At 39.3% G+C, this 144,179-nt stretch overlaps 2 protein-coding genes, 2 non-coding genes and 1 pseudogene across 6 annotated transcripts; 2 read left to right on the top strand and 3 right to left on the bottom strand.

Moving 5' to 3' along the window:
* The first annotated feature begins 2,335 nt into the window (after positions 1-2,335).
* Positions 2,336-33,294, top strand: MIS18BP1 (MIS18 binding protein 1). The gene is made up of 15 exons (XM_049768947.1): positions 2,336-2,813; positions 4,947-5,407; positions 5,892-5,965; positions 8,078-8,208; positions 10,887-10,974; positions 12,670-12,827; positions 19,111-19,250; positions 19,482-19,584; positions 23,304-24,162; positions 25,725-25,897; positions 26,405-26,565; positions 27,020-27,168; positions 30,545-30,623; positions 32,989-33,040; positions 33,194-33,294. The coding sequence occupies exons 1-15, from the start codon at positions 2,336-2,338 to the stop codon at positions 33,292-33,294; spliced, it is 3,207 nt and encodes a 1,068-aa protein (XP_049624904.1).
* A 3,700-nt stretch (positions 33,295-36,994) lies between these two features.
* On the bottom strand, positions 36,995-101,496 carry FANCM (FA complementation group M). 3 transcript variants are annotated; one of them, XM_049768336.1, is made up of 23 exons: positions 100,938-101,496; positions 99,502-99,674; positions 94,112-94,189; positions 92,010-92,168; positions 90,015-90,146; positions 87,318-87,450; positions 85,584-85,706; positions 83,221-83,304; positions 81,421-81,602; positions 80,267-80,473; positions 75,799-76,003; positions 73,147-73,298; positions 70,378-70,533; positions 65,510-67,400; positions 59,397-59,491; positions 59,243-59,311; positions 53,125-53,253; positions 50,144-50,300; positions 46,462-46,568; positions 44,535-45,083; positions 43,597-43,963; positions 38,694-38,985; positions 36,995-37,175 (listed from the first exon to the last, which is right to left on the bottom strand). In XM_049768336.1, exons 1-23 carry the CDS (start codon positions 101,494-101,496, stop codon positions 37,064-37,066), a joined length of 6,111 nt encoding a protein of 2,036 aa, XP_049624293.1. In that variant the 3' UTR covers positions 36,995-37,063. The 3 variants fall into 3 exon arrangements, with proteins under 3 accessions (XP_049624293.1, XP_049624292.1, XP_049624294.1); XM_049768335.1 differs by having other exon boundaries at positions 53,125-53,247; positions 59,228-59,311; XM_049768337.1 differs by lacking the exon at positions 94,112-94,189 and having other exon boundaries at positions 53,125-53,247; positions 59,228-59,311.
* LOC126003085 (5S ribosomal RNA) lies at positions 51,662-51,780 on the bottom strand. Its single transcript, XR_007493628.1, has one exon. It is a non-coding gene; the product is annotated as a 5S ribosomal RNA (ribosomal RNA).
* Positions 100,276-100,382, bottom strand: LOC126003233 (U6 spliceosomal RNA). The gene has a single exon (XR_007493766.1). It is a non-coding gene; the product is annotated as a U6 spliceosomal RNA (small nuclear RNA).
* On the top strand, positions 101,495-116,606 carry LOC126001684 (stathmin-like; annotated as a pseudogene).
* Positions 116,607-144,179: the final 27,573 nt, after the last annotated feature.

Below are 144,179 nucleotides of genomic sequence, written 5' to 3' on the forward strand. Positions count from 1 at the left end.
CATTCCGAAGGAACGCGCTTCCTCCGGCGAGGAGGCCACGCCCACTTCCCGTGGGTCCCGGCGGGCGCTGATGACGTCACGTCCCGCGTGCCAATCGCCGTGGGATCCGCGGCGGCGCTGCAGGTTTGAATTTTTTGCAATCGCCCGGGAGTCGACTGGCTGCCGGAGACGTTCAGGGAGGGTGTCTGTTGCTCGGCGGCGACGGACGACCTGGGGCCGCGAGTCCCAGGTTTCCCCGCCCCTCCTCTCGCGAGCGGGGTCCTGCAGCCCGAGTCCCCCCAGTCCGGCAGGTACGAGCTCCCCCAAACCCTCTCCCGGCCCTCCCGCGCCCTCCACCAGCCTAGCGGTTCGCTCCCTTCGGACCACGTCGGGCTGTCTTTGGGGAGACGTTCTCCTTGGAGCTTGAGATCATTATTATTATTTGGGTTTTGGGGGCACACCCAGCAGCGCTCAGGGGTTCCTCCTGGCTCTGCACTCCTGGCAGGCTCGAAGGGAACCCTCTGGGATGCCTGGATTCGAACCACCGTCCTTGTGCATGCAAGGCAAGCGCCCTGCCTTCATGCTGTCTCTCCAGCCCCTCGAGATCATTACCTTAAATTCTAGCTAGAATCTCTTAAATCTTCCCCTAGTAGAACTCTTAAAAGAACTACTGGTAGTACCACCAGGTGTCCACCTGACTCTATAAAACCCCATGAGGAACCCCGCAGCCAGTTGCTTGCTTCTGGGCCTATTGCAAACATTTGCAGATATGAATAAATTGGTTTTGCAGACCCTTTCATTCATTCGCATCTGCAAAAAGAAAAGTGCCTGTTACGGTTTGGTATGCTGCCACATTTTTTTTTTTTGGACCCTTATATGAGTGGTTTTTGTTTTTAGAACCCCTGTTGCCTGTGCTGGACAGTATCTTAGAACTATCCTCGGTTCTGCCCCTACTCTACACTTTGTGTGCATAAATGGTTATTAATATAGAGATAGGGAGAGGGTGCCTCTATGGAGCAGAATTCCCCCTCTTGCTGAGCATCTAAATTGACGCTTCTCCCCACTCCTGTCCCCCCAACCCGCCTGTCCCTTGTAATGTCTGTTTAAGAACTTGGGCTTTGAAGGTAGATACCTCCTAATTGTAGCAGATTTTATAACATTTTGCCTGTCTTTGTATACGTACAGAGAAAACAAGTTGAGTGCGACCGTTATATGAAACTTTATCAATGAAAAAAGATTGGGCCACATAATGAATGGGTTTAGGGATTATGCCCTAAAATTTAAAATAAAATTTTAAATTTTAAAGTAAATGAAAAATTTTAAAAACTAGTATGAACAACCTTATAACCATATTGTTTAAATTAAAAAAAAATAACTTATCTGTTGGGGCCACAGTAATAATCTAGTAAGCAGGGCACTTTCTTTGCACATGACTGACCCAGGTTCAATCCCTGGCATCCCCTGATACCATCGGGAGTAATTTCTGAGTGGGGAACCAGGAGTAAGGCTATAGCACAGCCAACTGTGATCTGAAAGTCAAAACCTAACCAAAGCAAACAAAGAGGAAAAAGAAAAAATATCCAAACACAACTTTTTTTCTGGGATTAGAAATATACAGGGATTAAAGCGCATGTCTGCATGCAGTGGACACTGGTTCTATTGCTGGCAATAAAATAAAAAGATTTAAGTGATTGAAGAGAAAAATCATGATTATAAAATGGTCTTTTAAACTCAATTAAGTGACAAATACAAATGTTAGTGGAAACTTCCAGAAAATGAGGTTAATTAAATTTCAAAAGGAGATATTCAAATTTAAATTTTTAGAGCTATTTAGCTAATAATCATTAGATGAATTCTTTTTTGTAGAGAAATATGAAAACCAGATTATTCAGCTATTGAATTATGAAATGGAACTTAAAATCTTAATTTTGTAAGTAGTTTCTCTTGTGTTATTAATTAAATATTCCAATTAATATAATTCTGATATAGAAGCAGATAAACTTATTTTTTTTCTATTTTCAAAAGATGATAATGTTTGATTTCACATTAAACCATAGGTTCTTCTGGGCTCCTTCCAGCTGAAGATCTGTCTGGAAAATTGAATTCATCTTTATTTTTTTCCTTAAAGGAATTTCTTTTTTATTTTTTGTTTTGTTTTGTTTTTTTGGGCCACACCTGTTTGATGCTCAGGGGTTACTCCTGGCTAAGCACTCAGAAGTTGCCCCTGGCTTGGGGGGACCATATGGGACTCCGGGATCAAACTGCGGTCCTTCCTTGGCTATCACTTGCAAGGGAGACACCTTACCTCTAGCGCCACCTCACCGGCCCCAGGAATTTCTTACCAAAGTTTATCACGATGTTTGTTACACCTTTGAAACATCCAGAAATTCATTTGTCTTCAGAGATACCTTCTCAAAAGAAAAATATGCCTATGCATGCAATCCTTTTTGATAGCATTCCCTCAGGCACACTTACTCCTGTAAAAGATTTGGTGAAACGTCGGAACACTTTAAAATTGGATAACCATGAAAAGAATAAGTTCCCAGAAAAGACAGTTTTTGGTAATAGAAGAGTACTTCAATCTACCATGCTAGCAGAGGTCACTGCCTCCAACAGTTCTCTTGATATCAGTGCTATAAAACCTATCAAGGATGGATTTAAAAGTAAAGGAAACTATGAAACACCAGAAAAAACATTTCAAAGAATGAAAGAAAAAGTTCTGCGTGACAAGCAAAACCAAATATTAAGAAATAGTTTATTGGAAACTCCAAGAAATGCTAAAGATACTACCTATCTCTGTAAAGAAAAGGAGAACAGCAAACCATTACAATCAGGTAATAATAACAAAAATGTTACTTTTCCTAGATGTTGGTTATAATACAATTATTGTTGGGTACTGTGTAGTAGTGAGCAAAATGGACAAAAGACGTTGCCCCCATATAGCTATCTCACATTTAAGAATGTTGGCGATATCACTAAATGAAAAATTTGTTATGGTGCAATAAGTGAGAAATGTTGTAAAAAAAAAAGTAAGGATGAAGGGAAGAGGAAATAGTAATTTTCAATGAAGTGGTCAGGATATGTTCAGCATGAAAGAGCAATAAAAAAATTTTTTTCTTTGGCACAAAGTTTAAGTCAATTACCATTTCCATTTTCAAGAAACAGGATTTTTATTGTCTAGAATATAAAGCAGAATAAAATGCCAGGAATATTTCCATGGTCACTATCACATTTCACTATTTTTCACAGATTTTGTTCCTTTATTTATTTATTTTTTTTTTGGTCCAAAACATTACATATGGGGCCAGAGCGATAGTGCAACAGTGGGGCATTTGCCTTACAGCTGCTGACCCAGGCTGACCCAGGATGGACCTCGGTTCATATGGTCCCCAAGCCAGGAGCAATTTCTGAGCGCATAGCCAGGAGTGGCCCCTGAGCGTCACTTGGTGTGGCCAAAAAAAAAAATTATGTTTGGAGGAGCGGCAGGGAGAAAAAATATTGTGTATGACCATTATGGGAAACTTTTTAGTGTGTGCATGTGCACACACACATGTGCCAGTATTACTCAAAAATGGTGTGATTAGGGGCCAGAGTGTTGATGCAGTGGTAGGGTGTTTGCCTTGCATGTGGCTGACCTAGGACGGACCTTGAACCCTAGGTGCAATTCCCCAGCATCCCATAGGGTCCCCCAAGCCAGGAGCAATTTCTGCGTGCATAGCCAGAAGTAACCCCTGACCATCACCGGATGTGACTCCAAAAAATAAATAAATAAAAGAGGTATGATTATTATGGAGTGGTGATGGTTATATAGACAAATACAGACTGTAGATTTGTGCCTTGGAAGACTTTCTTAATGAGATACCAAGGAGGAATCTGGGAGGCGGCTCAAAAGCTATGTGAGCCTTGGGTTCAGTCACCAGCACCAGATGGTTCCCGCCACACTCTTGGAGCTAATCCTAGCATTGTACCAGGAGTGACATCCAAGCATTGCTGTGTGTGGACCTGCCCCAAAACAAAAGCAAAGATGGCAAAGGGATATAAATCATTATGTAATTAGTCTAGGCATTTTTTAAAGTGTAAGTTAAAATGTTTCAACTACTTTTACATACTCTAGAAATGTCTGTAAGCAGGGGCAGCAGACAAAGGACAACAGCCTTGCATTTGGCTGTCTTGGTTCCATACCTGGCATACCATATGGTATCCTGAGGGCAGAGCCAGGAGTAATCCTAAGCAATACTGGGTGTGAATCAAAAAAAAAAAAAAATGAGCTGCAAGCAGAAGCAGAAATTTCAAGACTAGATGACATTACCAATATACTTTATATGTAATCTAATCATAAAATAAACATATGTATGTAACTTAGAGCAGCACCAGAATTTTATTTTAGATCTATAAGCTTCTCAAACTGCTCTTTGACCAAGTTGAGACATGCAGTTTTTTAAATGTAGGTATTTAGAATGTAATAAAAGCATGAGAACATAACAAAGAGAACTATTTATGTAATTGTCCTATAATAAATATAAAAGTGCTATAGTGGTAATGAAACCCTGTTTAAGGCATTTTTCCCCTACTCAGTGGCTAATACAAGTTAATTTTCTCTTCGTTTAAAAAAAACCCAACTTTAATCCAAAAATTTTCTCTAGAACCATCAATTAGTTAATTTTCTGCCGCCGAGCAGTAGATGTCAACAGCAAAATAAAAAAATCAACCTCCACACAATGTAACTTAACTGTAAGCTGGGTTTGTTTGTTTATTTGTTTTTGTTCTTTTTGTATGGTCAAATAGTTTGATTTTTTTTCTATGTAGTACTGTAATAAGCAACGATTATGAATAAATGTTTAAGTTTTAAAAACTAGAGACACTCTGAAAATGGGTTCAAGGATGGTGAAAATATTTAATAAAGTGTTTTGTTTTCTTTTTAATTTTTGTTCTTTCTCTAAATTTTGTTTGGCTTTATATTTTTACAGAGCTTTCAACTGTGAACCAAGAACATGGAAAAGTTTCAGCTGTCGGAGTCAACAAGGCTTTAAGTAGGGATCAGTGTGCTAAACAGAGTCTTCACTCAAAGAATACAGTTGGAGCCACTGAGCTCAAAACCAATACATTTGTTTTAGAAAGTGTTGATTCTGTCTGTGACAAATCCCCAAATACTACTGGTCAAACTCTGAACACTGATTCTGTTTCTGTAGAAAATGGAGTTGAATTAATAATTTCTGATAGTGTGACAAAAGAAGGGGTTTCACAACAGGAAACGAAGGGAAAAAATGAGAAAAGAAAACTTGAAAATACTGATCTTTCTAGTACCAAGCATGATACATGTAATATTGTGCTTGCAACTTCAAGATTACAAATTCCTCCAAGGTCAAAAAGAAAGATTGCACAGCTTTCTTCTCCAAGTATAATTACAAATGGAGTTGAAAATAATAAGGTAGGAAAAAATTTAAAGTAGATGCATATTTTTATTTGTATTCTCACTTGTCAAGAATTTGTGATCTTATACTTCTGTTGTTATTAGCAATGGCTTTATTTTCATCTTTCATTATCATTTGACATAGAGGCAGAACAGCTTAATGAAAAGAACAATAGGTTAAAGTAAGAAGGCCTATGTGCTTAGTCTTATTGTTACTATTTGCATAGCTCTCAACAATGGGCTGAACTCTGAAGATGAACGGAATTCGTTCACATTTTTAATATCCGCTCCCCCTTTTGGTCTTTAGGGTAACAATAGTTAAAAGAGAAAGGAATTCAAAACCAAAAAAATGTTTTAAAGGTTGGAAAATACAGCTAATACGGTGTCTTGAATGCAGCTGACTTTTACAAAAGAATATTAGGGAATTCTATGAATTTTTTAATTTAAATTGATTGCTATGCTTCAGTAATAACAGGAAATTATTCTTTTTGTGCTTCATTAGGTAGTCCAGCTAAAAGAATGGATAATTAAAGCCATCAATAATAACACTGCCATATGTGTAGAAGGAAAGCTAATGTAAGTATAGCATTTCATTATTAATTTGATTAAAATTTATAATAAAATAACATTTAAAAACTTAAATGAACATCAACGGAGCTTAGAGATAATACATTGCCTTATACATGGCTGACCCGAGATTGGTCCCCAGCATTCCATATCGTTCTCCAACCCTGCCAGGAGTGATTCCTGAATACAGACAGGAGTAATTCTGAGCATAGGTAGGTATGACCTCAAGACAACAAAAATCACCTTGCAGATTTTAGGTGTGTTGATTGTAAATAACTTTCTTGGTTTTATCTATCAACTCAAGTTATTTAAAAGAAATAGTATTTCAAGGGAATTTGAGAAATGAAGCAGTGGGAGCCGGAGAGATGGCATTGCTGTCAGGCATTTGCCTTGCACACAGCCAATTCAGGATGGACGGTGGTTTGAATCCTGGCAACCCATATGGTTCCCCTGCCTGCCAGGACCGATTTCTGAGCACAGAGCCAGGAGTAACCCCTGAGTGCCTCCAGGTGTGGACCACTGCCCCCCCCCCCAAAAAAAAAGAAGTGGGTAGGGTGCTTGCCTTGCCTGATGCCAGTCCCCACAACTCATATGTCCTGAGCACAGAGCCAGAGTATGCCCAGAGCACAGCCAGGTATGAGCCAAAAACAAAAAATAAGAAATAGTATACATAGTGGTTTATTTTTTTCAAAGACTCTAATAATTAGGCTGGTTTATTTATGATAGTTATATTTATTGTATGTGTTTTAGTTCATATTACACATTTAAATTGTGACACCAGATATGTTACTGGTCCAGAAAAGAATGTAATTTTTCTTTTAATTTTCTTTTTCTTTTTGTTTTTTGTTTTTTTGGGGGGTTTTTTTTGGGGGTCACACCCGGCAGTGCTCAGGGGTTTTTCCTGGCTCCGTGCTCAGAAATTGCTCCTGGCATGCACGGGGGACCATATGGGACACCGGGATTTGAACTGATGACCTTCTGCATGAAAGGTAAATGCCTTACCTCCATGCTATCTCTCCAGCCCCTTCTTTTAATTTTCTATGCCAGCTACATATTTAAAAATTAGTGGTAATCTCTCTAAAATATGAGGTGCCAGGCAAAAACAGTTGAGTGTAGAATGAGGGTGGAAAATGCAAAGTTGAAACCAAACTATATACTTAAAATTAAAAATATAAATTTGATAAGTTGGGCAGGAAAATTATGAGGTGCTAGGGAGGAAAACAGGAAAGTAGGATCAGTTATAAACAACCATGTGGACTGCATATGAGGGAAACAGTACTGTACCATCTCTTTGTTACCAGCAGTTCTTTGAGAGTGCTTTTTAGTGTTAAATAAAATAAATTTTAAAGGCAAGAAGCAATATTTTCTTTTCTTTGGTTTTGGGGCATACCCAGTGACGCTCAGGAGTTACTCCTGGCTTTGTGCTCAGAAACTGATCCTGGCATGCTCGGGGGACAATATGGGATGTCTGGGATCTAACCTAGGTCCTTCCCGGGTCAGCCCCATGCAAGGCAAACACCCGATCATTGTGCTATCACTCCAGCGCCCAAGAAGCAATATTTTCATGGTTTATATATATATATATATATATATATATGCATGTAAGGAAATATGAAGATGTAGATTTTTGGGTCATTGGTTGATAAGTGCTGTTTATTCTTCCCAACTGGAACCTCTTTAGGTTCTTTCCAAAGAGGAAGGCAAAAACAGTTGAGTGTAGAATGAGGGTGGAAAATGCAAAGTTGAAACCAAACTATATACTTAAAATTAAAAATATAAATTTGATAAGTTGGGCAGGAAAATTATTCTTTGGAAGCCTCACCTTAGTTAAGTTGGAGTTGCAAGCATTGTAAACACGAGCTCTTTCTAGAAGACTGCTTCTTGCTAATGATAGTTTATAGTAGGATGTGTGGTTTGGCCAGTGAGTTTTTGGAATATACTCTGAAGGTCAGTTAGCTAAGTCATTAGATCTCACTAGGTCTGCTGCAGTCTTCATGGATAACTTCTTGTTATAGATGCACATACTTATATATGTTCATTGTAGTGACACTACAAATATATATAAATATTATATACATAGAGAGTAGCTGTGAGATTAACTGAACTATTTTTTCCTTCTAGAGACATTGCTAACATATATTGGCACAGTAATGTTATTATAGAACGAATTGAGTACAACAAACTTAGGACTCTTTCGGGCAACATTTACATTTTAAAAGGGATCATAGACAAGAATTCCATGAAAGAAGAAGGTAATTTTATTGTTAAAATTGGGGGAAGGGGTCATATCTGTTAATGGAGTGTGCTTTATTTTAATTGGGGCCATTTCTGTAATGCTGGGGTCGACCTGAGCTAAACCATACCCATTGTGCTTGGGACCCTACAGTTCCAGGGGTGACTTTACATATGCTAGGTATGTGCTCTACCCACTTGAACTCTCTTCTTATTCCCAATGAATTATAACAGTAAAGCACAATTTTTACTTTTATCTTATTTACCACCAGTGTCTCCCAAGTTCCCTTCTACACCCTAGCCTGCCTTCTTTTTTTAAAACTTAATAAAACTTTATTCCGTCAGTCACAAGCCCCCTATTGACTGATCAGGGCCTTCTCCCTGAGAAGACAACTACGCCTAAGGTCACAAATCAGATTATATAGCAAGGGGTATAGGGAGTACCTAGCTTCTGATGATCTTTAAAATGATTGGCTGATGGGGCCAGAGCAGTGGCATATGCCATAAGGCATCTGCCTTTTGCATGCTAGCCTAGGTCGGACCAAGGTTCAATCCCCAGCGTCCCATATGGTCCCCCAAGCCAAGAGTGATTTCTAAGCGCATAGCCAGTAATAACCCCTGAGAGTCACCGGGTGTGGCCCAAAACCCAAATATATATATATAATAAAATAATTGGCTGTTCTAGGGTACCTTCCTATTGTCCCCTCATGTCCTTTAGATAAGCTAATGCAGGGTTGGCGAAAACTTGGCTCTCGAGCTGCATGTGGCTCCGGCCAAAATGAATGCGGCTCTTTGCCTCTTATCATTATTTTGTATACTGTATCTCTTTGCCAAGTTTGGATTTTGTTCTGCTGCTTCTGAGGAAAGATCTCTGAGCTGTGTCATCCCTTCTCCCATCCCTCGGAAACAACTGCACGGCCAGCGAGCTGGGGGGACCCATGTGTTACATGTTGGGTCACATCTTGCCGTTAGTTCTTAGTGTGGAGGACACAGCACACCCTCACCATCACTGCAGGCAGGATTTTTGCCCTCACTCAAAATGGCAAAATGCAATATGTGCTTAATATTTTATTGTTAAAATTAGATTGTTTTGTGTATTTGTTTTGGCAGGTCACTGCGTGGTGTGGCTCTCTGACTCTCACAGTTTAAAATTTTGGCTCTTTGTGTCGAACTTTGTCGCCACCCCTGAGCTAATGGAACAGACTTGAGAAAACCTAATGTGGCTTACAGCATGTTGTCCTTACAAAATGATGTCCCTCCTTGTTCAGAATCTAGGACCTCACATTCCCTCCTTATGAATCTGAGTCAAATCCTTGACTCTCCTTGAGGTTCCTGGTCCCCATCCCTGCTTTTATAGGCATTTACTGGGATCTTAGCACAAGCATCTTAACTGCACTTCTGCATGCCTGAATAAAGTGGGTGAGGAAATTAATTATTCAAGGGCTTATTAGAGCATCACAAAAAGAGTAACTAGTAGCTTAGCCAGTGCAGATATCCGGGGTGATTGAGTGAATCACTTTCATACTGGAAGGTGGAATATTTCCTGCAAACTGGCCTTCACCTGCTGCAGCATCCCTCAATGATGCCTGATTTGTTCCCCTTAGGTCACCTTGTTTTAAGAACCTCAAGTCCAAATTCTTCCTGTTCTTCAAGGCCACTTTTTTTCTTTAAAAAAAAAAAAAAAAAACCTTTAATCGATTGGTTTTTGGACCACACTGCTGGCTCTCAGGAATTACACTTGGCTCTGCACTCAGAAATCGCCCCTGACAGGCTGGAGGACCATATGGGATGCTGGGAATTGAACCGGGTTCCTCCTGGGTCGAGGGCCACTTTTTTTTTTTTTTTTTTGATTTTTCAGGCCACACCTGTTTGATGCCGGGGGATCGAAGAGTGGTCCTTTCCTTGACTAACGCTTGTAAGGCATACACCTTACCTTTAGCGTCACCTCGCCGGCCCCTAGGGCCACTTCTTTTAAAGAGTCCAGAGAATGTTCCAGATGTGTACTGGCAATTTCTGGGGAAGTCTAATCCTAGGCTTTCTTCTCCTCCATGCTTGATGGTGAGGCTTACACTGGCACCTTAAGGCCCTGTTGAGCTGCTGGCCCCTGTTACTTATTTGCCTTAACTGGTGTTTTCCTACTAGTAAGTTAGTCTGGGCATGTTCTCTTAGCCCCATAAGGCTTTGTTGTACTATCTAGGATAGTAATTTATATAACAAGCACCAAATATACAGTTGACTGATTTAATAAGTGAATGAAATCTTTTTTTTTTTTTTTGGTTTTTGGGCCACACCCGGTAACGCTCAGGGGTTACTCCTGGCTATGTGCTCAGAAGTTGCTCCTGGCTTGGGGGACCATATGGGACACGGGGGGATCGAACCGCGGTCCGTCCAAGGCTAGCGCAGGCAAGTCAGGCACCTTACCTTTAGCGCCACCGCCCGGCCCCATGAATGAAATCTTAAGATTTTATTCTCTTGTGTCTGGAGTTATAGCACAGTGGGTAATGTGCTTACCGTCCACATTAGTATTTGTGTTTGCAAACCAGCCAACCTGGATTTGATCCTTGACATCCCAAATGGATCCTCAAGCCAGCCAGGAGTAATTTCTGAGCACAAAGCCAGGAATAATGCCTGAGCATGGCCAGGTGTGACCCCCTCAGAAAAATCAGTTTCTAAAAAATGATTGTTTTATCATTTACAGGATATCCATATTATCTCATAAGAAAATTTATGTTTGGGTTTCCAGAAAAATGGAAAGAGTACATTGATGATTTTCTAGAAAAATTAAGGTAAGGTACTTTCTAACTTAAGGGGAAAAAGCACTTTAGGAGTTAGAGTTAGTACAGGGACTAATGCATTTACTTGCCTTGAAGATAGCCAACCCAAGCTCAATCCCTGGCTCCACATATGATGCCCTAAGTGCAGTCAGGTGTGGCAAGACAACTACATAGAACACCTAGAAAACCACTTTAAGTATAATCTAAATTTTTTCAGATGTATCAATTTCAATTGTGAAATTTTGATATTTTACAAATGTATGTCCTCATGTAACTCATAAAAGTTATTTTGAAAGTGTCAATAAGTCATAGCAGATAAGCCATCTACAATTATTTTCTTTTTACTTGTTCTCTTAGTATTTACTGAATACCTATTTCTTAGTACACATTGGGAAACAAAAGCATTTGATTCTTGTTTTTATGGAATTCAGGGGATGCAGTGATATAAGTTGATCATATTTCAACATACTCAAGTCTTATTGGAGGGGGTCACACCGGGCTGTGCTTGGGCTTAGTTCTGGTGGTGCTATGGAGATCATATGCTGTGCTGTGCTAGAGATCCAACCCAATCTTTTGCTCATAAGATAAGCGCCTTACAGTACTTTCTAACCTACAGGTTGATGTTTCCCCCCTGTAAAAACCAGATAGTTTAATTTTATGAACATACTGAATATTAAAATTACTCAACTTTGCTTTTATAGTGGAATGCAAGCATATACAGCGCTTAAATTTTAAAAAATGTACTGTGTTTCAGTACACTTTACAAAAAAAAGGCAACTGGCAGAATTTGCCCTCTAATTTTCTAGTGAGTTACGAAATAAAATAATAGAAAGCATTTAAGAAGTGTTATTTTTGGGGCCAGAGAGATGGCATGGAGGTAGGTTGTTTGCCTTCCATGCAGAAGGACGGTGGTTTGAATCCCGGTATCCCATATGGTCCTCCAAGCATGCCAGGAGTGATTTCTAAGCATAGAGCCAGGAATAACCCCTGAGCGCTGCCGGTTGTGACCCAAAAAAAAAAACAAAAAATAAGAAGTATTATTTTAATCATTAATAACATCTTTTTGTTCTTTCTGGGAAGAGAGATACCACAAAGATGTAAATAACATAAAATTAGGGGTCAGAGGGATAGTACCGAGTGTAGGGCACTTATCTTGCATGTGGCTAACCCAAGTTTTGAACCCCTGCAATGTATCTCATACATACATACTCTTAAGTCAGGGGTCTCAAACTCGCGGCTTGGGGGCCATTTCTGACCCTCCATACAACATTTTGTGGCCCTACCCTAGAGGAATCTTTTTTTGTTTTGTTTTGTTTTGTTTTTTAGTTGTTTGGGTCACACACCCCCAATGTTCAAGGCTTACTACTGACTTTGCACTCAAGGATCACCCCGACTTTGCCTCCTGCAGCGCCCAGGTAAATTGAGTTTGAGACCCCTGTTTAAGTTTTATTTTTGTGGGGTGTTTGTTTTGGTTTTGGGGCCACATCTGGTGGCACTCGGGTCACTCCTGGCTCTGTGCTCAGAAATCACTCCTGGCAGGCTTAGGTGACCATATGGGATGCCAGAAATCGAACCCAGGTCTAGCCTAGCTAAGCCGTGTGCAAGACAAATGCCCTACCACTGTGCTATCACTCTGGCCACTGTGGATTTCTTTTATTTTTTGAGAACTAGTGTCAGAAGAAAACTAAATATTCTATTTCTTTTTAGGAAATGTGAAAAGAAAGGAGGAAACACCAAACAAAAAAAGAAAACTGGAAGATTGGTTTCTTATACACAGAAATCAGTGAAAGATGGTACAGAAAAAAACCTATCAGATGTGCTTAAACTACCCCACATAACTTATGATCTTGATTGTGATCATTTAGGTATATTTTCTCTATTATTTTCTGTTGGTGCAATGCTAATTTTTGGTTTTATTTTAGGCACTATGGTTTAGAGTATTGCTAATAATAGGGTTTCATGCAGGTGTACTGTGTTTCAACACCACACCTCTCAGAGTGCTTTTCCCCTCTCTCCCCACACGGACACCTACACACACACACCACCACCACCACCACCACCGCTGACACCAGTCATCTATACTTGGGTTGTTTCCAGATTTTAGCTATAGTGTACTATGGTAAACATATTCATGCAAGTGAATAGTTTTGAAACTTTTATGATAGATGCCAAGAAGTGGAACTACTAGATCATATAAAAGCCCACTTTCTAGTGTGTTTTGATGTGTTCATATTGTTTTACAAAAGGGTTGAATGAGTTGGCATCCCACGCTCAGTGGATGGTAGTTTCTTTTTCCTCACATTCATGCCAACATTGGTTTTGTTCTTTTTGATATATGTTAGAAAACTCACTGGTTTGTGGTCAGATCTAAATACCCAAGCCAAAGTCAATGACAATAGAATCAAGAGACCTAAACTATAACAAGCTAAACACAAAATGGACCTGTTACACTAGTAGTCCAGGGGACTAAGTGGAGGTATGGGATGCATGCTGGGAACTCTGGTGGTAGGAATGGCCCTAATGTACTGTCACTATATGCCTGAGATACAACTGTGAAAGACATATTATTCACAATGATCACAAAATTATTTTTAAAAAAATGAAAAAAAGGGGCTGGCGAGGTGGCGCTAGAGGTAAGGTGTCTGCCTTGCAAGTGCTAGCCAAGGAAAGGACCACGGTTCGATCCCCCGGCATTCCATATGGTCCCCCCAAGCCAGGGGCAATTTCTGAGCCTGTAGCCAGGAGTAATCCCTGAGCATCTAACGGGTGTGGCCTGAAAAAAAAACAAAAACAAAAAAATGAAAAATAATGGGGCTGGAGCAGTGGTGCAATCAGTAGGGCGTTTGCCTTGCATGCGCTAAGTTAGAACGGACTGCAGTTTGATCCCCTGGCGTCCCATATGGCCCCCCCAAGCAAAGGGAGATTTCTGAGCGCATAGCCAGGAGTGACCCCTGAGCATCATAGGGTGTGGCCCAAAAAATTTTAAAATAATAAGCTGGAGTGGTGGCATAGGTGGTAGGGCATTTGCCTTGGACACACTCTAACCTAGGATGGACCTCAGTTCAATTCTCCCATCATCCCATATGGTTCCCCAAGCTAGGAGCGATTTCTGGGCGCATAACCAGGAGTACCGTATTTGCCGGCATATAAGACGGCCCCCTAATTTTACAGTTAAAACATAGGTTTAGGCCTATATTCGCTGTATAAGACAGAACGTTCCTGTGCTGCAACTGTATGTACCACAGTGAGCCAATCACAACAAGCAAAGGTTCAAAGGTTATACTGTAATAGACTTTCTCTCTGACTCTGGTCAATCTCAGCAGGCTTTTGACAGTGTAGATTCAGGTCCAGAACATTGTCTAATTTGCATACATCAAAAGCCTGCTTGGATTGGCTGAGTTAAAGAGGCAGTCCGAGCAGCCTTGCAGTGATTGGTGCAGAATCGAGTTGGAAAATTTGTTTCATGGCAATATCCAGATGATTTTCGTTTAGCAGCATATTGAGACGTTTTTCGGGATATACTCAGTGTATAAGACGACTCCTGATTTTCGGTTGACTTTTTTTCATTTCAAAAATCGTCTTAAATGCTGGCAAATACGGTAATTCCTGAGCATCATCAAGTGTGGCCCAAAAACCAAAAAGAAAAAAGAAAAAGAAATCTCACCAGTTTGAAGTGATATTTTATTTAATGGTAAATTTTTGCATGAACTTCACATTTATTGAGAATAATGTGAATTAATTCAGAAGGTTCTCATAGATACGAAGGAATAATATTTCTTTTTGTTTGTTTTTTTGTTTTTGTTTTTTGTTTTTCGTTTTTGGGTCACACCCGGCAGCGCTCAGGAGTTACTCCTGGCTCTATGCTCAGAAGTCGCTCCTGGCAGGCTCGGAGGGCCATATGGGATGCGAGTATTGGCACCACCAACCTTCTGCATGCAAAGCAAATGCCTTATCTCCATGCTATCTCTCTGGCCGTTAATATTGTTAAGGAAAATATGCCAATGCAAGGCTTTATATGAGTGCCTTTCATGTTATATAAAGTCACAGTTTCTGAGAAACTAAAAATTCTTACTAAGATCTTACTTTATGTTGTATTGACTTACTTAAATTCTATTCTAAAGTTCCTACTTTTTCATGATCTACATTATAGTTTGCTTATCATCAGCATTTAGTTTCCTTTGTTAAATATTACTTGTTAATTTATACGGATACCAAACACAAACATCAATGATACTAAATACTATGGATTTAGAAAACTAAAAGAACAAGCCTTTATCATTTATGTTTGTATTTGATATCCTTATAAATTAACAAATAATAAGTAAAGGTAGCTTATTTTGAGAATACTAAAATTTATACCTGTTAAGAGACAAAGCTTGTGGCCCAAAAATAAAGAGAGAGAAAGAGAGAGAGAGAGAGAGAGAGAGAGAGAGAGAGAGAGAGAGAGAGAGAGAGAGAGAGAGAGAGAGAACTTGTTTAATGTTCGCGTGTGAACATTTATTTTAAATGACTTACTAAGGTAGCTGTCAGGACCATTTTGGTCAGCTTTTTCCCAAAGCTTCAATCTGTCTTACATTCTGCTCTACCAATTTCACATTAAGAAACTAGTATGAGGGGCCAGAGTGGTGGCACAAGCAGTAGGGCATTTGCCTTGCACACACTAACCTAGGACGGACCTTGGTTCAATCCTCCAGCGTCTCTTATGATTCCTCAAGCCAGGAGTGATTTCTGAACACATAGCCAGAAGTAACCCCTGAGAGTCACCTGGTGTGGCCCAAAAAGCAAAAGAGAAAAGAAAAAAAAGAAACTAGTATGTGGGGTCAGAGCAATAGTAAAGAGTAGGGCATTTACCTTGCATGTAGCTGAGCAGGATTCAATCCCTCGTATCATATATAGTCCCCTGAGCCCTGTCAGGAGTGATCTTTGAATGTAGAACCAGGAGTAGGCCCTCAATACCACTGGGAATGGCCTCCCCCGCCCCCCAAAAAAAACCCCAATATAAAGAAACTAGTATGAATTTGCATATTAATATAAAATGTAATTATTCTTAATTAAGATTTGTTTATTTGGGGGCCACACTCAGTGGCACTCAGGGATTACTCCAGGCAGACTTGGGGGTTACCATATGGAGGATGCCGGGAATCGAACCTGAGTCAGCTGCATGCCCTACCCTCTGTTCTATCACATTGGTCCCATTAATTAAGATTCCTTAATATGTACAAATTTCTACCAATTCTACCTTGACCTTGTTACAAGGAGCTTTATAGAACTTCAACAGTTATATACTTCAATACCTTCTCCTAAAATGATGGCATTACACTGGAGATAAATAGATGGACTGTAGTTACTTCTCTTCTACTGAACCCTACTTTACTGTCCCTTTTTTTCCCCTGTCCTTTTTCTATAGAGAGACAGGAATAAGTTAAATTTGCAAATAACTGCTTGCCAAGAGTTCACAAGTTTACTTCTTAACTGTTGCTGTTTTACTATTATTTTAAGATGATTTTGAGTATTATTGAATTTTGGAGCTTTAGGTCTTGGCACTTTTTTATTTAAATTTTTCAATTATTTATTAATCATTTTGTCCTCTTTAGTCTTATTTTAAAAACTTTGTGTAAAGCAAAATAGTTTTATTAGGGATCTGAGAGATAGCACAGAGGTAGGGTATTTGCCTTGCATGTGACTGACCAAGGACGGACCTGGGTTCAATTCCCAGCATCCCATATGGTCCCCCGAACCTGCCAGGAGTGACTTCTGAGTGCAGAGCCAGGAGTAAGCCCTGAGTGTTGCTGGGTGTGGCTCCCCACAAAGAAAGACAAAATAGTTTTATTGAAAGAAATTTACTTAGAAAAAAGTGAAGAGAATGAGAGAGAGTAATATGTTTTCACAAAAGAGTATGGGCTTCTCCAGAGTAGAAAAAGTAGAGTTTGGCATTTGAAAGAAAGTTATAGATAATTTCTCCAAATTGATCTTAGATTTTATCATATCCTTATATTCACCCCTTTTACTTTAGGAATTTGAGATAAACTATGAGTATACAACTGGTAGTTTTTGAAAATGCAAATGTATTGACTCATTCTATTCTACATATTTACTGTGACCATAGAAACTCATTCAAACTATACTTTAAAATCACATTTTATGAACTTTAATTTTTGATAGCTATTATGTAGACAGAAGAATAAAATGATTAGGGGCCATAGCAATAACACAGCGAGGAGGGCACTTGCTTTGCATACAGCCAACCTAGTTTCTATCACCAGCATCCCACAAGGTTCCCCAAGCTCTCCAGGGGCAATCACTGAGCACCATTGGATGTGGCACCTCAACAAACAAAAATCGATAGCAGTAGTAAAAAATACTTAATAAAGGGGCCAAAGAGATGACACAGTGGTAGGGCATTTGCCTTGCATACATACGCTCTAAGATGGACGGTGGTTCAAATCCCAGCATCTCTTATGATCCCCCATGCCTGTAGGAGTGATTACTGAGCACAGAGCCAGAAGTAACCTCTGAGCACCTGTGGATGTGACTCAAACACCAAAAAGATAAAATAAAATGTGTTACTTCCTTTGGGAAATTCAATAGGTGTATATCATACTGTACTCTAATGTGATTCATTAGCCCTTTGTTTTATGGAGCTGTTAAGAACAGTTAAAAGTTATTTTGAGGGGCCGGAGAGATAGCATGGAGGTAAGGCGTTTGCCTTTCATGCAGAAGGTCATCGGTTCAAATCCCGGCGTCCCATATGGTCCCCCGTGCCTGCCAGGAGCAATTTCTGAGCATGGAGCCAGGAGTAACCCCTGAGCACTGCCGGGTGTGACCCAAAAACCACACCAAAAAAAAAAAAAAAAAGTTATTTTGAGGAGCCAGAGCATAGCACAGTGGGAGGGCTTTTGCCTTACACTCAGCCGAACCAGAATGGACACAGGTTCAATCCCCTGCATTCCATATGGTCCCCAAGCCTGCCAGGAATAACTCCTGAGCGCCTCCGGGCATGGCCCCAAAACAAAGAAAAACTGCTTTGAATGGTGGTAGTTGTTACTGTTGCATCTTCATTATACTCTAAAGAAGCCACTAAAATAAAACAAAGCCACATCTAAATTTAAATAATTAGGGTCATGTAAAGGTGTCAGCAATGATAATTATGATTGTACAACTTTTAATCATTTACATAGGTTATTATCCTTCATAATTATAGAATAAGTATCACTATTAGTGCATTATTATGTTTATAAATAGTAAGATGATCTATTACTATACTTTACTATACTGTACAAATGTTAAGAGTAAGACTATTGTTCGTCAAATACTACTTAACATATAACAGAAAGTATTTTGATAGTTTTACTAGTCTTTTGAACTTAACTAGAAGTTAACTGACTTAACTAGACTATACAATCTCAGATTGTATAGTTTATTAGACACTCAGTTAGATTATATATTAGATTATATAATCTAAGATTGTATATAATTTATTAGACACTGAGTGGCCATATACAGGTACTGGATACTATGTAATACACTACTCCGTTTTTAGAGGTATGTTACTACGTAACACAAGAATTCCTTGTATACAAAGAAATACAAGACAAATTAAATAAATAGCTGTTTTGTTGCCATGAAGTTAGGATGTACACGAATTTATACATATAGAATGGGTTAACTTTACTATTGATTTAGAGGTGACAGGAGATCCAGAATGAGTGATATGACTATCTGGCCCTTTTGTTATTATTATTAAGAGATGAAGGTGATTTTAATAAAACCATGGTTCTTTATAGAGTGGTTCTTTGCATATAAAATTGCTTTATATCATAATCAAAAAAAAAAAATTTTTTTTTTGTTTTTGGGTAACACCCAGCGGCGCTCAGTGGCTACTCCTGGCTATCTGCTCAGAAATAGCTCCTGGCAGGCACGGGGGACCATATGGGACACCGGGATTCCAACCAACCACCTTAGGTCCTGGATCGGTTGCTTGCAAGGCAAACACCCATATGCTATCTCCCCGGCCTGATATATCATAATCAAATTGTAAACACTATTTGTGGCCTCACTTTTATCCCCAGGACTAAATTTTTAATGTGGAAAATGCAGCTTGACTTTTATATGATATAATTATTATCGTCTCTATTTTTGTGCTTATAGAACTGAAGCAAAGTAGATTGCCAGGAAGTACAGAATTAAATGTTTGCCGTAATAATCATACAACTAAACCATTAATGCCCTCAGATGATCAAATCAATAATACTGTTCAAAACAGAGGAGAATATGACTTGTCTAATCAGGTAAGCTATTTCATATGTAAATGATCACTGTGATACTACTGAGAAAGTTTGCAAGTATTAATAAAGGAAATATGTAGAATAGTAAATGGCTACATTAATGGAATTTGTGGAATTTTAAGTACCTCGAAATTTGATTGCTTTAAAAAAGATTCAAGCTATGAGAGAAAATGCATTAAAACATGTTTATAGTTTTAAATTTAAAATTAAAATTTTAAATTTTTGTTTTTGAAGGAATCACTTAGAAAAAAGAAATATCAAAATTTGTCTTCTGATAAATTCAAAACTTGTGAAAGAGAAACAGATGGAAGGGTAATTTTTCAAAATCAAAGGCAAGGTAATAGATTTTTATTGATTCTATTGTAAAGTAATATTATATGCTACTTTAGGGTGGGGGAGTTTGACATGCCAAGACATTACAGATTTATGACATGTGTCCATCCAGTGAGCATTAGACCCTGAATGAAGAGTTTTGGTTCTCAAAGTTATAAGTATCAAATTTAAGCCTAAGTATGCTCTTTGTTCAAGAGTCTAAGAATTCTTATACACATTTCTTTTGGGTTTGTTATCCTGAATTGTCCTTTCTAGTAGACATAAATATTATAGTTAATATTAGTAAATAGATTTTTTTATAACAATAATACCAGCTTATTCATATTGTGTGACTGTTTAATGTTAACCATCCTAAAAGGAATCTACTATAACTTTTCTAATGATGTTGCTGGATTTATTTTGATTTATTTTAATATCCTCTCCTCTTAAAAAAAAATTTGTTTTTATTTTACATTCCAAAAGTTATTTTAGCTTTGCTCTTCAGACTCATATTTTCCTTTGAACACATACATACATAGCTCTCCTGCTTGTCTGTTTCTTTGCTTGCTTTTTCTCTCTTGCACACATCTTCCAACTTTCTTCTTAGGTCTTTCTAGGCACGTTTCATTCAGAATAAACTATTTTCTTTAATTAAAGGAAAATTTTAATTTAAAATTTTATTTTCTATGGAAAAATTTATAATTTTAGTACATTACCTATCAAAATCTGAATTTATGAAAGTTAACAAAAGTCTAAATTTTGTAACCACCACATATTGACTCCTGTTTGCACCCCATACCCTTTTCTCTCTAATGGTTGTCATTTTGTTCTCATATTGTGTTTTTGCTTAGTTATCTTCCACATGCTGATGTAATCATAAGCTATTTCTATCAGACTTACTTTACTTAACATATTTTCTTGGTTTATTATGCATATTTTTGAAAACTGCATTTTTTTTTTTTTTTTTTTTTTTTGCTTTTTCGGGCCACGCCCATTTGATGCTCAGGGGTTACTCCTGGCTAAGCGCTTCAGAAATTGCCCCTGGCTTGGGAGGACCATATGGGACGCGCTTTCAGTGGTCCTTCTTTTTTTTTTTTTTTTTTTGGTTTTTGGGCCACACCCGGCGGTGCTCAGGGGTTACTCCTGGCTGTCTGCTCAAAAATAGCTCCTGGCAGGCATGGGGGACCATATGGAACAACGGGATTCGAACCAACCACCTTTGGTCCTGGATCGGCTGCTTGCAAGGCAAACACCGCTGTGCTATCTCTCCGGGCCCTAAACAGTTCATTCTTAATGAACAATTGATTGCTTTTAAATTTTGACTATGAAAAATAATAATACAATGGAATGGTCACCTATCTCTTCAAAATAGCATTTTATATTTTTCTGAAGTATCTTTAATAAAGTGATTTTGTAGATTTCTAAATGTGATTGGTATACTATTTTAATGATTTTTACAGTTTAAAATGCTTTGCACATTAAAATGATCCATTATTTTAAATAATCAGATTTATTTAGAGGTTTGCCTCCTTTTATTTAGGCACTAACTTTTATTTAAATCACAAGATTATTCATTTAAAATCTGTTTATAGGAATGTTTAAACATGACTATCTTTTCATGAAATAAATGACATACTTTAGTTTTGAGTTGGATTTTTTTAGAGCAAGTTCAGTAGACTAGAGTGAATGAATGCCTTATACTATCTATATTTTATACTATCTATCAGAATTTAAAGTCTCTACACATTAGCAAGTTTTAAATAATTTTGTTTGTTTGGAGCCACACCTAACTCTGCTTAGGGTTTTACTCCTGGCTCTGCATTTAGGAATCACCCCTGGCCAGCTTAGAACACCATATAGGGTGCTGGGGATCAAACCTGGGTTGGCTGTGTGCAAGGCAAATATCCTACCTGCTCTACTATCTCTCTAATCATACAAGTTTAAATTTTTATTTGATAATCTATCAGTTTAATGGCTTTTTATTATTTTTTATATAAGTTGAAAAGAAATGAAAATAGCTCATTGGCAACAGCTCAAAGGACTGCTGTTCATACTCTGCCTCAGAGGATAGGTTCAAAACCTGGTTTTTCATGGTCCTCTGAGCATGGCCCGGTATGGCATAAGAGAAAATAAAAAATCATTAAAATGAGCATTCTTATAAGCATTTATAGAGGGGCTAGAAAGATAGGAGAGCAGGTGACATGCTTGCCTTTTACATGTCTGGTGCAAATTTAGTCCTCCACACTCCTATGGCCTCCCAAGGATTAATCCCTGTGCCAGGATTTATCCCTGAGCACAGAGAACCATGTGTAAGCCCTGAACACAGCCTCCCCAAAAAGCAGCCAAATACTACTTAAACCCTAGCTTTTTCCACTGTGGGTCACAATCATATAAGTTGTCCCATACATTTAAAATATTTTGTTTTAAAACAAATTTAAGATTTATCATCAATAAAGGTTTGATTTGTATACCTATTTTATATATCTCTGTATGCTGGATGGGGAAAATATATCTTGGGTGAAAAGGGGTTGCAACTGGAAAGAGAGTTTAAGAAGCCCCGACTTAGACTACCGTATTTTTATGACTTAATCACAATAGGCTGAATTGTGCTCAAATTACTTAATAAAATGAACTAAAATACTTAGAATAAAATATTTAACTAAAGTTCACAATTTTTCAGTTTTCACTGGACTGACTTCCTTGAAGAACTTAAAGGATTAAAATATTCACTGGGCCAAGAGCATTAAATAGTATAGTTCTAGTGCAGCTACAATGATCATACAGCATTAGAATAAGGGTGCTTTGCCTTGCATGTGACTTACCTGGGTTTTATCCCAGTACTCTGATTCCCTGATCCCTGCCAGTAGAGATCACTGATTTCAGAAATCCTGAGCACCATATTAAATACCTGTATTTGGTATTTAATCCACTGTTTATGTAGCATTTAATCTATTTTGATTTTGTATTAACTTCAGTCCTCTCCCTGAAGAAAAATAATCCCAACTATTAAGGATTGTTTTTCTAGTTGATTTAGTCAGTTTTGAAGGGAACTTTCTAGAGTGATTTTTTTTTTTTTTTTTTTGGTTTTTCGGGCCACACCCGTTTGATGCTCAGGAGTTACTCCTGGCTAAGCTCTCGGAAATTGCCCCTGGCTTGGGGGACCATATGGGACACCGGGGGATCGAACCGTGGTCCTTCCTTGGCTAGCGCTTGCAAGGCAGACACCTTACCTCTAGCGCCATCTCACCGGCCCCTAGAGTGAAGTATATTAACGAACTTGAGTATTAAGAAATTTGAGGGGCCAGAGAGATAGCATGGAGGTAGGGTGTTTGTCTTGCATGCAGACGGACAGTGGTTCGAATCCCAGCATCCCATATGGTTCCCCCGAGCTTGCCAGGAGCGATTTCTGAGCATAGAGTCAAGAGTAGCCCCCGAGCGCTCTCCCAAAAAAGAAAGAGATTTGAGTACCAGTGGGCTTAATGGATACAGAATATAGTTCAGATTTTAATACAATATTAGATTAAAACTACATAAAATACTAGACAGTAAAGATTTTGTGCATTCAAAATAAGTGTGTGAGAAGTCATGGGCATTATGTATTGAAAAACTAATAGATGGTCACAGTTCTGGGAATAGTGATTGTGAACTTATGGAGGGTAAACATTTGTGAAAGTATCTTTTTTGTAATTTATTTTGCTTGTACTTAATTTCTGATTTTGATCTTTGGTTTTGTTTTGTCAAAAGAATACACTGAAGAATCGAATATATCTCTTGACATTCTAATTTCAAAGGAAGAGCATTTCTCAGATAAAGAAAAGAAAGACTTGACTGTTGATCACAAGAAAGCTTGTATTATGTTAACTCCACTTAAATCTAAAAAGGTGATAGAGAAAAAATGCATGAAGTTTAATCTGTCCTCTGACACCATGAAAGCAGTTGTAGATTTTATACGATCAAAGCCTCCAAAAGAAAATGAATCAGACTTACATGAAACTGCAAGCTCAATCTGTAAGTCCAAGACTCAGAACACATTTATATATAATGTAGGACATAAACATAAAGACAAGAAAGATGACATTCAATGTGATATTCTCACTGCTGATCCTAAAATTCAAACATTTAATCCTAAAAAGGAATACATGATATCCTCTGATCTAGGAAAAACTACAATGTTCTTATCAAAGTCAAAGAAAATTGAAAATCAAGTAGCTCTGTCATTTAACAGTCATCAGTCCTCATTAGATTTGTCTACTAAAGAGAATGAAACTGCAAAGGAAATTAGAAGGAAAACTGGGAATATTAAGACAACCAGAACAAGAAGCAGCAAACAATCACAGGGTCACCTGAGGAAAAGCACAACAAATACAAGGGAAATCTCAGTGGTCTCTGAATCTGAAACTGAAGAAAGTGAAAATGAATATTATATCAAACAAAAGAAAACTAGACATTCTACTAAAGAAATTTTTGAGAAACCTTGTATTAGGAATGAATTTCCAATCACTGAACACAAAGGGTCTGATAAGACTAATAAGCATTTCGTAGAACATTTACCTGATATTCATGATGAGGAATGGAATGAGAAGGAATTAGAGAAACTTCATTGGTAAGTAAATGCAACTCTGAATTGTCTAGAAGACAAAAACTACTAAGTGGCTGATTTAATTACTTTTAATCATTAGTATGGAAGATATCATTCAGCAATACATGAAAGTTACAGTTTACATAAAGACTGAGGAAGAGTATACATAATTTTTGTTGGGTTTTGAAGGGGGTGGTGGTTTTGAGGCTACACCTAGCAGCTCCCAGGGATTACTCCTGGTTCTGTGCTCAGAAATCACTCTTGGCAGGCTCAGGATCATATGGGATGCCGTGAATCGAATGCAGTTGGCCACATGCAAAGCAAATATCCTGCCCACTGTTCTATCATTTTGGCCCAATATGCCTTTGGCTTGTTTATGAGGGAAGAAATATAATCATTCATACTTAATATTTAAGGACAGCCCATATTTTTCAAGGTCATTGACTAGATTTAGCTTCCTCCATTCTGCCACTTCTTTAGATCCTTCATTTCTGTTTTGAGTTCTTTCATTTTTCCCCCATCTTTTTACAAGATTATTGAATCTCTTTTCCAAGAAATTCTTCAGTTCAATGCACAATGAGAGGATTAATACTCTAAAGTCATCCATTGGGCAGAGCAGAAAGTTCCAGTATTGGGGGCCAAAGAGATGATACAGCAAAGGGCTGTATCTTGCAAAGGGCTCTTGTCTTGCATGCAGCCAACCTGAGTTTAGTTCCCTAGATGGTCCACCTAGCACTGCCCGGAGAAAATTCTGAGCCTATATAGAGCCACGAGTAAGTCCTGAATATTGCTGTGTGTGACCCAGATACAAACAAAAATTCTGATATAGTTGATCTGTCTCTCAAAGAATACTTTTCTTTAAAAATTTCTGACCTGGAATATATAGGAATCAAGAGTTCCTCTTTCATTTAGAAGTGAGATAGATACTGGTTAAGATTTGAGCAATGTCATAGAAAAGTTACTCATGCTAGAGTCTCCCCCAAAATTAAATCACTGATTAGTTAGACTTATTAAAAGAAGTTGGAAGACTGAAAATGATTTCCATGTTTACTAAAGTACCATTAAGTAGAAGACATATACTAGACATATAAAATTGCATCTTCATATTTTAAGCATTAGTAAATTATTTCAGGAAGTTATCTAAAATAATTATCTAGAGGCTTCCTCTTCAAGTTGGTGTTCTCCCCTGAACACTTGTTTTGCTTGCTTGGATGCTCATTTTCTCTCTTTAATTTGTATTCCTCTCTTAAGTTTCCTTCAATAAAAACTATCTTGCTTTACTGAAAAATAAGTTACCCAGAACAGTCTTAATTCCATCAACTCAGTAAATCTTACTCATTTAGAATCATCCATTCAGAAGGCTAATTTTATTGATTTTTCTTTTTTTTATTTTGGGGCACATCTGACATTACTTCGTGTTTATTCCTGGCTCTACACCTAGTGATCAGTCCTGGTAGGCTTGAAGAAAAACTGAACTTTCAGGGATTGAACCCCAGTCAACTATGTGTGAGGCAAGCACCTTACCTGCTGTACTTCTCAGGCGCCAAGAATTTCTTGTTTCTTAATTCTGGTTTTGTTCTTTGTAGTGCTTTTACATCTCTTCCAAAGCACATACCTGGTTTTTGGTCTCATGTAGCAATGGCTGTAGGTTCTCGGTCTGCTGAAGATTGCCAGAGGAAATACATGGGAGATCCCCAAAGTAAGGGATCAATGAAACAAGTCACTAAAAAAAGGCCAGTCAACTCCAAAGGCCAAAAAGGTAAGCATGTAGTAAATGTTCTTTTCTTAGTTTTCAGTATCAATTTTTAATCATTCACTACATGTATTTTGTGTTTTCCTTATTTATAGTTTTTAAAGTAGGACATTCACAGATCAGTAGTAGTAGTAGTAGTAGTAGTAGTAGTAGTAGTAGTAGTAGTAGTAGCTGTAGCAACCTTGTGCTTTGAATATATTGTAGGAAATATGTAGTTATATTCAGTTATTTCAATGTGTAAGTTATTCTGAGGACCTCACACTGCCTATTTTTGTAGCTTCATGAATGATAAGTTTATGAATAATCATGTCTAAAATCATGATAATCGTGTCTGATTATCATACTCTATCAATTCCATTACTGAATCACTTGTTACTTAAGAGACTCTACTATAATCAACAGTGTAAACTTGCTCAATATGAATAAGCCATTTAGATTTTGCTGCAAAAACTTTTATAGGCAAGTAGTTATCAATAACCAGATCCTTACTAAAATGTTTTGCTAACACCAAAGGCAAGATAGCTGATACTGATAAGAAGCACGCTATTATGATAACTGCTAAAGTGGGAACTCTTAAAAGAAAGCAGCAGATGAGAGATTTTCTGGAACATTTGCCAAAAGATGACCACGATGACTTTTTCAGTAAATCATCTATGCAAAACCAAAGAGTATTGGTAAGAGACATACTGAATGAAATTCTGTTTCTTAAAATTAACTTTTATTACAGGGAAGAGTACGGTTTTGCCCATATTTGGCAGTACTTATATACTATACCTGGCTCTATGTTCAGGAGTGATTCTTGGGGTATTGTTTGTTTATGATGTGTATGGGACATGATGGTGATGGCATTTTCTTTTTAACTTTTTTTAGTGGAGGCTCTTAAGATTTACAGTACTGACATCTTCCTTGTTTACACATTGTCTTTAATTGCTTTTGAGTTACAGAAGCATAATAGCCTTCACTTTGTATAAGGGAAGTGTTTTCTAGAGGCCAGGTTTCTTTTCTATACCTGCTAATATATATCTTCACTTGAAATTATGAGAAAATTACCAGCCCATTTAGAAATATTTTGTGATAAGAATTACATTTTTAGGAATACCTACCAGTAATAAATATTTTCTTTCTTAGTTGCCAAGTTTCCAGGAGAGTCAAGAAGAGGATGATATTCTGCCAAATATGGACAGAAATCAAGCATCTCCATCATCAGCTATCTTTCCATTGGTAAAAACTCCTCAGTGTCAATATATCAGTCCTCGTATGCTAACCTCTAATGATAGGTAAATATTGATGTATATGATTCTCTTCATCAGGGAATCTTACTGATGTTGGGACAGACAGCTCACACTTTATATCAAAATAAATCCCATATGAATCAAAATTTTACATATAAAAATTTGCAGCCAGAGCAGTAGCATAGCAGTTAATGTGTTTGCCTTGTACACAGCCAGACGTGGTTCAATACTCAGTACCCAATATTGTCCTCTGAGTACCACTAGGAGTGATTCCTGAGTGCAGAGAGCCAGAAGTAATCTTTGAGCATCACTAGATGTACCCCTCCCCCCCAAAAAAAACTTTTTCATATTAAAAAAAATCCTGTAAATGATACCTAAAGAAACCATGGAGAATTATTTTGTATTGATGTCTTTCTGACATAAGACCTCCTAATGTCACGAATGATCAAGTTAGGAGCTGATGATAGTTTAGACCACTTGCCTTGAACTTGAACCACCAGGCTTCAATCCCAGTCTCCGCAAGTCTCTGAACACCACCAGGAGAGCCCTGAACGTCAATGGGTATGACATCCCCAAATCCCCCCACAAAAATCAAGTTAGCCATATTTTAAAAATAGAAATTTTACCTGGTACTTATAACCATAAATAACTGAAGCACAAAACAACAATTTAAAAAAAATACAGAGATTCAAAGATAAAAGGCTAATTTTCTTAATAGAATACCTAACAAATTAACGGAAGGAAAGCTGTTCCTTGCAGTACTGCTGAGAAAATAAATTAGTGCAATTTAGCAACATTTGTCAAAAGAAAATGCACCAGAGCAATAGCACAGCAATAGGGTGTTTGCCTTGCACGAGGCTGACCCATTTTGTACTGCAATTTGATCCCCTGGTATCCCATATGGTCCCCCAGCCAGGAGTGATTTGTGTGTGTGTGTGTGTGTGAGCACATAGCCAGGAATAACCCCTGAGCATCACCAGGTATGGATGGCCCAAGAACAAAACAAAACAAAACAAAAAGATAAATACACATGCCCATTCATCTAGCATTCCCTACTACTAGGATTTTGAACTAGTTTCTTCATATGCAGTATATTATAATGGCAAAAGACTGAAAAGTGCTAAACTTTAGAACACTCATTCTGGAGCTAGGACATAGTTCACACAGCAATGTGGCCAAAAAAACATCAGCATCATCGATTTTAAAGGTGGGCTAGAGAGATAGTACAGTTGGTAAAGTGCTTGCCTGCACACACCTGACCAAGTTCAATCCTTGGTATCCCATATAGTGCCCCTAAGCCCCAGCAGGAGTGTAACTGTATGTAGAGCCAGGAGTAAGCCCTGAGCATTGCCTGATGTGGCCCCAAACAAAAATAACAAAATTAAAAATGGTTGAGGTGTTTGTTTACCATACAGCTACAGCCAATGATCCTGGTTTGAATTCCAAAATCACACATCATTCCCTGAGAACTGACAGGCCTTCCTCTCCCCAACCCCATTACTGTCCACTTTGGTTCATGAGTTTTTGCTAATGCAGTTTAAGGTAATGTGTGATATGGGCATGTATGTATATGCATGTGTGTATAGTGATTTTTATTACACAATCCTTAAAGTTTGGAGATGTCCTCAATTTGTATTAATATGGGAAGTTAGAAAATTAGGACTTTTCTCACAGAATTGTAACAGAATGTTACAATTAAAAATCATGTACAAATGGCCAAAAGACACATGAAAAAATGTTCCATATCACTAATCATCAGGGAGATGCAAATCAAAACAACTATGAGGTACCACCTCACACCCTAGAGATTGGCACACATCACAAAGAATGAGAACAAACAGTGTTGGTGGGGATGTGGAGAGAAAGGAACTCTTATCTACTGCTGGTTGGAATGCCGACTAGTTCAACCTTTATGGAAAGCAATATGGAGATTCCTCCAGAAACTGGAAATCGAGCTCCCATATGACCCAGCTATACCACTCCTAGGAATATACCCTAGGAACATAAGAATACAATACAAAAATCCCTTCCTTACACCTATATTCATTTCAGCACTATTTACCATAGCAAGACTCTGGAAACAGCCAAGATACCCTTCAACAGATGAATGGCTAAAGAAACTGTGGTACATATACACAATGGAATATTATGCAGCTGTCAGGAGAGATGAAGTCATGAAATTTTCCTATACCTGGATGTACATGGAATCTATTATGCTGAGTGAAATAAGTCAGAGGGAGAAAGACACAGAATGGTCTCACTCATCTATGGGTTTTAAGAAAAATTAAAGACATTCTTGCAGTAATAACTTTCAGACACAAAAGAGAAAAGAGCTGGAAGTTACAGCTCACCTCATGAAGCTCATCACAAACAGGGATGAGTTTAGTTAGAGAAATAACTACGTTTTGAACTATCCTAATAATAAGAATGTACTAGGTAAATAGAAAGCCTGTCTAGAGTACAGGCGGGGGTTGGATGGGGAGGAGGGAGATTTGGGACATTGGTGATGGGAATATTGCACTGGTGATGGGTGGTGTTCTTTACATGACTGAAACCCAAACACAATCATGTATATAATAAAGTTGTTTAAATAAAGTTAAAAAAAAAAAGTCCATGGGATCAGAGGTGGTGGCACAAGCAGTAGGGCTATTGCCTTGCACACATTAACTTAAGACAGACTGCGATTCAATCCTCCGGTATCCCATATGGTCCTCCAAACCAGTAGCGATTTCTGAGCACATAGCCAGGAATAACCCGTGAGCATCATCAGGTGTGGCCCAAAAAGCAAAAAAAAAAAATAAAAATTATGTTCATGGAACCAAAGTATATGGGTTGGGCATTTACCTTGTATGCAGCTGACCTGGATTCGATCCCTGGTATCCCATATGGTCCCCTGACCCTGCAAGGAGTAACCTCTGAACTCTGCCAGGGATGGCCCAAAAAACAAAAATAAATTATGTCCATCTCCATAGGTACACACAAATTATTTTTAAATTAATCTTTTGACATTGTTATGATAGTTCTCAGTGTAGTTGTTTCTCTAACTGCACTCACCATTCTTTGTGAGTAGAAAGCCTATCTCAAATCCAGGTGGGGTGATGGAAATGTTGCACTGGTGAAGGAGGGTGTCCTTTTTATAACTGAAACCCAATTACAATCATGTTCGTTATCAAAGTGTTTAAAGATATTTTTTAATTAAATTCTTTTGTTAAGAAGGCTATAAAATGTAAGCAATAAAATCAACAATGGCCATAATTAATAACAATGACAAAGAGGTGTTCCATCTCACTAATTGGTTATAAGTTGTGGAGGAAAAATTAATCTTTTGAGTAATGAAACCATGTAATTTTGCCAGTTTTTCAATCTGTGGATAAAGGTATAGACATTAATGTTAACTTTAAGCTATTTTGTATTCTCACAGGGGCGATTGTGATAAATATGTTTTTCACATGCAAAAAAACCAGAGATGTAGTGTTTGGGGCAATGTCAAGAAAAATGTAGTAAGTATTTCTACCTTCATGCCATTTTTTTTTCCTTTGTTAGTGACCTCACTCTGAGGTGGATTGTCGGGTTAGGATTATGTCGCCATATGTGTAACATTAAGTATTAAGTGTTTGGCCTTATGCTTGTCCTGAGCACTTCCTCAACCCCTGAATCGCCTTCCAGATCCCTCAGAACGTACTTACCAGGACTACCTCACCCATTTAGACTATACCAGAGTTTGAATGCACAACCTTATGCTTGCCAGCCATTTCTGATTATATTTGGGTAGCTTATATACAAATAAAAGTGTTCTAGAAAGCTAAGTCACATAATTCATTATTTGATTTCCTCAAATAAATGTGTCTTAGAGAATGATAGGGCAGAATGAAGACTATTTTAGCTACAGGAGGACAGCCTTTCTTATGTCAGATTCTGGTGGTTTCTCCCTTTATCCATGCTGAAGTACTTATATTGCATACTTGCTAAAGTCTAATTCCTCTCAGAAGCTGTAAAATGAATATTGGAAACATAAAATCACAACCAATCTTTATCAACTTCATTTGTCCACATGGAATAACAGAGATTTCTTTGTTGAAAATCAATCTGGATTAAATTCTTGAAATTTTTCAGTCTACTATTGACTAAAGAGATTCTTGTTCAGTATTTTCTAGATTTTTTGAGTTCTACATTCTTATGAGAATTTTGGTTGCCTAAAGTAACAATACCCATTTTCTAGTCTTTTTGCCAGTAAAGAGTTAACAAGTATTGCTTAAACTTCAGCATGAATAGAAGTAATGTAGGAAGCTTATTATACTCCCGATTCTAACCCTAACTGATTGAGTCTGCATTGAGATTCTCCAGTACATTCCAACACTGCTTGTTTCAGGGCTAGTATGATAGTAAAAGGTGGGACATTTGCCTTTCACACAGCCAACCTGGGTTTGATCCCTAGCATCCCTAGTGGTGCCAGGAGCACTGCCAGGGTAATTCCTGAGTGCAGAGTCAGAAGTAATCCCAGAACATCACCAGTGATGTTATTTAAAAATAAAATACTGCTTGTCAGTATTTGATGTTAGTAAGTAGTATAAAAATTCTAGGGGCGAGCGAGGTGGCGTTAGAGGTAAGGTGTCTGCCTTGCAAGCGCTAGCCAAGGACCACGGTTCGATCCCCCAGTGTCCCATATGGTCCCCCCAAGCCAGGGGCAATTTCTAATCTCATTTAATTAATGAAGACATTGATTTATTTCACTGGACTATTTTGAAGGCTACATGTTCTAATAGTGTTTTGATTCATTTCAAAGAAAAAAAATTACATATACCTCACAATCTGAACATGAATGAGTTTAGACATAGGGGCCAGAGTGATAGCACAGCGAGTAGGGCATCTGCCTTGTAAATGGCCAATTTAGGTTCAATCCCCTGCATCCTTTATGGTCCCCTAAGCCTGTCAGGAGTAATTTCAGAGCAAAAAGCCAGGAGTAACTCCTGAGAGCCACCGGGTAATTCCTTAGAGCCACTGGGTGTTGCTGAAAAAACCAAAAAACTAAGATTGCCGAACATAGTAGTTTTAAAACTGTCTTGTTAGAGCCAGAGGTGTGCTGCTCTACAGGCTTGAACTATGCTTTTTTCATGCTGGACACTTGAGGTACCACATTGGGGGGGATGACCACTAAGTACTAAGCAGGGATTCCCCCCAACCCCCAGCACTGCTGGGTTTGGTACAGAACCAAAATTGGTTAATAAAATTACACACAGCTATGTGTCAACATCCTTTATACACTTAAAGCTTAGCATATTAATGGCCAATTTAAGCACAAATTCAATGTCCAGGGAACTAAAGTTTTGCTAGTGTAATAATGGATTTTCACAACTTTGAGAGGCCTTTAAGCACTGTTGTTTGGAACTAATCTTAAATCACTGTTGTGTTTGTCAAGTTAGCCAGAATTGAAAAACAAGGTTGATTTAAAAATGCATTCCTAGCAAAATACCAGGTTCATCCCTCTCATTACTAATTTTTATTTTAATAGTGCAATACTAATGTCATTATGGCTGACTTTAATGATTTTACAGTTTCAAGCTTTATGATGTGGAGAGTTTAGGGTTTTGGTTTGTAGAGGGAGGGAGAGCCACAACCAGGAGTGCTCGGGGACTGTCCCTTACTGCTCAGGCATATAGATGCGTAAAAGAATGCACATTTGTCATTGGATCTATTTTTTTAAAAATGGCAAATTGCAAAAAAAAAAAAAAAAAAAAATGGCAAATTGCCAGGAGGACTTCAAGTAATTAAATGTTATAGCAATATATTCAAAGTGCCGGGGGACAAGTTATGCTAATTTTGTCTGTTGGAGGCAATATCTAACCACTAAAATGAATTCTCTTGTAGGTTGAAACTGATATTTTAACTCTAACACCCAGAAGAAAAACATTTCAAAAAGGTAGTACATCTCAATTCTTTTATAAAATGTCTTTATTACCATAATAGTAAAATCAGTTGTTCTCAGGGGATAGACCTACCACTTTTTATAGTCATTTTCAATTTCATTGATATTACTTTTAGAAATTTATTTTTTAATTAAATATCTTTACAGAATTGGAAAACTCCGGTATTGGAAAACTTTTCACTAATGCTATGGAATCTTTAGATGAAGAAGAGAAAGATTATTATTTTGAAGACTTTGATTCTACATAGTAAAACTGATAATACTGTCAGGATTTTCATCAAGAAACAGTATTTGTCTTTATTTGAAGTACGTACATGTTTTGTTTGTGATCATTACTTTTATGTCACTTTAATTGGCAAGTGTTTATGTTCATAATGTAATTTTATCTGAAATTGATTCCTTTCCATTTGTATTAGAGTAAGATTTTCTTTGCTTCAGCTTATTAAAAATGTAAGAAAAACTTATGTAGATAATTGTACATTTATTTTTATAGCAATTAAATGTCTTTGTATGAGCATCTAAGTCTGTTTACTTTTTTTTTTTTTTGATGGAGGGGCTTTAAAAGACTTACCATTTTGTGTTCAGGAATAATCCCTGGCTGGTAGGCCGCATGCAAGGCAAGCACCTTACTTCCTAAACATGTGGCCTCTATGTCAGTTTACTTTAAGAAAATGCTGTTAGGGGCCCGGAGAGATAGCATAGCAGCGTTTGCCTTGCAAGCAGCCGATCCAGGACCAAAGGTGGTTGGTTCGAATCCCGGTATCCCATATGGTCCCCCGTGCTGCCAGGAGCTATTTCTGAGCAGACAGCCAGGAGTAACCCCTGAGCGCCGCCAGGTGTGGCCCAAAAACCAAAAAAAAAAAAAAAAAGAAAGAAAAGAAAATGCTGTTAGAAACAAAGTTTTGTCTGGGGGGGTGGGAGTGGTGGTGTGTGTGTGTGTGTGTGTTTTGTGGCAGCACTCAAGAGGGGGGGTGGGGGTGGTTGTGAGGGGGGGGGTGGGGGGGTGGGTGTGTTTTGTGGCAGCACTCAAGAGGTTACTCCTGGCTCTGAGATGAGAAATGCCTGGCAGGCTCAGGGGATCATATGGGATGCCAGGGATAGAACCTGGGTCGGCCATGTGCAAGGCAAATGCCATACCACTGTGCTATCATTCCGGCCCAGATTATGAAGTCATCATTAAAGGTCAAGGATATTACTCAAAGACCAAAGTGATAACACAGCAGTAGGGCATTTGCCTTGCAGACAATGAGGAACGGACCCAGGTTCAGTGTTGATGTTAATGTTAATGTTTTTCAGACTCTTTGTTTTTTATGCCACACCTAGCTGTGCTCTTGGCTCTGCTCTCAAGGATCACCACCGTTCAGGGTTTGATTTTTTTTTCTTGGTATATTTTAAAGTTTGTAAATTACATAATTATGAAACAAGTATATTAAAAAACAAGTGTTTTGTTTTTTGTCAGAATCTATTCAATTGCTCTCTTAAGCCTTATTTTCATATGTGAACATTCTGGAAGACTAACCAACGTTGACATGATCTGCCATTTTAAGAAAGAAGTCTTATTAATATAGCATACTACAGTAAATACTGCTTTCCTTTCAGATAGTTCCTTTAAAAATAAACTTTTAGGGGCCGGAGAGATAGCATGGAGGTAAGGCGCTTGCCTTTCACACAAAAGGTCATTGGTTCCCCCGGCATCCCATATGGTCCCCCGAGCCTGCCAGGAGTAACCCCCTGAGTGCTGCTGTGTGTGACCCAAAAACAAAAAAAAAATAAAATAAAAAAATAAAAACTTAGCTCATTCTACTAGTACTACATTTGGACATTGGATATATTCATAGGGTTAATTTTCTATTCCAAATTTTTTGTTTGTTTTTGGTTTTTGGGCCACACCCGGCAATGCTCAGGGGTTACTCCTGGTTGTCTGCTCAGAAATAGCTCCGGGCAGGCACGGGGGACCATATGGGACACCGGGATTTGAACCAACCACCTTTGGTCCTGGATCGGCTGCTTGCAAGGCAAACACCGCTGTACTATCTCCCCGGGCCCGCTATTCCAAATTCTAAATTGCTAGTTAGATTGTCTAAATAGTTAGCTTTACATCTTTAAGAACTTAATATATGGGGCCGGGCGGTGGCGCTAAAGGTAAGGTGCCTGCCTTGCCTGCCTTGCCTGCGCTAGCCTTGGACGGACCGCGGTTCAATTCCCCCGGTGTCCCATATGGTCCCCCAAGCCAGGAGCAACTTCTGAGCACATAGCCAGGAGTAACCCCTGAGCGTTACCGGGTGTGGCCCAAAAACCAAAAAAAAAAAAAAAAAAAAAAAAACAAAGAACTTAATACATATCAGTAATTTTATATTAACTATAGGACTGATAGAAATATGTCTTTTCTTTTTGGTTATTGGCCTGCTCCAGGCATTGCTCAGGGCTTGCTCCTGACTCTGACCAGGGCATCAAACCCAGGTTCCTCAGATCAAATGCCATCCTAAGTAAGCTATTAATAAAATCATATAATCACAAAGGATGAGAGTCCAAATTCAACAATTTATTTATACTAAAAGTCAATTTTTTTGTATGTGATATTTGAAAAACAATAAAAATAAGGCATGAGGTCATCCTAATAGAATATGATTGCACTGGATAGGTGAAAACTAAAAGCACATTCAGCTGCCAGAGCATTAGCACAGTGGGTAGAGCATTTTTGTTTGCCTTACCCGCAGCCTACCTAAGTTTGATCCCAGGCACCCCATATGGTCCCCCGAGCATTACCAGGAATGACCCCTGAGCACCACCAGGTATGACCCAAAAAAAACATGGTCGTTTAAATTTGCTTAAGGAGGCGGAGGGGTTTAGCTCAAGTAATAAAACATGTAAATAACTTTCTATGCAAGGCCCTGGGTTCCATTTCCAATACTATCTCACTCCCACAACAATCAAGGAAACAATTTTCTTTTTCTACTTCAGTAATCCCTGGGGCTCTTTTCTTTTTTTTCTTCTTTAATACTGAAAATTTATTCATACTTTTCCAGCAGGCTCAATATTGCCAATGCAAACTGTGCAACATTCAGCTATAGACCACCAATAATTGCCTCTCCACAAAAATTCAGATCACAGGATGATATATACCAAGAACTTTTTTGACAAAAGTTTGCTGGTTTGAGATCAGCTTTTGGATATATATTGGTTTTGGGATAACACCCGGCAGCACTCTGGGGCTACTCCTGACTCTACGCTCAGAAATCACTCCTGTCAGGCTCGGAGGACTATATGGGATGCCGGAATTCGAACCACCATCTTTGCATGCAAGGCAAATGCCCTGCCTCCAAGTTTCTCTTTGGCCCCAGCTTTTGAATATTTTGATCATGAAGCTTATCAAGAGTGATGGTGGGTACTCATGCACCATGAGACTATAAATCATTTTGTGAATGTCTGGAAGGGACTCAACCAACAGTCCTCAGGAGACTGCAGTTACAAGGTCTTAGCTATGCAGAGCAGGAGACCCAGCCCTTTGAGCTATGTCCAGCACCTATTTTTGTAATTAAAAAAAGATAAAAGCATGGGGTCAGAGCAATAGCACAGTCATAGGGCACTTGCCTTGCACACAGCTGACCCAGGAAATCCTGGGTTCGATTGGGGCTCTTTTCTTACAACACCTTATCCAACATGTTTGTAGTTTTGAATATATAAATTTTCTGGAAAATTCAATTTATATGTATGTATTATATGTGCACGTAGACATACATAATTGTTTATGGTCAATATGCTGGCAGCAGTCAGATTATTTTGACAACTGTAACTTAATCTCTGGGAAAAATCAAATATTTATACCTTATAATCAAAATGACTCTTGGACTTGTAGTTTTAAATACATAATTCATTTAAAATACCCACTATACAAAACAGATGTGGAAATACATTATTTACATATATAAATAAACAATTGTGGCAAATGCCAAAGTGCATTGTGACAGCTGTTGAGATCTGTGCCTTGAGCAGTCTTCTTGTGCCTCAGACTTCAGTCTAGTCAGGACCATGGTTAAGTTGCATGTCAAACACAGAGTGAACATATCTATAGATATCCTCAGCCTTTTGATGAGTTACTTGTACATACTTGGAGATTTCTTGGGGTGAGCTGAAAATAAGATAGAAAGTCATTACTCTTGAGCATTTCACTTAGAAAACACAATGTTCTTGCTGAAAGAACATGACTAGAGCCTGAGAATGTAGCTCAGTAGTAGTTTGTTGAATCATGTTAGTCTTGATCCTCCCCATTTCTCTAACCCCTAGAAAACAAAACTACTTTTAAAAAAATCAATTCTCTAAAACCATTCGACATCCTTTTGCCTTTAATAGTGTAAATGAAATGAAAGTACATTCCTTATATTTAAAATCGCAATTTCACCATATGTGTTGGGAGGCGGAGTGAAGGCCACACTCAATAGTATTCAGGGCTTACTCCTGGTTCTAGGCTCAAGGGACTATATGTAGTGTGGAGTATAGGACTCAAGGACGATCATACTTTCAAGACAAGCACCTGAACTCCCATTGTATCTTTTCTTGCTCTAAGCTCAACAATATATATGTTAGTTCAATTAAAATTAGTCTATTTTCTAAAATATCCCTTTTCAAGTAATGTGATAATCATAAAGCAGTAAAATTTCAGCTTGAAAGTTTTCAGGCTACAGAACTAAGTACTCCTCAAATGTAAGAATTTAAGATTAGATGAGTGTTGTTAGTCTATTTCTTATAGGTCTCTTACCATATTTTCCAGCGTATAAGATGACTTTTGAAACAAACAAACAAAAAAGTTAACCAAAAATCGGGGGTCATCTTATATACCAAGTCTGTCCCAAAAAAACAACATGCTGCTAAACGAAAATCGTCTGGATATTGCCACAAAATGAATTTTCCAACTCAATCCTGCACCAATCACTGCAAGGCTGCTCGGACCGCCTCTCTAACTCAGCCAATCCAAGCAGGCTTTTTATGCATGCAAATTAGACAATGTTCTGGACCCAAATCTACACGTAAAAAGCTGCTCAGATTGGCCAGAGTCAGAGAGGAAGTCTATTACAGTATAACCTTTGAGGCTATGTTTTAACTGTAAAATTAGGGGGTCGTCTTATATGCCCCGTTGTCTTATACGCAGGAAAATACAGTAAGTTCTTCAAAGGCAATGCCTAATTTTTCTCCTATTTAATGTCCTCAGATTCACACAATAATTATTAAATGTTGGAAAGCAAAGACTTGATGAAATAGTAAAATACTAGCTTAGTTATTGGGATGGGAAGGGGAAAATATGATGTTCAATACAAGGACTGAGGGGGTGCTTTCAGGTCCTGTAGCATGGAAGATTAGCCTGGCCAACCCTCAAAATGCTTGGTAGCCTCCACCTGGAGATATTTTTAAAATATTTTTAAAATATACTAAAAACTAGGGCCTGAGCAACAGCATTTGCTTTGTATGTGGCTGACCTGGGTTCAATCCCCAGCATCCCATAATATGCCTTCTAGGAGTGATTTCTGAGCACAGGGCCTGGCACAAGGGTACTGCCAGGTATGGCCAAAAAACAAACCCCCCCCCCAAAAAAAAGACTGAAATAATGTTTTTAGAATTTAAATGTAACCATCCAAAATATTAACAGACATACCTGTTAATCATTTTTTTCACAGATGAAAACTGGTGACACATATTTATTGCAGTTATATAACTTATGTTGGGAATACTTAAATAAAACTGAAGTGCATCAGACTTAATACTATTCATCACTGTTGGAACATGAATACCAACTTTCTTCCTTTGCTCCACTAAAGACAGTTCTTTTAATAAATCTGCTGTTTCTTCTTGGCAGGAACTAAAAAGAATTCGGATTCCTGCACCAATTAAGGTAGTGAGTAGACTATCGTAGCTCTTTGTTCTCCTAATCATCTTGGATGTGTCGCCTTAAAGTTAGGAAAACACAAATGTTAGTAACATAGAATCATTAGCACTATATATTTTAAAACCTAAAGATCTATATCTCATTGAGCAAATAAGTTAGAGAAATCCTACAAATAATGATTTTAAGTACTTCTCAAATATCAGAGATAAATTAAAAGAAATCTTCAATATCTAGGAGTATCTGGAAATGTACTCAACACAACAGCTATCAAAAGAATTCACTTATTAAGTCTAAGATATTCTTCATTTCCAAAATGCTAGTATTCATTAAGTACCTGTTAACTGTTAGAAAATTGTCTTATTGGGCCCGGAGAGATAGCACAGTGGTGTTTGCCTTGCAAGCAGCCGATCCAGGACCAAAGGTGGTTGGTTCGAATCCCGGTGTCCCATATGGTCCCCCGTGCCTGCCAGGAGCTATTTCTGAGCAGACAGCCAGGAGTAACCCCTGAGCACCGCCGGGTGTGGCCCAAAAACCAAAAAAAAAAAAAAAAGAAAAGAAAAGAAAAAAAATAAAAAAGAAAATTGTCTTATTTATTATTATTATTATTATTATTATTATTATTATATTTATTCCAAGAGCAATCCAATCTTGCATACCTGTAAATTTTTTTCCTTGTCATTTTCCTTTCAACCATTTAGCTATTTTTTAAATATATTTAAAAAATTAAAGTATGGGGAGCCAGTATAGTGCAAGTGGTAAGGTGTCTGTCTGCCTTGCCTGTGCTAGCCTAGGACTGACTGTGGTTTGATCCCCTAGTGTCCCATGTGGTCCCCTAAGCCAGGAGTGATTTCAGAGCGCATGGCCAGGAGTAGCCCCTGAGCATCACCAGGTGTGTCCCAAAAACAAAAGAAAAATCAAGAAAGTATGATTTCCAAAGCTATTCATAATAGAATTTCAGGTATACAGTGGTCCAACACCAATCCCACCACCAGTGTTCCAGTTTCATTCCCAACTGCAACCTGCCTCACTGACAGGAACAATTTTAAATTTATCTATTTTCTTTCAATATTCTACCAATTTTGCTCTTTTTTCTTTTTTTTTCTTTTTTTTTGTGGGGGGGGGGGGGAGTCAGCCACACCTGGCAGCACTCAAATCACACCTGAAAAGCTCATGGGATCACGTGGGATGCTGGGAATCAAACCTGGTTCCATCCTGGGTTGGTCACATACAAATACCCCAACAGTGCTAGCCCCTCTTTTGTCACTTTTCATTAGCAAAACACAAGAAAACAAAAGTCCACAAGACATATCTATAACTTTTATTATGTTGTCTTTCTCTTTATAGATTTACCCAAATCTATTTCTTTTATAAAGGATTTGCTGTTAAAGAAATGATAGGAAGAGCACTTAAGTGTCTTGAATTCAATCCCCAGCATTGGCATGGAGTGCCTGATGGCCCTTAAGATCTAAGCACTGAAAATGTCAGGCCTATGCCAAGTCAAGTATCTCTAAAAGTGACCTCTGTCCCTACTATACCTTACCCCCAGCAGCAATGCAGGTGGCCTTTGTGCTTTAAAAAAAAAAAAAATGGGGCCAGAGAGATAGCATGCAGAAGGTCATTAGTTCAAATCCTGGCATCCCATATGGTCCCCCAAGCCTGCCAGGAAAGATTTCTGAGCACAGAGCCAGGTGTGACCCAAAAAAACAAACAAAAAAGTCAGAGGGATAGCACATGCCTTGCATGTAGCCAGCCCACGATGGACCCAGGTTCAATTGCTGGCATCCCATATGGTCCCCCAGCCTACCAGGAGCAATTTCTGAGCACAAAGCCAGGAGTAATCTCTGAATACCACTGGGTGTGGCCCAAAAAAAAACAATAAATAAACAAAACATTGGGCCAGAGCAATAGTACAATGGGTAGGGCATCTGCCTTGCATGTGGCTGAGGAAGGTTCAATTGACAAAGGCCCACTATCTTTGGCCCCTGATAATTACTGGGTGTGGCCATATGAAAAAAATGTTCTCTATATCACTAGTCATCAGGGAAATGCAAATCAAAACAATGAGATATCACATCAGAGAGACTGGCACTCATTAAAAAGAACCACCTGTATTAGTGAAAATGTGAAGATAAAGGGGGTTCATTCACTGTTGGTAATGTCGACTCACTCAATCTTTTTGGGTATCAATATGGTCATTACTCAAAATCTAGCATTTGAGCAATCCCACCTCTCAGATTATATCCCAAGGGTCCCAAAAAGACATCTACAGTCATGTTCATTGCAGCATTATTCACAAAACCCAAATATGGAAAAATAAATGCCCAAGAACAGATGGCTAGATAAAAAGAAACTTGTGCATCTACACAATGAAATACTACTTGGCAGTGACATTGTATGTTTGAAACTAATAAATAATCTTTAATTATTTAATTATTATATTATTTAATGTTAATAAATTATCTAATTGTTTAATTTTTAATAATTATAATGGCTAATTCATGGTGATTAAACATAAAAAATAAATAGAAATAGGGGCCAGAGAGATAGCACAGCGATAGGGCATTTGCTTGTATGTGGCCGGCCTGGGAGGGACCCTGTTCAGGGACCCTGTTCGATTCCCAGAATTCCATATGGTCCCCTAGCCTGCCAGGGGCGAATCCTGAGAGCAAAGCCAGGAGTAATCCCTGAGCGCCACTGGATGTGGCCCAAAAACCAATCAATGAATCAATAAATAAATAAACTTTAAAAAATAAAAATAAAATAGTTAACATTGTTCCTTTTTTCATTTTTAAAGTCCTTTAACACTAAGGACTGAAGAGATGGATCTAAAACATCAAGTCAGATAAAAATTTCACCTAATCTTCCTAATTCATAATCATCAGTCAGAGGCAGTGAGTTATCAATGCATTAATCACATAACTATTGAGAAGCTAGAACTTAATGTTTCTTCAACTTTTCTGTATAACTATTGAGAAGCTAGAACTTAATGTTTCTTCAACTTTTCTGTATAATCTTTTTATCTAGTCTCAAGTGCTCGCATATAATTAGGCACAGAGAGCCCCTAGCCTAATTGACATTCTAATTCTGTCTTTCCAAATTAACATAGGAATTTAGTGACAGTGGGAATTCAAGTCTAACACAAAACTGAATGCAGAGGGCCAGGGATGTGGCTCCATGGTAAAAATACTGAATTTGCATCACAAGGTCTAGGTTGTGAGGTTTAGTTCCAAGCAAACACACACACACACACACACACACACATGGTAAAAATACTGAATTTGCATCACAAGGTCTAGGTTGTGAGGTTTAGTTCCAAGCAAACACACACACACACACACACACACACACACACACACACACACACAGAATACTGAACTAGTATCACAAGGTCTAGGTTCTGAGGTTTAGTTCCAAACACACACACTCACACATCACACCCTCATCCTTCAAACATATTGCTTTTTAAAGTCATACTTTCAATAACAGTACCACTATCTACCTACCCCTAGTATCCAACAAAATTGGTCATTTAATTAGTCCCTTCTCCTACTGTTATGGGATTCTGATGAGACAGGATTAGAAAAAACCAAATGCTAACTCAAAGAGTCTTAAAACAGGATTTATTTCATGCAAGAAACCAGACAGAGTTCATGCTCTTTAATTCTGGGTCCAGAACAAAACCAAAGAAAGCAAAGACCTGGAAGTCAGTGGGAAATAGAAAGGAAAGATTATGCAATGAGGTGATGAAAACCGCAGATGGCACTCAGTCCCACCTTATAAAAGGACCCAGAAGTATATCTTAGAATATTTGAGCCCCATCACACTACTAGTCCTACCACCTAAACATCCTCATTCAACTTCTTTTTTCACTACTGACTTGTTGAAGACAGGATTCTTTTTGAAGAATCTCACCAGTGGCCCACTTGCCATCAGTTTCTCACCACTTAATCTGACAGGACACATTTAAACAGTGTAATAACACATGTAAATAAGAAATGATATTTGAGTCCAGTACTCACTCACTCACTCTCTCTCTAAACAGTGTAATAACACATGTAAATAAATGATATTTGAGTCCAGTTCTCTCTCTCTCTCTCTCTCTCTCTCTCTCTCTCTCTCTCTCTCTCTCTCTCTCTCTCTCTCTCTCTCTCTCTCTCTCTCTCTCTCTCTCTCTCTCTCTCTCTCTCTCTCTCTCTCTCTCTCTCTCTCTCTCTCTCTCTCTCTCTCTCTCTCTCTCTCTCTCTCTCTCTCTCTCTCTCTCTCTCTCTCTCTCTCTCTCTCCCCTCCTCCCTCCCTCCCACCCCTCACATTCTAACAGAAGTATAAATAACATCAAGTTATTTGCAGCCTTAAAAACATTCTGGTGATTTCTGGGTGCAAGGTAAGACCTTGTCTGCTGTAAGCAGCTCTCTAATCCCCTTAAAACATTTAATTTAGGGGCCCGAATCGATAGCACAGGGGTAGTGTGTTTGCCTTGCACTCGGATAGACCCCGGTTTGATTCCCTGGCATCCCATATGATCCACCAAGCCTGTCAGGAGCAACTTCTGAGCGCAGAGCAGGAGTAGCCCCTAAGCGCTGCCAAGTGACCCAAACACCAAAAAAAGAACACACACACACACACACACACACACACACACACACACACACACACACACTTAATTTATACAAACCTGTTTTGTCTCTGTCCTTTTCCACAATCACACATATTCTTTCAAACATGCTCTGAAGATGCTGGATCTGATCGATGAATTTGTTGTTATTGATATTACTTATTTCAGAATGAGATTTTCTTTCCACTGCCATTCGGTTACTTACAATGTAATCACAACCATTGAGAGGACAAACCTCTACATGTAAGCCATGAATTGCTCTTAAGGAAGAAATTACTGCTGAGCCGGAAGTGATTTCACGACTGTCTACAAAAATACATGCTCTTTGACATTCCTGTGGAAGAGGGGCATGCATATCAAACAAATGAAATTTTGAGTTGGAGCAAAATGCCAATGAGGTACCAGAATCCTGAAAAAGTGCAAACCACTGATCATTATCATGTTAAAAAGGTATATTAAGTGCCATAAACTTCTAATATCTGTTGATTTTCTCTACTTAAACTTTTTTTTCAACTTTTTCTTCCTTCAACATGATGTAAGTTGATTGTAGATGAGGGGCCAAACTACTACTTCACAACAAGAAGGATGGCTATAATTTAAAACAGGAAGTTGAGTAGAACAATAGCATAGAAGGGTGCTTGCCTCACATTCACTATCTCTATACCATAGCCTACTTTTCTACATCCTTTTTATTTTCCTTTTTATTTTTGGGCCATACCCAGTGGTGCACAAGTATTCATTCTGGAGGTGCTTGGGGGATAGGAGACCAGATGGGACACTAGGAACAGTACTTGGTCAGGCAAGTGCAAGTCAAATACTCTACCCACATGTGGTCCAATCCCACTCAACCCCCAATTAAAACCTAAGTAACCTATAAATATCCAAGTACTGAAACATGCTCTTTTCCTTTTTAAAGACTCTCGCCTGTTTTCTTTTACCTAGTTATTTGAAGCAACTCTCAACAACAAAAGTTATATTCTGAAGGTTTTGAGCCATACCTTAAAGTGAACTGGAAATTTTCTAGTGTCTTTCTCCAAGGCAACAGCAGTGAATGATGATGACGTAGAGTCCATTTTATTATAGTTCTGTGGTTTAAAATCCAAAGCATCAGAAACTGTATCCTTTAAATCAAATGGTATCCGTTGTCTCTGCTTTGGTGATTTGTAAATAGTTGACTCAGAATGGTTATTAGACTGCTGAGAAGATGTAAAAGGAGCTAAATTTAAACAATGACTCTGTGCACTCTTGTGAACAGTACTTGGTTTAATGACACTGTGTGATTTATCATTTACATTGTTTTCCTCTTCACTTGAGTCATCTGGTAAAATAATTCTGGATTTCTTTTTAGTGCATGTGTCATTCTGTCTCCTCTTCATTTGTTTTAGCTTTACTGCACCCCGGGTTTTATATTTTTTACTCCCATTTGTAAAGGAATCTTCAGTTATATTAAAATCAACACACACTTCTTCTTCACTTGATTGGCTTTTGCAAGACTCTTCACCAACACAAAAACTGTCTTCTAAATAAGTTTCATCTTGCTCAGGAATCTGTAACATAATTATAAAAATAAAACACTATGTAAGTAAAAAATAAAATTATAAAAATATGAATAAAAAATATTTTCCATAAAATCGGCATGTCAATAACATTCTTTAAGGCATGAGTTTCTTTACCAATATTTATTTTATTAAGTCACTTCATTCAATTAATGCATACTCAGTAAAACATTCTATAAAAGAAAATGACAACTGGGGCTGGAGTGGTGGTGCAAGTGGTAAGGCATCTGCCTTACACATGCTAGCCTCGGATGGACTGCAGTTTGATCCCTGGCATCCCATATGGTTCCCCCAAGCCAGGAGAGATTTCTGAGTGCATAGCCAGGAGTAACCTTTGAGAGTCACCAGGTGTGACCCAAAAACCAAAATAAATAACTTTGAGGGGGAAAAAATGATTGATGTACCCTCTAGGAATTTTCTGGGATTTTTTTCTAGGAATTTTTCTTATACAAATGTGCTAAATAGGGGCTGAAGAGATAGCACAGTGGTAAGGTGTTTGCCTTGCATGCAGAAGGTCGCTGGTTCGAAGCCCAGCATCTCATATGGTCCCCCGAGCCTGCCAGGGGCGATTTCTGAGCGTAGAGCCAGGAATAACCCCTGAGCATTGAGGTGTGACCCAAAAACCAAAAAGAAAAAAAGTGCTAAATAACAAAAATAATGGAAAAAATATAAATAAAATATTATAAAACTGATTTTATATTATAAAACTGAAAGTTTATAAGCAATGACTAATAAGAAATTATATCCATCTAGTTAAATTTTTCTATAATTGCTAAATTTTACATTGCTAAAATTGCTATAATTGCTAAACTGTAATTATAAAAATGTTGTAGAAATATAGGACATGTAAGACCAAATTTAATCTGAAAGGGATTTTGGGAATTTTTCTAGTCAACATTCACTTTAGAAAATATTGTCCCGGGCCGGGCGGTGGCGCTGGAGGTAAGGTGCCTGCCTTGCCTGCGCTAGCCTAGGACGGACCGCGGTTCGATCCCCCGGCGTCCCATATGGTCCCCCAAGAAGCCAGGAGCAACTTCTGAGCGCATAGCCAGGAGTAACCCCTGAGCGTCACAGGGTGTGGCCCAAAAACCAAAAAAAAAAAAAAAAAAAGAAAAGAAAATATTGTCCCAATAGCTTTAAAAAATCAACAGCTTTAAAAACAGAATGGAAATTTCATTTAAAAAATATACATTTTTGGGGTCAGAGTGATAGCGAAGTTGTAGGGCATTTGCCTTGCACACAGCTAACTCAGGAAAGACCTCGGTTCGATCCCTTGATCGCACACACACATATACACACAACACACACACACACACACCCTATTTTAACAACACCATTTGAAAATTCACCATATTTGTATTGTTCATACCTGTGAGAAAATGTTTATGCTGTCGTATTTTTTATGGACCATTTTGTATTGATTGTTCCTAAGTGGACTGTGCAAAGATTTCATATAAATAGCTCTCATATCAGAATCTGTATAAAGATAAAAAAAAAAAAGTTTCAAGTAGCAAAATTACTTAAGGGAAAAGAAGCTAGGCACCTTAATTTTACTCAAAGTCAAATCTATGTGACTTAAAAACCACGTGGAGTGGTTACCAAAAGAATTTATTATATCTATGAAACATCTCAATCTATTTGAGATTAGACCATTTGGTTGCTTTATCTACCTCTCTCCTTTGAAAAGGTAAATGCAAAAAAGATCTCAGGACTGTACCTGAATCTTCAAAAGTATTTAATAAAATAAAAGCACTGACAATAAAGGAAATTATGTTTAACTTATCAAAAGTTGCAGCTATAGATTTCCAAATTTTCACTCAAGCAAAATATGGGATACATAAGTTTTTATTCATGTCTATCATTTAAAAAATTGTAGGGGCTAGAGAGACTACTGTCTTACATGGCACTTGCCTAGCACACAGCCAACCACAGTTAGATCAAAGGCACTGCATATACAACCCTCATTTCTCACCGGAATTCATTCCTGAGTGTAAAGTCAGAAGAATTAGGTCCTGAACATAGTTGGAGATAACCCAGAAACAAAGCAGCAGCAACAATAACAAAAAGTAGTCAGTGAGCTTAAAGCAACAGGATATAGCTGCTACTGTAAACACGGAAATGCTGTAAGAGAAATAGTTGGGGTGATAAGAGGAAGATCCGAAATCAAAAGATCTGAGATCAAGGATCACTCCTGATTGTGTTTAGGGAACTTGTGATGTCAAGGATCAAAACAGGGTTGAATTCAGTCAAGTGCATTCAAGTTTAGTGCATTAACCCATCTGTAATCGCTGACCCATACTTCAAGATTTTTATATTGTGTGTCATAGTTGCATTGTACAACTAGAGTGTACATTCAAACAGGTAAAGCCACTTCTGATATAGGCATCAGAGCAAAATACTAAAAAATTTTATTTTCAAATTATCAGCTTCAAACACAGCACTTAGACTTCCCATCATACCCGATATATCAAACCTGGGGGCTATGACACTAGCCCAAAACTTTGTCTTTAAAACTAAAGCTTCTAAAAAAATAAATAAATAAAATTAAAGTTTGTCTTTAAAATCACAATTTTTTTTGAGAACCGACTGCTTTAAATCATATTATGGGATGCAAAAGTAGAATAAATACCAGAATTCATAAAAACAAAATCAGAATTTTGAAGTCATCAGAATCCCATTTTGATTACAGCTCATTTGAATCATATGCTCTAAATACTATAAGAGCTTTTCAAACATTATTTAGAAAAAATACTTTTAAAAGCAGATTTCCTTTACCAGGCAAATTTAATAAATTTATATAATAAAGCTATATAAACTGTACAAAATGCACATTGCTAAATTCATTTTCTAGATTTTTATTGTTACCTTCTCGCTGATGTTTATTTACTTCTAATAATGTAATTAAAAATTGCAGTTTGAGGGGCCGGAGTGGTAAGGTGTCTGCCTTACCAGCGCTACCTTAGGACAGACCTTGGTTCAATCCCCCAGCTTCCCATATGGTCACCCAAGCCAGGAGTGATTTCTGAGCACATAGCCAGGAGTAACCCCTAAGCGTCACCGGGTATGGCCCCCCAAAAAACTAAATAAATAAAAATTGCAATGGGCGGGTGGGGGGGGGGGGCAGTGGCACAAGCAGTAGGGCAGGGATCTCAAACTCAATTGACCTGGGGGCCGCAGGAGGCAAAGTGGGGTGAGGCAGGGCCGCATAAAGGATTTCGCTTACCGAATATTCGCAATAAAAAAATCGCATTAGTAAGAAAAATAAATCACAAAATCGCATTAAAAATTTGCATACCCCGAACGGAACTGCTCAGGGTATGCGAATGTTTAATGCAATTTTTTTCTTACTAATGCGATTTTTATTGTGATTATTCGGTAAGCGAATAATCGCGAATACTGCGATTGGCTGCGGGCCACAAAATGTTGTACGGAGGGCCGCAAATGGTCCGCGAGCCTCGAGTTTGAGACCCATGCAGTAGGGTGTTTGCCTTGCACACGCTAACTTAGGATGGGCTACGATTCAATCCCCCAGCATCCCAGATGATCCCCAAGCCAGGAGCGATTTCTGAGCTAATAACCAAGAGTAAACCCTGAGCATCACCAGGTGTGACCAAAAATAGCAAGAATAAATAAATAATTACAGCTTGGGGGCCAGAGAGATAGCATGGAGGTAAGGCATTTGCCTTTCACGCAGAAAGACGGTGATTCGAATCCCGGTGTCCCATATGGTCCCCTGAGCCTGCCAGGGGCAATTTCTGAGCATAGAGCCAGGAGTTACTCCTGAGCGCTTCTGGGTTGTGACCCAAAAACCAAAAAAAAAAAAAAATTGCAGCTTGTCCATTATGAATCTTTCTAATACCTACAACTCCAATCCTCATATTACTCAATGTTTCACAATAAATATATGAAATTATGTAGCAGTCATGTATATTGTTTCTGTCCTTCCTTTCGGGTGGAAGTTTCATATGGTCAGAAAATTTTATTTATTTTATTCACTGATATAGCTTCCTTTGTTTTTTGTTTTTTTGTTTTGTGTCACATCTGGTAGTGCCCAGGGTTTACTCCTGGCTCTGTGGTCAAGGGTGGCGGTGCTATAAGTACCAAATCTGGGTCAGTCACCTGCAGGGCAAACTCTTTACCCACTGAATTATCCCTCAAGCCCCAAAGTTTCTAAATAACCTTTTAAAGTAATAGATTATAAAGTAGGTTCTAAAATCTTGTTAAAATTGTTAAATAAATACCAAGCTAAGCAAGTTGGGGCATATTAACAAGAGCTTGGGACTGGAGAGATAGCATGGAGGTAGAATGTTCGCCTTGCATGCAGAAGGACGGTGGTTCAAATCCTGGCATTCCATATGGTCCCCCGAGCCTGCCAGGAGCGATTTCTGAGCATAGAGCCAGGAGTAACCCCTGAGCGCTGCTGGGTGTAATCCAAAAACAAAAACAAACAAAAAAAAATGGCTTATGAACAACCAAGTCTAAAACAAAGCAAATATTTTTGAATATGAGTGAATATAAATGAATATGAATATTGAATATAAATGAAAACAAAATATTTTAAACATTGAATAAAAATTCATCTTAAAGTCAAATTGGTTTCTATAAATGGCCCTAAATTATAACATTTAATTAAAAATGCATATTTGTAGATATGAGAATATATATAGTTCTATATCAGTATTTTAAAGTTTTATTTCAAGTAACAATAAGAGAATGATTCATTACATTAAGTGCTCATTATTTTTGAATGGCGGTATCAAAGAAAAAAGAATAATATTATTTGAGAATAGGACAGAGTGGCTGGAGAGATAGCATGGAGGTAAGGCATTTGCCTTTCATGCAGATGGATGGTGGTTCGAATCCCGGCATTCCATATGGTCCCCCGTGCCTGCCAGGGATGATATCTGAGAGTAGAGCCAAGAGTAACCCCTGAACGCTTCCGGATGTGACCCAAAAACCAAAAACTAGGTATTCAGAGTCCTTTGAAAATTAATTGAAACCCTTAAGTAACAACATTAAAATCACTGAAAGTTAAGACGCATATCATTTACCATTCACAGCCTGTGAAAGTTGAGTTTGATCATTTACGAAGTCAAGTATTGAGGAATCTGCTTCATTTTCTGACTCATCATTTTCATCAGATGAAACACTCTCTGCATCTTCTTGGGAAAGTTCGGCTTCATCATCTATAAATTTCCGAGCTATAAGCTAAAAATAAAATTTAAAGGAAACCTTTAAAAAATTATTTACTTTCCTTCAATAATTGAAAAGTTCTGAAAAATGGGCCTTTTTGCAAATGTCATTATAATAAAGGATAATGAAAAGAAAAGAATGAAAAACTTTAACATAAATAATATAAAGGCCGGAGAGATAGCATGAAGGTAAAGCAGAAGGTTGGTGGTTCGAATCCTGGCATCCCATATGGTCACCTGAGCGTAGAGCCAGGAGTAACCCCTGAGCGATGCCGGGTGTGACCAAAAAAAAAAAAAAAAATTAAAGAATATAAGTATTTATATAAAATAACTAAAAAAATAAGTAATTTCTGAGCTCAGAGCCAGGAGTAACACCTGAGTGCTTCAGGGTGTGGCCCAAAAAACAAAACAAACAAAAATTCTTTCAATAATGATATTTCAAAGTATGATATAAGTAAAATAAAGTATAGGTGAGTATGGAAATTTACTAATTACTAATAAGCATAAAGCTCTTGAGTTTTGTAACTAATTAATTTTGTTCGGTAAAATACCACAACACAAAAAAGTACAACAAACTCTTTTAAAAAATCTAAATATTGGGCCTGGAGAGATAGCACAGACCCGTTTGCCTTGCAAGCAGCCGATCCAGGACCTAAGGTGGTTGGTTCGCATCCAGGTGTCCCATATGGTCGCCCGTGCCTGCCAGGAGCTATTTCTGAGCAGACAGACAGGAGTAACCCCTGAGCACTGCCGGGTGTGGCCCAAAAACCAAAAAAAAAAAAAAAAAAAAATCTAAATATTGAGGGGCCAGAATGATAGCATAGCAGGTAGGGCTTACACAATGCCCACCTAGTCCGATGCTTGGCATCACATATGATCCTCTGAGAACCAACAGGAATGATTTCTAAGTGCAGAGCCAGGAGTAACCCCTGAATGCGCTGGATGTAACCAAAAAAAAAAAAAAAAATCTAAATACTGTGCAATAGCACAACTACATTAAAGAAAAGATAAAAGATGCAATCTTGACTTACTACAGCATGGATGATGAACTAGAGGATGTGATGTTAAGTCAGGGACTAGAAAAAATGCTGAATAATTCCACTCATGTGGTATTGAACAAAATAAAACAAAGGAGTGAACAATGTTAAATGAAAATAGACCCTTGGATCCTGACAAGAGAACTGAGGACATCAAGTGTGAGATGTATGTGAGAAAGGGAAGTGGCAAGCTATAAGAATATAAGGTCAGTGGTAAAGGAATTTTTTTTATCATTTTGGTGACAAGTGTAGTACAGTAGTAATTTTGGGCACCAAAGACATAGCTACAATAACATTATTGCAAACCATGTTACCTCAATAATAAAACTTTTTTTTTTAAAGCCTACGGCACCTGGTATTCCCAGGCAGTCTCCCATCCAAGTACTAACCAGGCCCAACCCTGCTTAGCTTCCGAGATCAGACAAGATCGAGCGCGTTCAGGGTGGTATGGCCGTACACAATAAAATAAAACTTTTATTATTTTATTTGGGGAAAGTGTTAGGGTTAAGCCACATCAGGCAGTTTTAGATTACTATTTATGACTATTCAAGGGCCAATTCTGGAGATGCTCAAAAGACTAAACATACCAGGACTAAAATGGGGTCAGTCAAATACAAGTAAAATATCTAATGCTGTGTAGTATCTCTTCAGATCTAAAGAAATTTTGTTTTGGGTCACACCCAGTGATGCTCCAGGGTTAATCTTGACTTTGTACTCAGGAATAACTTCAAGTCTAGGAGACACTAGGAATCAAATCCAGGTGAGCTGCATGCAAGACACTACCTATTGCACTAGCTATCATTCTAGCCCCAAAAAGTAATTATTTTAAAAGAAAAATATTATAATTATAAAACTCAAATATTATTTTTTTTGCTTTTGGTTTTGGATTCGGTTTTTGAGCAACACCTGCTGGTGATCAGGGCTTATGCCTGGATCCACACAGAGGAATAACTCCTAAGACTCAAGGAACCATATGGAATGCTGGAGATCGAACCCAGGATAGCCATGTGCAAGGCAAACTCTCTTCCCACAGAGCTATGGTTCCAGCCCAAAAACAATCTTTTTTTTTTGGTTTTTTGGGCCACACACGTTAGATGCTCAGGGGTTACTCCTGGCTAAGCACTCAGAAATTGCCCCTGGCTTGGAGGGACCATATGGGACAACGGGAGATGGAACCGCAGTTCTTCCTTGGCTAGCGCTTGCAAGGCAGACACCTTACCTCTAGCGCCACCTCACCGGCCCCAAAACAAATATTCTTGAGATTTTAATTTCAGTTAAAAAAAAAAAAACACAAAGTAAGCATAATCAAACTTTTTTTAACTTGGAAATGCTTTCTTTAAAAAAATTTCAGCAGAATAATTCTATATAAAAACAAATTGGGAGAACTAAAGTGTATTATATTTAAGGTACAGGAAGAGAGAGAACAACAAATATCTGATAATATCACTTGTCTTTAGCATATAGAGAACAAAACTAGGGAACAGACAATATTGAACAATGAGAAACCTTTGCCCTTAATTACAAAACTAAGATTGCCACCTAGGGGATGGGAGTAGAGGGCAGAAAAGTAAGAAGTGGGGGTGAGGGTGTGAGGGTGAAGTGGGCTCAAATTTACATAAGGACATTAGTCAAGGATCTTTGGTACTTTAGTGCTAAGTGGGTACCTGAACATAAAAACCTTGTTAAGAGTATGGTAAATTAGTATCTAATATATAATAAAAGCTAAAATAAATAAAATTTAATTTCATGCTACATAAAAATATGATTTTACATGCATAATTGAAAATAGATTAATAGATTTACCTTTAGATGACTCTGTCTCCTTTTGACTTTGATGACTCTTTTGGCAATTCTGTTAGAATCCTTAATCTCCTCTACTTCTGAATGTCCTTCATGAAAATTTTCATTTTCATCACTAGATGATAACTTTAACTATAAATAATTCAATAAAAATCTTACATTAGGAAAAATATAATTCAAATAATATATTTTAAGGATTATAACAATTTCAAGAACTGATTTTCTTGTTTTTTTAAACAGTTATCCTTTGAGAAAACCACTAGAAAATAAATTTTTAATTTTAAGTTTTTAGTTTAGCCTCAGTGCTCAGAGGCAATTTCCAACTCAGTACTTAGAAGGCCTGTAGTACCAGAGTCAAACCCAAGAGTCCAGTATGCAAAGCATTTGCAGTGGCCCTTTCAGCTATCTGCCAGTCAAAAAAACTATTTAAAAAACACAATGCTTTAAAAAAAGAAAGAAAAATACAATGCTTTAACTCAAAGTTATGTTATAAATAACATAACATTTATGGTGGCGCTAGAGATAAGGTCTGCCTTGCCAGTGCTAGCCTAGGACAGACCGCGGTTAGATCCCCCGGCATCCCACATGGTCCCCCAAGCCAGGAGAGACTTCTGAGCGCATAGCCAGGAGGAACCCCTGAGCATTACCGGGTGTGGCCCAAAAACCAGGAAAAGGAAAAAAAGGATAATATTGGGCCGGAGAGGTGGCGCTAGAGGTAAGGTGTCTGCCTTACAAGCGATAGTGTAGGACGGACCACAGTTTGATCTCCCCATGTCCCATATGGTCCGCCCAAGCCAGGAGCGATTTCTGAGCGCCTAGCCAGGAGTAACACCTGAGTGTCAAATGGGTGTGGCCCAAAAACCAAAAAAAAAAAAAAAAAGAAAAGAAAAGAAAAGAAAAAACATAACATTTAAAAATTGGGGATTGAGGATAGAGAAGAGTATAGTGCGTAAGGGCTCTTGCCTTGCATGTGGCTGACCCAAATTGGATCTCCAGTATTCCACATGGTCCCCCCTAAGAACCTAAGAACCTCCAGGAGTTATCCCTGACCAAAGAGCCAGAGGAAATCCCTCAGCACAGAGCCTGTTGTGGCCAAAAAATAAAACAACAAAAAAGTAAAACACGGGCCCGGAGAGATAGCACAGCGGCGTTTGCCTTGCAAGCAGCCAATCCAGAACCAAAGGTGGTTGGTTCGAATCCCGGTGTCCCATATGGTCCCCTGTGCCTGCCAGGAGCTACTTCTGAGCAGACAGCCAGGAGTAACCCCTGAGCACCGCCGGGTGTGGCCCAAAAAAAACAAAACAAAAAAAAAAAGTAAAACACACCCCCAAAAAGAAGTTCAATGTTAGGTAATAGGCAATACAAATAATATTAGTATAGTATTTATTCAATTATTATATCAAATATTTTTATGAAATGTTTGTTTCCTTTAGAAAACCTTGATTAGGGGCCAGAGCAATAACACAGCAGAAAGGGTGTTTGCCTTGCAAGTGGCCAACCCGGGACCAACCTGGTTTGATTCCCTTTATCCCCCACTAGGGTACCCCAGACTGCCAGAACAATTTCTGAGGTAGAGCCCGAAGTGATCCCTGAGTGCCACCAGGTATAACCCAAAAACCCAAAAAAAGATTTTTATTTGATTGGTTTTATAAAACATAATTAAATCTGTAAACAGTTACCAAAATTAGTCTACTTATACAGACATACTTTGAAAAACCAAGAAAACTCTAGAACAAAAAAATTTTTACTATAAGGCATAGCCCCATATCTCTTAGAGAATATAAAAACTAAAAGAAAATTTTCTAAATGTGATATGTAGAAATTTAACATTATCAATATTTTAATTCATTAAATTAAAATTTTATCTAGTTCACATAAGTAGGAATATTTCAAGTTTCATAATAGTTTAAAATCCATACCCCTACACAAATTTTAGTTTCATAGTCATCAATGCTTACCCAGACACTTCCTTTACTTAACCACAAAGAACCTCAAATTCAAACATGTTTAATGCTAAAATTGTCAATACATTTTTGTCATCTACAAATTGATGGTATAGCTACCAAACAGCCTATCAAACCTTGAATCCTTCATTTCCTTCTTTAAATCCCTGAGGTTGGGCCAGAGTGTTGACAGTATGATAGCACAGCGGTGGGGCATTTGTCTTGCATGCTGTGGACCCTAAACAAACCAGGGTTCAAATCCCCGGCATCCCATATGGTCCCCCGAGTCTGCCGAGAGCGATTTCTGAGCACAGAGTCAGGGGTAATCCCTGAGCATGGGCGGATGTTGCTCAAAAACCAAAAATAAATAAAAAATAAAAAAATAAAACCCTGAGGCTCTGGAGATAGTTTTAGGGAAGGTCGTAACTGCTATGCAATGTCATCTGTTCAATGTCTGAAACTACATCATCCTCTGAGCACCCCTGGGTTTTGCTCTAGTGCTCCACACATTGCCAAGATGAGCCTGATCCAAAATTGCACTACATCAATGAGCCCACATAAGTAACCACCTCCACATCAGAACCGTGTCAGAACCACATCCAATGGGGCAAGTGTTACCAGAAGTGGTCCCTCGCTCTTTCTAAGAAAGAAAGCCCCAAAGCAAAACAAAAATTAAATCAAAAATTCAGGAAGAAAACTGAGTAAAATAGTCTAGAGTACATGATTTGCTTCAGCATATACATAAGTAACATTAGCAGTGACTCAAGTGCATTTATGTTTATTTTTTTTATTTCTATTATTTTTCAATAACTATGCTTTTACTTATTACAAACAAATGTATTATGATTATGTCAACTAGGTGATCTATATTTTAAATAATTTTTAAAAATTAAAATTAAAAGTATTGCATAGAAACAAAATTTGTAACAGCCATTATAATTAAATTCTTTATGAGAAAAAATAAATTAAAAACAAAATTAAATAGCTAAGCATTTCCATTTTTCTTTTATATGTTTTTATTGCAAATTTGCATTGCCATTATTTATTTTAGATCCAAAAATAATGAAAATAGCAGATTTCATCTTTTTTTGTTTTTGTTTTCTTTTGGTTTGTTTTTGGGCATACCCGGCAGTGCTCAGGGGTTACATCTAGCTCTGTCCTGAGAAATTACTCCTGGCAGACTCAAGGAACCATACAGTATGCCAGGGATCGAGCCCAGGTCAGCTGTGAGCAAGGCCAAAGCCCTCCACACTGTCCTATCGCTCTGGCCATAAGAGTTCATCATTTTAAGTATGGGCCCTATATCATAGTTGTACATTCTAGTGTGTATCATATCTTAACTATTATGAATAGCACTATTATAAATATATCGATGGAACTTATATTTTTAAGCTTTTAAAATATTCCTTTGCATAAATGTTCAGAAATGGAATCAGCTTATCACATGGTAGATCTATTTTTAAAATTTTTAATTAGTTTTCTCTTTTTTAGAACTACCATACCAATGTATTTCCCCCAACAATGTACAACTATTCTCTTTATTCTATATCCCCATCAGCACTTATTTTTTTCTTGCACTTTTGTTGGTAACACTATAAAAAGTATAAAAATATTTCTTATTGTAACATATCCCTATTGATGAGTCATAAAAACATCCTTCGATAATCTTTTGGAAATCTTTGTAAAATGCTTACATAGATCTCCATTAACAATTTGGGGGAGGGTATGTTAATTCCTTTCTATTTAAATTTTAAGAACAAAAAGATTAATTTGCATCATGAGAACAGAAATATTTGATGGGGGCCAGAGAGATAGCACAAAGGTGAGGCGTTTGCCTCGCATGCAGAAGGACAGTGGTTCAAATCCTGGCATCCTATATGGTCCCCCGAGCCTGCCAGGAGCAATTTCTGAGCATAGGAGCCAGGAGTACAGCCGGGTGTGACCCAAAAACCAAAAAAAAAAAAAAACTTGATGAGGTACTATTATTACCATTGCTGTTGTCTTAAGTTTGACTTTCCACATCTAAAAACAGTTCTGGCAGGACCGGAGAGATAGAATGGAGGTAAGGCAACTTGCATGCAGAAGGACAGTGGTTCGAATCTGGGCATCCCATATGGTCCCCCGAGCCTGCCAGTGGCAATTTCTGAGCCTGCAGCCAAGAGCAACCCTTGAGCGCTGCCGAGTGGGACTCGAAAAAAAAAAAAAAAAAAAACAGTCTGGCAGACACTAATTCTCATTATAGGATAGTTGGTATCTTGTCTCCAGTGAGTGAAAACTGGTCTGGGTATCTCTACACATTTATTATTTGAATTCTTTTCCACTGTTAACATTTCAATATTTGAATATTAAACTCTTGAAAGATAAATAATTTGAAATATCTTTCCTTTACAGTAGGTGTCCTGTTCATGTTAACAATACTATTTTGATGCTGTCCAGAAGCTTTTTTACACTGATGCTGTTTCATTTGTTTATTTTTGCTTCTACTTCCCTGTTCTTTTAGTTAACTCCTCAAAGGCATCCCAGTTGCCAATATTGTCAAACATACTTTCTATATAATCCTCAATGCAGCTTATAATTTCATATTTTATATTCAAAAAATTCATTTATTTTGAATTAATTCTTTTTATGGTATAAAGATAAAATGTGTTTTTTGTAGTTATTTTCACTGTTATAGTTACTTCTTTCTCCATTACATACTGTTTCATTTCTTTTTAAATCAGTTTTTTTTCCCTTTTTTTTGGGGGGGGGGGGTTTGGGTTTTGGGGCCACACCTGGGAGTGCTCAGGGGTTACTCCTGGCTGTCTGCTCAGAAATAGCTCCTGGCAGGCACGAGGGACCATATGGAACACCGGGATTCAAACCAACCACCTTAGGTCCTGGATAGGCTGCTTGCAAGGCAAATACCGCTGTGCTATCTCTCTGGGCCCTTTAAGTCAGTTCTTAATATATCAGCTCTAAATGTTAATTCTGGTGTGTTTATCAGTCCCTGTTTTTATTTTAATGCATACAATATGTAGTAATAATATATGTCTATACTAGTTGAATACATACTACATGTATAAAGTATATACTATATGAATATACTGTATTTTCTAATATATGCTATATGTATAGCTAGATAGTATAATTTGTGGTCAGGTATGATTTTTACCTCCATTTTTTAGATCTTTTTTGTAATTCTTATGCAGTTTCTTTAAGGTAACATTAATTCTACAACATAAAAACAGCACAAACTCCTTAAAGACAGAAGCCTGTAAAGCTTAAAGTCTCCTGTTCTTGGGACTGGAGAGATAGCATGGAGGTGAGGCGTTTGCCTTGCATACAGAAGGACTGTGGTTCGAATCCTGGCATCCCATATGGTCCCCCGAGCCTGCCAGGAGTGATTTCTGAGCGTAGAGCCAGGAGTAACCCCTGGGCGCTGCCGGGTGTGACCCAAAAACAAACAAAAAGTCTCCTGTTCTTTACTCAATAAAAAAAGTTTTTCTTTGATTTTTGGGCTACACCCTGTGACACTCAGGGATTACTCCTGGTTCTGCGCTCAGAAATCACTCCTGACAGGCTTAGAGAACAATATGGAATATCACGGATAGAACTCTGGTCTGTCCTGGATCAGCCATGTGCAAGGCAAACACCCTACCATTGTGCTATCTCTCTAACCCCCAATAAAACCTATTTTAATTTTAAAGCAACATGGGGCCAGAGAGCACAGCATGTAAGGCATTTGCCTTGCATGTGGCTGACAATGGTTCAATCCCAAGCACTACACATAGTCTCGTCTGCCCCCAACCTCACCTCCAATCACTATCAAGATAGACTCCTTATCACAGAGCCAGGAGAAAGCCTAAGTATAGATAATTTTGACAAAAAAAATTAAAATAAAAGGTAACATAATTCTAAAGAAATATCAAATATATCCATGCCTTGTGGATCATTATTTAATGTTTAAATTAAATTCATCATTTGAAAAATGATACACTGTATTAACCTTAAATGTTTTCAAACTCTGTGAAACCTCTGGTAGGATTAATCTTACATTTAATGTAGAAAATTACAAACATAACTTCTAAAAATGAACTGGGCCGCAGTAACAAATTTCCCTTACCTCCAAAAATAATAATTTTAAAATAATATTTACTTCAAAATAACAAAATGCTATATATTACCTGTTTTCTACTTACTTTCTTTGGAAGAATCCTACGCTTTTTGACATTATGAAGTGGAGAGTCAAAGTCACTACTCTTTGGATCCTAAGTTAAAGATAAATAAAAACAATAAAAAATACTTTCGGAGAAAAAAGGCTACATGATCTCATTACAATAATTCTTCACTCACCTCAGGAGATTCTATGACATTTCCTTTTGGTTTTTTATTTTTCCTTCGAAAAATCACAACCTCCTCTTCACTTCCACTGCTTCTTAATAGTTCATCTATGGTTTAATTTTAAATTAATAAAAATGGTCAATAAGTTTGTTTATCCAAAATACAACTTACTTTGATAATAAATACAGCAAGTGTAATTTCTCACAATGTCAACATTTATTTACTCTCAAAATAAAAGATGATTTTCTTAGAAGTGCTACCAAGAAGACACAAAAAAAAGTCACTGAAGAAACTAAGAAATAATAATAAACTACTTACTAATACAAATAAACTACCTCAGGCTCAATTTTACATATTAACTCAAAAGATCAAGAGACTGCAAAAGTAATTTCGTCAATGTTTCTAGAAACAGACTCTACCATCTACTAGGCTGCCTTCCCTTTTTTGTCTTATGTTCTTTATAATTGAAGGAGTTACATCATGAAAATAGAGTCTATAAAACAGGATATAGGGGCCAGAGCAATAGCACCAGCGGTTAGGGATCTGTACTGCACACAGAAAACCTTAAATTCAATCTGTGGCATCCCATATGGTCCCCAAATCTGCCAGAAGTGATTTCTGAGTACAGAACCAGGAGTCAGTCCTGAGCACCACTGAGTGTAGCCCAAAAACAAACAAAAAACACAATATATATAAAAAAAATTATGTATGCATACAATCTACCAAATATTTTAACAAAACAAATGAAAAAATTTTCATAACACAACGGCCAGGGATGTGTAACTCCATCAATAGAGCACTTAATATGCATGTAGAGCCCTATATTCAACCCTCAAGCAAGCAAAAACAAACAAAAACTTACACCTTGGTCAAGGATGTAGAAATAGGGTACTTGGGGCCGGAGAGATAGCATGGAGGTAAGGCGTTTGCCTTTCATGCAAGAAGGTCATCGGTTCGAATCCCGGCATCCCATATGGTCCCCCGTGCCTGCCAGGAGCAATTTCTGAGCCTGGAGCCAGGAATAACCACTGAGCACTGCCGGGTGTGACCCAAAAACCAAAAAAAAAAAAAAAAAAAAAAATAGGGTACTTGCACTGCATGTGTGAAATAAGGAGTCCAACAGGAAATAGAGCATTTGCTTTGTATACAGTTGATTCTGTTGACTTTGATTAGATTCCTCAGAACCATTTATGGTCCCCTAGTGCCACCAGGGGTTACTCCGGAGGGCACAGAGCCAGGAATAGTTTCTGAGCACCACCAAGAATTTGCAAAGTATATATGCATTTTATATTTTGAAGTAACATTTATATATATAAAATAAAAATATTTATATATATGTACATATAAAATAAAAACGCATATACATATATGCTTAGTATGTATACAAGTATATATAATTTTAATTTTATATATACTAAGTATATAAATAAACTTAGTATATAAAATAGAAATGTGTTACTTTAGAATCTAGTTCTTGAAAGATACTTTGAGCTCGTTTTTTGCTCTTTCTCTTACATCTCACTCCGGAGAAAGGTAGATGCCACACTGTAAGGATATAAGCAGAAATCCTATGGAAAAGCCCAGGTAGTTGGATGAATTCAAGAGTTCCTAGAAACTATAATGTGATCCTCCAAATTCACTCAAGTCTTCAGATAGTTGCAACAGGCCAGTCTTGACCAATCTCACAAAATATTCTATGCCATAACAACTCAACTAAATCACTCATGAATTCCTGTTCATAGAAACCATAAAATATGTTTGTTATTTTAAGTCATTTTATTTGTTATTCTTCTTTAGATATATATTAGATTTTGGTGACTGGAAACAAGACATTACCACAACAAAAACTTAAAATATAGAAGTGATCATAGAACTAAAAAGAAAAGAGGAAAGTGACAAAAAAAAAAAAAAAACCAACTAAAAAGAGAGCAAAGCTATTGAAGTTTTGAGGAAAGATTTTAATCTAAATGAGAGGGGTTTGAGGGGTATTTGGGGGGAGGGTTGTTTTGGAGCCACACCCAGTAGCACTCCTAGATCACTCCTGGCATCCTCAGGGGACCATATAGGATGTCAGGGATCAAACCTGGTTCAGCCACATGCAAGACAAACACCCTACCCACTGTGCAATCACTCAGGCCCACAAAATGATTTTTTTTTGGTGTTTTTTTTTTGTTTGTTTTCTTTTGTTTTTTTGGTTTTGGGGTCCCACCCGGTGGTGCTCAGAGGTTACTCCTGTCAGAAATCGCTCCTGGCAGGCTTGGGGGACCATACAGAATGACGGGGGATTGATCCATCCTATGTTGGCAACATGCAGAAAAATGCCCTACAGCTGTGCTATGACTCCAACCCCCAAATGAGTTTTAAATGAATAGTGTGAAGATAGATTAATAACTATCAACGAAGACTTAAAGAAATGGAAAATCTTCCTAGAAATGAGAGAGAAAGTAGTTACCTTTATGAGCTATTGTCAGAAATACCATAGTAACAGTAAAAGTAGAAAACACATCCAGTAATGAAGTGATTTAGTTAAGGAAATTTCTAGACAAAATGAGTAACTTTCATATCCCTGGCAACATAACATAAAGCACAACAAAAACATGTCAGGGACCACAGTGATAATGCATAAGGTAGGGTGTTTGCCTTGAAGCAGTCAACCTTTGTTCAATCCCCAGCATTCCATATAGTCCCCCAAGCACTGCCAGGAGTAATTCCTGAGTGAAGAGAAAGATAGAAACTCCCACGTAGTGAGACCCTAGAGGAACTCAAGGGATCAACAATTGTCAGAACAAAAAGCATCTGGTCTAGCCCAGAAACTAAAACAAAAAAAGGATTTAGGATTTGGCAGAAACTCTTTTTTTTTACCCACCCACCCCCCATTGAGTTACAGTCATACAATGTACAACCTTCACCAGTGTGCATTTGCTGCCACCAATGTCTGCGGTTTCCCTCCCTCCCTGATGACCTCTTCCCTCCACCCATCCTACAAATTTTTTCTCAATCCTGAATTAAAAAGGACCAGAGAGATAGCACAGCGGTAGAGCATTTGCCTAGCAAGCGGCCAACCCAGCACCAAAGGTGGTTTGAATCCGGGCATCCCACCCATATGGTCCCCTGAGCCTGCAAGGAGTGATTTATGAGTGTAGAGCCAGAATTTGTTTTGTTTTTGGTTTTTTTGGGCCACACCCCCAAAACACTCAAGGTTTTCTTCTGGCTATGCGCTCAGAAATCACTCTTGGCTTGGGGGACCATATGGGATGCCGGGGGATCAAACTGTGGTCCATCCTAGGCTAGTTCCTAGGTTAGTTCCCAGAACTAAAGCATGCATGCAACCATATCCTGAACACCTGAAGAATGTCAGCTAAAAGAGATCCAAAGAAAAGCACCCTAAGGCCCATCTTAAGTCACATAATGAATACTACAGATAGGGATAGAATACTGAAGGCAGCAAGATCAGAAAGGGTAATTACATACAAAAAAAGCATCCTAAAGATTTACAGGGGAGTTATCACAAGCAATCCCAAAGTCCAAAAACAGTGGTGGGATATAATGACAAAACTCAAAGAAATGAATGTTTCAGCAAGAATAATTCACCAGCCAGATTTACATTCAGGTTTGAAGGATAGATTAAGTTTCATAGATTAAACAATAGCTCACAAACTTTATAGACTCAAAAGCAATCTTAAAAGAACTGAAAGGTCTACTTTTAAGGCAAGGTAGACCCAATAAACATATTAAACCACTACAAAAATAGGACACTTTACAGGGGTCCTCAAACTTTTTAAACAGGGGGCCAGTTCACTGTCCTTCAGACTGTTGGAGGGCCAGATTATAGTAAAAACAAAAATTATGAACAAATTTCTATGCACACTGCATATTTAGAAGTGAAGAAACAAAATGGGAATAAATACAATATGTGGCCCGCGGGCCATAGTTTGAGGACCACTGCTTTATGGCATGATAATCATCTCTCAATATCTCTGGACTAAATGTACCAGTTAAAAGAGAAAGAGTGGCAAAACAGATCAAAACATTGAATCCAACATTTTGCTGCCTGCAAAATACACATTTGAATAGTCAGAGCAAACATCAACTCAAAGTAAAAGGTTAGAGAACAATCTTTCAAACAACTCCCTTAAAAAGATTGGGTGGCCATAGTAGTAGACAATAGACTTTAGGTTTAAAAAGATTATAAAACACAGAGAGATCTTACTAATCAAGGGATATATATGCCAAGAAGAAATCTCACTTCTAAACATTCATACACCCAATGATGGGCCAGCAAAATATTTAAAACAATTGCTGATAAATTTGAATAAAGATTAAACACAATAATAGTGGGAGACTTTCACACCACCTTATTACCCCTTGATAGGGCAATCAGGCTAAAACTTAACAGATATATCTGCTCTAGTCTAGAGGAAGAAATAGAAGAAAGAGACTTAGTAAATATATATAGATATCTTCATCCCCAGAAAACTGGATACACATCTTCTCCAATGAACATGGGATATTCGCCAAGACAGAGCACATGCTGACCCATAGAACAGAACTCCACAATATCAAGACAAATGATATTATTCCAGCTATCTTTCTCAGATCATAATGCACTGAATGAAAACAAGCAGACATGAAGAAATAACTTTAAAACAAGAAATTAAACAGCTCACTACTGAATAACCAGCAGGTCAGAGACAAAACCCAAAGATTCCTAGAAATAGGGGTCGGAATGATAGAACAGTCATAGGGCATTTGCCTTGCATTTGCCTTGTACACTGCCGACCAGAACGGACCGGGGTCTGATCCCCAGCATCCCATATGAACCCGATCCTGCTAGGCTTAAAATCTGAGCGCAAAGCCAGGAGTAACCCCTGAGCGCTGCCAGGTGTGGCCCAACTCTCCCCCGCGCCCTCTCCTGGCCTCCCCCCACCAAAAAAGAGCTCAGTGCTGAAAGGGAGAAAGTGACATGCAAATCAACACATCCTTCATTAACAATAATGCAAACCACAGGAGGAGAGGGAGGAGGAGATGGAGAAAAAGAAGCAAACTGCCTACCCTAGAGCCAGGCAGTGCTAGGGGTGGATGGGAGGGAAGACATTAGTTGCAAGAAGGGTGCACTAATGAAGAAGGATGGTGTACGTTTAGGTGACTGAAATTCAACAATGTACAACTTTGTAACCATGGTTCTTAAATAAAGCAATAATTTTAAAAAATCAGAAAATAATTATTTAGGACAAATATTCTAGAAATATTTATATGTTTTATAAAAATAGAATCTTGGTCCAAACAGCTATCCCTGGCAGGCTCTCAGTTCCCAGCGCCCATTACCGGAACTTTTTTCACCTGGGAACAGATAAGCCTTCTCCAGGGTGGGAGTGGACAACCAGGCTCCAGACCAAAGACCTTCAACTGGGCAATGGGGCAGCTTCTCCACTCCAGCCCAGGAGGGCCAGACTGGATTCTCTGCATTGGTACCTAATGGTGAGATAAAACCAGAAGACTCTACACGTCACCCAGACTTCTACATAGGATCTGTACAGAAACCAGGATCTCTAACTACAGAAATCTGGCAGCAACAACCATAATCTTGAAGAGCTTTTATTGAGACCACAAAGAAAGACTTTGGAGTTGGACAATCTAGTATGCCTAGAGCCTGGAGCTGGTCTAACCCAGAATGAGTTAGGTCTTCCTGTTTATAGGCCAAAGGTTTTTCCTTTCCATTTCTCCCATTTTTTGCTGTGCCTATGCAAACACACACACACACACACACACACACACACATTTGTTAGTGTATACACACACACCTTATTAGTGTATTCTAGTATCTCCTAGCACACACACACACCTTTTTAGTGTATTCTAGTATCTCCTAGGGGGGAGCTTACTAAATCCTCTTCTATTGTAATAGTGGCTTTACTGAAGTTACAATAATTTTCACAAATATACTTGCTAATGAACTCCTTTCTTTTTTTTCATATTATATTATTATGTCTTAGCTTTTCTATTTTCTCCCTTTTTTTTCTATTTTTTAAAAACTTCGCTTTCTGTCATCCTGAAACAAATTATGATCAGTTATGTCAACTATGTGATATATTTTCTTTAAATAAATTAAAAAAATAAAATCTTACCTTCAGCAGAATGACAAGATGAACGTATATTAATTTGTTCTCGGCATACAGTCTTTTCTACGAAAGGTCCTAAATCACCAGTTGAATTCAATGTTTCTTTAACACTCTGTGTATTTATTTTTCTTTTGCTAGAACCTAACATCTTAGGCATTTCTTTTCTCTCTTTAGAAAATGAGTTTAATGTGTTTGATTTATGAAGTGGTGTACTCATAACTCTTTTTCCTACTGGCAAAGAAAATTGAGAATATCCAGGAGACACACTTTTTTTATTGTTTGCTGAACTCAAGTGAAAACATGAAAAAGTTGGGTTCTGCTTATTGTCACTTGATGGACTGGTAATGGTCCTACTCAGGGAATTAGCAACATCACTTTTTGATACTACTGCTGGATTTGAAGTATGAATTGCACCACTTATGTCCTTAATACCTAAACATCTACCAGGCTGATCACTTAAAGATGTATTCTTATTTTTATCTGACATATGTTCAATTAGTTCATCATCAGATCCTGGACTACAAAATCCTAAATCAAAAGTAACAGAAAATAAATCCTGGGAACAATCAAAAGCATTTTCATCACTCTTCAGTTTTGCGTCAGGTACACATTCCAAATTTTCATGAGACTTCCAACTGTTAGTATTAGCAATAATTTGATCTTGGGATTCAGAATTATTGTCAGTCAAAAGATCATCAGAAATAAAGAAATGAGAAGCAACTGGTATTTCACTCAGAGTTGTTTTCTCTGATGATTCGCACATATTTTTCAAAGGAGAATAGTTCACATCACTAACCTCTGCATTAGTATCATCAAATAACAGTAAACTCTCATCTTGATCAGTAAACAGCATTGAGAGGTCATTGTTATCAACATGATTTTCTTCACCAGAGTATTTTAAAGGGCCTATATTTATTTTTGTATGGTTGTTTGTTTCATTTTGAGTTTCTTTACTTATTACTTCCTCTTCATGGCCACTGAAGTTTGGTTCATTACAAGTATCTTTATCTTTATTAGTGATATCATTCGGACTTTTTTTAGAAGAATTAGTCATAAATTTAACTGGATTCAGTTCCACATTCTGTTGAGATTTTATAGCTGATAATGACATCAGACAGGTGGATTCATCATTTTGTGAATATTCTATATAAGATGGGCTACGTAAATTCTTAAGTGAAGAATCTGTAAAAATTTCATACTCCAAATCTGAGAGTCCACTGAGAGAGGGAGGAGATTGAGACAAAAATCTCTCCACATTAGCCAGTACCTCTTTTGTTAACAAACAACTATTCTGAACATGGTCATCTTCTCTTGCAACAAAAAGTTCTTTTTCAATTGGAAAAAGTATGCTATATGAAACAGATTTCTCATCACTAAAACTGTTATAACCAGAATCTAAAAGATTTCCAGCCAGTGAAATAGATTTATTTATAAACTGACCTTCTGTTAGTAATCCACCTGGATGATTAACAATGTTTTTATTGATAGCACATGAGGTAGCCACTTCCTCTATCTCTGATGCTGTTTTATTATTTTGTACATCTTCGCGAAAAACATTTTCAGCGGTAGAATTGCCATTAGCATCTAAAGAACCCATAACATCAATGTTTTCTTTTATAGTTTGATCCTTTTTCAGTTTTTTACATGTTTTTTTCTTTGAAACAATTTTAGTAGGTTTTGTAAGAATCTGTTTAAAAATTCCAGCATCTTCTTCATTGGACTCTGTCATTGAGAATAAGCTCCCTTGATCTGTATTCTTTATTAATGAAGATTTTCTACTTCTAACAAAGGTACCATTGACAAGAGGCTGATAGTCATTCCTGGGAGCATTAAATTCTGGGTTAACATCTTCCATTTGTAAATAAGATTTAATTTCCAAGTCATAGCTGCATTCTTCCTATTAAAAAAAAAATGAAGTACAAAAGTTAATTCTAAGAGGTTTTACTATTAAATATTTTCTATTATCTAACATTATTGCAAAATTCAACTAATTTTCTTTTGTTAACTTAAAAATTATTCTCACAAATCAAATCATAAATAATAATTTGAAGAATAGTCACAAATTAACTTTGAATACTTAATATTTTGTATCCCTAGTATTTCCTATTTGGAAACCTATTTTTGGTAGAAAAAATATACAAAATTCTATTTTTTCACCTCTAACATTTAATAAGTATTCTAAATTTTAAAAACAAATGTTTCATTTGTATAATAAAAACCACATATGTGTTCAATTCACTTTGTTGTTCTGATTGGGGAATCACAATCAATGATGTGGGAGTAGAAAGACCAAGCCCAACTTTGTGCTCCAGTGTGACTCCCAGCTGTGCTAAAGCAGGGTAATGAAAATGTGGAGTGAGGATCCAACCTGGGGCTCCTGCCTACTGAGTTATCTCCCCTCCTTAAATTCACTCTCCTTTAAAAAAATGTTTTGGTTAAGGCATTTGGGTCAGATGCATCTTGTGTTCAGTTTACTCCTAGCTCTGCTCAGGAATCACTCCAGGCTGTGGTTAGGAGACCATGTAGATGGTCAGCTGCAGCAAGACAAGCACCCAACTTGCTGTACTACTATCTCTTTGGCTCCCTAAATTTTCTCTTTTGATGAAGCTAAACCTGAGACAAACTTTTAGAATATAGAAATAAGGGCACCAGGGCCAGAGCGATAGCACAGTGGGTAGGGTGTTTGCCTTCCATGTGGTCACCACAGATTTGATCCTCGACATCCCATATGGTCCCTGAACCATATGGGAATCATAGCAGTGATTTCTGAGCAGAGCCAGGAGTAACACCTAAACACAGCCAGGTGGGCCCTAAAGCAAAAACAAAAAAAAAGAAAAGAATGGCACCTATGTATTAAGTAGCTTCAGACTCCAATATACAGATGATATGTACACTGCATATTGCATATCAGATTTAAAATGTAAATTTAAAATGTAGCTTCTCATATATGTGCATAGTCCCATAAACAAGTGGCACAAACTTATGGGGCTGAAAAATTCCGTATAGTTACATAAATTTATCTTCAACTCCTTATGACTTTTCTTTTTTTTTTTTTTTTTTTTTGGTTTTTAGGCCACACCCAGCAGGACTCAAGGGTTACACCTGGATGCTCAGAAATTGCTCTCCTGGCAGACACAGAGGACCATAAAACCCAGATCCATCCCAGGTTGGCCACATGCAAGGCAAACGCCCTATGCTATGCTATCACTCCGGCTCCCCTTATGACTTTCTTAAAAACATGTTTTCTCTAGATTACAGTTAATATAGTACAAACAGCACATGACATACAAAATGTTAATCAACTTTTTTCCTTAAAATAGTTTATTTAGAAAAATATAAAGTGTAAGAGAAAAAGGGAAAAAGATTGAGCAGAGGAGAGTGAAAGAGAGGGATGGAGAAGGAGAGAGAGGGAGAGAAAGAAAGAGAGAGAGAGAAAGAGAGAGAAAGAGAGAGAAAGAGAGAGAGAGAGAGAGAGAGAGAGGGAGAGAGAGAGAGATTTCTCCAGAGCAAAGAACAATTAACTCGATGGCAAATCTTCCAATCAACAACAGACTATAATAGTTAAGTTTCTGAAAAACAAAATTTATATAAAGATTTTTAACTATACATAGGTTGTCTCTAAATACTGTGTTGTTAAAGGATCAACAGTATGTTTTTTAAATTAATTTTCCAACCAAACACTAGAAGAGGGATTCTGTCTTGTCATTAAATCTAGAACTGCAATATCATTACCCCTGACTTTTTTTTCCCACAAAAGCTACTTTAGTCTTATTTATCTACTACTTAAGTACACAAATAACTCTCTACATTTAAAAGTAACAAGTTACATCTACAAGTAAAATTAATATTAATGTGAGAATGTCTGTGACCTTGCTATGTGGCCCTCATGCCACATAGGAGTATCTTATATCTTTTTTTTTTTTTTTTTTTTTGGTTTTTGGGTCATACCCGGCATTGCTCAGGGGTTACTCCTGGCTGTCTGCTCAGAAATAGCTCCTGGCAGGCACGGGGGACCATATGGGACACCGGGATTCGAACCAACCACCTTTGGTCCTGGATCGGCCGTTTGCAAGGCAAACGCTGCTGTGCTATCTCTCCGGGCCCAGTATCTTATATCTTATGTATAGCTTCTTGATATACCTGTGAAGCTGAAACAGACCGGTACATAAAAGGCAGCACAATAGAAATAAGCTTTAACTTCAGGGTTTACTCCTGGCTTCTACACTCAAAAATCACTCATGATGGGACTCAGGGAACCACTGGGATATCAGGGATCAAACTCAGGTCGGCTATGTGCAAGGCAAGCAACTTAACTTCTACTATCTATTCCTTCAGCCCTGGTCTACTTTTTTTTTTTTTTCAGATCACATGAACATAGAGATAAAACATAGAGATAAAAACAAAATATCCAGGGCAAGCACGGTGGCGCTAGAGGTAAGGTGTCTGCCTTGCCAGCGCTAGCCTAGGATGGACCACGGTTCGATCCCCCGGCATCCCATATGGTCCCCCAAGCCAGGAGTGACTTCTGAGCACATAGCCAGGAGTAACCTCTGAGCATTACCGGGTGTGACCCAAAAACCAAAAAAAAAAAAAAATCCTGACTATAATATTTAAAATACTCAGGGCTGGAATAATAGTGCAGCAAGTAAGCCTTGCAAGTGCCCTACTAAGGTTAGATCCCAAAAATCCCATATGGTCCTCCAAATACTTCAGAGTAATCCCTAAACACCAAGCCAGGAATAAGCCCTACGCATCACTGAGTGTGTCCCCACATACCAAATTAAATATATACTAATTATTTTGTATGATATCTTCAAATTAAGAGAATCATTCTAATTTTACCATAGCAGGAATATATGACAATAAAAACATACCTGTTCCTGTCTCATTCTTTCTATCATTTGCATGATACTTATAAAATGGTGGCATCGCTCTGAATGGTCAACTTGATAGGTAGGAAAAGGACGATCCTGCCACACTCTCCACTCAGAGAGAGAGAGCTGATGAACATCACTGGCTGGTTCTTGAATCTGGATTAACAATTTAAAAAAATATAAAAACATACTCAGACTAACTGGATTAAAATAATTAATATAGAGCCAAACACAAATAATTAAATTCATTTAGGTACTATCAACTAAAATCCCATGAGAAGGAAAAAAATTTCATAGAATACAAAAAATTCTTTAAAAAACTTCTATGTTTACTGACATATCACACTTTAAAAATAATTACTGTATCAGACTGAAGAGATAGCTCAATGTGATACAGTGAATGCTTTGTATGCAAGAGTCCCTAGTACAATAAGTCCCCTCGATCATTGCCAGGAGCAACCCCCAAGTAGTAAACTGAGAGCTGGTCCTGAGCATTGCTCAGTAAATCCTAAAATAATTAAAATGATTGAGTTACTGCTTGCCCATATACTTGTTTTTCAAGTTAAATAGCAAATATTGGGGGGGGGGGTAAAAAATTTTAAAAAAGAGGGCCCGTCGAGATAGCACAGCGGCGTTTGTCTTGCAAGCAGCCGATCCAGGACCTAAGGTGGTTGGTTCGAATCCCGGTGTCCCATATGGTCCCCTGTGCCTGCCAGGAGCTATTTCTGAGCAGACAGCCAGGAGTAACCCTGAGCAACACCGGGTGTGGCCCAAAAACTAAAAAAATAAAAATAAAAAAAAGCATATATTTAAGAAAATATGTGGTATCAAAATCATGTTGTAAGGTTATCAAGTGAGGCTTCTTTTGAGAAATTGAGTCACTTGTAGGGTGATCAGGTACTGTTCCTCACTCTGTCCTTAGGAGTAACCCCTGGCAATACTTAAGAGTTCATATGTGGGGGGCCGGAGCGATAGGCACGGCAGACAGGGTGTTTACAGCCTTGTACATGGCCAATTCAAGCCTGGTCCCAGGAGAACCATATGGTCCCCAAGCACTGCCAGAAATGACCCTTGAGCACAGAACCAAGAGTAACTCCTGAACACAGTTGGGTTTGCTCCCCCTCCCAAAAAAGAGTACATATGTGGTGCTAGGAAATCAAACTGGGTATTAGTGCTGCACCTTAATCCCTGTAATCCAGTCTGTAGTCTATCAAATGAGAAGGCTTTCCTGGGGCTGGAGAAATAGCACAGTGGTAAGGTGTTTGCCTTGCATGCAAAAGGATAGTGGTTCGAATCCTGGCATCCCATATGGCCTGCTGGGGGCAATTTCTGAGTGTAGAGCCAGGAGTAGCCCCTGAGCGCTGCAGGGTGTGACCCCCCCACCAAAAAAAATAGAAGGCATTTCTAGTATTTCAGTGACACTGATCCCAATTCTTTATGCCTCCTGCCATTCTTTACCTACTCTATTGGTACATAAATTTCTAAATAACTATAATTCAAGTACTATAAACCTTCTAAAATAAATCTTTCCTGAAGTTATTTTAACAGTTCTCTAAGCACAAATGCACAAATAACCTTTCATCAATCTGCTTGACTTTTATAAAATAACGGAATAATTTGTTCACAATAAACAATACCAACAAGACAATTCTAAAACAAATTAAAGTTGTATTTTAATTTTTTGTTGTTTTTGTTGTGGGCCACATCCAGTGCCATGGATCAAACCTGGGTCAGCCACATGTAAGGCAAACACCTGTAACCTAGCTACTATACTATCATTCTGGCACCCTCTAATTTCAAAATAAAATATAAGGTCCAGAGCAACAGTAGGGTAGTTAGGGCACTTGCCCTGCATGTGGCTGACTCGGGTTCAATTCCTGGCATCCCAGTCCCCTAACCACAGCCAGGAGTGATTTCTAACAGCAGAGCCAAGAGTAAGTAGCACTAAGAACTGACAGGTGAAACCCAAAAACAAACAAAACAACAAAATCTACAATCAAAATAAACATAAAATTATTGTTCAAACAATAATTCTCACAATAGCCATCATTTTATGGTAGCATTATGTTAAAAGGAATCACAATCACACAGACCCACACATACAAAAAAAAAATCACAAACACAACAGATGAAAACTTCCAAAGTGGGGTCTAAGCGATTGCACAGAGTGGGGTAGTTGCCATGTATATATCTGATCAGGGCTTGATCCCTGGCATCCCATATGGGAATATACTTTTATCCTACCAAGAGTGATTCCTGAGTACAAAGCCAAGAAAGAGGTAACACTGTGCATAACTGGTGTAACCCAAAAATAAAAACAAAAACTGCATATTACAAACTGCAAAGTAACATGACAACCTTGCAAAGCACACCTCTATAAAACTATTCGTCTAGGCCCTACGGGCTCAAGCTATAGTACAGCAGGCAGTATACTTGTCTTTCCTACAGGCAACCCAGGTTAAATTCAGCACCCTGTATGGTCCCCCTGAGTCTCGTCAGGAATTATCCCTGATTTCAGAGCCAGGAGTAAGTCCTGAACACTGTTGGGTGTGGCAACAAAAATAAAAATTATTCATCTTGTAGAGAGCAATGAAAAATAAGTAAATTTATGTGAATATATCATTCACATATATACATATACATGAAGAATTTACAAAAATTAATTTTACAAACTTAGACTAATTTTAATTGTTTACATTCATAAAAAACATCTTCATTCACAGGTATTGCATATAAACAATGAAAAATATCTGGAAACATTCAACTTACTGGTCTGTTCTCTTCTAAGGAGAGAAACTGAGCTTGAGGGAACGTTATTGCTTTAACATCATCACTATCCTTCAATCTATAAAGTCTATTCCATGATTTAAATTCTTCTTCTGACAATAACCAATCTTTCTTTGAGATGTTTTGTCTGATTCCTATAAATTGAAAATATGATTGAAATGTTACAAAACCTTGCAAGGCAATAACAAAATATCAATTCAACCATTTATACCTACTCATTTCTGATAAGCTGGATTCTACTGTTTTGCCCAAAATTTTGCTCAATCCTCATTTCTTCTATTGTTGCTGAAGCTGCTATTGCCGTGATGTACCAAGGACACTTTCGAGCTAATGGCATTCAGCAATATGGGCTGAATGTTTGGCAGAAATTGTTTATCAGGCCCTGAGGCTCCCTGAGGTTTGTACTCTTTTACCTGTAGAATTTACACACATTAGCCAGGCCAACGACTCTTAGTCAAGACACAAGAGGCATGGCTATGCTCTTCCCCAAGGATTGCTGTAGAGCTCATGAACGTACTTGCGTTGGAAGAGATGCTCAAGAATCCTCGGATCATTCCCAGATACATGACTAGGACAGTTTTTCACAATTAGGGTCCCAAATGAGGAGTTGTTCCTGCCCTGCAGTGCTAGGGACTACCAGAACAGCCTGCGTAGTGTTCAGGCGCCTGTATACCTAGCAATGTCTGAGGGGCATCCAAAACTAAGTCTAGGGGTTTGGGGGAGGTCATGCAGTGCCAAGAATCAAACCCAGCTTCAGTGCACATGCCCTATGCTGTATACTAAGTCCCTCTGCCCTGTACCCATGTTTATATTGCTGACACATTAAATGTGGAACAGCCAAAAAATTCACTTGTCACCAAGGATCAACATAGGAGATCATAGAGAATCAAGTTGCCAGGCTCAAAAATTAGAGTTTAGTTCATTCTGGACAAGAACTGGGTGCTGAAAGGAGATAAAGTGATAGGCATGGTACCCCTTCAAGCAACAATACTGCAAACAAATCTAAAAGGGAAAAAAAGAAAAAGAAAGAAGAAAAATATCTACCCCTAACGCAGGTATGGAAAGAGAATGGCCGGAAAACTGGGGATTGTCCCAGTGGTGGCGGTAATGTGCACTGGTGAAAGATATTGTACATTGTATGACTGAAACTCAATCATGGACAACTTTACAATTATGAAAAAAAAAACTGTATTGTGAACAGCCTGTAACCACGGTGCTTAAATAATTAATTCATTAAAAGTAAAGATTAATGTTTGGAGCTAAAAGCACATAAGGTGCTTGCCCTTCACACTTGCCTTGCATGCAGCCTACATGGGTTTGATTCCCCACCATCCCAAGTGCTCTCTGAAAGAACCTCCAGAATTGATTGCTGAATGGAGAATAAGCCAGAGGGAAAAGGACAAGCACCATAGGATCTCAGTCATCTATAATGCATAAGAGAGCAAAACAGTTGGTAAGAAAATCTGGGTAACTTGAATGTAAACTGAGAACACAGATTAAGGGGTCAAAAGATAGTCTGGAGGTGATATAGGTCATCAGTAGAGAGGGGCAGCAGTTGTCTTGGGCACATGGGTGGTGGTGGCGTGAGGTAACTGTACACAAAGACCATAATGTTAACAGGACTGTTAATACATTATTAATAAAAAAAAAAAAAAAGAAATAGAATTAAGGCCAATAAGATAGCTCTATGCATTGTAGCAAACACTTTGTATGCAGGACATCTGCATGCCAGCACGACATTGTACCCTGATCATTGGCTCTGATGCCCCCCTTCCCATCCACACACACACCAAAATATAAAAATTAAATATATAAAAATGAAATAGATTCAGGGCCTAGAAAAGATTTGAGAATGGTGGTTTAGAAACATTAGATCATGAGTTCAAAACCTCAATGTGCTTGAGCGCAATCCTGTAAACTATGATCTTGGATTTGTTTTGTTTTGTTTTGAGGCCATACCTGGCAGGACTCAGGAGTTACTCCTGAGTCAGTCAGAATCACTCCCTTTTTAAAAATAAGTACAATCCTCAGTGAGTACAACTCAATGTATGAATATCACGATTAAGTGTGTGCTTGATTTGATTTGGAGACCACAGCCAGTGGTGCCCAGGGGCTATCTTGGTCAGTGCTCAGGAGTTGCTCCCAAAGTTTCCAGGTAAAGCATAAACCCCAGCTCTATGAACTATCTCTCCAGCCTTCAACTGTGCTTTTAACCCTCACTCATTGCAACAATTTCAGATAGAAAGGGAAAAAAAATGGAGAGGTAAACAGGTGTGTGTGTGTGTGTGCAAGCGGTAAGTGTGTGTGTATGTGTGCAAGCGGTGTTTGTGTGTGTGTGTGCAAGCGATAAGTGTGTGTGTGTGTGTGTGTGTGCGCACGCGCGTGCGCAAGCAGTAAGGCATATGCCTTGCCAGCGCTAGCTTAGGACAGACCATAGTTTGATCCCCCAGCATCCATATGGTCCCCCAGCCAGTAGCAATTTCTGAGCACATAGCCAGGAGTAACCCGAGTGTCACCAGGTGTGGCCCAAACACCAAAAAAAAAAGAAAGCCTAAACTTTCTACAGAGAAAACGTGTAATGTCCTAGTATCTTAACAAAATATGACTTGGTAACAACCAGAAAAATTTAATTACCATTCTTAGAAGAAAAGAGAGATGATCTGTGCCGAGAAGGTTTCTCTGATTCATAGACACCAGGTGTAATGAACATTTTATGCAACTGTGGATTAATCCCTTCAGGAATCATTCGTGGACTTCCTTGGTAAAAATGAAGGACTTGTCTGTTACCTGAAATAGCTTTATAGATGTTTTTCTTGTTGACCTGACTTTGATTATAGTTCTGCAAAGAAAAATGTCAAACTTTACTATTTCTATAATAATCATGTAACCTAGGGCCGAAGAGATAGCACAGCAGTGTTTGCCTTGCAAACAGCCAATCCAGGACCTAAGGTGGTTGGTTCGAGTCCCAGCGTCCCAGATGGTCCCCTGTGCCTGCCAGGAGCTATTTCTGAGCAGACAGCCAGGAGTAATCCCTGAGCACAGCCGGGTGTGGACCAAAACAAAAAACAAATCATGTAACCTAACAAGTTATTACAATGAATGTGTTTATTTTAAGCAGTATATTAAATTTCATTCACTTAGAGGAATAGATTTTATATCACCCAACATTTTAAACTTGTTAAGTTTTGATGAATAATTTTAACATGTATTCAACACAAACAGGCCCAAAGTACAACCATCTATATTATGTCCCAGTAAGACTGTAACAGTTACGATCCGAGCTCTCTCAGGAATATATATATATATAAAACTTTATTGATGGATAGGTTTCTGGACACACCCAGTGGAGCTCAGGGCTCCTCCTGGGTCTGCACTCAGAAATCGCCCCTGGCAGGCTGATGGACCAAACGGGATGCAGGAAATTGAACCCAGTTCATCCTGGGTCAGCCTCCTGCAAGGCAAAGGCCATAATACCACTACGCTTTCTCTCCAGCCCCTCAGGAGTATATTTTTAATCTAATCACTCTGAAATTTCCGGACCAGCATTTGCCTGAAATCATCCTTTTTTCCTCTTTAAACCACCTTGACCTAACCATTGCTCTCACATTTTTATAGACCCTTGGTACATCCTTCTCTTAGTTAGATGGAATACAGCCATAGCCATGAATGACTGTAGAGCTAATTCAGTATCTAAATTTGCAAGAAGGAAATTTGTTTCTTCCTTTTTTTTTTTTTTTTTTCTTTTTGGGCCACACCCTTTGACGCTAAGGGGTTCCTCCTGGCTATAGGCTCAGAAATCGCTCCCGGCTAGGGGAACCATATGGGAAGATAGGGATCTAGCCAAGGTCCATCCTAGATCAGCCTAGATGTGCCTTGCACATGCCCGACTGCTGTGCTATTGCTCCAGGCCCTCTTTCTTTCTTATCAGAGAGCACAGGAGTTATTCCAGTTAAGTCGGCTGGGAAGTTCAATTGTAGGGGCAAAGGAAGTGGAACTGCATGCTTGTTTTGGCCAGAGCTCAGAGCTACCAAGTGATGTTCAAGAGGCCTTGTGGTGCCAAGGTTTGAACTCAGGTCTGCATATACCCATGATCACTTAGTAATCATGTAATCACATGTGCAAATTTTATTACTTTTTTTTTTTTTTTTTTTTGGTTTTTGGGCCACACCCGGTAATGCTCAGGGGTTACTCCTGGCTATGTGCTCAGAAGTTGCTCCTGGCTTGGGGGACCATATGGGACACCGGGGGATCAAACCACGGTCCCGCGGTCTGTCCAAGGCTAGCGCAGGCAAGGCAGGCACCTTACCTTTAGCGCCACCACCCGGCCCAAATTTTATTTCTTAATGTCGTAATAAGATAGGTTTCTAAAAGCCTAACTCAGTTCACTCAATTACACAGAAAAATTTCTTTAATGTTTATTATTTTGAATAAGAATGATATTTAAACATAAGTAGAGATTACTTTTATTACTACATTTATATTTTTAAACCTTTAAAAATAAGGACTGAAGCAATAGTACAGTGAGGAGGACGCTTGCCTTCCATATGATCAACCTTGGTTTGATCCCCAGCATTTTATATGGTCCTCCAAGCCTGGCAGGAGTGATTCCTAAGCACAGAGCCAGGAGTAACCCCCAAGCACAACCCGCTGGTGACAAAATTAATATAATAATTATAAAAACCGTTAAAATAAAGTACATTGGGGCCAGAGAGATAGCATGAAGGAAAGGAGTTTGCCTTGATGCGGAAGGACGGTGGTTCGAATCCCAGCATCCCATATGGTCCCCCCAGCCTGCCAGGAGCGATTTCTGAACGTAGAGCCAGGAGTAACCTGGCTGCTGCTGGGTGTGATCCAAAAACCAAAAAAATAAAATAAAATAAAATATAGTACATTGTAAATCTATTTTGAAACAGTCATAACTACGTTAGACCACAGAAAGTCCTATTCTTTTACAAAAGTTAGTTAATAGCAAATTAATATTCTAAATAATATCATATTTAAAAAAGCCTGTCACCTAAAAGTGTAGTAAAATTTTAATCTAATTCCTATCCCTCTTCATTTACAACAGGTATCAGTAACCTTTTCTACTAAGCTTCAAAGGGATATATTTAGACCCTAGGGTCACATAGCGTCTCTAGTTTATATTCGTGTTTTTAGTTCATTAGTTGAATGACTCGTTTATGCAAGCTTTTACATTCTTGGTTTTCTTCAGTTTTTCAAAAAAAAATAACATAACGAAAGGACTTAAAAGCATAAGGCAATAGTAAAACAAAACATCATATACATATAAGTTTAGTATTTAGGTTCCTCAAAATTAATACTAAAGTATAAAAATGTGTTCCTTTCTATTAATAAAAATTAGAATTCGGGACCGGCAAGGTGGCGCTAGAGGTAAGGTGTCTGCCTTGCAAGCGCTAGCCAAGGAAGGACTGCAGCTCGATCCCCCGGCGTACCATATGGTCCCCCCAAGCCAGGGCAATTTCTGAGCACTTAGCCAGGAGTGACCCCTGAGCAGCAAATGGGTGTGGCAAAAAAAGCCAAAAAAAAAAAAAATTAGGAGAATTCAAGCAGAAAAAAATTCTCCTAAAGATGAGAAATGAGGGGCCGGGTAGGTGGCGCTGGAGGTAAGGTGTCTGCCTTGCAAGCGCTAGCCAAGAAAGGACCGCGGTTCGATCCCCCGGTGTCCCATATGGTCCCCCCAAGCCAGGGGCGATTTCTGAGCACATAGCCAGGAATAACCCCTGAGCGTCAAACGGGTGTGGCCCAAAAACCAAAAAAAAAAAAAAAAGATGAGAAATGAATCGCTGGAATCAAATACAAAAATGAGATGAACTGATGATCTTTTTGTTTCGTTTCTGAACCCCAACAACACTCAGGGGTTACTCCTGGCAGTGCTCAGGGAACTATACAAGATGCCAAGAATCAAACTAGAATCAGCCACGTGAAAGGTAAATGCCCTACCAACTGTACCAGCCCCTTGATCATAATTAATTAATCATAAATGCTTAAAAATTGGTACTTAGCAAAAAAAACAAAAAAAACAAAAAAAAAAGAAAAGAAAAGAAAAGAAAAGAAAAGAAAAGAAAAGAAAAGAAAAGAAAAGAAAAGAAAAGAAAAGAAAAGAAAAGAAAAGAAAAAAAGGGCCCGGAGAGATAGCACAGCGGTGTTTGCCTTGCAAGCAGCTGGTCCAGGACCAAAGGTGGTTGGTTCGAATCCTGGTGTCCCATATGGTCCCCCGTGCCTGCCAGGAGCTATTTCTGAGCAGACAGCCAGGAGTAACCCCTGAGCAATGCCAGGTGTGGCCAAAAAAAAAACAAAAAAAAAAAAATTGGTACTTAGGACCAAAGCAATAGCACAGAAGCAGGATGTTTGACCTGCATGTGGCTGACCGGGACTGACCTGGGTTTGATCCCCAGCATCCCATATGGTCCCCCAACCCTGCTAGGTGTAAGTTCTGAGTGCAGGGGCCAAAGTAACTCCTGAGTGCTGTCAAGGGTGGCCCAATAACCAAAAATAAATAATTTTTTTAAAAAAATATTTTTTAGGGGTCAGAAAGATAGCATGGATGTAAGGCATTTGCCTTTCATGCAGAAGGTCAGTGGTTCAAATCCTGTCATCCCATATGGTACTTGTTTTCAGTTTGTATTTTTCTATTTTCTTTCTTTTTTTTTTTTTTTTTTTTTTTTTTTTTTGGTTTTTGGGCCACACCCGTTTGACGCTCAGGGGTTACTCCTGGCTATGTGCTCAGAAATCGCCCCTGGCTTGGGGGGACCATATGGGACGCCGGGGGATCGAACCGCGGTCCGTTCCTTGGCTAGCGCTTGCAAGGCAGACACCTTACCTCTAGCGCCACCTTCCCGGCCCCCTATTTTCTTTCTTTTAGTGGAAAAGTTCTAAGGAGGGTGGGGGTCTAATTTTGGGGACCATACCTGGCAGTGCCTAGGGATTATTCCTGCCTGTGCACTCAGGAATCATATGGGATGCCAGGGATCCTACCCAAGTTGGCTTTATGCAAGGCAAGTAACTTACCTGCTGTACTATCGCTCCAGACCCCCATTTCTTCATTTTCAATCACCGATTATATTTCTACATGTCTACTTACACGTTCTTCTCGGCCTTCAGCAAGAATAACAACAATCCGGCCTTGTCGTTTGCGGCCAGTTCGACCCATTCGTTGTACTAGCCGGATTGGGCTCTTCTGGGCATCAAAACATATTATAAGATCAACTTCACCTATATCCAAACCTTCTTCACCCACACAAGTAGAAACCAATGTATTATAACCACCACTACGAAACTGCTTCACCACCTAAAATAAAAATGATTTCAAAATAATAAGATGAAAATATAAGAGAATTATAAATTAAAAGTGATCCTCAAACTTTTTAAACAGGGGGCCAGTTCACTGTCACTCAGACCATTGGAGGGCCAGACTATAGTAAAAACAAAAGACTATAAACAAATTCCTATGTACACTACATATATCTTATTTTGAAGTGAAGAAACAAAAACAGGAACAAATACAAAATATGTGGCCCATGGGCCGTAGTTTGAGGACCACTGAATTAAAGCATATTTTCTCTTTAACCCCAAATGCAATCAGAGTAATAACTGGTATTGAGAATACTATCAAATTGAAGAAGAAATGGCAAAATCAATTTTGTTGAGATACAAAGGACAGTCACAATTCCTTTGTTTTAATAATGGTTGTGATGCTAACAATTTACAAATGAATAAGAAAGCCTAAACATTATTTTTAACTTCATTGAAAAGGGCACATTTGGGCTGGAGAGATAGCATGGAGGTAGAGCGTTTGCCTTGCATGCAGAAGGACAGTGGTTCAAATCCCTGTATCACATATGGTCCCCTGAGCCTGCCAGGAGCAATTTCTGAGGTAGAGCCAGGAGTAACTCCTGAGCTCTGCTGGGTGTAACCCAAAAAACAAAAAACAAAAAAAAAGGGAAAGAAAAGTTACAGTTTGGGGGCCAGAGCAATAATGCAGAGAGAATACATATATATGTACATATATGCACATTATAAAATCATCTTTAAGAAGTAGCCTACTAGTGAATTTAAAGAAATAGTTAAAAAGGACAAATATAAAGAACAATTGAGAAAATGCAGGAATAAAGTTGTTTTATATATATATATATATTGATAAAATCTGTAAAATAAAAAAAGTTAAGTGTAAAAACCAATTCATTTCCTTTATATTTTCATTGTAAAAAAATAAAAAATAAAAAATATATATATTACCTCCAGCTGCTCCTTCTGAGTAAAGCCCTTCATACATTTCCCTGTGGCATGGCCAACAAAAGTCATCACCCTTATAATTGGCTGGTGCTGAACAAGCATTTCTGCAATTTCTTGAACGCTATCTCGAAATGATGAGAAGATCATAACTCGGGTCTCACATTTCTTCTCAGAGGGGTTTCTGGCTATATAATAAAATATAATCATGAAAAAAATCAGGATCAGGAAGTTTTATAAAGCCTATAAACAAGAACTAGTTCAAAAGACAAGCCTGTTTATTAATGAAAAATATTCTTAGAAAAAAATTAAATATATCTTAAGCATTTGCTGATTTCTGTGTCTTTTCCATATTATTATTGGCTGTTATAAAATACCAGACAAAAATCAAATAAAAATTCTTTTTTGGTTTATTTGGCCACACCCAGCAGTATTAAGGGATTACTCCTGGCTCTGCACTCAGGAATCACTCCTGGAGGGCTCAGGGAACATTGTGGAACACCACATATCAATCCTGGGTTGGCCACAACCAAGGCAAGCTATCTCTCCAGCCCTTAAATAAAATCACTTTTTACTAGTCCTTCACTTCATGGTTTATCTTCTAATTCTAAATCAGAAACATACATGGCAAGAAAAAGAGACAGACAGACAGACACTATGGAGCTGCCATGAGTGAGAGAGAGACAGAGACAGAAAGTCACTATGGAGTTCCCATGATGAGAAAGAAAAGACACACTTTTTATATTCTTGCCCTTTGGTCCCCCTTCAACTTCCTATCATTCTTAGCTCATTATACCTACTGATGTCAATATGCTATTTACTGAGCCTTAATCATACCAAGTACTCTGTCTCAATGCCTTTAAATCTTCTCAGTCCAGAACAATCCTTCACCAAAACACACAAGTCACAAGGTTTTCTCCCTTTCATCAGGTAACATAACTCATGGATAGTATTTTTCTAACATCTATATCAAAAAGCACTTTTCTTTTTTTTTTTTTTTTTTGGTTTTTGGGCCACACCCAGCGGTGCTCAGGCGTTACTCCTGGCTATCTGCTCAGAAATAGCCAGGACTATAATCAAGCACCTTAGGTCCTGGATCGGCTGCTTGCAAGGTAAACACCCCTGTGCTATCTCTCCGGCCCCTCAAAAAGCACTTTTCTATTGACTATTTCTGCTTTCATTTTTCCTGACCTTTAATTATAGTTTTACTCTCTGCTTTCCACATATTGCCCCAAACAGACTTTTCTCTTTCACGTTTTGCTTATTTTATTGTTATTAGTGTTGTTGATATTTGATGTTTGGACCATACCAGTAGTGGTTAGTGGTTGTTTGCAGAAAAGCTCAGAAGACACTGAATATGAGTACTTCACAAGCACTCCAGCCCTCTGAGCTATCTTCCTGGCAATATATTAATCTTTAGTCTCACTGTTTTTCTTGTCCATAACCTATGCAAATTTCTTAAAAAAAAAAACCTTTTCTGTGTTCACTATCCACAGTAAAAAAGTTTATCTTCTCCATAAGAAGTGTTAGCACAAACATGGATTGGAAATATAGTACAGTGGATACAGCACTGCATGCAGTAGCTGATCCAAGTTCAATCCCTGACATTTCACATGGTCTTAAAGTATTATCAAGAGTGATTCCTGTGCAGAGCCAAGAATAACCCAAAAAGAAATAAAAAATAAATAACAAATAACAGTAACAAAATAACAAATAACAAAAAAAGAACAAATCAAAAAAAGAACAAATGAGTCAGAATTTTATCTCACTCAGTAACTTAGTCTCACCTTGATAACTATGACTTACCATTCCACAACTTAAAGTGTTCAATGACAATTTCTTCTAATTTCTTTAACTTTGGATGACTATAGAAAAATCTATCTTTATCTCCTGTAAAAAAAAAATAAAAAGAGTTTTCCCATAACTGCAGTAATCTCTTCAAATAAATTTGTTAAAACTTATTGCTTTCTTTTTATTTTTTTTTTATTTTTTGGTTTTTGGGCCACACCCGTTTGACGCTCAGGAGTTACTATGCGCTCAGAAATGGCCCTTGGCTTGGGGGGACAGAACCGCTGTCCGTCCTACGCTAGCATTTGGAAGGCAGACACCTTACCTCTAGCGCCACCTTCTCGGCCCCTGCTTTCTTTTTATTAAAGCAATAGGTAGAATCTAGGTAGCTCAAAGCTTTACAATAAACTTTCAGGAGTGTTTTGGAGGAGAGGGGGTTCTGTACCCAGTGATACAAAATGGTTACTCTTGGCTTGTTGTTTAGGGTTGATCTCAGCAGTGCTCAGGAATTCTGCAGTAGGAGGATTAACCTAGACCTTTGCATCCAAATGATATGGTCTAGTTCATTGAACTATCTCTCTGGGCAAAACATAGCTTTTTTTTTTTGGTTTTTGGGCCACACCCGGTGGTGCTCAGGGGTTACTCCTGGCTGTCTGCTCAGAAATAGCTCCTGGCAGGCACGGGGGACCATATGGGACACTGGGATTCGAACCAACCACCTTAGGTCCTGGATCGGCTGCTTGCAAGGCAAACACCGCTGTGCTATCTCTCCGGGCCCAAAACATAGAATTCTTAATAAAATTTCATACTAAACAAAAATCCAAATAGGAATTAACAGCAAGCATAAGAAATAAATGCATATATTTTTGTTAATCAATTTGGGGATAGTTTTGAGGACTTTTTCACTACTGGTATTGATGATATCTAATATTTAAATTTTACAAACTGACAAAGTGCTTAGATATACATCTGAAACTAAAAATCTGGAAGTCCATCAATAGTTCTTACAAGCCTAAGCTAGTGAGGTCTTATTTTTTGTTTTGTTTTTTTCTGGATCCTACCTAGCAATGTTCAGGGCTACTGTTGGCTTTGCATTCATGAATTACCCCTGGCTAGCTCGAGTGACAGCACAGCAGCGGTAGGGCGTTTACCTAACCTTACATAGAGTCAATTGGACAGACCAAGGTTTGATCCTGGGCATCCCATATGGTACCCCGAGCCTGACAGGAGCAATTTCTGAGCAAAGAGCCAGGAGTAACCCCTGAGTGATGCTGGGTGTGCCCACCCCACAAAAAAAATAAATAAAAAATAACCCAAATTCCTCATATTTTCCCAGTGGTTCTCAGGATTTGTTCCAAACCTTATACTCTAATCACGCCTGGTGAGGCTTGATGGATGAAGTACTTGGGTTGCCAAGTACTGAATCTAGGTTGGCCACATAAAAGGCAAGTACCTCATTCCTTTCTAGCAGCAAGCTTTTTACATAAAGATTTTCTTTTTGTGTTTGTGGGATGGAGGGTTTGAAGTGAACAACAGTGGTATCCAGGGATTGCTCCTGGAAGTGCTGATATTGTAACCACCTGGCCTTTTGAGTTCAAAGTATGCCCTCTAGCCTATTGAAAGGGCTGCTACTCTTTCTCTCTTTTTCGTTTTGTTTTGTTTTTGGGTCAAACCCAGTATTGCTCAGGGGTTACTCTGTGCTCAGAAATCACTCCTGTCAGGCTTTGGGGATCATAAGGGATTCCGGGATTCGAACCACCATCTGTCCTGTATTAGTTGCATGCAAGGCAAAAGCCCTACTGCTTTGCTATCTCTTCAACTCCTACTCTTTATTTCTCAACATTTATTTTTCTTTACCTTCTCTACCTTTTTATTGTTATTAAAAATAATAAAGATTGAATATGCTTGACTGTAGTGCTTGTATATTTGCTTGGAATCACATGCTTTTTGTGGCACTTCCACACATTTGTTTGTGACATGCAAGCCAAATATTAGAGTCATTGGAATCACACTCTGCACAAAGAAGGCTCTGCTGAGGATTGAATTTTTAAGCTCAAAAAATTGTGCTATCGCTCAAGCCCGAAATTAGGATTCTAAAGAGAGATAGTAAGTAGATTAAGCCACTTGCCTTACAGGCAGCTAATAACAGTTTGGTACCTAGCACGACATAAGATCTCCCAAGCACCACCAGATTGACCTCAGAGTATAGGCGAAGAGTAAAACCTGAACACAGCTGGGGAGGCCCAAGTCGCCACGCAACTTGCTACCCTTCCAAAATGAAGAAATTTAAGGAATGATAACAGATATGTACATCAAAGGAGAAAAATTTCAAAACTGTCCACAATGAAACACAATATAAAATTTGACAGAAAGAACTAGACCTTTTTGGACAGGAGCAATGCCACCAGCTGAAGTACGTGTATGTGCAAATAGGCTCTCTAAATGATCATAAAGTTTCATGAAGTCCTCATTTCGGCTAAGTTCATTTTTTGCCCGAGTCATTCCTACAAGAATGAAGACAAGATTTCACAAGTAAATACGTCAAGTAACAATAAATAATATTAAATTTAAAGTTTTTTAAATGTTCTTTTTTTTTTGGTTTTGGGTTACACCCGGCAGCGCTCAGGGGTTACTCCTGGCTCTACGCTCAGAAATCGCTCCTGGCAGGCTCGGGGGACCATATGGGATGCAGGGATTCGAACTACTGTCCTTCCGCATGCAAGGCAAACGCTTTACCTCCATGCTATCTCTCCAGCCCCACTCTGCTTTTATTTTAATGCCACATCCTACAGTGCTCAGAGTTTATTTCGGGCTCTGGTAAATTCCAGGCTCTGAGAACACCACATGCTGAGGAATCACCAAACTCAGATAAACCAGGGACTGGCCAAGGTCAATGTGACATTTGAAAATATTAAAAGGGCCTGAGCAATAGCACAGTAAGTAGGATGTTTGCCTTGCAAGCAGCTGACATAGGTTCAATCCCTGACATTCTATATTGTCACCTGAGCACCACCAATAATGACCCCTAAGCACAAAGGAATACCCCTGAAGCACTGCCTTGTGTGGCCCAAAAACAAAAGAAATGAAAATATCAAGAGGGAATAATTCCACATCACAACACAGGATTTCTGGGAAGAAAGAAAGGGGAAAGAACAGCTGATGAAAGAAGTAATAGCTGCTAATTTCTTTAATTAAAGGCAGATTTATGCACTGATCAAGGATGCCCAAAGAGTGACAAAGAGTCAAAGAGGAGAACACCAAGACACATTATAAGCAAAATGGAAGAAACTGGGACTGGACAGATATTGTGCTGAGGGCACTTGCCCTGCACATGGCTAACCAGAGTTCAATCCCTGACATTCCATATAGTCCCCTGAACCCATCAAAAGTGATTCCTGAGTAAAGTATCAAAAAAGAGTAGCCCAGGGCCTGAGAGATAGCATAGCGTTAAGTCATTTCCCTTGCATGCAGCCGACCTGGAAGGAACTTGGTTCGATTCCCAGTACCCACATGGTCCCCAGCCTTCCAGAGCTATTTCTGAGTGAAGAGCCAGGAGTAACCCCTGAGCACTGCTGGTGTGGCCCAAGAGCCAATCAATAAATAGTTGGTTTTTTTTTTTTTTAAAGTAACCCTTTGGGGCCGGCAAGGTGGCGCTAGAGGTAAGGCGTCTGGTCTGCCTTGCAAGCACTAGCCTAGGAGAGACCGCAGTTCAATACCCCAGTACCCCATATGGTCCCCCAAGCCAGGAGCAATTTCTGAGTGCAGAGCCAGGAGTAACCCCTGAGCATCAACAGGTGTGGCCCCCCGAAAAAAAAAGTAATCCTTGAGCTTTGACAGGTGTGACCCAAAAACTACCACAAAAAGAAAAGTAAATCTATTGCACTCTAAAAATTAAAATAAAGCTGGAGTTGTGAAGTAGGACAAAGCAGAAGATGCTTACACTGCATGCAGCTGATCTACGTGCAATGCCAAGCACCACAAATTGTCTTCCAAATCCCACCAGGAGTAATCTGGAGCACAGGTGAGTGTCACTCCAAAATAAATTCCAAAATATTTGTATCTTCTATACCAAAATAATACACTGTTATTTCTTTAAATAACTTCTTATAATTTACCTTTAGTTCCATCCATAATTCCACAGAGGAATAAATATAAAGATCTCATTCCCATTTGCTGCAGTAATTCATAACCATGATATAAACTAATACAAATCGCAAACTCTCCTTCAATTATCCCCTGCTGTATTCCCTAGAAAAAAGAATGCATCAAGTTAACCACAAAAAATAAAAGAAAAAGCATATTCAACAGAGTCTGAATTCTACTGGATGTTTCCATGAGAAAGTATGTGAATTTGTTTTTATTTTTAACATAAAATTTATCATTAATTTTTTGGGTTTCTTTTTGTTTTGGGGTTACCCCCAGAGATGTTCAGGTGTTACTCCTGGCTCTACACTCAGAAATTACTCCTGGAGGGGCTCAGGAGACTATATGAAATGCCAGAGAATGAAACTGGGTTGGCCACATGCAAGACAAATAAATGTCCTAACCTCTGTACAATCTCTCCAGCTCTCAAGAATTTTTTTTTTACTTCAACAGAAAACTTACATTTTAAAGAGTATCATTAAGGGCCAAAGCAATAGTAGGAGTGGAAAGGGTGTTTGCCTTGCACACAGCTGACCCAGATTCTATCCTTAGCACCCCATATGGTGTCCCAAGACCATCAGAAGTGATCACTGAGCACAGACCCCAAGTAAGTTCTGATGTGCCCCCCCCAAAAAAAATAGAGAATAACTAATAGGTAAACCTTGGGGCCAGGAAGAGAATACAACTAATAAGACACTTTATTTGCAGATACTGACCTGAGTTTGATCCCCAGCACACATATTGCTTCCTGATCCCACGAGGACTTATTCCTGAGCACAGAGTCAAGAAGAAGCTCCAAATACGATCAGTACATTGAGTATTGATAGGGACAAATGTAGAGAGAACCATGAATACTCCCTAAGCACACCTAGAAGTGCGTTTTTGCCTTTTTTGGAGTTTGGGGGTTTTTTTGGTTTTTGTTTTGTTTTATTTTTTTGTTTTTGGACATACCCAGCAGTCCTCAAAAGTTACGCCTGGCTCTGTGCTCAGAAATCACTCCTGGCAGGGACCATATGGGATGCCGGGAATTGAACCCAGGTCTGTTCCGGGTCAGCTGTGTGCAAGGCAAACGCCCTACCGCATGCTATCGCTCCAGCCTGTTTTAGCTTTATAAAAAAAAAAAAAGAAAAGAAAACAGGAGATATAGAGATATATAGTATTATAGTGAGTAAGGTACACACAGCTGATCTGGGTTCAATCACTGCCCTTCAATATGAGCTGTCAGATGTAATCTCTGAGGACAAAAAACAGGTGGCCCAAAAATATAAACAAACAAACAAAAACCCACAAATAATCAGCACCTACTATGGGTCAAGAAATGGACTAGGGGCCGGCACAGTGGTGCTAGAGGTAAGGTGTCTGCCTTGCCAGCACTAGCCTAGGACGGACCGCGGTTTGATCCTCCAGCGTCCCATATGGTCCCCCAAGCCAGAAGCGACTTCTGAGCGCATAGCCAGGAGTAATCCCTGAGCGTCACCGGGTGTTGCCCAAAAACAAAAACAAAAAAAAAAAAAGGAAAGAAATGGACTAGATATTTGGGGTGTACTACAAAACGAGTCAGATATGGCTTATTTTTGCAGATATTACTAGCACCAAGGCAAACTTATAATCAAAGTTTAACATTAATCTTTACCATCAACACTGAGCAGCAGTCACTGTCATAGCAAATTACTTATACAAACTCATTTAATCTTAATACTTCAGGGAACATAACTATTGTTATGTTTGATGGAAGGGTTGGGCCACACCCAGCGGCGCTCAGGAGTTACTCCTAGTTCTACACTCAGAAATTGCTCCTGGTAGGCTCAGGGGACCATATGGGATGCCAGGAATCAAGCCCAGGTCCGTCCAGGGTCAGCCGCATGCAAAGCATACACCCTACACTATACTATCTCTCCAGGCCCTGTTATATCTATTATATAGATTTTAAAAATATGAATAATCAGGGGACTGGAATGATAACACATAGGTTGGGCACTGGCCTTGCATGTAGACAACCCAGGTTCAATTCCTGGCATCCTTGATGGTCCCCCAAGCCTGCCAAGAGTAATTTCTGAGCACAGAGCCAGGAATAACCCCAGAGCACTGCTGGGTATGGCCCCAAACCCTAAATAAATAAGTTAATAAAAATCTGAAGAATCAGTATAATGTCTTTTATATTTTCTGACACAGAGGATCAAAATAAGAACCTCACTCAAGTGAGGCAATACTTCTGCAACTATATTACCTCTGGACCTACAGAGTTAATCACTACTTTTAGATAAAACTGAACTTCAAAATATATATTTTTTAAATAGGGGCCAGAGCAATAGCATAGCAAGTAGAACATTGCCTTGCATGCACCCAACCCAGGTTCAAAACTCGGCACCACCTATGGTCCCCTGACCCTGCCAAGAGTGATTTCTGAGTGCAGAACCAGGAGTAACCCGAGCACTGCCAGGTGTAGCCCATAAAGAAAAACAAAATTTTTTAAATAACTATCACAGAGGCTGGACAGATAATATAGGGGATAAGGCACTTCCTTTATATCTTCCAACCTAGGATCAAATTCCTGGCATTACATATGCTTCTTTGAGCACTGCTAGGAGTCACTTCTAAGCAAAGAGTCAAGAATAACACCTGAGCACCATTCCAAAAACCAATAAACAACAACTATAAAAATTACCTACCACAATATTTGGAGATGGATTTTTCCTAAACTGATCTCTTGCCAGAATAATCTGGTATTTTGTGAGATTGGGTATATCTCTTCTCATCAAAACATTCCTCTGGATCAAAGAACTAGCAAATGCTTCCAAAATCTGTGAATTTCAAATAAATGTAGTTAGAACGTGTTTTAACGTTTAACCTTTTTCCCTATTATAATTTTTAAATGTTAAAACAAGAGTGATACATTAAACAAAATATTTTAAGTAAACAGAAATAATAAAATTTAATAATTCACACTCAAATCTCACTCTAAGAAGCAGTACAATATTAGAACATTATAATTTATGAAGATGAGACATCTATATACTTTATACCTCCTTTCCTAACCTACATGTAGAAAGGAGAAAGGGTCTTTAATTTTGTCATTTTTTTATCTTTATATTCCTAGAATAAAATCTGTAGCCCCAAAGACCAGAGTGATGCACAGCGGATACTCTGTTTGCCTTGCATGCACACAATCAACCTGAGTTCGATCCCCAGCATCCCATAAGGTCTGCCAAGCATGCCAGGAGTAAATCTTGAGAGCAGAGCAAGGAGTTAACATCTGAGTGCCATCAGTGTGGCCCCAAAGCATAAGCAAAAAGAAAACAAAAACAAATCTGTAACTCATATAAATTTTTGGGTTTGTTTGGGTTTTGGGGGTGTGTGGGTGTTGGTCCCTACATAACCATTGTCAGAACTTATTCTTGGTTCTGCAAGGGATCACTCCTGAGAGGCTCAGGATCATACAGGGTCTCAGGGATCAAACCTAGGTCAATAGAATGCAAGGCAAGAGATGTACACACTGTACATCTTTGACCAGAAGAATCTAGATAAATAACTGTAGCTTTTGACTAAATCAAAATATCCTGAATAGGACTCAGAAGAGCCATTTTCACACCAAGTCAGTGTGCCTAGAGTGAAAGCCAAGCAGTAGGACATGGTCATGGGTCTTCCAGTCAACCTAAGTGGGTTCTGCTCAGCCACAACGTCCCAAGAAATGAAGGGAGAAAAACAGATGTGCAGCATGATCCTCTTTGACTTAATCAATGTTCACCGAGAAAAGTGCAGTGACAGAGCAAAGGGGAGCAGTGGTGCATTTCTTCCAGTCAATAAGCCCAACTGCAATACATAAAATACACCTCCACACTGCAAAGGTCACAATGGGAAAACAACACAGAACCCCACCAAGCTAAATGCATGAAGGTGGTAGTTTTGAAGATCCAAGTAGTATCAGCAACCTGTGTAGAGACTCTGATAAGAACTTTAGAGAGGAAATGTTGAAGACATTCAAGGAACTCAAAACCATGGAACAAACAGTGAATAAGAAAATATTCACTCAAGAAAATATGTACAGAAATGACAGAACTGAAAACATACACAGCTTCCCACAAAGAGCAGGAAATGCAATTAGGATAGAGAAAGGACCGCTATGACAATAATAATTAGAAACGATCACTCTGGACTGTGTGCTGAAAGTGATAAAGTATATGCACTGATATGCATGATACCTCATCCAGTAACAAATATTGCAAAATATTGCAAAGTACTGTGTGTGTGTGTGTGTGAGAGAGAGAGAGAGAGAGAGAGAGAGATCTTGGATAGAGGGGAAGGCTGGAGGAAGGACCAGGGAAGAGGGAATTGGGGACACTGTTGGCAGGAAATGTGAATTGGTAAAGGAATGGGTGTGTAACAGACACTCAACCATCAAGAAATTTGTATCTGTATCTCATGATGATTCAATTTAAAAAAATGTTTAAGTTGTAAAACAATAAAGTCATATATTTTATATATGGCCACAGTTTTTCTCTCTTTAACTGAAATATACCATTTTGATTTTTAAAACCTTTATTTCAAAAAATTTTTCAACATATTAATTATATTAAAAATATATTTTCACAGTAGGGTTCTATTATTAAAATAATTAGATTACCACTTCCTTTATCAAAACCTGAACAGTGATAAAGATAACTTACCTGGATATATGCTTTCTGGATGGCTGCAAGTTCTTCACCAAGTGGAACAACTAGCTTTTCAACTCGCCTTTCATGAGAGTATGGCAAAATATCAGAAGAATCTTCAGAACGAAGCTCTATCTTTCCAATTAATAAGTTTGTAATAACCTGTTGCACAGCCTACACAAAATTATTTTAAATTAATGTCAAAAATGTTAGCTTAAGTCATTAACAGAAATAAGACATCTATAAAAATTTAAAACATTAGAATTGATCCTTTAGGGGCCGGAGAGATAGCACAGAGATAAGACATTTGCCTTGCATGCAGAAGGACGGCAGTTCGAATCCCGGCATCCCATATAGTCCCCTGAGCCTGCCAGGAGGGATTTCTGAGTGTAGAGCCAGGAGTAACCCCTGAGCGCTGCCAGGTGTGACCCAAAAACAAACAAACAAACAAAAAAAAAAAAAAAAAAGAATTGATCATTTATCAATATTTTAAAATTATTAAAATACAAAAAAAAATTATTAAAATACATATATTGGGCATTTGCCTTGCACACGGCCAACCCAGTTTCGATCCCTGGTGTCCCATATGTTCCCCAAACCAGCCAAGAGTAATTTCTGAGCAGACCAGGAATAATACCTAAATGCCACCAAGTGTGGGATCCCACAAATAAGTATACTTGGGAGGGCTGGAGCAATAGTATAGGGGAAGGGCACTTGCTTTTCATGCAGCTGGCCTTAGTTAAATCCCCAGTATCCTGAACCAGGAGTGATCCCTGAGCCCAGAACCAGGATAAACCTTGAGCACCACTAGGTGTGGTCCAAAAAGAAAAAAAATAAAATAAAATAAAAAACAATATGAATAAAAACTATAAGTCATATCAGAAGTTTTCTTCCACATGGTTCTTTAAACCACATTTTCAAGAAATATTAAGCATCTAACAAGTTTCTTGAATATATTTTGTAATTCTCAGTAGTCATGAGACAACCTTCCATCAACATATAATTATGTAAACAAAACAGAAGCTGAGGACAAATCAAATACAAACAAAATCTAGTATCATATAATTCTGTCCATTTTAGAACCAGAACTACAAACCAGATTTCTTCGTTCCCACACCAATAATTTTTCCATGCCAATTAGATTTGAAGAAACACTTAATTCCACATCCCAGTCCCCCCAGCATCACTGTAAATGAATACTACAGGACCCTTACTGCATTCTTGGGTCCTCACATTCAACTGCCAACTCAGTTGACCAAAGATTGTTTGTCCCCAAAACAAACCAATAAACAACTAGTAAAGGTTTATGAATATAGCTTCAATTAAAAAATATATTGTAGGGGCCCGGAGAGATAGCACAGCGGCGTTTGCCTTGCAAGCAGCCGAACCAGGACCAAAGGTGGTTGGTTCAAATCCCGGTGTCCCATATGGTCCCCCGTGCCTGCCAGGAGCTATTTCTGAGCAGACAGCCAGGAGTAACTCCTGAGCACAGCCGGGTGTGGCCCAAAAACTAAAAAAAAAAAAAAAAAAAATTATATATATATATATATATATTGTAGGGGCTGGAGAGATAGCATAGCAGTAGGCATTTGCCTTGCACACAGCCAACACAGGCCAGACGGTGGTTCAAATCCCTGTATCTCATAAGGTACCCTGAGCCTGCCAGGAGCGATTTCTGAGAGCAGAGCCAAGAGTAACCCCTGAGCGCCCAAAGGTGTGACTGCCCCCCCCAATATATATATATTGTAATGGGGCCAGAGTGATAACACAGTGGTAGGGTGTTTGCCTTGCACGCGGCTGATCAGGAAAGACCTAGGTTCGATCCCCGGTGTCCCATATGATCCCCCGAGCTAGGAGCGATTGCTGACAGCATAGTCAGGAGTAAACCCTGAGTATCATGGAGTATGGTCCAAAAAAAGAAACAAAAAACCCAAAACAACAATAAATATAAAGGAGCTGGAGTAATAGTACAGCAGGTAAGACACAATAATATACAACCCACCTGGATCTGACTGCATGCACTCCATATTGACCCAAAGCCCCACCACTAGTAAACCCTGAGCACTGCAGGGTATGGGCCAAAAAAAAGTCAATAAATAAAAAAATATTTTACTTACCTTTATATCACTGCCTGGTGTAGCACTAAGAGCCAAGATTCTAAAGTGATTTGTATATTTGACTAGTTCTCTTACAACCTTAAAAAATAAAAAAAGTTCTTTAATTTCATTTATCCAACACAATATAGCTTTTGTTTAAAAATGTATAATAGCAGCCATTATTCATTATTCAAATTTTTGATGCCCTATTGCCTATCTTCTTAAACTGTACGTCAGAACTCCATATCAAAATAGCTACTAAATGTGAAAGTTGTGAAAAATTTGTTTGATTTGTATATCTATTATATACCCTGGTCACAAAAAAAAAAATCTCAAGTAAAAGGTCAGGAGTAAAATAATTTTTAAAAGCCCTGGCGATCAAGCAGCTGGAAAGGGACCAGGAAGGTGGCGCTACAGGTAAGGTGCCTGCCTTGCAAGCGCTAGCGTAGGACAGGCCACGGTTCGATCCCCCGTGTCCCATATGGTCCCCCCAAGCCAGGGGCAATTTCTGAGCGCATAGCCAGGAGTAACCCCTGAGCGTCAAATGGGTGTGCCCCCCCCCCCAAAAAAAAAAAAAAAAAAAAAGAAGCTGGAAAGACAGCACAGCAGGTAGGGTGTTCACTTTGTACATGGCAGATCCAAGTTTGATCCCAGCTTCCCATTTGGTTCCCCCCACCCTCCCCAAAACCAATGATTCCTGAGTGCAGAGCCAGGAAGCATGGCAGGTGTGACTCAAAAGCCAAAGAAAAAAAAAAAGAATCACTGACTTAGACCAGAGTGATAATACAGTGGGGAGGGGTATTTGCCTTGCATGTAACTGACTGCTGGGAGTGGTCCAAAAATAAACAAAAGCCCTGATGAATATAATTTGAGAGTTCCTATGTGGCTCAAAGGCAAAAAATATGTTTTGCATGCATGAGACCACGCACCACAAAAAAATAAAGGTGAATGATTTGATCTGTTTATACTCCATATCGATTTAAAACACCTGAGCATGGGGCTGGAGTGATAGCACAGAGATAGGTCATTTCCCTTGCATGCAGCAGATCCAGGACAGACCCAGGTTCAATTCCTGGCATCCCATATGGTCCCCTGAGCCTGCCAGGAGCGATTTCTGAGCATAGAGCCAGGAGTAACCCCTGAGCGCTGCCAGATGTGACTCAAAATCAAAAAAAAAAAAAATGTATTTGGGGGGAATCACCCCCAGCAGTATGGTTAATGGGAAGGCTATTCAGACAAGGTGACTAAACGACTGGACCTGAATGTTCCACATGCAGAGCATGTGTTTCCTATGAGCTATTTCCCTGACCCACTAAGGAAATATTTTAGATTTAATTATACTTTAAAATCCTAAAACATCACAATCATGTATGTAATCAAGGTGTTTAAATAAAAAAAAATGATCATTAAAAAATATATATTTTTTTTGTATCTAAAAAAAAAATCCTAAAACATGTTCTCGATAGTGCAAGAGCATCTCTAGATTTTGAATTTGAATTCATTATATCCTTGTAGTATAATTAACACTGGATAATTTATTAATACCAATATATCTTTTATGAGACACTAAGTAAAAATAAAAATTATTATAAAAATTGTAAAACAGTGGGGGGGATTGTAAAACCATCTCACGCCACAGAGACTGGCACATATCACACACACAAAAAAAAATCAGTGCTGGTGGGGATATGGGGAAAAAGGAACTCTCATTCACTGCTGGTGGGAATGCTGTCTAGTCCAGCCTTTATGGAAAATAATATGGAGATTCCTCAAAAAACTGGAAATTGAGCTTCCATATGATTCAGCTATACCACACCCTAGGAACACAAAAACACAATGCAAAAATGCCTTCTGCACTATGTTCATTGCAGTACTATTTACAAGAGGCAGAATCTGGTAAAAAACAAGTACATGAGAACAGATGAGTGGCTAAAGAAACTGATACATTTACACAACGGAATACTATGCAGCTGTCAAGAAAAATGAAGTCATGAAATTTTTTATACATGGTTAAATAAGGAAATTATTATGCTGAATGAAGCCCGAGGGAGAAAGACACAGAATAGTCTCACTTACCTGTGAGATTTAAGAAAAATAAAAGAAAGTATTGTAATAATACCCAGAGACAACAGAGATGAGGGCTCGAAGGATCAGCACACAATATGAAGCTTACCACAAAGAGTGGTGAGTGCAGTTACAGAAATAACTGCATTAACAACTATCATGACAATGGTAGTGAGAGAAATAGAATGCCTGTCTTAAATACAGGCAGGGGGTGGAGGAGGAGGGAGATGGGGGGCACTGGTGGTGGGAAGGTTGCATTGGTGAAGAGGGGGTGTTTTTTTTAATGACTAAAACCCAACTACAAACATGTTTGTAATCATGGAGCTTAAAAAAGTTATTATTTTTTTTTTAAATGAGGCTGGAGAGATAACACAGCGGTAGTGTTAGCCTTGCATTCAGCTGATCCAGGATGGACCTGGATTCGATTCCCGGCATCCCATATGGTCCCCCAAGCCTGCCAGAAGCAATTTTTGAGGGCAGAGCCAGAAGTAACTCCTGAGCGCCAAAACCCCAAAAACCCAAAAAAAGAAAAGGAAAAGGGAAAAAAGTCTCCTGAATAGCGAATGCTACTGGGCAGAGCCAGGAGTGGTGCAGGGGAGAAAAATAAAAAGAGTCACCAAAGTGGCTGAAGTGATAGTACAGTACAACAAGTAGGAGATTGCCTTGCATGCAGCAGACCCAGGTTTAATCCCCAGAATTCCATATTGTCTCCCGAGCACTACCAGAAATATTCCTGAGTACAGAGCCAGAAGTAAGCCCTGACCAGTGCCGGATGTTACCCTAAAACAAAAACAAAAAGCTCAGCAGGCAGACAAGTAGGTAGTCTTGTATAATAAGTCTGACCTGGTTATAATGATGAGACCCCAAAACAAATTAAAAGCACCACTAGGTAAACTGAGTAGGGAAAACCGTTTTCAATGCCCTGTAGTTCAATATTAGATAATGAAAACAGTAAAAACAGATCAACTGAAATCTACTCTAAGTTCAATGTGTGTCAAAGGATGAATTTAATGAGATTCACACTAGATCTTGAGTCACGAGCACAGGAAGCAAGGCAGTTAATCATGCATGCAAATAGCCTGGGTTCACTGAATTCTTGTATTGCACTGTAGGCAGTCTAGCACTACCGGACATGATCTCTCCCCACCAAATTGATATGCAAACAATACTCCTTATATAACTTTTTTGTTGGAAAGTCATATAACAGGGCTCAGGGCATACTCCTGGCTCTTACTTAGGGTCTCAGGAACCATATGGGGTGTCAAGTGGGGATCAACTGGGTCAGCCATGTGCAAAAGAAGTGGGTAGGGCTCTTACCTTGGATGCTGCCCATCCAATTTAGATCCCTGGCATTCCATATGGACGGACCCCTGTGCATCAATAGTTCCTGAGCACAGAGCCTAGAGTAAGCCTCCAGCGTCACTGGGTGTGACCCAAAGCAAAAATAACTGGGAAAAAAACCCACAAGAGTATTTGGAGGGCTGGAGAAATAGTACAGTTGATAGATCATTTGCCTTGTACTTGATCATCTGTGTTCCATCCTTGACACTCCATATGGTATCTGAGCCCTGCCAAGATATTCCCCAAATGCAGAGCTAGGAAGAAGAGTAAGAACATCTGGGTGTGGCCCAGAACCAACCAACTAAACAAAAAAGATTGTTAGGGAGGCAGAAAATTTATTACAAGTTTTTAAATTTGTAGTTTCATTGGAGATTTTATTGGGTAGGGGAGTGTGAGCCACACCTGGGCAATACTTAGGGCATAGTCCTGGCTTTCTGTTCAAGAATCACTCCCTGCAGTGCTCAGGGAACCATACATAAGCTAGAAATCAAACTAGGGTTGGCTATGCGAAAGGCAAATGTTTTAATCTTTGGTCCACTCTTTATTTTTTTATTTATTTAATATTTTTGGACCATACCTGGCTTGGGTTACTCCTGCCTCTGCACCAAGGAATTACTCCTGGGTTGCTCGGGGACCACTTCAGTCCCCTCCCAAACACTATTGACTAGCAGCATCAATATTCTCACAATATCCCAAACTGAAAACTGTAAGTCATCTTAAATATTTTCCTATCCTTCACTATACATCCTACCTTTAACCATGTCTCAATTCTCTTTCAGATATTGTTTCATGCCCGTAAATATATTTTAGTGTCTCTACCCACTACATCCATTACCTCTTACAAAGAGCATTTAAATTGCTAAGTATAAAATACAAATGCCAAGCAGAGAGGGGCCAGAGTGATAGCACAGTGGTAGGGTGTTTGCCTTTGCATACTTCTGAACTGGGACGAACTTGAGTTCGATCCCTGGCATCCCATATGGTCCCCGGGCCAGCCAGGAGTAATTTCTGAGTTCAGAGCCAGGAGTAACCAGAGTGCCACTGGGTGTGGCCCAAAAAAACAAACAAACAAAAATAAGGCTGGAGTATACATTTTGCATACAGGGTCCCCGGCACAAATGATACCCCAAAAACTTAACTGTAGTAGTCTCTGAGCTCTGAGTAGAGGCATCCATTCCCCAAAAATGCCTTCATGATGCAGTTCTTAAATATTTCTTCAGTTATTTTTCACTTCGTAGAAAGTACCATGTTAGGTATGTTCCATTTATTATGCCATGTAATCCTTATAAAAACAGTGTATAACAGTTTATAAACAGCTGACAGTTAAGTATAATTTTAGCTGTCAAGGAATGAATGGCACTGAATATCCACTACCTATCCTTAGGTTAGTCTTAGTTTTATACTCATACCTTACTTCAGACCATGGCCTAAACTAAGTATAGGTTCTCATGATCCACATCTGACATTATGGTCTAGTTATCTGGTTATGTTTTGTTTGGTATTGGGGGGTGGGGGGAATCAGATGCTTCAATCTGAATGAAGTGATATAAAGCTTTCATAAGATAAATACTATCGGGGCCAGCGAGTTGGCGCTAGAGGTAAGGTGTCTGCCTCGTAAGCACTAGCCAAGCCAGGGGCAATTTCTGAGCACTTAGCCAGGAGTAACCCGAGCATCAAACGGGTGTGGCCCGAAAAAAAAAAAAAGTTATTTAAAAAAAAAGATTAATACTATCAATTTTCCCTTATTAATTAGTTCCCCAGGGGCCGAAGAGATAGCATGGAGGTAGGGCATTTGCCTTGCATGCAGAAGGGCAATGGTTCAAATCCCAGCATCCAATATGGTGCCCAAGCCTGCCAGGAGCGATTTCTGAGCATAGAGCCAAGAGTAACCCCTGAGCGCTGCCAGGTGTGAGCCAAAAACCAAAAAAAAAAAAAAAAAAAAATTAGTTCCCCAAATGCTGTGGGAAAATGTTTATACTTCAATATACTTTCTAGCAAAGGATTACCTGGCAATAAGCATAGTTTCCAAGAGCTTTATGAGCTTCATCAATAACTAGACATTTTATTTCAGCAGCAGGACAAGTTCCTCGGCAAAGATCATTCACCATGACCTGAGGAGTAAGAAACATGACTCTCTTACTCTGCCATATTTCCTTCCTAGTGAGAGCTTGAGTAGAACCTGAAAAGACAAGTCATAGTCTTCATTCTAAAAGCGACAGTTAACTGTAAAAACATAAATAACCACCTATTTCCAGAATGCATTCTTTCTCTGACAATCTGTTTCTCAGAATTTAACCAATGAAAGGAATACTCTATTTTGAAGCTCTGTTATAGTCCCAAGGTCAATGTTGATGTTTAGTAAAGACCTCTAGATTGTCAAGACCACTAGATTATCTTTAAAGAAGTCCTACAAAATGGCATAAATTGTTGTTGGGCCACATCCAGCAGCGCTCAGAGCCTACTCCTGACAGGCTCGGAGGACCATATGGGATGCTGGGGATAGAGAACCCAAATCCGTCCTAGGTCAGCAACATCTAGGCAAACTCCCTAATGCTGTGCTATCACTCCAGCCTCCAAAAACAGCAAAAATTTTAAATAGAAAGAAATTCAATAACTGAGAAATATTCCTAGGGAAGAAATAAGGAACCCTCAAGTGAATTTACCCAGGGACCAAGCTCACTTACACCCTCAAAATCATTTCAAGAGGCTCTGATAAGTTAGTTTATTCCATGTTAATATGAAATAAAGCAGCCGTACTTAGCTGGTGAGATTTTTTTTTTTTAAATATGGAATGCTTGAGGAATGTGTGTGTCATCCTTGTGCAGGGGCAATGCTAATCTTCTCTGTATCGTTCCAATTTTAGTATATGGGCTGCCGAAGCGAGCACAGCTGGTGAGATTTTTAAGGGGCAAAGATGAAAGAATGATCTTGAGGGGTGTGCAGTTACACAAAAGTCAGACATTCCTTGACCTCATCCAGCGCACACCTAATTCCTTCACTGCACATTCACTTTTTTTTTTTAACATTTTTTCTCTAAGATACTGTAAGGTAAAAGAATTTCTCTGCAGCTTCCCGAGGACTCACCCTTGACCAAAAGATACATTTTAACTGTTGAGCTTCACGAGTACCTCACCCCTTCCTTAATGCCAAAAAACTTGGCCTTGACATTTTGACTCTTGCAAACCTTTTGACTTGTGTTTATCTAAATCTTGCAGAAATGCAACTGAGCAAATGTCAAATGAACCACCCTACTGTGAAAGCTATATAAAGTCTTGTTAAATCTGGTTCGGGGCTCTCTCATCCTCTGGGGGAGCCCCAGCATGCTTGTACATAAATAAAACCCTTGTTTTGCATGGTCCCTGCAGTGGTCTCTGCATGGTCTTTGCAATGACTCTTGGAGTCCTTAGAGGGGTGCGTATGGAGTTCCCGACCTTATCAATACCTGTCAATTCAGCCATGTGCGCTTGCGGGATCCCCATGACCCGGTAGCAAGCCTCGATCTGCTGGGCCACCAGAGGTTTCGTGGGTGCCATGAACACCACCTTGCCCGAAGGAAACCACCGGTAGAAGTTGTACATGACCACGGCGGCGATGAAGGTCTTCCCCAGCCCCGTGGGCAGGCACACGAGCGTGTTGCAGCCCAGGGCGGTGTGGGCGATGTGCAGCTGGTAGTCTCGCACGGGGCAGTTGGTGGGGTAAATCCACAAGGCCCCGGCCGACGTGCAGAAGCCGCCGTGCTCCAGGCTCAGCCTCCGCTCGGCTTCGTACACGGCGACCAGCAGCACGTCATCGTCCGACTCCAACTGCGAGCTGGCTCCAGCAGCAGCCGCCGGCTGGGCCCGGGCGGGCGGAGAGCAGGAGCCGCCGGGTCGTCCGGGGAGCTGCTCGCTGTCAGCACTGCAGCTCGGGCCCCGGGAGTTGCTGCTGGTGCTGGTGCTGGTGCTGGTGCGGCCGAGGCTGGCCCCCCACGTCTGGAACAGAGTAGCCTGGCGTCCGCTCATGAGGCCACGACCACCGGAGACTTCTCGCACAGGCCAGCGGCGGCGGCTGCTCTGCAAACGCTACCGTTCCGATCCCCATCGGTGGGCGACCTGCGCGCACCGCAGGACAAGCAGAGGAAGGACTGGCCCCGGGCGAATTGAAAAGGCCGCCTCCGCCTCGGCGCTAAGGAAGACGGTAGGCCAGGTTTCCGGAAGCCAGGAGGCGTTTCCGGTGACGCATGCGCGTTGACCTGAATTGCGCTCTAACGCCCGGTTCAGCTCTCTGGGCGCCAAATTTGACTTCCGACTAGTTTACTGTTTTTCTGGGTGTGATAAGGCTCACTGCTGGCTGAGTTTTGAAAGTGGAAAATGAAGTGAAAGCAGAATTGTTTGGATAAAATTAAATGACTGGTCTTATACAGACATAAAAAAATAATATGACCAGACTTTTTTTTAATTGTGTTTGGAGGGGCTATCTTTTTTTTGGGGGGGAGAGAAATAAAAGGAGGAGAAGGAAGGAAGGATGGAGGGAGGTAGGGAGGGAGGAAGGAAGGATGGAGGGAGGTAGGGAGGGAGGAAGGAAGGAAGGAAGGGAGAGAGGGAGGGAGGGGGGAGGAGGAAGGAAGGAAGGAAGGAAGGAAGGAAGGAAGGAAGGAAGGAAGGAAGGAAGGAAGGAAGGAAGGAAGGAAGGAAGGAAGGAAGGAAGGGAGGGAGGGAGGGAGGGAGGGAGGGAGGGAGGAGGGAGGAAGGAGGGAATGAGGGAGGGAAGGAAGGTAGGGAGGGAGGAAGGAATGAGGGAAGGAGGGAGGGACGGAGGGAAGGAAGTAAAGGAGGGAAGAACAGAAGGAAGGAAGGTGGGGGGCAATCTTAAATTGCGTTTTCTTTTTTTTTTTTTTTTTTTTTTTTGGTTTTTGGGCCACACCCAGTAACGCTCAGGGGTTACTCCTGGCTATGTGCTCAGAAGTTGCTCCTGGCTTGGGGGACCATATGGGACACCGGGGGATCGAACCGCGGTCCGTCCAAGGTTAGCGCAGGCAAGGCAGGCACCTTACCTTTAGCGCCACCGCCCGGCCCTTAAATTGCGTTTTCTTTTAGTTTGGAGGCCATACTTAGTTGTGCAAGGGATTTTGTTTTTTCTGGTGAATTGTTGGAAGTCGTTCTAAGTGGTACTTAGGAAGGCTGGGATCTAATCTTGGCCTATTGCATGCCTGACTTCATTATCTAATTTTATTGTTAAAAGAAAAGGGAATGGTTTCCTGATACTCTTGAAGATATAAAAGATAAAATAAAGAACTCTGATGTGACGTTCTGTAATTTAATCATAAATGAAACAGCAGTAGACAGTAAATAGTTGGCAATTTCTATCTCTATGAGATTCATAATTTCATGAGAACAAATGGTTAGGGATAGATTGTAGGAAAGCATGAGGAAAGTTGTGAAAATATCATTGTTATTTTGTTTGTTGTGCAGTTTTATACAAGAAAATTTTAAAAAAAAATACGGGGTTTGTCTATCATTTGTCTTTGCTATTATCTACACTTCAGTTATAAAGTGTATCTTTCCCTCTCTTTCATCAAATACAAATATCTCTGACCTGGCATTCCATGACAAATACTACTTTTATATTTTCATTTCCATTTCATTTCTTCATGCCTTAAAAAATTAGAAACTCTCTTCCCCTCCATGTGCACTGCCTAGTCCAGGAATAATCAAGTGGACCTTTCTGAGTCTCCTCTAAATGCATCACATAATTGATGTAGTTGACCATAATATATTTGTTTCCAGATAATGAGAAAAAAGTTATTTTTAAAAGAATAGAAATTAAAAATACAGAAAGGAAAAGAAAGAAAATAAAAAAGAAAAAGTACAGTAGCAAACACATTTATTAAAAGTATTTAAAATCATTAAGAAAAATGAAATTATTTTTCACTTGTTTGGAGAATGCAGTTTCCTCCTTGAAGATGCCTTTAGTCTCAATGTCATGGAGTGTTTTACCTACGTGTTGTTCGATATACCTTATAGTATCAGGTCTCCAAACAAGTGAAAACAGAGATTAACAGACGGGAATATATTAAGCTGAGAAGCTTCTGCACCTCAAAGGAAATAGTGCCCAGGATACAAGAGCCATGCACTAAGTGGGAGAAACTATTCACCCAATACCCATCAGATAAGGGGCTAATCTCCAAAATATACAAGGCACTGACAGACTTTACAAGAAAAAACATCTAATCCCATCAAAAAATGGGGAGAAGAAATGGACAGATACTTTGACAAAGAAGAAATACAAATGGCCAAACGACACATGAAAAAATGTTCCACATCACTAATCATCAGGGAGATGCAAATCAAAACAACTATGAGGTATCACCTCACACCACAGAGATTGGCACACATCACAAAGAATGAGAACAAGCAGTGTTGGCGGGGATACGGAGAGAAAGGAACTCTTATCCACTGCTGGTGGGAATGCCGTCTAGTTCAACCTTTATGGAAAGCGATATGGAGATTCCTCTAAAAACTGGAAATTGAGCTCCCTTACAATCCAGCTATACCACTCCTAGGAATATACCCTAGGAACACAAAAATACAATACAAAAAACCCTTCCTTAAACCTATATTTATTGCAGCACTATTTACCATAGCAAGACTCTGGAAACAACCAAGATGCCCTTCAACAGATGAATGGCTAAAGAAACTGTGGTACATATACACAATGGAATATTAAACAGCCGTCAGGAGAGATGAAGTCATGAAATTTTCCTATACATGGATGTACATGGAATCTATTATGCTGAGTGAAATAAGTCAGAGAGAGAGAGAGAGAGAGAGAGAGAGAGAGAGAGAGAGAGAGAGAGAGAGAGAGAATGGTCTCACTCATCTATGGGTTTTAAGAAAAATGAAAGACATTCTTGCAATAATTTTCAGAGTCAAAAGGGAGGAGGGCTGGAAGTTACAGCCCACTTCATGAACCTCACCACAAAGAGTGATGAGTTTAATTAGAGAAATAACTACATTGCGGACTATCTTAACAATGAGAACGTATGAGGGAAATAGAAGCCTGTCTAGAATACAGGTGGGAGCAGGGTGGAGAGGAGGAATATTTGGGACATTGGTGGTGGGAAGGTTGCACTGGTGATGGGGGTGTCTTCTTATATGACTGAAACAACCACAATCATGTTTGTAACCAAGGTGTTTAAATAAAAAATATTATTTGAAAAATAAAATAAAATAAAAGCAGTTTTTGTTAGACTAAAAAAAGTATAAAAAAAAAAATAAAAATGGGGCCCGGAGAGATAGCACAGCGGCGTTTGTCTTGGAAGCAGCCGATCTAGGACCAAAGGTGGTTGGTTCGAATCCCAGTGTCCTATATGGTCCCCTGTGCCTGCCAGGAGCTATTTCTGAGCAGACAGCCAGGAGAAACCCCTGAGCACCGCCGGGTGTGGCCCAAAAACAAAGAAAAAAAATGAAGTTATTAATGGCAGGTTTAGTAAGCTCTCATTAGCTGTCCATTCTGTTAAATTGGTGTGTTCCTATAGAGATGACAGCATTAAAAATTAAGTTGTGGGGCAGGAGTGATAGCACAGCAGTAGGGCGTTTGCCTTGCATGCAGCTGATCCAGGATAGACCGTGGTTAGATTCCCGGCATCCCATATGGTCCCCTGAGCCTGCCAGGAGTGATTTCTGAGCATAGAGACAGGAGTAACCCCTGAGCGCCACGGGGTGTGGCCCAACCCCCACCCCCAAATTTAAATTGTTCAGAAATTCAAAGCACTATTACTGATATTGTGACTTTTATGGGCGTGTTCTCAGCCAGTGGTTGCTAGCTTCCTGCTGTGAGGATGGTGTACACATGAGTTTTCATGGCTTGGTTTACATCTTGTTCGAGAAAAGTCTATGGAGCAGGTCCAGTGCAAAAATGGGGACTGCATTTGTGGAGGTAGTTTTAACTGCCAGATTTATTTACATGGAGGAAAGGGAAGGGTGCCTGCACTTGTTCCAAAAGCCCGGATGTTATCAGCACAAATGCCAGCATAACTCAAATTTGGTCAGACTGGTACCAGAAGAGAATCGTAGAGAGCTATTGAGGCAAAAAGGTGATGCTGGGTGATGGATGCAGTAGGCATGCTATGGCAGGGCAAGGGATTAGTCCACACTCTCTCAAAATTGTCAGCTTTCTGCTTCATGATGTACCCATGATTTTTCATGGCTTGTTTTACATCTCTTTTTGCGAAAAGAGTGAGTTTATGGAGCTGGCGCAGTGCAAACATCAGTTTGTTTGATGGAATTGGCCAGGATAGGACTAGTGTTAGGTTTGTGGAAGTTTTATGTATTAAATTTTTCTTTTTCTTTTTTTTTTTTTTTTTGGTTTGGTTTGTTTTTGGGTCACACCCAGTGCTGCTCAAGGGTCACTCCTAGCTCTGGGCTCAGAAATGGCTCCTGGCAGGCTGGGGTACAATATAGGATGCCTGGATTCAAACCATCATCCGTCCTGAATTGGCTGTGTGCAAGGCAAACCTTCTACCTCCTGTGCTCTCTCTACAGTCATGTATTAGATTTTTCTATGTATCCAGTTATAGTTTTCACTTCGTTTATTTTGTTTGTTTTTGGGGGGGAGTCACAGCCAACGATGTTCAGGGATTACTCCTGGATCTGTGCTCAGACATCGCTTCTGGATATCAATTTGACCTTTCTAGACTGTTAGTGTTACCACCAATCTCTTTTTCCAAACTGTACCCTCAGCCTGCTACCTGTCCTGACACCCAACCCATGTCCTGTCTTATTTCAGATCATTTTCTTAAATAATGGGAAACCTGAGGACAAGTTACAAGCCAACATTAATAAAGAAGCTTAAAAAAAAGAGAAGCAAAATGATGGAAGAAAAAGTACTTAATGAATAAACACAGAAGAAATAATTTTGAATTATAGAAATACTAAAAGGAGAGGAAAAAGGAAAGGGAAAGAACAATTAGTGATATAAATAATAGCAGAAACTTCCCACTCTCTAAAAAGAGGCTGCTGTTCAAATCAGAGGCAAAAAAAATACTAAACAAAATAGACCCTAACAGAACATCATATGTATAGTATATGTATATATGTATAGTAATCCAAATGACAAAATATTAAAAGAGAGATGGACTCTTTAGAGCAGTAAGGGAGAAGAAAAAAACTTAAGTATAAAGGAAAGAACATAAGAATCAAACCTGATCTCCCATTTAAAACAATACAGGTAAGAAAAGAATAGGATGACATATTAAACCTTCTCTAATTGAACTCTCTGCTATTTATGCCAATCTATCTACCATGAAATGGTTCCCCTGATTTTTATCTCTATTGCCTCTGAATATCATTCCCACACTGTCTTCTATTTTCCTTATATCTCAATGATACACGAGATTATTTTATGTTTATCCCTCTTCGTCTAATTAATTTTGCTCAGTATAATTCTCTCCATATTCATCCACGTATAAGCAAAATTCATTACTTAATTTTTTTCTAACTGCATAGTATTCTATTGTATTGATATACCACTGTTTCTTTTTGTGACTCATCTCTTGTCAGGCACCTAGGTTGCTTCCAGATTCTGGTTATAAGTAGTGCTGCAATGAAGATAGGCATGCAGAGTGCATTTTTATATTGTGTTTTTATGTTTCTAGGAGTGGTATTGTTGGATCATAAGGAAACTCAATTCCCAGTTTTTTAAGGAATACCCATATTGTTTTTAGAAAGGTTGGATTAGACAGCATTTCCACCAGTAGTGAATGAGAGTTCCTTTCTCCCCACATCTATACCAGTACTGGTTATTCTTTGTGATGTTTGCCATTTTCTGTGGTATGAGATAATACCTCAATGTTGTTTTGATTTGCATCTTCCTGATGATTAGTGATGTGGAGCATTTTTCATGTGCCTTTTGGCCATCTATATTTCTTCTTTGAGTAAATGTTTGTTCATTTCTTCACATTTTTTGATGGGGTTAGATTTTTTTCTGTTCAATTCTGTCAGTACCGTATATATCTTAGATATTAGCCCTTTATCAGATGAATGTTGGGTGAATAGTTTCTCCCATTCTGTAGGTAGCCTTTGTATCCTAGTTACTGTTTACTTTGAAGGGCAGAAGATTATCAGTTTATTTGTTTATCTCTGCTACCACTTGCTTGGGCAGTGGTGTTTCCTCATTGAAAATGCCTTTTGCCTTAATAGCATGTATTTTTTCCTCTGTGTACCTTATGGTTTCAAGTCTAATATCGATATCTTTAATCCATTTTGATTTGACCTTTGCTATGGTGTTAAAGAGAGATCTGAGTTCACCTTTTTGCATGTAATTGGCCAATTTTTCCATCGCCACTTGTTGAAGAGACTTTCCTTGTTCCAGCTTGAATTTGTTGCCCCTTTATCAAAGATTAATTGGATGTATATACCTGGGGGTCTGTCTCAGAATGCTCAAATCTATTCCATTGATATTCCAATACCATGCTTTTTTAATTACTATTGATTTATAGTACAATTTAAAGTTGGGGAAAGTGATGCCTCCCATCTGCTTTCTTCCAAAGATTGCTTTAGATATTCATGTGTTTATTGTTTCAAATGAATTTCAGGCATGTTTAAACTGGTGGGACCTGAATTCTGATTAAAGAGGGACGCCATTTTGTAAAAGCCACATGGCAGGCTTCTTCTTAGGTTCTGAGCAGGGAGAAAGACCATTTTGTAAGGACCGCATGGTGTGAGCCACATACTGGCACTTCAGAAACCTATTTCCATAGACCCCGCCTCAATCTACCTGGCCATACCAGGTAGCCTATTAGGGAAGGACAATGGAGCAGTAGGAAGGTACCCCTAGTTAAGAGCCAATCATTTTAAGGATCATTAGAAAACTGAAACCAAAAAGAAAGAAAGCTGGAATCTCCCTATATAATCCTCATCATGACCTTGGGTGGGGCTCATCTCCTTCAGGGGATGGTTCCTGGCTGGACAGGCTGGGGAATCTTGTTAAAGGGTTAAATTTTATTCCAGTTGTGTGGTCTCGTCCTTCTACTCTGTAACCCTACAGATTCACTTCTTTGAAAAATGTTATGTATTGGGGCCGGAGAGATAGCATGGAGGTAAGGCGTTTGCCTTGCATACAGAAGGATGGTGGTTCAAATCCCGGCATCCCATATGGTCCCTGTGCCTGCCAGGAGCGATTTCTGAGCATAGAGCCAGGAGTAACCACTAAGCACTGCCAGGTGTGACAAAGAAAGAAAGAAAGAAAGAAAGAAAGAAAGAAAGAAAGAAAGAAAGAAAGAAAGAAAGAAAGAAAGAAAGAAAGAAAGAAAGAAAGAAAGAAAGAAAGAAAGAAAGAAAGAAAGAAAGAAAGAAAGAAAGAAAGAAAGAAAGAAGAGTGGGAGAGAGGGAGGGAGGGAGGAAGGAAGGAAGGAGGGAGGGAGGGAGGGAGGGAGGCGGGAGGGAGGGAGGGAGGGAGGGAGGGAGGGAGGGAGGGAGGAAGGAAGGAAGGAAGGAAGGAAGGAAGGAAGGAAGGAAAGAAGGAACGAAGGAAAGAAGGAAAGAAAGAAAGAAAGAAAGAAAGAAAGAAAGAAAGAAAGAAAGAAAGAAAGAAAGAAAGAAAGAAAGAAAGAAAGAAAGAAAGAAAGAAAGAGAAAGAAAGAAAGAAAGAAAGAAAGCAAAAGATGTCATTACATTAAATATGTACAATGCTTTGGGAAGTATTGCCATTTTATTGATGTTAATCATCCCAGTCCATGAGCAGGGTATATGTTTCCATTTCCTTGTGTCCTCTTTTATTTCTTGAAGCTTATAATTTTCTTTGCATAAGACTTTTATTGTCTTAGTTAACTTGAAGGTACTTGATTTTCTGTGGCAAATTGTGAATGCATTTTTTAATGTCTTTTTCTTGACATTGTTTATTTGTATATAAAAACACCATGAATTTTTGAGTATTAATTTTGTAGTCTACCACTTTAATATAAAAATCTTTGTTTCTAGAAGCATTTTTGGTAGTGTCTTTATTTTATTTATTTATTTACTTCTTTTTTGTTTTGTTTTTGGGCCACACCTGGCGGTGCTCAGGGGTTACTCCTGGCTGTCTGCTCAGAAATAGCTCCTGGCAGGCACAGGGGACCATATGGGACACCGGGATTGGAACCAACCACCTTAGGTCCTGGATTGGCTGCTTGCAAGGCAAACACCGCTATGCTATCTCTCTGGGCCCGGTAGTGTCTTTAGAATTTTCTAAATATAGTATCATGTTTCTACAGACTGTGAGAGCTTGACTTCTTTCCTTATCTAGATGCCCTTGATATCTTTTTCTTGCCTAATTGCTATGGCAAGTACTTCCAGTACTATGTTGAGTAAAAGTGGTAAGAGGGGAAAACCTTGTTTTGTGCTATAAATCACTCCTGGCTTGGGGGACCATATGGAATACTGGGGGATCAAACTGCAGTCTGTCCTGGGTCAGTCACCTACAAGGCAAACACCCTATCGCTGCACCATCACTCTGGCCCCGTGTGTTTTTGAGATATCTTTATTTAAGCACCATGATTACAAACATGTTTATCGTTGGGTTTTAGTTATAAAAAAGAACACCCTCCTTCACCAGAGCAACATTCCCATCACCAATGCACCCAACTCCCTCCTCCCCCATCCTTTGCTTGTACTTGAGACAAGCATTCTATTTCTCTCACTCACTATCATTGTCATGCTATATGTCAGTATAGTAATTTCTTTAACTGGACTCACCACTCTTCATATCATGGGCCAATCCTTCCAGCCCTCATCTCTATTGTCTTTGGGTATTATAATAATGTCTTTTATTTTCCTAAAACCGGTAGATGAGTCTATTTTGTGTCTATCTCTCTCGCTCAGACTCATTTCACTCAGTGTAATTGTTTCAATGTCCATCCATGTCTAGGAAAATTTCATGACTTCATTTTTCCTGACAGCTGCATAGTATTCCATTGTGTAAATGGGCATAAGAAGTGTTTGGGGGCCCGGAGAGATAGCACAGCGGCATTTGCCTTGCAAGCAGTGAAAAGGGAAATCAGCCCCCCCCCCCACCAACCTTGGTGGGTGCCCCGCCCTTTAGGGAAGTTGTCACGGCTTTGGCCCCACCCTTAAGGAAGTCGTCACTGCCTCGGCCCCACCTCTACCCCTACCTCACGAATCATTGGTGTTATTGTAGCGGAAGTCCAGCCCTCAAGGACTCTTCTTCCCCTCCCACTTCCCATCCTATATAAGGGGGTAACGAGGGACCCACGAGGTCTTTGGTTCTGGTGGGAATTCATAGACCCTGACCATTCATAATGGTCAGTATTAAAAGCACTTTTTAAGGCATCTGCTGGAACTCATAAGCCTCTTCATTTCTTTGCGCCGGGCAGCTAAAATTAGGACTTCCGGACCTTTCATTTTGGCGAGCCAGCCAGGAGATTGAAAAGGGAAATCAGCCCCCCCCCCACCAACCTTGGTGGGTGCCCCGCCCTTTAGGGAAGTTGTCACGGCTTTGGCCCCACCCTTAAGGAAGTCGTCACTGCCTCGGCCCCACCTCTACCCCTACCTCACGAATCATTGGTGTTATTGTAGCGGAAGTCCAGCCCTCAAGGACTCTTCTTCCCCTCCCACTTCCCATCCTATATAAGGGGGTAACGAGGGACCCACGAGGTCTTTGATTCTGGTGGGAATTCATAGACCCTGACCATTCATAATGGTCAGTATTAAAAGCACTTTTTAAAGCATCTGCTGGAACTCATAAGCCTCTTCATTTCTTTGCGCCGGGCAGCTAAAATTAGGACTTCCGGACCTTTCATTTTGGCGAGCCACCAGGAGTCCTCACTCATTCTGCCCGGCACAAAGCTATGAAAAGGTGTCTGGTGAGTTCTGATGTGTGTATGTGTGTGTGTGAGCACGCTTTGCTTCGTGTCTGTCTTAGTCTGAGATTATGTTGTATTCTGTGTCCAGTGGGAAGCTAGCTTTGTGGTGGTTTGGCAAATGTTATGAGCTCTTTGCTCGATGTGGAAACCGAGTAGAAGCAGACTTTGTTTCATAGGGGGGTTAAAGTCCCCCCGGGTGACTAAGGAATCTTCCACCTGATGCGTTTCCAGGTGTGTGTGGTTCCCCGTCTGATGCGTATACCAGATGGGCAAGAGGTTGACGAACTTTGGCTGCTTAGGTCACGACCCTGGTGGTACCCCAGGGGTTTAGTAAGAGCAGCTGGAAGACGTTCCGAGCTGCTGAAGAGGTTGTCTGTCTGTGATTTTTGGAGCTCAAGAACTTGGTCATTGGCATAGTTGTCTGTCTAGGATTTATTGTGGAATGCAGAGATTACTTGAACGCATTTTGCTTGGTTATTTGTGGCGCCACGCTGTCTGTTTGTCTGTCTGTTTCTTGTCTGTGTGTTCTATGTTTTTTTTTTTGGTCTGACCACGGGACGCAAGCCCGACCCCCTCTCAAGGGCCGACCCCTGGGGAAAGGGGCCGACCGCTGGTGAGCCCGCGTCTCCCTCGCCCGTCAGTCGTCCCAGCAGCGAAACGCGCAACCCCCGCCGCCCCGCCGCCCGCGGCGCGGCGAGAGGGCGCCCGAAACCCGCCTAACCCGCTCCCCACCCAACCAGGAAGCTGGCGCGTGCAAGGTCCACGCTAGGGACTTGGCGGGGGGGGGGGGTGTTGGAAATTGCAAATCCCAGATTTCTCAAATGGCCATCGGGAATAAATTTTCCTGGAGAATTTCTGAACTTTGCAATTCCCCAACTATCCTGCCATGCGTTCAGGCCAAAAAGAGCAACTGGCCGTTTTTTTTTTCTAGCCGAAAAAAAAAAAAAAAAATGCTTTTTAACTCACCACGTGGTGAAGAAATTCACCACGCCCCAGGGCAAACTATTGTCCTCCCAGCTCCACCTGGCTGAGGAATGTAGGTCATTTACATATCAAAGATAAATCTAGCAAATGGTTTGGAAGTCAAAAAAAAAATTTTTTTTAAGCATTTAAATTTCTAACTTAAAGGTTTCTTAAAAAAATTAATAAGAAAATGTTGCAAATTACTGTTGTTATTTTTGTTTGTTTTTCGGTGCACGTGAAAATTTTTAGCAGCAGAACCACTGCAAAAGAATGAGTGGCGAAGCTTAAAAAAAAAAAAAAAAAAAGGGGAGGAAAAAGAGAAGGAGCCAAATGGTAGGGCGTTTGCCTTGCATGCAGAAAAAAAAGTGGTGTAAAAAAAATTAAAAATGTGTAATAAAAATGTGTATAATCAATCTAAATAATTATTAATATGTCTCTAGGTTAAAAAAAAATGTAAATGTTTTTAAGCATGTTCTACCAAAAGTAGTAAGTATTCATTCTTTCTGGTTTTCAACATTAATTTGTGTAACGTAAATTCCTGGTGTTTTCTGTTTAGAAAACTAAGTGAATTTCTATATTTAGAATTAAGCATAATTAAAATATTATTTTGCAATTTTTCATTATATGTTACCAAGAACATTAATATTTGTATCACAGGAGGTTTTATAAAATTGGTCATGGTTTTATTTAAAAATGTATAAAATGTTTCGTTGCAAAAAAAAAAAAAAATTCTAAAATTATCTAAGTAATTTAAGTAATATTTGCTTTTTCTCTTCTCCCAGAACCTTTTAGTACCATTTATGTCATGGCATCATGTTGCTTTGCACAGAATACAAGCAAATGGCTTTTCTCTCTGCATGGGGAGTAGTCCTCATGCAAACAGAAAATCAAAAAAATTAGTAAGGGAACCCCAAAGCCCTCTTTCAGAGGAATAATTGGAGTTGAGGCGGTGTGACAAGCAGGCACCGGCGAGAAACTGAAATAAATGGCCTGAGTAAGGAAATTGAAGATTTTCCTAGAAGATTATCACAGCCTGTGGGCCCTGCTCTCTCCCTCAAGCTCAGAAGAGAATTCGAGGTCAGTCTCTTCCAAACCTGGAGAGGAGTGGAACAGACAAGTCACCTCTAAAAATTCCTGCAGAGGGTGAGATGCCCAGCCAGAAGAACCTCATGCTGAACCGACCAACTCATCAGCCAAACCTGAGTGACTGTGAAAAACCTGCAGTGTCCACAACCTATCCTCAAAAAAGCTCTGTAAGTAATGGGGGTGCCCCAGATGGAGATTTCTCCAACAGTGCTGTATATGTGCAAAGAAAAAAGCCAAGTTATTCAAATACCGGGTAAGGTACAAGGTAAAGGTGGAGAGAAAAACCATTTTTGGTAGCTAATTAAAATTCTAGTGGGCCTAACTTAAAACCCACTTCTTTAAAGTAACTCATGTAAAAATGCTCTTACTAGTTGTATTAAACCAAATCATAAATTGCAAATGCAAATGTTAGTCTAACTGAAGTAACTCAAAACTGTTTATTCATAATGCTATTATGCTTTGTTTTCTGTTAATTAATTTGTGCTATCATTACAGACAATAAGAACAGCTATGCCATTCAAGTTGTGCTATTTACTGCTCCAAGGCCTGAGTGGGTTAAGTAATATTCCCCTGTATAATTAATCTAATCCTTTTCAGGTGTTAAAACTGTAAAAGTAAACCAGTTAACTGCTCCTTTAGGGAAATATGAGATTTCACCCTATCTAGAGATTGAAACTGCAGTCCCCTGTCAGCCTGAAGTAGCTACAGAAGATTGATCTTCGACCACGTTCCCTCTAATAACTTCTAGGGTAATGAAATCTCTAAAGCAAAATGGTCATCAAAAAAAAAAAAAAAAAAACTATAAGGGGAAAATAAAGGCCGCAGAAATTAATAAGCCAAGTTAACTACTAAGAATAACATTATGCCTATCTATCCCAGAGGTTAAAGCAGGTAGCAAAAATTATGCTTCTCTTGGTAATGTTAAAAAGTAAAACAGTCATTAATAAAAATAAAATTTCTTCATCTCTGTCTAACCCAGTGCAGGAAAGGCAACTGGAGTTTAGGGCTCTCTACCCCAACAGCTGTTTAAGTTGCAAAAATGAAGAAAAGAAAGCAGAAACCTCCTTATTTTCGTTGTGGAATTCACAGCCTATGTGAGAAGAACTGCTGTCAAGGTGAACTGCATGCTTCCTGGGTTCACGCCTTCCATCTAAAACCTGAAAAGTGAAGCACACTGAGAATCCTCTCAAGATACGGGTCCGGCGGGCACACTTCAGCCCTAATGCACTCACTAACTCTAAAAATGCTCTCCCTGGCACTTGCTAAGGAAGGGCTCGAACTGCTTACCTCCGGTCCTCTACTTCCCATGTGTGTGTTTGGGGGAGCCGAAATGGGTGTGTAAAGTAAAACCTCAGCTTTTGCCTCCCTCTTGGAGGGGGGGGGGGGAATTGGCCTCTGGCTGTCCCTGTCTAACTAGGTAATCTAACCTTTGCTTGTTCTAGCTGTACTTATGTCAAAAGGTAATCCCGTTTAGCTTCAAATCTTCTGTTTGCTATTCATAACAGCACCAACTCTGTAAACCTGGGTCAGGTAGGAGGTACTCAGTGCTCAGAAGTCCTGCCTGCTCCCTCTAGCCCAGGGTATTTACCTCCGGAACGGGTATAAATGTGTGGTAAAAATTTGGCTTATACATCCCAGCATTAGTGCTCAAAAGTAGCTGGCCAAGATAAAAAGCTATTAAATGGTCCCTTATGATCTTTATGAAATGAAATTCTCCCCTATCTAATACCCCTACTGGGGCCCCTCCTAAGCCTTTTTACTTCTGGTAGCCATTGGCCCATGCAGGGTTAGCTCATGCAAATAATTATAACCAGTAATATCAAAAAGTAAAGGCCCCAAAATCACATTGGCTTCTAGGATTAGAAGCCTCCAGTACAAGAAGTGGGGATTGAAAAGGGAAATCAGCCCCCCCCCCCCACCAACCTTGGTGGGTGCCCCGCCCTTTAGGGAAGTTGTCACGGCTTTGGCCCCACCCTTAAGGAAGTCGTCACTGCCTCGGCCCCACCTCTACCCCTACCTCACGAATCATTGGTGTTATTGTAGCGGAAGTCCAGCCCTCAAGGACTCTTCTTCCCCTCCCACTTCCCATCCTATATAAGGGGGTAACGAGGGACCCACGAGGTCTTTGATTCTGGTGGGAATTCATAGACCCTGACCATTCATAATGGTCAGTATTAAAAGCACTTTTTAAAGCATCTGCTGGAACTCATAAGCCTCTTCATTTCTTTGCGCCGGGCAGCTAAAATTAGGACTTCCGGACCTTTCAGCAGCCGATCCAGGACCAAAGGTGGTTGGTTCGAATCCCGGTGTCCCATATAGTCCCCCGTGCCTGCCAGGAGCTATTTCTGAGCAGACAGCCAGGAGTAACCTCTGAGCACCGCAGGGTGTGGCCCAAAAACCAAAAAAAAAAAAAAAAAAAAGAAGTGGTGTTTGGTTCCCTTGATGTCGAACTAGGATTTGGTTATTCCACAGTTACCAAAAAAGGGAAACGGAAATTTCATATCCCCTATCCAATAAGAACAGGGGAAGCTGTTCCAGTTGCATTAGTCCACAGTAAATAATCCACACAGAGATGAGGGTAAAAAGAGGCAAGAAACTTGTACTCAAGCAGTTCATCAACAAGCCAGTTGCTTCTCTCAAGGAGCCCCAAATCTGCAGGAAAAAAGCTCTCCTCCTCAGCTTTCCTGCCTCTAATTATTCAGCTCCAAACCGCACAAAAGCAGGCCATGAAAACAGTTACAAATGAGAACAATTACAAAGACCTCTATTTACCTCACAGACACTTCACGGAGGCTTCTTCTGATATTCAGATGAAAGAATTGGAGAAAAACATGCCTCTGGCCAAGCTTTTGTTCTTGAGTTGATAGCCCTCAATCAAAAGAATCTGTTCCTGAATTCCCCCTTTTTCCCCTAAAGAAGAGGATCTTTCTCTAAGGAAATTTAGAAGAAATTAGAAGCTATAGAAGACTCAAGTCCCAAGAAGTTGAAGTCTTAAGCAGCTTGCTGAGAAACGAGAGCATCAGAAAGAAGTGCTTCAAAAAGCGATAGAACTTTAGTAAAATGGCTGAAAATTAACTGGCCCACAAAGCAGAAGCCAACAAAGAAAACCCAGAGGCACAAATGGCTGCCAGACTGAAATGTTTGCAAGAGAAGGACAAGTATGTGGAAGAAGTTCAGAACAACAAAGAATCCAACGATCCTGCTGATGAGACTGAAGCTGACTAATTTGTTCTAAAAACTGACTTTTCTACCCCTTCCCTTCCTAAATATCCAAAACTGTACTGGCCCAGTGTCATTTTATTTTTGCCCTCCTAACAAATATTCTAGAAGCTGATGTAGGATTGACTGTAAAGGTAGATCAGATTGTATAATGTTGTTTTAAGGGATAAGGGAGAATCAGAAAGTGTTCTCTTTTTCTAAAGTTCAATTCTTTCTAATGTAGCTATTTTATTTTGTTTTTGTTTCTGTTTTTGTTTTGGGATCACACCCAGCAGCGCTCAGGGGTTACTCCTGGCTCTATGCTCAGAAATCGCTCCTAGCAGGCTTGGGGGACCATATGGAATGCCAGGATTCGAACCACTGACCTTCTGCATGCAAGGCAAACACCTTACCTCCATGCTATCTCTTTGGCCCCGTAGTTATTTTTCTTGTTGCATCTTTTCTACTTCAGTACACTTGGTGTACTGTTAATGTCTAGTACTATATTGGCTCTGTGAAAACATGTTTGTGAATAGTATGTAGTGGCTTCTTTCAAACTGTTAGATGCTAAATATGTTCACTTTTAAATTTTATCACATGCTACTGTGCTTGAATGGTTAATAAAGCTGCACAATTATGTTCAGAAGGGCCAAGAGGAGGATCCAGTGGCTCTATGCTGACTTTGCATGCATGAGTTCAAGTTCTTTCCCTGGTACCACATGGTCTCCTGAGAACAAAATTGAGAGTAACTACAACGCCCCTAAAGAAAAAGCTATCAACTCTCTATTAGTCAATGAGGATCAATGGAACAGTTATTGTGATAGGGTGTGAAGAAGCTCAGTGTCTTGCAAGGCTATGTTTAGAGGGTTTCACCATTTGAAAAAGGCTCTTTGGTGCATTTCCCTCTATTGGCCCAAACATAACTGGCCAGAGTCAACTTGATTTCTCATGAGTCTGAGCTGGGAGCTGTACCTGCCCCAGTGCGGCGTCTTCTCTGAGGAAGCAACTCCTGCAATTAAGTGGCTAGAACTGGAATAGAACCTGAGTTCCAGGACCTTTGGGCATTGAGGATGGGGCTCATTCATTGGTGGCCCCAGAGACAGGCACAGAGAATGCTGGGTCCACTCTCCCTGACATTCTCTGTCCTAGCTGTATTTTGGTTCAAATAAATGAATATGGATCCCATTCAGGCCTGTGTGGGCGTGTGTCACTGAACAGGATGGGTCCTTGAACAGGATAGGTCCTTCCAGAAGAGGGCACATGCTTCTGAATTGTGGCTTAGTTTGTCCAGGGGTTTGTCCTAGTCCAGAGACATTACTTGAACTTGGGAGTACCCCAATAGTGTTCATACTAATGGAAAAATACCTCAGACTGCTGCTGAGGTCCTGAGGAGAAAGAGCATGATAATAGTCCAGAATGTTGCCTTCAGTCTAAGTATTATCCAAGCCCCTCTTGGATTGGATGGGATCTTGTCTACTCATCAGTCCTGTGCCCCCAAGGCCTGCACTGCCACTGAGCTCCCAAACAACACAATTTTGCAGACACATTTATTTTCATTGTTCAGAAAAGTTTTTGGTTCTTAGCTAAGTGACAGCAAGAAGGTCAGAGACCTAGCAGGCAGCCTGCAGAGCTTGGGATGCCTGAATGTGCACATGGCCAGAGGAGAGTGGGACACATAGGGGTTAGAACAAGCTGCAGAGGTCACTATGGGGCAACTGGGTAATGCTGAGCAGCCATAGATGTGTGTATGTATCTGTATCTAGAACCAAGCAGAGCAACATGAGAAAGGTATGCAGCTCACCATAAGGATGGTCAAAATAACCATGTTACTTAGACATGAGGGCATGTTCTCAGGGGTGGGGACTTACTATGGATTCGTGGTAGAACAGATTAGGGAGGCTCAGTCAAGGCAGTCAGAAGTAGAAGGGGCAGGGACTTGAAGGACAAATGGATTTGCTGCTGGCAATTGGGTGAAATCAGAGAAAGGGAGAGCTGCTGATGCACTATGAAGAAGTCAGAGGGGATGAGAGGAAAAGAGAATAGGGCATGGGAAGGGTTCTGGAAAAGACAGAAAGGTCAAGGGGTCAGGACCTTCTTCATTCCTTCGTGGCTAGCCTCTCAGCCCACCAACAAGGAACCTCCCGCCTCCAGCCCTACTCTGCTTCTTCTGCCAGCCCTGTTCTCTCTTTCTACCCTCACACCCAAGCCTTATTAGCAGTTGCTGTGGGTCCCAATTCTTCAGGGAAAATTCAGGAGGAGCAAATACTGTTTGCACCAGGACAGGGCTTAGAAATAATGGATGAATAGGGTGGGGCAACAGAGACCCCTCAGAAAGTGAAGAAAAGTTGGGCCTCCTCAGAAGGCAGCCTGAGTAAATAGGCTGAGTCTGATGGGCCAGCGTTTAGACTCCACTATTCACAGACTTCGGATTGAAAGGGGATCAGTCTTCTGTTGGTCAGGGATCCTCTGGTCACTTAGGTGAAGCTCTATTCTTCCTGCTGAGGAACAGAAGAAGCAAAGCTGAGGAAAGGTCTGGAGGCCTGCTTTGCCCAGCCGAGTCTTATCTGCAGACACAGCAGAGAAGCTGGTTTACCCAGGAGAGCACCCACATTGGTCAGTGGACTGGAGGGTGCTGGTGACCCAAGCACCCTGTCAGATTAAAGGAGAGGTAATAGTTACCAGTAACTCTCTAGTGTTTCCTCTCAAAACCACACCAGGGGGCCGGGAAGGTGGCGCTAGAGGTAAGGTGTCTGCCTTGTAAGCACTAGGGTAGGACGGACCGCGGTTCGATCCCCCAGCGTCCCATATGGTCCCCCCCAAGCCAGGGGCGATTTCTGAGTGCATAGCCAGGAGTAACCCCGGAGCGTCAAACAGGTGTCGCTCAAAAACCAAAAAAAAAAAAAAAAAAAAAAAAAAAAAAACACACCAGATGGTGCTATCAGCCTATGAATTAGTGATGCTCTCAGTGCCATCAAATCAATGAGTAGAAAATTCCACCCAATCCTAGGTCCCTGGGGTTCAAGTCTGGAAGACATTAGGAAGGCTGAAGTGGCTGCTAAGGACCAGAGAGAGGTCAGTGAGGGAAGGGATTTGTCCCAAGCTTCTACAGCAATTTCAGGACAGCTTTCTCATGGTCAGCATCTCCCAGCCAAGCCACTCTTCAGTGCCTACATTCAGTCAGCCTTTGTTTGATTAAAATGTGATATCAGTTATATTTGCAGAAATGTGCCTGCCTTCGATGGCATTGAATTAGATATTTTGCTAATATAAACTGAATAAACGTGCTAAACTAAAAAGTTCTGAAGACTTTGTTTGCCACTTACCTTTTTGTGTTTGAGTCACATGTGTATTGAGCACAGCGTAGGAATCCCTCCCTCCCCAGTCTCCCTAGACTTGTGAGATCAAATGTGGTTTAACCATCCAAGTCTCTGTTTTGATTCTATAGATTCAAGGTCCTCGCACCTGTAAGGCCGTTGTTCTGTCCCTGAGCTCATTCCAGGCAGCTCCCGAGGTCGCTGCCCATGAGAGTGGGCAAGCACATTTTCTTCACCATTTCTAATGTGGAATCAGTCCAAGGACAGTTTCCGACACAGACCCCAGATCCCATGGAATTCAGCTGCTTACCACACCTGGCAGAATAATTCAATGGGGAAGGATGTTGAGGGGGCTGTCAGCTGTAGGAATGGACCTGCTGAGGGTCTGGAATCAACAGTTACACACAGGAGGGCCAATGGCAAAGGGGGAGCACAGCTACAGACACCAGGGATGGGGATTGGAAGACCCCACAGTCACTTTCGGAAAGGCCTGGGAGAGTCTGGGAAAGGAAACAGGGAAGGCCGACCTGATAACTTTTATTCCAGGACAAGCAGTATTGGGGTGGGGGTAGGGGGTGGAGGGAGGCAGAAAAGTGGGAGCTGTACGTACAGAACAGGCAACGTGCCCTGGGAGAACTTGCGGGGGAGGGCCATGGATGCAGTTACTCAGGGGCTTCTTCCGCTTTGCAAGTCGAGGCTCAGGCTCTCTGGGAAAAATATTTGGGAACAGGAAAGGTTCTGTGCATGAAGGATGCGCTGTGCTCTGAGCCCCATCTTTGTGCAGGAGGGTCCAGGATGGAAGAGGATGGAGTCCCTCGGGTTTCCCTGGGCATTGTGACTCAAGGGCTGCTACAGGCACAGCCTTCATTGTGCTGTCAAGATCCTGGGGTTCTAGATTTCTCTCTGGCCAATGGGGTTGGAGATACTGGGCCACGCCCAAGAGCCTCCCCTATAAAGCCCGTGGTCCTGCCTCCTCTGTGGCACCCTCTTACAGCAACCCAGTTCATTGTGTATAGCTGGAAAGAGCGAGATGTGGCCCCAATTCCTTTCCCCATTTTGATCTTCTGGAGGTCTAGCGAAAATGCGGCATTCCCAGAGCCAACAAAATTATTTCAAGAAAGTCTCATTTCTGTGCTACCACAGACACCAGGTCCTACATAAAGAGTGGAAATAGAGCTGCAGAGAAAATAAGGCAGAAAAAGGAAAATAAGGGAAAAAAAGAGGCCCAAAGATCAGAGACAAGTGAAGATTCTACTTTGTATGAGGCCTAGAGCATCAGAGGTTGTAAGAAGTAATGGTTACACCAAGAGGGGCGAGATGAAATCAGAGTTGGGGTGCTAGACTACAAAACCTGGGTGTGTTGTAGACTCTGGAAGCCTTGACTGTCTGCTTCCATTCTCAGTGGTAGCACCTTGGCTGCAGACAATGGAAGAACTCCAGGCAGAGGCTGCGAAGTTCCAGCATTCACCAGTGAGTTTTGCACAATTTATATTCAAGTCCGAGATGACGGGAACTTGAGCCACTTCAACATGGAGGTGAGGCAGCACCTCCTGCTGATGTAGCCTAGAAGATGAGCCTGAGATATAGTCTAGCACACCTAGGCATGAGCTGCCTTGTTGAAACAGTGCACACTCTGCCCACACAGTATGAGTCCAAGGAACAACTCCAGGACAGAGCTGTGAATTCATTCTATGGCCCTCCTGGTTATCTCTATTCCAGTGCGATCTGGACCTGTCTTGGAGTCAGATGCTTTGTTCCTCTAGCCTTGTCTTCCTGTCTCATGAGGCTCATGAGGCTCAAGGAAGATCCCTTGGGCAGCCAAAAGCCTCACTAGGTGAGGCAGGAGGCCACTAATTCTGGATCTAAGGCAACACTGACTCAGCCACTCTATGCAGAGCAGAGGTTTCTAGGAAATGGGAGGCTGCCAGAAACGAGTCAGGGGTTAGCAGGGACCAGGCAATCAGGCTCTTCCTACTTTGTCCTGGAGTCAGTCGTTGATCCCTCATCTTGTGGCTGGACTGGACTCTTCTGCCACCTCTCTCCCAGAATCATTCCCACAGGACCAAGAGGCAGAGTCTCTGCAACAGCAATGGGACCAGTACCATGGCCACATACAGTAGTAGGTGGCTGCTTTCCAGCAACACTGGGCCACCTACCAGCAAGTAGCCTTGAAAATGGAGGTGTCAGAGGTGGAGTTGGAGGGGTCAGAAACTACATGGACATGGCAGAGAAGGTGGAGGAGGAGATGAAAATGGAGGTGGCAGCAGACTGTGGAGTTGGAGGAAAAAAGCAAACCTTGAGTCTACCTGGAAAACTGTACAGCAATGAGGTCTCAGTAAGCCTGAAACCCTTGAGTGCCCAGAAGGGGTGACTTCCCTGAAGGCACCCCACAAGCACACTGAAGAGTTAGGTTTTCTCCAAGATTGGTTGAGGCTTGATTCCCAAAGAGCTACCAGAACAGGAAAGCGATCCATTCCCCTGTCCCCCAGGTTGGGGAAATAATCCTGGTAACATCTATCTGCAGCAAATAATACACACAGACAGGAAGGTAAAAAGGCAAGAGGGTCAGACCCCAGAATCCTTTGTCAGCCTGCAAGTAGCTCCACAAAAACAAGAGCCCACCAGCCGAATGACTAAAAGGACCCTGACTTCCCAGGTAATCATTACCTATGTATTAAGATCTGAACAGCACCCCCCACACCTGGAAGGTCCTAGGTGGGAAAGCAGGCAGGAAAATGAATATTGAGGAGAAATAGATACTCCTCGCTTAACGACCTACCTGTTTAGCGACTGCTCACACTTACAACCATCTCTTCACCGTATTTTAAATATCCTTTTTTCCATCTTGTACACTCTACCGTACAGTACTGTGGTTTTTGGTGCTTTAAAGTCCCTACTATGGGTTTTGGTGCTTTAAAGTCCCTACTTTACTTACTTCATGTTCTGTAATATATTGCAGTACTATGTGTAAATTACACAACCTATGCAAATTAAAACAAGTGGAAGTTTTCAGTTTGATCTTTCTCATTATTTTATTTATTCAGAATACTGTATTGTCAAGTACTATACATATACTGTACTACTGTATGCAGTACATGCAGTTCCTCACTTAACGACCAATTCACTTAATGACCAAGTCTTTGAAATGGAACTTGGTCATTAAGCTCTACTAGGAAAGCCTCCATATACTTAACAATTTCCCCTTCTTTAGTAAAGGCAACAATAAGATGCAAAAATTAAGTAATAGGCCCTATAAGTACAAAGGGAAAAGTTAAGCAAAAAGAAAAGGGTGGATATTTGCATAAGCGCAGCACAAAGAAAAAGTAAAAAACTTCTAAGCCTAAAAACAGGGTGTCCAGAACCAGAAACATGAGTGAAGGAGTCAACTATAAGCTCCAGAGATGATAGATCCATGATCCATGACGTACAAGATGAAGAATTCAAAATACATTCTTCCTTAGATCAAGTGGCATAGCTGGAATTCAAGGATCAAAGATCTAGTAGGTTACGAAGATCTTGTGAAGTAATTGAAAAGTTCAACTGTAATCCAAAGACAGAGATCCTCCGGAAATGCTATAAAGGCTGTCTAGCAGGCAGGATGAAGTACATTTTCCATTCATGTCCAGGATGGCAAAGAAGCTCATTGGGGGGTGGGGGGGGGTGCAGGTTTGAGTCCCTGCTTGGGAGATGGTAGGCACACCCCCAAGATCATTTGGGAGACCATCATAATGTAGAACCAATAGGTGTTTGATCTTAATTCAGTCCTTTCTAATGTAGAGTCCATGCAGAAGTCCATGAAAGATCCAAAAGTGAAGTACAAAGTACAGAGGGTATGAGTGATTACTTAGTGATGGGAGCTTAATTTAAGTCAAAAACCAAAACAAAATGTTACAGGCTGAAACCTCCCTGTGTAAGTAAATAACTTGAGCCTCCATCCAAAATGGATAGAAACTCCTTTTGAACCTACAAGCTTTTTCTTTATGATGCGCCCAAGCAAAAACCCCACCAAGAAGCAAGAAACATCATTTGGGAAAGTATCAACAGTACAGCAAAATCACTAACCTAAAGTTGTTATAAGCAAAAACCATAATGTAACAATTAAGATGGGGGAGAACAATAATTACAAAAGGCAAAAGAAGACTAGTAACATATAAATCAAAGGATTACACTCAGAATAAAAATACAAAAGGTGACAGTCCTTCGAAGTCCAATGCAAATCTGCAATGATGAAGGAGCTGGAACTCTGAAAAATTCATCCATGGAAACTTGAGGAGTCTGGAAAAATGGGTCACGGCTTGTCACAGGATGCGAAACTTCAAGAGCCAATAAGCTCTTCTCAAGGCCGAAATCAGGAAGCTTGTAGTTGAGAATGGAGGAGGTGATTTGAAGAGAGAAAGGGATTTTCTGAAAAAGGAAGGTTAAGGACTAGGAGGAGAGAAGAAAGAATCTGGTAAGAAGAATAAATTGTGGAAGGGAAAGAAAAGGGAACTATATACAAAATATAAAAAACAGACAAACAAGTAACAAAACACACAATTAACATAATGGTGGCCACCACACACACTCACATTCACACAATAGGTCAACCAAAAAATCCGATGGAGTGGACCCAAAATGAAGCAGAATAAAAATCAGCTGAATCAGTAAAAAAAAAAAAAAAAAAAAAGTGCTTCAAAACATAATAGCTGGCAGACTTGGTAGAAGAATAACTTCAGGGGCTGGAGAGATAGCATGGAGGTAAAGCGTTTGCCTTTCATGCAAGAGGTCATCGGTTCGAATCCCAGCGTCCCATATGGTCCCCTGTGCCTGCCAGGAGCAATTTCTGAGCATGGAGCCAGGAGTAACCCCTGAGCACTGCCGGGTGTGACCCAAAAACCACAAAAAAAAAAAAAAAAAAAAAAAAGAATAACTTCAAACTCACAATTTTTTTTCCAAATGCAGAGTAGAGCAGATCTGAAAGAATTTCATATACAATACAAACATGGAAAACCCTACTACAAGTACTAAAGAGTAACTATAATAATCAAGCACAGATTAAGAGCACTGAAAAGAGTCCATCTAAAAAGTATTATCTTGCAAAATTATGCATTTACGTCCATCCTGAGAACTAAATTGAGAAAAATAAAGCAGTGATATTAGAATATACAAATAAAATTCACTAAATATATCTTAAGAAAATGAATGGAAGAACATTAATAGGATGAAAAATTCTTTCAGGAGATCCCTGTGTAAAAAAATAAGATTATATAAATTTCACGAGTAACTGTAAACTTGAGAAATAATAAAAGCAAGACATAGATTCACCATAAGAACAGCTGAAGTGAGTTTTCAGCGTTTTCAAGTCCTTTCAGCAATCATACCTGTGAAAAGAATCATAGGGCATTAGTAGAAACTGAAAAGGAAGGGAAATGATTAGCTGGAAAAAAAAATCACATCATTCATTGTAGATCTCAGAGAAGTGTAAAAAAGAAAGTATGTGGATTTTACTGATGTATTGGAGACTTTTTTGATGATCTTGACATCAAAATTGATCCAGTGTTGTCTTGCAACAATTTTACAATATGATGTACAGTGTCCACAGTGAACTTTACCAAAATAGTTTGAAAATGATAAGTTGTATTTCTGACTTGTCTTTATAATCAGGGGTGAATTCTGCTAAATTGAAGTCTTCTAAAGGAAAATCCACATACGTGTGTGGGGGGGGGAGGTCAAACCCCTTGTTGATGGTCTGCAAGTCTAAGAATGACTCCAGAAAGATAAATTGAATCCCATTCTTCCGTCCCCCCTTTTGGGGGAGACTTTGATAATAATATCCAGAGTAAATAATCAATGAATACAAAAGATTAGGGGACCAAAAGTTCGGCAAAGAAAGTCTTTTGTCAGTTGCAGCCAGTTCCAAAAAGCAAACCGAACAAGCCGTCAGTTTTGGCAAAAGAGCTCCCTATGCCTCCCCAACAAGCTATTTATTTCTTTCCTTAATCACCCCCACCTGGAAGATCCAGGTGGGATGACAGGCAAAAACAATATTACAACAAATACACAACAATTCCCCCTTTTTTGTAAACAAATAATAATAGTATACAATACAATAACAATGACAACAACAACAATAATAATAATAATATAACACTACCTAACCCCAAACACATAGTTACAAAAGCAAAACTTTAATGAAATATAACATCATTTTATAAGATTAAAAACACTAATTACCATTAATTAAAAACATTAATCACAATAATCACAAAAATACAGAATTAAATATACTTTAAAGGATTCTAATCATAAAAAATACAAATACAAAAGCTAAAAATTTTTACCAAGTCGAAATTTACACTAAAAAGATAGGGAGTATAGAGCTCCTAAAGGTCCGACCAAAGACATTTGATGAATCAGGAAACTTGATATAGGACACAGCACTGGAACAGTTAATGATGTATTCCTCAGTTCGATATCAGGAGGCTTGCAATTGTGATGAGATTCCTACAAATAAAACGTTAAGAACTAGGAAGAAAAGGGGAATTGTGAGAAATAATAAATTAAGGGATAAAGTGTCAGGAAAAGAAAACAATAAACAAAAATTACAAAACCGATAAACATGCAAATACATACTATACAAAATTATGGTTATATCAAAACTATGATTATACCTCCATCTCAAAATCTATGTTGAGAGCAATAAAACACTGATGTTACAATGAAAAGTCAAAAGTTGCCAAATGAACATATATCGATACACAATCATAAAGCAACATTAACATGATTAAGAATCTTTCTTTCATATAGGTCTTAAGTAACATCAATATATTGCAAAATCTTCTAATTAATAGTCACCTAAAACAATACTGAAATTAAGACATAAATACATCATACAAACAACCACAATGGGGATTCATCGTATTCATTCCTATTAAGGAATCATACCTAAAAAATGACCAGTAAAACATCAATGATAATCGACAAATAAAAGAAATGATCATTAAGTCTTCATAGTAGATCTCTGAGAAATATAAAACAAGATATATGGTGCTGTAGATTTTACCAGTGCAATAGGGATTTTCTTGATCTTCTTATCATCAAAATTGATCCAATACTGTTCTGTGGCAATTTTACAATATGAAGTACAATGTCCATAATGAACTTGACCAAAATGATTTGATACTGATGATAAATTATATTTTTCAATCTTATTATCTTCTTGAGTGAATTCTGCTAAATTGAGGTCTTCCAAAGGAAAATCCACATAAATGTATAATTTTTTAATCTGTTTTCCATCAAAAGCAAAACGTTTCAAATGAATTATCAATACAGAAGGTATTTTCCATAAATGTTTTCTTTGAAAAATCCCTTTTAGTGTTGCAATTATTACAGTGAATTCTATTGTTATCTCTCAAATCTTCTTCTTTAAAAAATTCAACAAGGCATTCCTGTAAAGTACATTTATCTGCAGACTTGACAGCCAGGGACAACTGAACAAATGTTTCATAAACCTCAGACTTTTGGTAACTTGTAAGACACTGTAGTATAGATTTAAACTGTCCTTGAAAGGTATCATAGATAATAGATTTGCAAGCTCTAAATTGTTCATATTTATCATTGTCTATAAGGTGTACAGTTTCATCTGTAATTGAATTTTTAAGCAAATCTTGATGTAGTCCTTCTATAAGAAACATTAATAATTCTTGAGGATCCTGTTGGTTGTGTCCAGCAAATTGGTCATCGAGTAAACTTATTGTTGCTTTGGAGCTTTCAGGGATTGAAATACTTATGGCATCCATTTCCCATGATTTTGATAAGATGACCAAATTCATCTGCTAATTTACCTTTATGTCCCTTTGAATTTTCTCTGTTAATATCTTTTTTATAATGATCTTGATAAAAATACTGAGTCAAGTCTGTAATATTATACAAGCATTGCAATATTGAATTCATGTAACATGAGTTACCCAAATTTTGTAATCCAGTGAAAACAGGTTTCTGTTTTTTCTACTTGTAGTCCAGACTGTAAGGATTTTTCAGTTTTGTCAGATTCACTGAGAATATGAGGTATGAAAGTTAATCTCTCACTTACTTTCCCAGTCACCTCAGCAGCACCACAACTGTCAATTGTTGGCTACCGTGACTGACTCAGTGGTTACTTTTGCAAAACTCCCTGCCATTTTTTCAGTGCTAAGTGCTGTTTGCTATAAGCCCATATACCAACAGGAAAAAGGCAACCTTCAAGTAATAAGTAACTTCTCAGCCTAGGGGAGGAAGACACTGCCTGATACCATGGAGCCAAGTCTCCCCTTAACTTACATTCCTGAGTTAAAAGCTAAATGCAACAAAGCTTGCCCCACCATAACCTGCTGAAAGTTCCGGAGAGTGGTCTGCAAACCCTACTTTAGGGTCATAGGGCAATTCCTTGAAAGCTGCTGACTTAGGAGTGATTGTAAAATTGTCACTGCTTCTCCCTCCCTTCTGGAAGATGATTTACTGCCTTTGTCTCATGGCTTTCGCGCCAAAAAGTATGATTGACATGCCTTTTGCCTGCTCCCTTCACCTTCCCTATATAAGGGGTGCAGAACCCTAATAAAGTCACCTTAGACCGGTTTTATCGCCTGAGGTCATTATTACTAACCTCTCTCAGATTTTTTACAGGTGTGGTTATTCTTCTAGCCCAGCTAAATAAAGGTGTGGTCGTCCGTGAGCCTCCCGACTGATTCCTGCTGGCCGGGCCCCTCCGGGGGGGCTTGCAGGACCCCGCAGTCAATATCTTGAGCACTCTGTACTTGATGTGGGGAGGAATCTATAGTCCCAGCAACCTGACCTTGATCATCAGTGCCAGTCCAGTTTCTAACGAGACGCAAGGGGGCCCAGAATTTCTTAGGAGGGTTGTCATTTGTAGAAACATAAGCATAACCCCTCCCTCTCAAGAGGAGATAACCAGCAATCCATTTTTATCCTCTTTTATCCAAATTGGAATATTTGTTGTTTCTTGTCTCTGATTATCTTCTTTAAAATGTTTTTCCCCTGCTGTAAAGCTCTCTCCCTGAGGTAAATTTAGATAATTTAGTGTAATGAGAGTCAAAGATAGCTCCGTTGGCATTAAACCTCTTTTTCTATTCTTTTGCAATTGAGTTTTCAGAGTTCTATGGGCTCTTTCCACAATTGACTGTCCTTGACAATTGTGGGGAATTCCTTTAAAATGTTTTATCTGCCATTCATTACAAAAAATTTTAAAAGTTTTACTTATATAAGAGGGTCCATTATCAGTCTTAATAGAATACGGAATACCCATAATAGAAAAACATTGTAAAAGAAAACTGCAAACTGCCTTAGATTTTTGGGAAGACATAGGAATTGCCCAAATAATTCGAGAATATGTATCCTCTACCACATGAAGGTATGATTTTTTGGGAAATAAGTCTGTTTGAGTTACATCCATTTGCCACAATTCGTTAGACTGCAAGCCTCTTGGATTTGCTCCTGCTATATGAGTCTTTTGTGCTAGCGGAGCACATATGTTACATCTTTTTATAATTTCTCTCGCATGCCTCCATGGAATTTGATAATTTACATGTAAACGACGAGCATTTGTGTGTAAGGCTGAATGTTCCTCTACAGGTGATTTAAATATAGGCATTGCCAACAAATCAGCAGTTTTATTTCCTTGAGCCATTGGCCCTGGCAGGCCTGAATGAGCTCTAATATGTGTGATAAAGATAGGTTCAGTTCTTTTTTGAGTAATGTGTTGTAACTTTTTTTTTTTTTTTTTTGGTTTTTGGGCCACACCCGATAACACTCAGGGGTTACTCCTGGCTATGTGCTCAGAAGTTGCTCCTGGCTTGGGGGACCATATGGGACACCGGGGGATAGAACCGCGGTCCGTCCAAGGCTAGCGCAGGCAAGGCAGGCACCTTACCTTTAGCGCCACCGCCCGGCCCAGTGTTTTAACTTTTTTTTTTTTTTTTGGTTTTTGGGTCACACCCAGCGGTGCTCAGGGGTTAGTCCTGGCTGTCTGCTCAGAAATAGCTCCTGGCAGACACGGGGGACCATATGGGACACTGGGATTCGAACCATCCACCTTTGGTCCTGGATCAGCTGTTTGCAAGGCAAACGCTGCTGTGCTATCTCTCCGGGCCCGTGTTGTAACTTTTTTAATAAATTCTGTATAATAGGACTATGAGAATTGAGGGAGGCAGTGGCTATCACCAGGCATAAATTTACAACATATAAAGAATCAAAAACGACATTCATGGCTTCAGATACATTTTCTAATAGATAAATTAACGTTGCTAATTCAACTTTCTGGCAGACTTATATTTGGTTTCTATCGTTATATTCATATTTTCCCTGGTTATTCCGCCCCATCCCCCACTTGATCCATCTACATAAAAAACTTTTGCATTGGGAATAGGAGAATCCCTCACAATTGAAGAGATAACAAACTGAGTCTTTTTCAAAAAGTCCCAGGTCTTTCCTTTTGGATAATGAGAAGAAATCTCTCCTGTAAAATCTGAGAGAGCCCTTTGTAGAGATTCATTAAGAGGCAATATTAACTCAATTTCCTTTTTTGGTATTGGCAATACTATTATATCTGGATCAAAACCTAACAAAGATATTGATCTGAGTCTTGCTTTGATAATCAATTCTGAGATTAGTTGCAGGTAAGATATCACAGACTGAGGCTGTAAATGTAAATACACCCATTCCAAAGGACCAGCCTGTTGCATTAAAGCCGCAGTAGGTGTTTCTTTTGTAGGGAAAATTAATAAAAATACCTTCTCTCCAGGGATAAATCTTAAGAGAAATGATTTTTGCAGTCTGTTCAAGAAAATGTCCAATTCATTTTTAGCAGCTTGTGTTAAATTTCTGGGACTATCTAATGCAGGATTACCTTCCAAAGTTTTAAACAGATTGAACAGCTCTGCATTTGAGATTCCTAGCACTGGGCGGAGCCAATTTACATCACCCAAAAGTTTCTGAAAGTCATTAAGCGTTTTAAGGTTCTCTTTTTTTATGGAAATTTTTTGTGGACGTATTAATGTTCTGTCCAAAATAAAGCCCAAGTATTGATATGGTGGCATGGTCTGTGTTTTTTCTTTTCTTTTTTTTTTTTTTTTGGTTTTTGGGCCACACCCGGTAACGCTCAGGGGTTACTCCTGGCTATGCGCTCAGAAGTCGCTCCTGGCTTGGGGGACCATATGGGACGCCGGGGGATCGAACCGCGGTCCGTCTCCTAGGCTAGCGCAGGTAAGGCAGGCACCTTACCTCCAGCGCCACCGCCCGGCCCCCGGTCTGTGTTTTTTCTAAAGCTATTTTCAGTCCTGCCATTTGCAAACAATCACATATGCATATAATTTCTGTAAATTTGTTTCATTATTCATTGTAATTAAAATATCATCTGTGTAATGATAAATTATAGCTTGGGGAAATCTTTCACGAGCAGGGCTCAAAATTTTGTCCACAAAATATTGACACATAGTTGGTGAATTTAGCATGCCTTGAGGGAGAACAGTCCATTGAAAACGCCTGCAAGGGTGAGTATTATTAATTGAAGGAACTGAGAATGCAAAACGGTGTTTATCATCCGGGTGAATATGAATATGATAGAAGCAGTCTTTTAAATCAATTATAATTAGTGGCCATTCCTTAGGGATTACTACAGGTACCATAGGTAAATTCACAGCTCTCAGATCAGAACAATCTTCATTTACCAGATTTTTTTATGGTAAATACAGGTGAATTCCATTGAGAAATTGAAGGCTCAATATGTCCTAATTTTAGCTGTTCTTCCACTAATTCTGTCAGCACCTTTATCAGTTTTAAGGGGCCACTGGCCTATCCAAATTGGTTCATCAGATTTCCATTTTATTTTTATTGGTGCTGGGGTTTTTCTGGCAGTGGCCCCTACCAAAATTTTTGGGTTTTTATTTCAGGAGAAGGTTCAGGCTCACCTTGAGCTAATGGAATATAGAATTCTGCCTTCCATTGTTTATGCAAATCACGGCCCCACAGGGATGGTGAGAATGGGCCCACATGAGGTCTGATTATAGCCTTTTGGTTTTCTGGGCCATAAAATACCATGGTTCTTGTGCTTAACAAACAAGAACTCAGGCCTCCTATTCCTTTTAATGAATATGGAATTTCTTGCAGAGACCAATTTTTTCGCCATTCTTTATCAGAAATTACAGTGACCTGAGCACCTGTGTCTATCATGCCATTGAAGAATTGCCCTTCTATATTAAGTTTAATCATTGGATTTTCATCTTTACTTTTAGTAATCAGAGCCACTAATGGATTTTTGGCAGCCCCTGGATCTGTGCTTCCAAAACCTCCAGTTCTTATCTGAAGTCCCAAATTTAACATAAGGTATTATGTTTTTTATATTTTTGAAAGTCCAAGTAACTGGCACATTGATAACTAAAATAATTTCTCCCTTTTTTTTTTTTTTTTTTGGTTTTTGGGCCACACCCGGTGACGCTCAGGGGTTACTCCTGGCTATATGCGCTCAGAAGTCGCTCCTGGCTTGGGGGACCATATGGGACGCCGGGGGATCGAACCGCGGTCCGTCTCCTAGGCTAGCGCAGGTAAGGCAGGCACCTTACCTTCAGCGCCACCGCCCGGCCCCATAATATCTCCCTTTGAATCTGAATCAATAGCACCTGTAGTTACTGATATACCTTTTACGTTAAGGGAACTTCTGCCCAGAATCAAACCCATTGTATCTGGGGGGGGGGGGTGGTCCCACTATGCCTGTGTGTAACATATAAGGGCATTCTCCTGGGTAAATTGTAATGTCCACTGGGCAAGTTATATCAAGCCCAGCACTGCCCACTGTGGCATGTGTTAATTCATTAATTGAGATTAATCTTCTTGGGCTGGGCTGGGAAGAATTATGGTTTGATGACTTTGCCCCTGATTTGTAAGGGCCTGGGGATTGGCCCTGTAGGTGTTTCCCTGTTTTTTAATTGTAGATCCTGGAGGAACTGAATTTAACAAAAGACGGCAATTCTTTTTAATATGCCCTTGTTTTCCACAATGGTAACAGGCAAATTGTCTCCTAGGGTTTGTATTAAAACCTCTTCCTATGTTATTATTAGGGGGATTTCCAGATCTATAGTCTTTCACCCAGTGGTAACCCTTATTACATTTTGGGCAGAGACCTGGTTTTCGGGCAAGTTTTTGTCCCCTTTGGTAAAGAGGTATATTTCCTTTAGTAATTGCAAAGGTTTGCACCTGATCTGAATTTGCTAATGAATGGGGTATATCATAAACATTCCTACATGCATATAAAAATTCATTTAAATCAGCTTTTTCCTGCAACAGAGCCAATACCAATTTGCAAGCTGAATTAGCATTATGATAAGCCAAACATTTTTCTAGAAATTTTCTCATCTCATCATTTTTAACTTGTATTTTTAAAGCATCTTTGAGTTTAGCCACAAATTCTACATAAGGCTCTTGGGGACCTTGGATGATTCGTAAAAAGGTTCCCTCACCAGTACTGTTAGTATCAATTCTTTCCCATGCAGATAATGCAATGTCTTTAATTATTTTTGAGATTTCCTTTGGTAAAGCTACTTGTGTCTGTATATCTGAATATTGATTTTCTCCCATTAATAATTCATATGAGAGATTAGCCCCTGCCACTCGTTTTTTTGTTCCATCTGGACTATATAGTTTGGATTTCACACCCTCTGCATATAACATTTCCATTCAGTTCGCTGTTTAGATGGCAGGCATATTTCAGCAAGTTTTTTAAAGTCATGCAGAGTCCAAATTGATTTTCGACACATGCTTAGTACCTCCTGACAATATGGAGAGGTAGCCCCAAATTCTTTACATGCTCTCTTAAACCGTTCCACATCCTCCATTTCAAGAGGTTCATAATTTGAAACATATACTGTTTGCAATGGAATTGAGGCCGGATTAGCAGAAGTACCTTGCACAGGACTCTGATGCCTGAGGTGTGGAATACTAGAATGTGGTTCATTGTCTGAGTTGGCACTAACATGTGAGTCCATACTGTGAACAGAATCAGGACTCCCTTGTGGACTTAGCACTGGAGGCTGATCATCAGTGTCAAGATCTTGATTTGGATTATGAGTATCTAAATTACATGTCCGAGTTGATTTTTTACCAGCAAAAATGCCTATACTTTTGATGCCAGTGTTAGATTTATCAGCCTGTATCTTAGTCTGAATTTTCGTAGGAAAAATTTTTTTATTGTCCATACTGGTCACTTTACAATTTCCACATTGTCTATTTCCTAACCACCAGCCAATGCCTATGCATATGATAGTCATATTAGCCAACACAGAAATTCCACAAACTATGACTAATGGAGACCACTCAAGCAATGCAAATATTGAAGTAGAAATTTTTGATTGAATTGTAAGCAGCAACCACCCAACGACAATGATATTTACTAGTATCAAACCAAGTGGTTTATATCCAAGCAGAGTAATGCACTTGAGTAATGCCGAACCGATGTATTTAATAACAGATGGCATACTGAGTGTGAGTATCCATAATAACCAGCCAAGGACCTCCAGAGGTAATTTCCAATAAAACATGTCACTTACAGTTCCAGAGGGTCCAGATTCACCTGTTCCGGGCACCAAATGTGTGGGGAGGTCAAACCCCTTGTTGATGGTCTGCAAGTCTAAGAATGACTCCCAGAATGATAAATTGAATCCCATTCTTCCGTACCCCCTTTTGGGGGAGACTTTGATAATAATATCCGGAGTAAATAATCAACGAATGCAAAAGATTAGGGGACCAAAGGTTCAGCAAAGAAAGTCTTTTGTCAGTTGCAGCCAGCTCCAAAAAGCAAACCGAACAAGCTGTCAGTTCTGGCAAAAGAGCTCCCTATGCTTTCCCAACAAGCTATTTCTTTCTTTCCTTAATCACCCCCACCTGGAAGATCCAGGTGGGATGACAGGCAAAAACAATATTACAACAAATACACAACAGGTGTGCAATTTTTTAATTTGTTTGCCATAAAAAAACAAAGCATTTCAAATGTATTATCAGTACTGGTGGCATTTTCCATATTTATGTTTTCTTCAAAAACATCCCTCTTAGTGTTACAGTAGTTGCAGTAGACTTTGTTGTCATCTCTCAACTCTTTGAAAAATTCAATAAGGCATTCCTATAATTTACATTTTACTGTAGATGTGACAGGGGACAAATGAACATCTCATAAACCTTAGATTTTTTGTGACATGTGAGGCACTTAAGTATAGATTTGATCTATCCTTGAAAGAGAGCATAAATAACAGACTTGTGAGCCTGTTTTTGTTCTTTTTGTTTGTTTTTTTTTTTTGTTTTTGTTTTTGGGCCACACCCGGTAATGCTCAGGGGTTACTCCTGGCTATGCGCTCAAGTCGCTCCTGGCTTGGGGGACCATATGGGACGCAGAGGGATCGAACCTCGGTCCGTCCTAGGCTAGAGCTGGCAAGGCAGACATCTTAACTCTAGCGCCACCGCGCCGGCCACTGTTTTTGTTCTTGTCCAGATTGTTTAGAATTTCCAATGTCCGTAAGGTGGTTAGCTTTGTCTGTCTCAGAACTGTCTTTTAACAAATCCTGGAAGGCCATCTATGAGAAACATCAATAGTTCATGACAGGGTCCCTGCTGATTGTGTCCAGAAAACTGACCATTAAGTAAACCAAGAGTTATTTTGAAGTTTTTGAGGTTAATATATCTATGATATCCATAATTTCCATGGTTTTCATGAGCTGGCCAAATTCTCCTGCTAATTTGCCTTCATGTCCCAGAGATTTTTTTCTGTTAACATACTTTTTATAATAATCTTGATAAAATACTATGTCAAATCTAAAATATTATAAAGGCATTGCAATATTGAGTTCATGTAGCAAGTTTCTTTTGTTTTGTTTTGTTTTAGTTTTGGGTCACACCCGGCAGCACTCAGGGGTTACTCCTGGCTCTATGCTCAGAAATTGCTCCTGGCAGGCTCAGGGGACCATATGGGATGCTGGTATTCGAACCATTGACCTTCTGCATGAAAGGCAAACGCCTTACCTCCATGCTATCTCTCTGGCCCCTGCAAGTTTCTTATATTTTGGAACCCAGTTAGGACAGGTTCCTGTCTCTCCTGTTGTATCCTGGATAGGGTCTTATCACCATTATCAGTCTCACTCAAGTTGTGGGACTTGAGTGTTAAATCTTTGTTACCTGTTGTAGAGGTTTCAGCAATGTTATTGTTGTTAGTCTCTTGATTATTTTGTATTGGATCTGGCGGAGAGTCTATAGTCATAGCAGTCTGAATCTGGTCATTTGTGCATGCCCTATTTCTGACGAGGCATAATGGGACCCAAAATTTCTTGGGAGGGTTGTCATCTGTAGAAACATAAGCATATCCTCTCCCTCTCAGAAGGAGATATCCAGGTGTCTATTTATCATCCTCCTTAATCCAAACAGGTGTATAAATTGTTTCCAGTTTCTGAATGTCTTCTTTAAAATGTATTTCAGTTGCAGTGTAAATTTCCCCTTGGTGTAAATTTAAGTAGTTTAAAGTAAATAGTCAACAATAACGGGTCCATTGATGGTAAACCTTTTCTATTTTTTTGTAATTGAGTTTTTAAGGTTCTGTGAGTTCTTTATACAATGGCTTGTCCACGATAATTATAAGGTATCCCCTTTACATGTTTTACCTGCCACTCTTTACAAAATAATTTAAAAGTTTTGCTACTGTAGGTGGGCCCATTATCATTTATAGAATATGAAATTCCTATCACATAAAAACACTGCAAAAGGAAACTATGAACAGCCTTAGTCCTTTGGAAGACATAGGTATGACCCATACAAATTGAGAATATGTGTTCACAACATAGAGATAAGGGTATTTTTTGGAAAAAGAAAGTCTATATAAGTAATATCCATTTGCCAAAATTTGTTAGTCTGTAAACCTCTTGGGTTTGCTCCTGCAATCTGAGTTTTCTTTGTTAATAGTGCACAAGTGTTGCAGTTTTCTATTTCTCTGGCCTGCCTCCATGGAATCTGATAATTCAGATGTAGATGGCATGCATTTGTATGCAGAACTGAATGTTTTTCTAGGGGAATAATTGCTATGGGCCAGGCTATGGGCCGGGGAGATAGCATGGAGGTTGGACATTTGCCTTGCATGCTGAAGGACTATGGTTCGAATCCCGGCATCCCATATGGTTCCCTGAGCCTTCCAGAAGCGATTTCTGAGTGTAGAGCCAGGAGTAACCCGAGTGCTGCTGGATGTGACCCAACAAACAAACAAACAAACAAACAAAAAAGAGCCAGCCAAAAATAGTCATTGCTAGTAGGTCAGCAGTTTTATTCCCTTAAACCATGGGCCCTGGTAATCCTGAGTAGGCTCTAATATAAATGATGAAGATGAGCTCAGTCTATTCCTGGAGAATATGCTGTAATTGTTTAAGTAAATTCTGTATTATTGGGTTATTGGCATTGAGGGAGGTGGTGGCTATGGCAGGGCACAGGCCTACTATGTAAGCAGAGTCATTTACAATATTACATGGTCCTCTTATGTGGGAAAGCAAATAATTCAATGTTGCTAATTCGACTTGCTGGGACAATTTGAATTTTTTTTTGTTTGTTTGTTTTTTCGGGCCACATTCGGCGGTGCTCAGGGGTTACTCCTGGCTTCTGCTCAGAAATAACTCCTGGCAGGCACGGGGGACCATATGGGACACCGGGATTCGAACCAACCACCTTTGGTCCTGGACCAGCTGCTTGCAAGGCAAACACCACTGTGCTATCTCTCCGGGCCCTGAATTGGTTTTTTTTGTTTTTTTTTTTTGTTTGTTTGTTTGTTTTTACAGTGATGTTAGTTTTTTGGTCCGGTAATCCCACCAGTCCCATTTTAAGATTTGTCTGGGCATTGGGAATAGGAGAAGATGGAACAATTGAAGAAACAACAAACCGAATTTTCTTTAAAAAGTCCGCCCCCCCCCCCCCAAAAAAAAAAGTTCCAAGCCTTTCCTGCTGGGTAGTAGAAGGAGATTTCTCCTGAGAGAGCTTTTTGTAGAGATTCATTAAGAGGCAAGACTGACTCTATTTCCTTTTTTGGTTTTGGTAAAACTATTATGTCTGGATCAAAACCCAGCAAAGAAACAACTCTGAGTCTTGCTTTAATGATAAACTCTGAAATCAGTTCTAAATAGGACCCTACTGAGCAAGGTTGTTTATTATGTAAATAAACCCATTCCAAAGGTTCTGATCGTTGTGTAAGCACAGCTGTGGGAAACTCTTTTTGTTGAAAAGACAGGCAGAAAGACTTTTTCTCCAGGTACAAACCTGGAGAGGTAGAATTTTTGAAGTTTGTTTCAGGGAAATCTCCAATTCTTTTTGGGTGGTGGGTGTTAACTGCCTCGGGCTATTTAAGGCAGGGTCTCCCTCCAGTGTTTGAGATGATAAAGTTCTGCATTCAGTATTTCAAGCGCAGGATGGACCCAATCATTTTTTTCCCACGAGAACAAGTCAATTTCCTTAATTATGTCTAAAATTTCCCTAGGTAAAGCAGCTTGCATTTAAACATATGAGTATTGATTTTCTGTCATCAATTATTCGTATGAGAGGGTCACCCCTGCCACCTGTTTTTTCAGTTCCATCTGGACTATAGTAAACCATTACTACTCCTGTGTAAAACATCTCCCACTGAACCCGCTGAGGTGAAGGTAAGCACGTTTGCTTTTTATTTTTTAATCATGCAGAATCTAAGCTTATTTTTGACACCAAATTTTTAGTCACTCCACATAGTATGGTGATGTTGGGCCGTAGCCTGCTCATGACTTTTTAAATTGATTTATGTCTTCTATCACAAGAGGTTCATAGAATGAAACATTTACTCCAGATAAAGGGGCTGAGCCTGGGTTAATAAAATTACTCTGAATAGGGAGGGCTCTGAGGCGGAATGTGGGTTTTGTGCATGGAGGCATGGGTTTGGTGATTCATCCTATGATTCAGCACTGGTATGTATGTCAATTATATCAATAGAATCAGGATTCACCCGTGGACTTAGTACCAGAGGTTGTTCACTAGTGGTCAGTGTAGGAATGGGGGCTGTGAGCTTCTAAATTTTTGTCTTGAGCCTTAGTGTTAGCAGGATAAATACCTTTATTTTTTGTGATGGGGTTAGATTTACCAGCCTGCACTGTGGCCTGAGTCTTCATCAGATAAAGACCCTTATTGTCTGTAGTGGTTTTAGATTCACTATTTCGAATCTTTCTATCTCCCAAATACCAGCCAATCAATAAGCTTGTCAGGATGATATTAGCCAAGATTGAAATTCCATAGACGAGTAAGTATGTAAACGGGGCAGGAAAGGCAATTACATGACTATTTTCTTTTGCAATGCAACCACCCTACAGTGAACCAATCTGTTTGAAACAAGACGACATAATCCACATGACTAACCACATAAGCCATCTGAAGATCACCAAGGGAAATTTCCAAGAAAGCATTTTACTTACAGTTATTGAGAATTGGGGTGCAGCTTGTCCGGGTGCTAGTTAAAGAGTTACGTTTTCTCCAAGATTGGTTGAGGCTTGATCCCCAAAGAACTCCCAGAACAGGAACGCGATTGCCATTCCCCTGTGCCCCAGAGCGGGGAAACTATCTATCTAGGGTAATATCTATCCGAAGCAAATAATCCACAGAGACAGGAAGGTAAAAAGGTGAGAAGGTCGGATGCAGAATCCTTTGCCAGCCTGCATGTAGCTCCACAAAACCAAGAGCCCACCAGCCAACTGACTTTCCAGTTAACACACACACACACACACACACACACACACACACACACACACACACACACACACACACACACACACACACCCTCTGGAAGGTCCTAGGTGGGAAAGCAGGCAGAAAAACGAATATTGAGGAGAAATATTATGAAAGTCTCCATATACTTAACAGAACACCACACCCTACCCACACAGATGCAAAGAACACTTGGAGCTGAGACAAAACTGTGCTCAGAGCCAGAGGGAAAAAACTGGAATTTCCACCAACCATCAGAGTTCTTCATGCCTTGGAAGGCCACAGACCCTGGGATGGAGGGCCAGAATTAAGCCCAGGATAATTCCCTGGCCCTGAACCATGGATCAGGACGGGGTGGGCTCCATTAGCCCACATGCTACCTGTTTTCTCATCTGAATGGACCCTACCCCATTCTGGTCTCCTTAATCTAACCCAATTCTGTCATTCTTGCTTTCCTGCTCCCCACCCTCTCCTCATTCACCCACCTTCCTCTATTTCTCCTCCTTTAAAGATCACTTATTTCTCTAAAGGGAATCACCAAAACCAAAGTGCATAGCACTACAAGCTAGAGTACCCAGATGTTGGGGGAGGTCAAACCCCTTGTTGATGGTCTCCAAGTCAAAGAATGATTCCCAAAAAGATAAATTGAATCCCATTCTTCTGTCCCCCCTTTTGGGGGAGACTTTGATAATAATATCCGACGTGAATAATCAACGAATGCAAAAGATCAGGGGACCAAAGGTTCAGCAAGGAAAGTCTTTTGTCAGTTGCAGCCAGCTCCAAAAAGCAAACCGAACCAGCAGTCAGTTCTGGCAAAAGAGCTCCCTATGCCTCCCCAACAAGCTTTTTATTTCATTCCTTAATCACCCCCACCTGGAAAATCCAGGTGGGATGACAGGCAAAAACAATATTACAACAATTACTCAACAATTCCCCCTTTTTTGTAAGCAAACAATAATAGTATACAATACAATACAATACAATAATAATATACAATACAATACAACACTACATAATTACAAATACAAAACTTTAATGAAATATTAAATACTATAAAATTAAAAACATTAATTTCAATTAATTAAAAACATTTAGTTACACTAATCATAAATTAAATATACTTTAAAAGATTTTAGTCATAAAAAAATACAAATATATAAGTTAAATTTTTTTTACTAGGTTCAAAGTTACTCTCAAAAAATAAGGAGTATAGAACTCCTAAAAGTCCAATCAAAGACATTTGATGAATCAGGAAAGACGAGTTGTAACTTGATATAGAACACAGCACTGGAACAGTTAATGATGTATTCCTCAGTTCGATATCAGGAGGCTTGCAATTGTGATGAGATTCCTACAAATAAAACGTTAAGAACTAGGAAGAAAAGGGGAATTATGAGAAATAATAAATTAAGGCATAAAGTGTCAGGAAAAGAAAACTATAAACAAAAATTAGAAAACTGATAAACATGCAAATACATACTATACAAAATTATGGGAATAACACTCATTTATAATCGCCAAAAATATCTATTAGACAGGAATCAAAATAAAGCCAAAGAAAAATTTGAATTGAATCAAAAAAAGAAAAAAAGAAAAAACACTTTGAAAATATAATAATGAAAAAACTGTTTAAATGAATATTTCAAAATAACAAAAAATTATAGTAACAAAAAAAATTTTAAATCAAAGTCAAGTGAATCTAGATGATCAAGAATTTCATATACACCATAACCATAACATTCTATAATGCAAATATGAAACAATAAATATATTATAATCAGTCATCAATAATGAGCACTGTGAACAGAGTCTACTCAAAATTATGATTATATCAAAACTATAATTATACCTTCCTCTCAAAATCTATGTTGAGAGCAATAAAACACTGATGTTACAATGAAAAGTCAAAAGTTGCCAAATGAACATATATCAATACACAATCATAAAGCAACATTAACATAATTAAGTATCTTTCTTTCATATAGGTCTTAAGTAACATCAATATATTGCAAAATCTTCTAATTAATAGTGACCTAAAACAATACTGAAATTAAGGCATAAATACATCATACAAACAACCACAATGGGGATTCATCGTATTCATTCCTATTAAGCAATCATACCTAAAAAATGACCAGTAAAACATCAATGATAATCAACAAATAAAGGAAATGATCATTAAGTATTCATAGTAGATCTCTGAGAAATATAAAACAAGATATATGCTGCTGTAGATTTTACCGATGCAATAGGGATTTTCTTGATCTTCTTATCATCAAAATTGATCCAATACTGTTCTGTGGCAATTTTACAATATGAAGTACAATGTCCATAATGAACTTGACCAAAATGATTTGATACTGATGATAAATTATATTTTTCAATCTTGTTATTATCTTCTTGAGTGAATTCTGCTAAATTAAGGTCTTCCAAAGGAAAATCCACATAAGTGTATAATTTTTTAATCTGTTTTCCATCAAAAGCAAAACGTTTCAAATGAATTATCAATACGGGAGGTATTTTCCATAAATATGTTTTCTTTGAAAAATCTCTTTTAGTATTGCAATTATTACAGTGAATTCTATTGTTATCTCTAAAATCTTCTTCTTTAAAAAATTCAACAAGGCATTCCTGTAAAGTACATTTATCTGCAGACTTGACAGCCAGGGACAACTGAACAAATGTTTCATAAACCTCAGACTTTTGGTAACATGTAAGACACTGTAGTATAGATTTAAACTGTCCTTGAAAGGTATCATAGATAATAGATTTGCAGACTCTAAATTGTTCATATTTATCATTGTCTATAAAGTGTACAGTTTTATCTGTTATTGAATTTTTAAGCAAATCTTGATGTAGTCCTTCTATAAGAAACATTAATAATTCGTGAGGATCCTGTTGGTTGTGTCCAGCAAATTGGTCATTGAGTAAACTTACTGTTGCTTTGAAACTTTCAGGATTGAAATACTTATGGCATCCATTTCCCATGATTTTGATAAGATGACCAAATTCATCTGCTAATTTACCTTTATGTCCCTTTGGATTTTCTCTGTTAATATCTTTTTTATAATAATCTTGATAAAAATACTGAGTCAAGTCTGTAATATTATACAAGCATTGCAATATTGAATTCATGTAACATGAGTTACCCAAATTTTGTAATCCAGTGAAAACAGGTTTCCGTTTTTCTGTTTGTAGTCCAGACTGTAAGGATTTTTCACTTTTGTCAGATTCACTGAGAATATGAGGTGTGAAAGTTGATCCTTCACTTACTTTCCCAGTCACCTCAGCAGCACCACAACTGTCAATATCTTGAGCACTCTGTACTTGATGTGGGGAGGAGTCTATAGTCCCAGCAACCTGACCTTGATCATCAGTGCCAGTCCGATTTCTAACGAGACGCAAGGGGACCCAAAATTTCTTAGGAGGGTTGTCATTTGTAGAAACATAAGCATAACCCCTCCCTCTCAAGAGGAGATAACCAGCAATCCATTTTTTATCCTCTTTTATCCAAATTGGAATATTTGTTGTTTCTTGTCTCTGATTATCTTCTTTAAAATGTTTTTCCCCTGCTGTATAGCTCTCTCCCTGAGGTAAATTTAGATAATTTAGTGTAATGAGAGTCAAAGATAACAGCTCCATTGGCATCAAACCTCTTTTTCTATTCTTTTGCAATTGAGTTTTCAGAGTTCTATGGGCTCTTTCCACAATTGCCTGTCCTTGACAATTGTGGGGAATTCCTTTAATATGCTTTATCTGCCATTCATTACAAAAAAATTCAAAAGTTTTACTTATATAAGAGGGTCCATTATCAGTCTTAATAGAATACGGAATACCCATAACAGAAAAACATTGTAAAAGAAAACTGCAAACTGCCTTAGATTTTTGAGAAGACATAGGAATTGCCCAAATAAATCGAGAATATGTATCCACTACCACATGAAGGTATGGTTTTTTGGGAAATAAGTCTGTTTGAGTTACATCCATTTGCCACAATTCGTTAGACTGCAAGCCTCTTGGATTTGCTCCTGCTATATGAGTCTTTTGTGCTAGCGGGGCACATATGTTACATCTTTTTATAATTTCTCTCGCTTGCCTCCATGGAATTTGATAATTTACATGTAAACGACGAGCATTTGTGTGTAAGGCTGAATGTTCCTCTACAGGTGATTTAAATATAGGCATTGCCAACAAATCAGCAGTTTTATTTCCTTGAGCCATTGGCCCTGGAAGGCCTGAATGAGCTCTAATATGTGTGATGAAAATAGGTTCAGTTCTTTTTTGAATAATGTGTTGTAACTTTTTTAATAAATTCTGTATAATAGGACTATGAGAATTGAGGGAGGCAGTGGCTATCACCAGGCATAAATTTACAACATATAAAGAATCAGAAACGACATTCATGGCTTCAGATACATTTTCTAATAGATAAATTAACGTTGCTAATTCAACTTTCTGTGCAGACTTATATTTGGTTTCTATTGTTATGTTTATATTTTCTCCGGTTATTCCACCCCGTCCCCCA

This window comes from Suncus etruscus, chromosome 2 (genome assembly GCF_024139225.1).
Source record: "Suncus etruscus isolate mSunEtr1 chromosome 2, mSunEtr1.pri.cur, whole genome shotgun sequence".
Lineage (NCBI taxonomy): Eukaryota > Metazoa > Chordata > Mammalia > Eulipotyphla > Soricidae > Suncus > Suncus etruscus.

Bases quoted from the DNA above. Each gene is read 5' to 3' on its own strand.
- MIS18BP1 (XM_049768947.1), top strand. From the start codon at position 2,336: ATGTTTGTTACACCTTTGAAACATCCAGAAATTCATTTGTCTTCAGAG. The intron at 10,975-12,669 runs GTAAGGTACTTT...ATTTCTTTTTAG, and splicing joins GATTTTCTAGAAAAATTAAG to GAAATGTGAAAAGAAAGGAG. The intron at 24,163-25,724 runs GTAAGTAAATGC...TGTTCTTTGTAG, and splicing joins GAATTAGAGAAACTTCATTG to TGCTTTTACATCTCTTCCAA.
- FANCM (XM_049768335.1), bottom strand. From the start codon at position 101,496: ATGAGCGGACGCCAGGCTACTCTGTTCCAGACGTGGGGGGCCAGCCTC. The intron at 92,169-94,111 runs GTAAGTAAAATA...AATTTTGTGTAG, and splicing joins CACCAGGCAGTGATATAAAG to GCTGTGCAACAGGTTATTAC. The intron at 90,147-92,009 runs GTAAGTTATCTT...TGAAATTCACAG, and splicing joins TCCAGAAAGCATATATCCAG to ATTTTGGAAGCATTTGCTAG.